General features: G+C 33.4%; 4 protein-coding genes and 1 non-coding gene across 11 annotated transcripts in view; 3 read left to right on the forward strand and 2 right to left on the reverse strand.

Moving 5' to 3' along the window:
- The window catches only part of LOC133174029 (uncharacterized), a 9087-nt gene extending 7921 nt beyond the window's left edge, over nt 1-1166 (reverse strand). The window contains exon 1 of the mRNA XM_061309070.1: nt 837-1166. The gene's annotated coding sequence lies outside the window, so the exon portion shown is untranslated. The remainder of the gene's footprint in view (nt 1-836) is intronic.
- Nucleotides 1167-55310: 54144 nt separating this feature from the next.
- Nucleotides 55311-66970, forward strand: LOC133174137 (armadillo repeat-containing protein 3-like). Of its 5 annotated transcripts, none has more exons than XM_061309191.1 (24): nt 55311-55463; nt 56846-56901; nt 57127-57244; nt 57465-57590; nt 57705-57776; nt 57952-58127; nt 58243-58369; nt 58458-58597; nt 58772-58922; nt 59365-59478; nt 59635-59787; nt 59972-60080; nt 60268-60444; nt 60622-60694; nt 60781-60917; nt 61055-61179; nt 61396-61534; nt 61871-61975; nt 62419-62430; nt 63926-63967; nt 64986-65192; nt 65955-66117; nt 66408-66503; nt 66639-66970. In XM_061309191.1, exons 2-24 carry the CDS (start codon nt 56854-56856, stop codon nt 66747-66749), a joined length of 2721 nt encoding a protein of 906 aa, XP_061165175.1. In that variant the 5' UTR covers nt 55311-55463; nt 56846-56853; the 3' UTR covers nt 66750-66970. The 5 variants fall into 5 exon arrangements, with proteins under 5 accessions (XP_061165175.1, XP_061165176.1, XP_061165178.1 ...); XM_061309192.1 differs by having other exon boundaries at nt 55312-55463; nt 58772-58913; XM_061309194.1 differs by lacking the exon at nt 63926-63967 and having other exon boundaries at nt 55312-55463.
- A 10388-nt stretch (nt 66971-77358) lies between these two features.
- Nucleotides 77359-90202, forward strand: LOC133174139 (glutamate receptor ionotropic, kainate 3-like). The gene is made up of 11 exons (XM_061309197.1): nt 77359-77805; nt 82450-82572; nt 82770-83021; nt 83814-83998; nt 84099-84152; nt 84778-84984; nt 85315-85419; nt 85512-85655; nt 85792-85995; nt 88388-89208; nt 89628-90202. Exons 1-11 carry the CDS (start codon nt 77727-77729, stop codon nt 89827-89829), a joined length of 2376 nt encoding a protein of 791 aa, XP_061165181.1. The 5' UTR covers nt 77359-77726; the 3' UTR covers nt 89830-90202.
- On the forward strand, nt 87617-87688 carry Trnaq-uug (transfer RNA glutamine (anticodon UUG)). Its single transcript has one exon. It is a non-coding gene; the product is annotated as a tRNA-Gln (tRNA).
- Nucleotides 90203-98577: 8375 nt separating the features above from the next.
- LOC133174185 (glutamate receptor 4-like) lies at nt 98578-110793 on the reverse strand. Of its 3 annotated transcripts, none has more exons than XM_061309251.1 (13): nt 110488-110793; nt 109231-109356; nt 108456-108692; nt 106763-106953; nt 106489-106542; nt 106053-106286; nt 105799-105903; nt 104882-104905; nt 103501-103626; nt 103100-103303; nt 102106-102935; nt 101668-101848; nt 98578-98817 (listed from the first exon to the last, which is right to left on the reverse strand). In XM_061309251.1, exons 1-13 carry the CDS (start codon nt 110573-110575, stop codon nt 98761-98763), a joined length of 2457 nt encoding a protein of 818 aa, XP_061165235.1. In that variant the 5' UTR covers nt 110576-110793; the 3' UTR covers nt 98578-98760. The 3 variants fall into 3 exon arrangements, with proteins under 3 accessions (XP_061165235.1, XP_061165234.1, XP_061165236.1); XM_061309250.1 differs by lacking the exon at nt 104882-104905 and adding an exon at nt 105528-105581; XM_061309252.1 differs by lacking the exon at nt 104882-104905.
- Between the last annotated feature and the right edge of the window lie 4886 nt (nt 110794-115679).

Raw genomic sequence — 115679 nt, forward strand, 5'->3', positions numbered from 1 at the left:
ACCTCACAGGATTAACGGTGTCTGATTCACCTGGCCTCTTAAAACAAAAATTTAATTCCATTTGACAACTTCCTAAATCCAAAGATTAAAAAATTAAGTGCACATTCACAAAATAATGGCCTGATTTTTATTTATACCATATATGTAAGTGTACAAATATTTTCAAAATTAATGAAGGAATACAATTTTAAAAATTAGAATAATTTTTTCTCTTGCAAAATATGCTATTTTTTTCCACTACTGATATCAAATGATGTATAACTACTTGTTGTGCAACTCAAGTACATGGAAGCTTACATTTATAATTGAATAAATTAATGCATTTTCAAGGACAAAAAATGTGATACTCTTTAAGTCAAGAGTCTTCACATCTGGAAATGAAAATTCCAAGAATGTTTCCAATGTCCTGGGAACTCTCAAGAAGGGGATATCAAAATGAATGCTTTCTTGTTTGTATATGTGATTTTAATCAAACGACATGCAGATTGAACATAGAGAGGGCTGCACTTGCTACAGTTATTATCAAAACCTGTCTATACACTTGAAATAAGTTGATAAGGAAATGACCAATTAGATCACTTCCCATAAGTATATCTACTGAATTAATCTTAGAAGAATAATGATTATGTTCAAAGATAAAAGAATTCTAATAAAAATTGTCATGAAGTATTATACATGGGAAAATTCAAGTTGAAACTTTCATTATTTCTTGTAAATAATTTCTTTCAATGTTTTTCTAAGTCTTAACATATGTTTTCTTCAATTCAATACTGGGGGAAAAATTTAAACATATATAAATTTTGAAAAATTTTTATGAAATCATGCCAACATCTAACCTGTGTACTTTTCTTCAAAGAGTCCAACTTAGTCCAGTTACAAGGAGTTCAAACAGCATAAGAAAAAATAAAAGCACAAAGTTCTTCTCGGTTGATTAATCCATATTGGTTGAAGGGCACCTGCAGAAATAGATAGAATTTCATTAAAAACTTTACAAACTTGATTCTATACAGTAAACAGTTTGTGCAATTGATTTCAAGAACTCCAATCATTTCTGAAATTTAAACGAATTGACTCCACCTAAGTCATGTTTACACTGGGCTACATCAAAATGTAGCTTTGCCACTGCATTATATAACATGCATTGACCAGGACTTGCCTGATGCTGTACCTATGTTGACAATAAAGCCCTGCTGCTTAGTTAGAAGTTAATAAGCCCATCATTGGCTGGACAATGGCTATAATGGACACTTGCCACAACAAAGACAGATGTTCCTGTCCTATAGAAGACCACACTTGAAAATCAATTTTCTTGTAACTTCTATAAAACAACTCCCCTCTGAAGAAGAAGTGCTTGTCAAACACAGCACTGCTTGATCAAGTTTGAAGGTTGTTTTTTTTTTCTGCAACTGATCGATACACTCCAAGCCTTCCAACACTTCACAGATGCTAAGAAACAGGGATAATTAGGCTTATACCTACCTTTACACATATTTGAAAACCAGCCTAATTAAATTAGAATCTGACCTTGTTCCATAACACTGCAGAGGTGTATCCAAGAGAGTACCGGTATTTCAAAAAGCACACACTTATGCGCTACTTTCTTTCCAGGTAAATTTGTGTAATGAGCACAGTAATCCGTTTGTCAGAAAGAAAGGGAACAATTTTACTGACAAATCATATCTCCATGGTATCCTCTCTGTGAAATAGTAAAGGTCAGTTTGATTGTCTCCACAGTCTAACTTATCAGTATTGGGAATTAAATGATTAAAACAGTACAAACAATCCAAAGAGGGGCGCCAACACTGCCCAGTTGATATCAGTCCCTCGCCACCTCAGAAGACAATTTCCTATAACTTTGGTATTACCTCCAAATATATACAGCTTATACTCAATGCACACAAGGTGATATATCTTTTTTTTTTTTTAAAAAGCCAATCTTCATTTTATTTTCTGCCAGTCTTTGAAATTCTAATTTACAAATCCTGTATTTTGTTTACAGATATTTTCAGACTTTACCTCCTCAATGCAGACAAGATCTTTTTCTTTCCAAAATCTACATACTGCAGTATCTGACGGGACCTAGAAAAGACAATGAAATTAAAATTATTTAACCCCTGGGAAGAAAATCATTTAAAGTCACTTAAAAAACTTCAAAAAGATTAGGAAGATAAACTATCTGTCATGAAATTCTGCTATGAGACAGAACAGCAATGTGTATAACATTTTTTCCTTGACTCTGTAAAACAAAACTCCTAAAGATCTCTATCTCTCTATAGTGCCACTGTAAGGCAAGTAAGCAATAAACTGATGCATTAACTTTACAAAAAATACATTCAGCACACTAGATCATCAACTTGCAAATTACCTGATTCTTTTCTCTGGCTAATGCTTATTAATTGATTAACATATACTGAATAAAAGAAACCATTAGTGGGGTAAAAAATTCAATATGTTTTACTTGGCACTCCTTTATATAAAATTATCAAATTGGTTCCTAGTTTGTAAAGCAAAACTACTGACACATGTTAGACACAAAAACTCAATAAACAACATTAGCCATAGTACTAAAATAAGCAACAATTCTATTATTAATTAATAGGACTTTATGTACCAATGCTTAATTCAAATGGAAAATTAAACCTTTCACACAACACCAAAGTTAAACAAATCATGAATTAAGAAAATTGTTAATCTGTCTATATGCATATTATACATGTACATGTATATCAATAAGAATAGACATGATCAGCCATTAATCAAAGTTGTAGGTCATGTACAATTTTTCAAAGAAAAAGCAGAATTCCAGCCACTTTGTCACTCAGTTTTTCCACTTAAATAATCCTATTTCTTATTTGAAGAAATGAGATTTTCTCTAATACTTCAATATCCCATAACCCTCAGACAAATAATGTACACTATATATATATATATAAAAGTAAGTACTCATTCTAGTGACATACCTATCAGATTAACAGATCAGTCAGCACTATCATATGATCTCTTCATCTTTAATCCAGCAGCTTTTTAAGATGTAGTTGTTCAATTTCAACTCCTCACTCTAAAATTCTATATAATCCTGATTCACATGCAGTTCAATTGAAAAAAAGTGGATATTTGCACACAAGAGACACCAGTGGACTAACACACCTGTCCTTTGTACACGGAAGACATGGAACTGGTGCTACCTGAAAATGTGTCAATCATCACCAACGGATTCCAAGCTTCTAACCTTACTCTCCTTATCTCATAAAACCCACCAACTACAGCCACAAATTAGACAAACCATTCAGCTGCTTATTGCTTTACCACAAACTTCATGCCAGACTAAGTTTTTCATTTGGAGAGCCAATGCTTCACCATTGCTTACACTGGGGGCACCTGCCCCACAGAAAGAGGATATATATCATAGAGCACTTGACCAAACAAATCCCCAATCTCTGCCAATCATTTTATGGCTGCAATCTGTTGCTGCTGGAATATTTGGAGGAGATTGTGATGATTTTTTTAATCTTAATTTTCATCCAATATCAGACAAGTTTCCAACCGTGCAAGGTGAAAGATGTTCAGATTGAGAAACCAGCATTTTTTTTTTTTATCCTGGCAGAACTTTTTTTTTATGTTTATCTGTTTATAATACTTCCTAAGAATACATCACCCATCATGTATTTTTAGACTCAAAATATCTAGCAAATATGAATGAAATATATATGAATGAAATATATATGAATGTTGGGGTCAAGGTCTTATAAGCGATGTACAGAAAAATCGCATCTAATGTAATCTAGTTTTTAAAGAATACAGAAGGGCAAATTATTACATTTTAAATGAAGCAAACTCAGTCTACTAAATGTGAAGGTTTTGTAATGTTTTTCTCTATATACATAATAGTACATGATTAATGCTCCATTCTGTGTATATAGTACAGGGGAAGCTATCATGGGCACTGTCTGACATTGATCTGTTAAGCTCTATTGACTTTTTTTCTTCTATTTCTCATGTTTCAAGTAGTACTTAAGATAAAGTAGAATATGGTTGTACTATACCTGTAAAATTATAAATATTATTTTAAAGATTTATTTATGAATGAAATCTTTATTGCCTTTTGTCAGCAAATTATTGTGCAAGATCAAGTGCACCATATGTTACTAATCTTGTGACACAAGGTAACTGACCGTAAAACAAAGTAAAACAAAATCACCCTGTCGCCAACATGAAGTGGTTAAAGGTGAAGGAGGGGTTGCTGGTGGACTAAATTGTGTTATTTATAAACAGAGAACTGCTGTAAATCTTCATTATGCCATATTGCCAATAAGATGAGCAAAGCCTATTAAACTGGTGTAAACATTCTAAAGATTAAGTAAATACCTCTCAGATTTACTTCTAATGATAACTGTGATTCCAAGTTTCTTCCTCAAAGTGCAGTAAAGTCCTAAGAAATACCAGATTCTCAATCCAGTAGCACAGGCACAATACTTTAATTGACATTGGTCGTGGCTCAGGAGCACTTTACTGTTAAAAGTTATCTAGATTTAGCATATCTAATGACAGACAAATGGGTGGAAGACAGTAGAAGATTGTGTATGTATGACATCATATTGTACACATTAAAAAGAAATATATGACATGGATGCCAGAGATGTCATGAACCCTTTATAGATTCTGCTAAAACTTATAAATCCAGTAGTAAACATCCCCTCCCACATCTTATCTAATTACTGACTGGTCCCAGTCAATTATTTAAAAGGTTAAGTATGAATGGAAGCAAAAAAAAAAAAAAAATATTCAACAAAAATAATATATAAATAATTTATATATGATGAAGAAAATATTTTAAAATTCACAATGGCACAGAATTTCAATTTGAAAGCAAATTTCAAATGAGGAAGACAGATACATGGTTAAAATTGAAAGATGGTACAATTGTTATTAATAAGAGTATTTAGGAGATCCTGTGACCTTATAAAGTTTAAATTATTTCATTATCATGGTTAGACTTATGATAAGCATTTTCTAGTTCTATTCATTCTTTGAAATCTACAAAACGCAAAGATAATGTTAAAAAACCCCCAAAAAACAGGGACCACATATTCCCAGCCCACCCACTGATTCCTTATGTTTCATGTTTACAAGCAACTACCCTCTTGTTCACTCCCACTAAAATGTGTAAATGGGTTTTCTATCTATTTATTATTTTTTAAATGTCAAACATCATATCACTAACATTGTATCAAATTGCAAGTACAATGCTCAAGGTACCTCAGCATACATAACATACAAACCAGTATTTCTTATCCTTTTTCTCCAATGAATGAAATCTTGAAAATACTTTCAGTGGGTCATATATATCTTAGTCTCTTGTAAGAAAGTGCTATTCAAAATCAATCAATGTTACACTGGGTAGTTTTGAATAGTTATGTGCAGGTTTCAAAATAGACAAAATATTCAAAAACTAGAAATATGTCCATAGGACATGAATGCCCGGCCGAGAGTATATTAGTAATGTAACATTTTAACACAAATTGAGAAAAGTGAGGTCAAGGTCAAAGGAAAGGTCAAGGTGAAAAAATATTGATGCAGTTGAATAGCTTACATCAGTATTTATCATCATATGAAGTTTGACACTAATTTAAGAAAAGTCAGGTCAAGGTCAAAGAAAAGGTCAAGGTCAAAAATTGTTGATACAGTTGAAAAGGTTAATTCAGTATGTATTAGCATATGAAGTTTGATAAAAATATTATGAATGGTTTCTTTAAAACTGAGCTAAACGCTAATTTAAGAAAAGTGAGGTCAAGGTCAAAGGAAAGGTCAAGGTCAAAAAATTTTGATGCAGTTGAATAGCTCTCATCAGTATGTATCAGCATATGAAGTTTGACACTAATTTAAAGAAAAGTGAGGTCAAGGTCAAAGGAAAGGTCAAGGTCAAAAAATGTTGATGGAGTTGAATAGCTCTCATTAGTGTGTATCATCATATGAAGTTTGATAACACTATCTTGAATGATATCTTTAATACTGAGCTAAAAACTTATTTAAGAAAAGTGAGGTCAAGGTCAAAGGAAAGGTCAAGGTAAAAAATATTGATGCAGTTGAATAGCTCTCATCAGTATGTATCAGCATATGAAGTTTGTTAAAAATATCTTGAATGGTTTCTTTAAAACTGAGCTAAACACTAATTTAAGAAAAGTGAGGTCAAGGTCAAAAGAAAGGTCAAGGTCAAAAAATGTTGATGCAGTTGAATAGCTCTCATCAGTATGTATCAACATATGAAGTTTGATTACACTATCTTGAATGGTATCTGTAAAACTGGGCTAAACACCAATTTAAGAAAAGTGAGGTCAAGGTCAAAAGAAAGGTCAAGGTAAAAAAATGTTGATGCAGTTGAATAGCTTACATCAGTATGTATCAACATGTGAAGTTTGATTACACTACCTTGAATGGTATCTTTAAAACTGAGCTAAACACTAATTTAAGAAAAGTAAGGTCAAGGTCAAAGGAAAGGTCAAGGTCAAAAAATATTGATGCAGTTGCATAACTCTCATCAACATCTATCAGCATATGAAGTTTGATAAAAATATCTTGGATAGTTTCTTCCAAACTGAGCTTTAAACAGAGCTAAATGCACTAATTTAAGAAAAGTGAGGTCAAGGTCAAAAGAAAGGTCAAGATCAAAATACGTTGATGCAGTTGAATAGCTTACATCAGTATGTATCAACATATGAAGTTTGATTACACTTCCCTGAATGGTATCTTTAAAACTGAGCTAAACACTAATTTAAGAAAAATGAGGTCAAAGGAAAGGTCAAGGTCAAAAAATATTGATGCAGTTGCATAGCTCTCATCAATATCTATCAGCATATGAAGTTTGATAAAAATATCTTGGATAGTTTCTTTGAAACTGGGCTTTGAACAGAGCTAAATGCAAAGTGTCAAAGAAGGACAGACGGAAGGACAGAAGGACGCAAGACGGACATGACAAACACTATATGCCCCTGCCATATTCATGGCGGGGCATAAATATTTTTTAAGATGGAAGCATAATAATTGAACCAGGGTATAATCTTCATAATATTATCATGCTTAATTAATAGTGAGCACAGCAAGCAATGCTTAGCCACTGCTGCTCATGAAGCGAGCTTTATAGACTAATGTGAAAGAACAGAGGAAATTTGGAATGAAATCTACACATTTGTCAAGCAAATTTAGAAACTTTCCCAGAATTCTTTTGCTACAGTACCATAATTCCATGCTATAATGGCGAATAGCAGTACCACAGTTATTGAAGTTGATTCTTGCAGAGAGTTTAAAAGACACAAAAAATAACTGCATCTACTCTTTAAAAAAAAAACAAAGCCTTTTGTTAAAAAAAATTACACTAGATCTATTTAGACTCTGTTATGGAAATGCAACTTTAATACATACCACATCAAGTGAAGTCACAGTCTAAAGACAGTTTCGTGCACTTTGATGTCAAAGGTGGATCAAAATTAAAAGTGTAAGCCATGATATAAGGGTAAAGTTTTTTGATGATATCCACGCAGTAATATATTATGTCAATTTTTTACAACTGTGCTCGTCCAAACATCGCACCATAAAACATATTTGGATATATTGTGCAGAACAACTAAAAAATTTTTATCAGGTACAATAAATTTTCCATAACTTTTCATTTTAAGGAGTAACTCTTATACATATACATCCTCACAATGTCAAGGTTTTGTGATTTCGGAACTCCACACAAACTCTTGACATAAGTCGCTATTTAAAAGTTGGGTTTGTAGTTACAGATGACGAAATGGGAAATTACATACATGTGATATGTACCGGCTGTACGCAAAATGTACAGTTTTTCGAGCCCATTCATCATGTACCGGCGGGACACCAAAATTCACGGAATATGAAAATTTGTACAGTATTTTGAATTTCTCGCTAAATGCCGCCATTTTCCTCTCATTCTCGCTCGCGAGACACTGGAAAACGTCACCTGTGTTTGACACTTGACCTTCTGATAATTGTGTAGTGTACACAAACCATCACGTGCGAAGGTGTGAACTGCCAATTGGGATAATTATCTTGCTATAAATCCGTATCAAATACCCCTTTATGTAGCTTAATTAAGGTCTTCCGCTCCAGGCGGAAGACCTTCTACTGATTCTGATGGTTAAGATTATTAAGGTCTTCCGTTTCCAACGGAAGACCTTCTACTGATTGTGATGATTAAGATTATTCTTTTTTTTTTTTTCCTAGACGCCAACTTTGACGCTTCATATCTTCCTCATTTTTAAACAGATTTTGTTCAAATTTTCAGAGCTTTTAGACTTTACAAAACACTCTCAGAATACCGTAATACAATTCGGAAATTACCTTCTGTTCACGAGTTATTCCCCTTTGATTGAATTTTGCATGCCTCCGATTTCCAGACAAAGGCTCAGAAATGGTTATAATTGGAGCACAAAACCCTTTGAAATTGAAAAGAGGAAGCATTGAAGTTGTGCACATCGGTTTTTGTTTTTTGATTTTTGCATTAAAAATGGCGCTAGAGAGGGGTCAAAAGTTAGAACGCGGAAAACAGCAAAAAATTTGACATATTTTCCTTTATATCTTGAAAACTGGAAATATTTTGTTAAGACATGTAGAACAAAAGTTGTGCATAATTGCAAGGGCTTTCATATTATACTATTTAAAAGGGGCTGGCCCCTATGATTAGGGATCTTGGGCCCTTAAAAGTTTTTGCTTTATAACTCAAAAACGGTAAATATTTCGATCTGGATCTTGGGAACAAAATTGTTCTTTTACACCTTTTTGATCTAATGAAAATGTTGTTTTGTTCGAGTATACCATGGGTATTGCGTAATACGTATTAGAAAGCAGGACAGGTAAACAGGTAACGTTATTCATTCGGCAAGGAAATTAGACCTCTTCATGTGTATAACTTAAACAGACTTGCTATCAATAATATACCCTGCGGTATTTAATGTTAATTTTCTTTTTAATAAGGTTTAAAACGTGGTTTATGGTTCACTATTAAATTATTTATTACAACTAGTCTTTCTTTTCTTCTTTTTTAAATTAGATTAATAGTGTTCAAAAGCGGAGAATATTAAATCTATCTTTCTACGTTTATTATTACAACAAACTTTGTAAGTGATTTTAAACTGTATGCATTGAATAATTCACGATCATTAGCTGTATGCATATTACGGTCTCCATGTTCAGCTCGATGTTTAGTTATGTAACCTAACGCGCGAATCCCACGCTGTTGATCGAGGTCACCAGTGTACTAGCCACCTGTGGCCATAAACAAAGCTAGTATTTGTGATCGCGTATAATGTCAATTTTGTAAAGAGCTATTAATTAATGGAAAGTTATGTTTTTAATTATATCGAATCAGTAAGATTACTTTACTGATCTTTTATAATCTTAATTCCAAACACTGGTGCATAAAAATCATTTTGAATTTTAATCGCTGTTTTTGTCTGTTCACGCAACAATACATTTAAAAAAAAGTATTGCTCTATCCCGTGTTGTTGTATTTTAATTCATCTGCAATTGTAATTGAATGGGGGCTTCGGTAAATAATTGTAATTACTACGCATGCTACGCACATATTATTTTTACCATCACTCTTGTGAATGTCCATTTATTATTTATAGAATTAAATAAACATTAACATAAATAAAAATTCCTTCAAATATACATGTACTATAATTCAAGTCTTTGTAATATAGCAAACAGTTTCATCCATCTCTGCCGCTTTGTGTCTTAAGTGTTGTAGTCCAGTCCTTGTTTACATACACGTGGCTACAGAGAGCCGCGGGCACCTCGATGTTGAAATACATTGTGTACTCTGATAGTTGCTCTACACAGCACAAACAACTAACGTGTACATGCAGTGTAGTAATTGGCAAAGATTGTTTGAAAAATATAAACTGGCATGTGTTCGCTACGAAGCATTCATTTTAAAATTTTATTTACATGTAGATACCTTATAAGAACAAAATAAAGTAAATGTATAACACTTAGAACAATGTTTAAACAGGTAAGCGTTTTCATTCGGCAAGTAAATCAGAACTCTTCGTGTGTATAACTTAAACAAACTCGCTATAAATAATATACCCTACTGTATTTAATGTTAATTTTCTTCTAAATAAGGTTTTAAACGTGTTCTATGGTTAACTCATAAATTATTTTTTACAACTTTCTTTTCTTTTTTAATTTAGTTTTAAAGGGAACAGCGTCTTCTAATAAAGGAAGGAATTAAATGTATCTATATAACTATATAAGTAATATTAAACTTTAAGCATCGAATAATTAATGATCATTAATCCATCGTGCAGAAACAACGACTAATGAAACATTATGTTTTTTTTTAATTTATATTGAATCTTTAAGATAACTTAATCTCATCTTTGATTTAATCTTAAACGTTCCAAACACTAGTGCATAAAATCATTTCTAATTTTAATCGCTTTTACCGGCCTGTTCACTGTCGACACAACAATACGATTTAAAAAAAAAACAACAACAAACAAACAATTTATTTCTCTGTCCAGTGTAATTGTATTCAATTGTTATTGAAAAGGTGCTAAGGCAAATAATTGCAATTAGTGATGGAAGTATTAAGTATTAATACTTGTGTAAAGTATAATTTTTACTATCAGTCTCTTAATTGTTTCTTCATTTAATTTTTCATTAAATATTAAACTATATACATCAAATAATACTTTTAAACATACAATAATTCACGCCTTCTTACAGCACAGTTTACATTCTGCTCTGTCGCTTTGTAACCCAGTCTTTGTGCACACGTGGCCGCAGAGAGCCGGGGTCATATCGGTGTTAAAATACATTGTGTACTCATAGCGATTAATGGAAAATTGGGTTTGAAATCATTTCGAATCTTACATATTATTTTATTTTACTCTATCTCACGCTTATTTTTATCAATCCTTACCGCCCGTGCATTTATTCATTTCAAGTTTTACGCATTTTAATTGCCGACTTAACCATTAAGTTTGCAACAATTTATTTTTCTGTCTCGTGTTTTAAACTGCATGTACACATGCATGATAATTGTAAGTGGAGGTGACTTTTTCAATTCTCGGCATCCTCACAATGTCAAGGTATTGTGATTTCGGAACCTTAATTGACATTGTGAGGATGAATTTTCGGGAAAATCGGAAAGTTTTACGGATACATACATACATACATGCATGCAAGTACAGAACATGCTCTTTTTATAAGCACGATCTTGAATTCGAATGTACAAGTGTACATGTATATGCAAGAGCGCCCCAAATGTACGCATATCGAGTGTTTAAAATACAGAGAAATACAAAATCCCCGGTCTCTGTTTTACATTATCTTTGCAACAAAATATTGGTTAATCTGAAATCAATTTTATTGATCTATAGCTTATTTTGAAGTAAATTATCGGTCCACTGAGTTGATAATGAGTTGTTTTTATAACGGGTACATTTAGAGTATTCCGAATCACTTTTTACATTTTGACTGTAAACGATTTTATTAACAAGTTTATAAATGGTTGGTTGGTATTAAAGGAAAGCCAATTCAATGAAAAATCAAATCTACATTACACGGCGAGTCTATCTACGATACAGGCCTTGACAGGGGTTATATTTACATCACCTTTTTAGTGTATTGCAGGTCACTTCCGGGTATTTCGAATCACCAGGTAAATGGCTAAAAACAGTCAGATAACAACATTATAATTAATGAATTAGTTGGTATTGTTTACCAAAAGTATCAAAAAATAAAAAGAATTATTTTCTTGTTGAATGTTGTTGTTTTTTTTATTAAGTTATTAAAGCTCCCCCCCCCCCCTTCTGTAGACACACTATAAAACAGCGTTCTCAGAGGCGGATCATGCAGAAAAGCAAATACCAACAGAATATTACTTTCTGAAATTACCTGATTGTAAATTGTTGTCCTGTAAATATAATCATAATGGCCGTAGGAACCGGGGGGGGGGCACGGGGGGGGCATGCCCCCAATAATTTTGCCGATTTATAGAATACTATAGAAAATATAGCTATGTGTTTGTGCCTCCTCAATAATAACGTCTGATGACATTTTTTTTTTTTCGCTTGTCAAGGAATTTGGTAGGTGATAGTGCCCCCCAACTGAAAATGTATGGTTGTGCCCCCTCAAAGTGAAATTGCTTCCTACGGGCCTGATCATGATAATTATGTAATTTTTTTTTTACCTATGTGATTTTTTTAATGCAAATAATTAACACTGAACTGTCATAATTCTACGAGTAGGCTACCAAATAATGATATAATGATGATAAAAAAAATTGTGAAAAGGAATTAAACCAACTCATGCTTAGATTTCATGATTATTAAGAATGACGTATATCACTGCATGCGTGTACTCGTACATATCAACATTGATCAACACTGATCACGTGTATACCGGGACCCGGGATAGTCTTATTATAGCTCTTGCTTTGTCAAATCATTACTTTCATACCCCTTGCATTTAAGAAAAACAATGTTATAAAAAAAAATAATAATAATCTGACATATAACAAGTATACATGTAGCGTGTGCAATTTATTTGGCTAGGGGCATGTACACACGTGGTTCGAAACTGTAGGGGGCTACAAATGCGGCCATACCTAGTATATTTTTGAGGTGTTATTAAAAACAAATAATACTCACAAAAGCTTATAAAATTGCCGTTCTATCGATACCTTATATGCCATGTTTCATCCACCAACAACGCCACGACGTCGATGAGAAATACCATGCAACGTTTCTACACGGGCATTTTCTTCGAAAAGGATAGGAAGTTAATGAATTAAAATAATTAATTCTTTTAGTTAACGCATTATGTTTACCTCTTTATTTGTTGTATGCAATAAGTATAGACCTTACTAATAATGACTGTTTGGTTGTCACACCTGTGCACGTGTCGTGCAAGGTACAGCGGTAAGGTAAATTACCGAGAGTCGCGATATGCGGGGTGATTCGGAATACCCTAAATGACTGTGGTCCATTGAATTAACCTGTCAAATCTAACATGGGCCCACATAATACGACTAAATTCGTTTCATGAATGAACTGGTTCTACAGTATACAATATCTTTTCTATAGATCTGTTTGTTTATTATTTTCAACCACAATCTGCAGTACATGTATAGTTACACGAAATCCATGCACAACGGCGCTACACCTGTAAATCAAAATCACTCGATATTGTGAACTCAGTCTGGTGCTACGGCAGCATTTCCGAAGTGATTCAAAATATTCTTTCGGCTTATTCTAATTTTTCGCGTTGTATAATAAAATTTTGGAACAAAGTTGGAATTAAGGCTGGAGCTGCATGCTGTGAATTTATCACACCTGCAGTCTGCAGTCTTCCCATCTTACATGTATATGAAGCATCTGTTGAGTAATGTTGTTTGTTGTTTTATTGTTGTTTTATTTGAACCAGAGACATTACATCTCATAGGTATACAAAATATGTACATAAATATTTATACATAAGCTTTGCACAGGATAAGTGTAGTATATGCTATACAATATACATTACATGTGGCATTTACATAAACAATAGCATTTAATGTATTATCACTTCTTATTGTACACTATTTAAAACATCATTTCTTAATTGATAAGAAAAATACAGAAATTTACCTAGGTTACATAGTTCTTTAGTATTTGTGGAATTCAGTAACTGTACTAATTTAAATACTGATGGTTTTTTAAAATAATAACTCTTCATAATTATATTTAATTCTTAGTTCTTCATATCGAGGACATTTTAATACAAAGTGAAATTCGTCCTCTATCTCATCTGATATACATATTTCACATTTTCTATCTTTTCTTTCTATGTTACAATACCTTCCCCTCTCTATCCTTAAATCATGCGCTGATAGTCTTAAACGACTAATAGGTATTCTATACTTTGAATGTAATGGTTTTCTTAAATACGTCTGTAGTACAACATTATCCACTAAATGTTGATATAAAAATATTTAGGAGAATTACAAATTCTTGCCATAATATCTTGTTTATAACCGTCATACATTCTTTGAAATACGATGTTCAGAGAATTATTATCAATACAATTGCTATTATACATGCCAGTTAAACCAAGCCTTTGAAATTCCTTCTTAATGTTTACAATCCATTCATCATTATTTTCCACCATATCTTGATAACATGATTGTAAAATACAATTATCACTGTTTTTTAATTTCACCCAATATATCAAAATTTTCTTTTTCCTTTCTAGTATAAGTGGAAATCTACCTAATTCACAATAAACTGCATCATTACTGGTGCTTTGTCTGACTTTTAAAACTCTTTTCCAATAAGTTAAGTGAACATTTTCTATATCTTGACCCTTGTGAAATCCCCATACTTCAGCTCCATAACTCATTACACTGTTAATATAGGTATCGAATACTGCTAATTGTGTTTCTACGTTAAAATGCAAATCCCTGGTTTTACAATTTACACCATACATAGCTTTTTTTTACCCTGACATGAAAAAGTTTCTGTGTTTCAGCAAATTTGCCATTATAATTGAACAACATAATGAATCAGAGAGCATAATGTGCGGAACAAGTTTGATTGAGATTTTTGCTTTTCCTTTAAGATAAAATGATTAATAACATAATTTATGCATCTAATAGATACATATAAATGTACATGTATAGCTTTTTAAAAACAAGAATCTGTAATTGAAAATGTGAAAGTGAAGAGTTTAGGTAATAGTTCTTAACCAATTAAAATTTAACGACAGTTCATTCCTTCCTAGTCTCTATATAACTTTTAATTACGGCCGTACCCTCTCCCCTTCAATTGATGTCTTATACATGCTTTTAAATTCTGTTATGTATCAAGAAATTTCCACAGGTACTTGTGGACAGGATCCCCCCCCCCAATTCAACCCCAATGTTTGTTGGACATTTTTTTCCACAAATTATATTTATTACACTTATTCATCATGTGTACCATAGGAAAAAATCGAGAACAATTACCTGTGGAAATTTCTATTTGCCCCCCCCCCAAAAAAAAACTGAAATTGTTTTCTACGGGCTTGACAACAGGTACTTGTGGACAGACCCCCCCCCCCCCCCGGTATTCAACCCCGAGGCTTGTTGGACATCTTTTCCACAAATTATATTTATTGCACTTACTCATCATGTGTACCATATGAAAAAATCGTGAAAACCCCAAAATAATCGTTCCACACAAAAAATGCCTCACTATGTACAGTTAAAACATTAATTTTTCATATTTCTTGATGAAATTAACATTAAAAAATCAACACAAAATTAATACCGAATTACATATCACTTGAATTTATCATAAAGCAGAAAATCTGTTCTGCGGGCTTCAAGGCCAGCTCAGGAACCTAAAGATGTCCTCATTTTCCAAGTCCAGTACAAAACGTAAAATAAATGAAATAAATCACACAATCACTGGGATGGACTCAAAGAAAGAAGACTCTTGAGGAAAAGATATTTTGATTCGACTTGTAGACTGAAATAAACCAATATTCTCTTTTTGCCACTCTTTCCTGGTGCCCTGGGACCCTGAATGTAGGATCAGTATTTTTTTTCACAGGTCCGTTGTGCGGATTGTACGGGGGGGGGGGGCAGACCTTCTGAAAATAGTCTTTTGCTATAGTTTTAATATGTAAATTTTGATTTAGTTGCTGCTTGCCCCCTCCCCACTCTTTGTTTCTCTACGGTCATACATAGGCGAATCCCAGCAAAAATGTAATGACCCCCCCCCCTCCAACACACACTTTTTTTTAAATGTGTATTGCGATAGGACTTAAAATTGGAAAACATTTTCTGTATATCTCTACATCGAAAAATATAAAACAAATATTTTTTTTTATATTTCCTTTTTAAAACAACATAGATAATTATGCATAGCTAATTAAATACTGAATTAAATATTTATCTTTGCAGACAATATGCTCTGGGTTATAGAACATGATGTGAAAGCGTATCGTAATGCACCTTGTAATCCTTTGGATTTTCAGATTTAAGGCCAATGCGAAAACCCAAAGACGCCGACATTTTTTTATGCTACTGTAATCGAAGATCCGGGGGCATGCAGTTTTTGTCCTGTCGACCTGTCTATTTGTCTGTTAGACTGTGTTAGCCTCTTTGTCCACAAAAACTTTAACTATGCCCATAAAATTTGATTGGTTGGAATTACTGCTTTCATATTTCTTATGTGTATTCCTAGTAACAAGGACTTCCTTCAGGTACCAACATATTTGACCTCTTGACCTTGAACTTGGAGTTTGATCCTCTTTCGCAAAATTTTACCAAACTATAACCTTGGCCAAAACTTTTGAACAGTTGGTGCTATGGCTTTTATACTTCACATCTGTATCCCTTGTGATAAGTCTCCTCCTTGGGTATAAATATGTTTGACCATTTGACCTTGACCTTGGAGTTTGACCAACTTTTAAACAACTTTAGCCTTGACAATAACTTTTGAATGACTAGTACTAGGGGTTTTATATTACATAGGTAATTTTCTTGTGACAAGGCCTGTCATTGTATACCTATAATTTTGACCATTTTACCTTGACCTTTGAGTATGTCCTACTTCTGAAAAACTTTAACCTTGGTTTTAACTTTTGAACAGTTGGTGCTAAGGCTTTTTTAATACCACATGTGTATTCCTTGTAACAATTAAGACCTTCCCTCAAGTACAAACAATTATGATCCCTTGACCTTGGAGTTTGACCTTTTAAAGAAATTAACCTTGGCCATAACTTTTAAACTGTTGCTGCTGTGGCTTTCATACTAGTATATATTTCACAGTATATTCTTTGTTCAAGACCTTTATTTGGGTAATAACATTTTTTTTATCTTTTGATCTTGACCATGGAGTTTGACTTGCATTTGAGAAACTTTTAACTTTTGCCATAAGATGCCATATGGGGGCATCAGTGTTTCAAAAATCACACGTTGTTCAGTATCCAAATTGGGCATAAAACATTTACAATGATCCTTTAAAGCAGTGAGTTGAACCTAATAAATTACAACTATAGAAATTATGATAATTTATTTCGATGTATGGTCTAAAAAACGTTTATTATACCTCTGTGAAAACTAGCTTACAAGTGAAAAATCACTAGTAGAATTTGATTGGACGAGAAAGTCACGTGTCCATCATGTTTGCCCTGCAACAAAACGTCGTGTTTCACGATTGTGACGTCACAATTAAACGAGTGAGGAGTTAGATTGTTTATAGCGACGCTGCTAACTTCGTTCGCGCGGTAACAACAACTAAAAATTCACCCCAAAAAATCACCTTAATTAATGGAATTGCATACAGATAGTAGATTAAACGTTCTTTGTTAAAATGTTTGCACTTTTCAAAATTCGATTATGGAAATACAGCTAACATATGTCATGAGACGTCACAGTCTAGACGTTCCAAATGTCTCGTGCTGTTTGAAGAGGCGGATCTTAAAATTAAGTAAACAATGCACTCCCCCCAACGGTCGCACCGTCAACATATTATCGTTGATTGACTGTGTCGATTTAAATGTGTAAAAATGAAATAGTGGTGTTTGAATGTTACTGGTGTGATCACACAAACTTGTCACATAGGATTTTTTTTAATGAAACGAGGAAGCAAATTCAGTTTGTTTTGTTTTTTTTTTTTTTTTTGGGGGGGGGGGGGGGGACAGCCATACATTTTCAGTTGACAGTTGAGGGGGCACTACTACCATAAATTTCCTGACAAGCAAAAAAAAGGTCACCAACTACCAAAAATTCCTTGACAAGCAAAAAAAAAAAAAAAAAAAAAAAAAGAAGGTTATCAACGTTTTTATTGAGGTGGCACAAGCTATAGTATCTATGTCTATGTTTACTATAGTAATCTATATATCGGCAAAATTATTGGGGGGTACGCCCCCACCCCCCGTGCCCCCCCCCCCTCCCCCGGTTCCTACGGCCATGTTGATTAAATTTAGGGTCACTAAGGAAAGAATGTTTTGACTGGATGAATGGTTTGAAAGAACATGTGTTAACTTGTCGAGTCGGTAACACATAGATGGGGTTTGCTTATAAACAGAGTGTGTCATGGTTTGATGCAAGGTCATTTGAACGAGTTCAAGGTCATCAACGGAGAAACAACATTCCTTAACTGTCTTTCTACTGGTGAGACATTGCAAGTTGATACCCCTTACAAGATTGCTTATAACCTTAGAATGTGGCATGACCTTGACTCAAGGTCACTTCTTCCTGTTCGCAGCTCCAACGGAAGACCTATTCGTTGCTTTGCAACGAGCTCTGCTCTAGTTCTTATTATTCTTTTTTTTTTTCCTAGACCCCAACTTTGAGACCTCATATCTTGCTCATTTCTGAACGGATTTTGCTCAAATTTTCAGGGTTTAAAGACGTTACAAAATTCTATCAGAATGCTGTCAAACATTTCAAAAACCCACTTCCGCTTTTGGGTTATCTCCCTTTAAATGAAAATTTAGGAGGCTTTATTTCCAGACAAAGGCTCAGAGACTACAGAAGCTGGAGTAGAAATTCTACCAAATTAAAATAATAGAAGCACTGAAGTTGTGCACATCGGTTTTTGTTTTTCAATTTCTGTATTCAAAATGGCGCTAGAGAGGGGTCAAAAATTAGAACGCCAAAAAGAGCGAAAATTTACACATATTTTCCTTTTTATCTTCTAAACTAAAAATATTTTGATAAAACATGTAGAATAAAAGTTGTGCACAATTTTAAGGCCTTTCATTTGAGACCATTAATAAGGGTCTGGCCCCTAAAATTAGGGATCTGGGGCCCTTTAAAGTTTTTGCTTCATAACTCAAAAACGGTAAATATTTCGAAATAGCTGCCGTAATTAAAGTTGTTATTTAACATCTTATTGATCTCAAGAAAATGATATTTTGTTTGAGTCTTGTGTTCTAAATGAGCTAGAAGCATAACACATATACAGGTAAGTGTTTTCATTCAGCAAGTAAACAAGAGCTCTTCATGCGTGTAATTAAAATAAACTTACTATAAATAATAAACCTTGCTATATTAGATGCTAATATTCTTTAGAATCAGGTTTTTGAAGTATTTTGTGCTTTATTTCCAAATTATTTACTGACAACTTTCCCTTTTATTTCGTTTGTTTTCAAATTTGGATAAACCAGTCTACTAAACAGGGAAAAAAAGATAACCTTTTCTTCTTATCATACAAAAACAAACAATAAAGTTAGAAAATAAAAACAAAACTTTAAACATAGACTATTCACAGCCATTAAGTACACGCCTTTTACATTCACCTCGTGTGTTTACAATTATGTAACCCCTCCCTCGATAGCGCGTGGCAAAGGAGGTCACCGAGGATCAATCGGCAAGTGAACCAGCGACCTAAGGTCATACACAAAACAAACCATAGAATGGCCATTCCAAATACATTTTAACTAAGTGATGAGTGGATAAATATGTTGAATCTTTCAGATTATTTCATATCTTTGATTAAGTCGCTAGTACATTTCGATTTATATTTTATTCGCTCAATTACAAGAAAGTTGCATATTTATTCTTATAAACATTGCATTGTTGAGATAATTGCGCTTTGTGGAAAATTACTTTAAAATCATTTCGAATCTTTCATATGATTCCGTCTTACTGTTTAATTATCACTCGCTCGTTTTAATCAGCTACATGTAGTCTTAACTGCCTTTCACTTATTCACTTCAAATTCAATGCATTTTGAATGCCGAAAAGACCACTTTCTTTGCGTATTAAAGAAACAGTTTATTTATCTCTCTTATGTTATTATTTAACGAGTTGCTATTTCTTTCATGAACATTTAACAGGATGTATATAATAAAAAACGATAATTGTATGTAGAGGTCACATTTTTAATTGTCAGGAAAATCGAAAATAAAATTAAGTACTTTTGAGTTTGTATTATTTTCTTCCTAACTTACAATATTATTGCATACAAAATACTAGGTCGGACGCATGTAACTTAACCGCCTCAATATTTCACTTGTATTTGAAAATTCTATCGAGCGTCGAATGAATTTTACCCGTTAAAAAGTGTACCAAAAACCCCTTCCTATGCAGTTTTCTTTGGAAACAATTGGCTTAGATAGTCTACTCCGACAGGTGTTGACAAAACTCACGCAATGAGAAGACATACATTTCAAACTTGTGACCTCTTGGTCAGTGCATATGAAGATTACGCATGGCAATTAGTGTCTGGAAAACGAAGTATGTTTTATAAGTGCTTTGACAGGTTAAGATTTGTTCTCATTCCAAATTAAATACAAATACAAACCCTTTATTTTCTTTGTTATTTTATACCGTCAGTTATATCAGATAGATTGTTTTAAAAACGTGTTGTTTAGGAAGATTAATCTTATGCATTTGTTTTATTTCATCTAATAAATTGAATTTACCCATGACACAAATTACTGGTACATGCATGTAAGTACGCGTAAATGCGATTTAATTTGTTTATGTGGAAGAGCGCCCAGAATAAATACACTTCGAACTCTGGAATTTCCCTATTTTACTGTTTAAATCATAGGTCCGCTCAGCTGACGAGTTGTTTTAATAACGGTAATAAATTATATTCAAGTCCTGGCCAGCGATCGTTACGGTTGGTGACATTGCAATTAAACAGGTCGGTACTAAGGTACTAAGATACTAATGGGTGTATATATTTTCACCTAATATGTTTTCATTGAGTGTTTTCATAAAAAGTAAATTGCTGGAGGATATCATGTTCTCCCTGATCACATCGATAGCGTGTAGAAACAGCGGTATATGAACACACGCTTTTGTGTACAAAGCAAACGTGTAAACCAAAAGGATGGGAAAAAACGACGAAATAAAAACATTTCTCTATTAACTGAAATTATTGTCTTTAGACAGATAAAAATAAATGATTATCCGCCTGAGAACATGTGAAAATTATACCCAAATACAATGTAACGAAGGATTTTGGGTTTAATCCCGAGTACACAATTATAGCAATGATGTGTACATGTACATGCAGAATACCTCTTTTTTTATCCTTCGTCCATGTGTTCCTCCTTAACGGAAAAAATTATCAGTAAATTATATTATACCGAACGAGGTTGAAAAATGCCGAACTTTATTTCTTAAAATTAACAGCAATTATCCGACTTTTCTCATATCACTGTAAAAATGCCGTAAAAACTAAAACCGTCTGGTTTGACTTTGTCAGCGCGTTTTAGATCGGGTTTGAAATTTTTATTAAGGTAGTATGGGATACCTCCACGTTATGACGTATTTCCGTTTGAAGTATTGTTTTGATTTGCATGAGTGCTTATTATCGGGTCAAAATTTGTAGATACACCGTTGAAAAGAACACTCTGAAGCCTATTTCAATGCAAGTTCTCACAAGTCGGCATTTTAAGTAAAAACAGACAAAACTAGATGCTGTCATGAGACAGTAATACCCGCACTAAGGTGTTTGCCTCTAAATGCACACTCCTTCATATTGGGCTTACCAAGGAAAAAGTCCAAATAATTCTATAATTTACACAGTACATGTATCCGTCAAATCGAGCATAAAATGCTCAGGTGACCATGTGACCCATGAACCTCTTATACGCATTTCATATACTTAATTCATTACCAGTCTGAAATAACAGAATTTAATTAATGATGTAAATTAGGTTTTAATAAAAGGGGGGGGGGATATAAATTTTTGGCCTATAATTGGAACTTTTTAAATTTATTTTCTCAACAACAAATAATATTATTTTAGTACAAAGCGTTTTTGATGAATTTATCAAAATGTGCAAACTTTTTTTAGTATTTGATTAGGCAAAAACCTCCTTGAAAAGCCATACCCAATCAATTTTGTCCCCCCCCCCCCAACACACACAATTTGCCTGTTTTTGGAAATAGGCCTAGATGGCAAAGTTATGTTAAAACATCGTTTGTTATGATAATTTAAAATTTGTTCCTGTACTGTACATGTATGTGAACACCTTTTTGAAAATTTCTACATCACATTGGGCTTGCGTCACCCTACCAGTACTAGTACTAGTTTTACCATTATCATTTTTAGATTGCACATGCCATGTGACATGGTGCAGTGTTACATGTATATCAGTGGAAATTAATTCATTTTGTGTTTTAATTGGATTATATTTCATGAAGTTGACAGGACCTATGACAGTCGGTAAGTACAAGTTTAAGTATAGATTGGGGTAAAATAAACCGAAATGCAAATGGTTAGGTTAAAGATTAAAAAGGATCAAAGATCATCGGCAATCTCCCATGCAGAGTTGTCGTTCGTTTCTCTCTGACACTGAATGTATGAGCCGATGGTAGAGAGTGGATCATCGGATGCCACAATAGATGAATTTCACATTCTGAAGAGTTATCTCCCGTTGTCGACATTACATTCAGTTACAGGCACAGATCCGGGATTTTTTTTCCGGGGAGGGGGGGGGGGGGGTCCACACCTCGGTCCAAAAAAATTCCAGCCCGGAATTTCCTGAAGAGCAAAAAAAACAAACAAACAAACAAACAAACAAACGAACAAAATAAAAACAATGATGGTGGGGTCCATGTTTTTAAAGGGGGAGGGCATCCAAAGTCATTTTTTATTTGCTTCTGTAAATCAGTATATAGTCCTTTTTAAATAACTCTGCAAATTCCAGGGGGGGGGGGGGGTCCAATCTCCCTAGCCGCTCCCTGTCCCTGAAATGACAAATGATCATGTGACTCCTAAATAGTAGAAAACTTTTCCATTTGACTATACATAATTTTGTTTCTTGTGTTATTATGTTATGTACATCTAATGGTTTAAGGTTATGAACCCCTGGAGGTCATCCCCACTCTCTTAATGAACTGGAAATGTTCATAATATGACTACATCAAATTAAATAAAAGTGCATCAATGATAAGATTACTTGACATTTCATTCATGAATTTGGGTCAACCCATGTACCCTCCTAGAATTAGGAATGAAAATCATTCAAAGAGATGGACCATTAAACTATTTGTATATATTCACATTTTTTTTTTTGTCAGACCAAAGTATTAGACTAGTTAGCATACATGAACAAACAGGGGTCTGGGAAGGGGAAGGGGCAAGGGGAAGGAGTTATCTCTTTATGTCTTAATTGTTGAAAATTCCTAAAATGAATGTTAACCTCAAATCCGACTTGTACGTCTTCATTATTTTTAAGTGGTGGTGTCTCCGTATGAGTGAAAAATTCCCAAGAGGGACATTTAACGACAAACAAACATTAATGACTTAAAAAACACAATATACATGTACATGTTTATTAGTCAACAGATATACTTCTGATCATATCTCTAGTTCTCCCTTGAATCAGAAATGATGATATAAATATTTTAAGAATGATTAAGAGTTGAAAAGATTGTGCATTTTAAAATTCACTAAGCTCTGTGGTTGAATTAGCTATACCAGTTTAGCTTATTTTGCTACTCAAAGCACCTTGATTAACTATTTTTAATCATACTGTTTTCTGAAATGTGAAATTTTTTCAACATGGATACAAGTCATACATTTTCAGCTTCTGAAAACAAAACTGCTTTTCAAATACTGTAACTCTTTCCAAGTACTTGTGATCATCAGTTTTTAGCTCACTTGAGTTTTTCTGGTTTTCTGATCACATTTTGTTTGTCATCCATCTGTCCGCCTGTAAACTTTTCACATTTTTGTCTTCTTCACTAGAACCGCTGGGCAATTTCAACCAACCCTGCCACAAAGCATCTTCGGGGAAAGGGGATTCAAGTTTGTTCAAGTGAAGGGTCACACCCTCTTTCAAGGGGGGATAATCAAGAATTAGTGAAAATTTGGTGGTATCATTTTTAAAAAAGTCTAATATCAAGAACCACTGACTGGGCCCAAAAAGTTGAAACTTTCTTTACATAGACTTAGTGTAGCTTCAAATTTGTTAAAATTATGACCCACTGGGGTAGGGTGGGGCCACATATGGGGATCCAATGATTTACATAGAAAAATGCAGGGGATTTTTTCCATCATAAATCTTCTTCTCATGAACAGCAAGGGCATTATTGTCATCTGTTTTCACAAAAGGGACCTAGAGGACATTAAATCTCATTTGTCTGTTAGTCTGTCCGTTTGTCAGTCTGTCCGTCTGTCACAATAAATTTAACCTTGGTCATAACTTCTGAATAATAAGAGATAGTGCTTTCATATTTCACATGTACATTACCTACAAGAACTTTCTAAACATACCATGATTTTTGAACCCATGACCTTGACCTTGAAGTTTGACCTACTTTTCAAAAAATTTAACATTATTTTAAATGATCATTTTGAAAGAGAAAAGATAGGGTGTTCATATTATACACGTATATTACCTGTGACAAGACCTTTCTAAATATATCATGACTTTTGACTCTGTGACATTGACCTTGAAGTTTAACCTACTTTTCAAAAATGTTATATTTCCTTATAACTTTTGATTGAGAAGAGATAGGACTTTTATATTTGACATGTACATTACCTGTAACAAGATGTTTCCAAGCATGCTATGATTTTTTTACCCCTTGACCTTGATGTTTTACCTAATTTTCAAAAACTTTAACTTAGGTGATTATTTTTGAATGACATATGATAAGGCCTGCATATTTGAAACAATATGTCATAAATAATGGCATCCCATCCACTAGGACACGGAAAGCAGGGGACCACAATTCTTTGAATTTGCTTGTTAGTCATTTTGATATGGAAACATCCTCATATAGTGTAGATTCAAGTTTTTTATGCCCTGCCATGAATATGGCCGAGGCATATAGTGTTTGTCATGTCCGACTTCAATAAAACGTCATATGCTGATACATACTGATGTAAGCTTTTCAACTGCATCAAAATTTTTGACCTTGACTTTTCCTTTGACCTTGACCTTACTTTTCTTAAATTAGTGTCTAGATCAGTTTTGAATAAACAATTCAAGATATATTTATCAAACTTCGTATGCTGATATATACTGCTAAGAGATATCAATTGCATAAACTTTTTTGACCTTGACTTTTCCTTTGACCTTGACCTCACTTTTTTAAATTAATGTTTATCTACGTTTTAAATAAACCATTTCTGATATTTTTATTGAACTTCTATGCTAATAGTAAATACATACTGATATAAGCTTTTCAACTGCATCAGCATTTTGACCTCAACCTTTCCTTTGACCTTGACCTCTCTTTTCTCAAATAAGTGTTAAGCTCAGTTTTAAATAAATCATTCAAGATATTTTTATCAAACCTAATATGCTGATATGTATTAGTGAGAGCTATACAACTGCATCAAAAACTTTTCACCTTGCACTTTCCTGTGACCTTGACCTCCCTTCTCTTTAATTTGTATTTTGCTTAGTTTTAAAGAAACAATCTAAGATATTTTTATGTAAGCATGCACTTATACATAATTTTGTGAGAATTTATCATCTATATCCATTTTTTTTTTTAGATTTTAGTTTCAATTTTAAAGAAACTGTTCAAGATATTCTCATCAAACTTCATACACTCATACAAATTTTCATGTTGCATTAGTAATATACATTCGGCGGGGCATTTATGTCCTATGGACATATTTCTAGTTTTCAAATCATGACCTCCGAGGATAGGGTCAGGCCACAATAAGGGATCAAAGTTTTATAGAGATTTAAAAGGAAAAAAAATCATCAAAATTCTTCTTTTTAAGAACAACAAAAGCATGATTAATATGGAAACATTCCCAAGAAGTGTAGATTCAAGTTTGTACAAATCATGACCCCATGGGTTAGGGAGGGGCCATTTTTTTCCTGCCCCTATTTGCTATCCACATGGAAATGCAAATTTTAAAACCATTTTACACATCCACAGGACAAAATCAATCATCTTCCAAATGATCATGATTTAAGGCTAGTGCATAAAATATAAGGGAAGTTCTGGGAACCAGGATGTTTAAACATGTTAAATATTCTTTTTAAAAAAATTGACCCCCATTTGACCCCCAGGGTGAAAATGAAAATTCCGAAACCTTACTGCACATCTGCAGGACAGCACTAACCATCTCCCAAAAGATGATTAGGCTACTGTGTAAAATGTAAGAGGAGTTCTGGGAACCAAGGGCTTTTTGCATAAAAAATCTCATTTTTCGACCCCTATTTGACCCCATCGTGAAAATGAAAATTCCGAAACCTTACTGCACATCAACATGACACCACCAACCATCTCCCAAAAGACGATTATGCTACTGTGTAAAATGTAAGAGGAGTTCAGGGAACCAGGGGCTTTTTGCATAAAAAACGTCATTTTTCGACCCCCATTTGACCCCCAGGGTGAAAATGAAAATTCCGAAACCTTACTGCACACCTACAGGACAGCACTAACCATCTCCCAAAAGATGATTAGGCTACTGTGTAAAATATGTAAGAGGAGTTCAGGGAACCAGGGGCTTTTTGCATAAAAAACGTCATTTTTCGACCCCCATTTGACCCCCAGGGTGAAAATGAAAATTCCGAAACCTTACTGCACATCAACATGACACCACCAACCATCTCCCAAAAGATGATTAGGCTACTGTGTAAAATGTAAGAGGAGTTCAGGGAACCAGGGGCTTTTTGCATTAAAAACGTCGTTTTTCGACCCCCATTTGACCCCCAGGGTGAAAATGAAAATTCCGAAACCTTACTGCACATCTACATAACACCACCAACCATCTCCCAAAAGATGATTAGGCTACTGTGTAAAATGTAAGAGGAGTTCAGGGAACCAGGGGCTTTTTGCATAAAAAACGTCATTTTTCGACCCCCATTTGACCCCCAGGGTGAAAATGAAAATTCCGAAACCTTACTGCACATCTACAGGACACCACTAACCACCTCCCAAAAGATGATTAGGCTACTGTGTAAAATGTAAGAGGAGTTCAGGGAACCAGGGGCTTTTTGCATAAAAAACGTCATTTTTCGACCCCCATTTGACCCCCAGGGTGAAAATGAAAATTCCGAAACTTTACTGCACATCTACGTGACACCACCAAACATCCCCCAAAAGATGATTAGGCTACTGTGTAAAATGTAAGAGGAGTTTGAGAAATAAGAGTGTGACAGACGGACGGACGGACGGACGGACAGACGGACGGACGGACGGACAGACATGAGTAACAACAATATACCCGAACTTTCTTTAGAAAGTGCGGGTATAAAAATCGCAAGTATATAAATTTACTTATAATTGTACAACGGACATTTAAAAAAGCAAACCCCTGTAAAAGGTAATTTCAACATTGCTGCTTTTGAACACTTTTAAGCAAAAGCTGTATTTCAATTGTTTGAGTAACTGTACAGCACCTTGTGTGCGGTGAGGCATGGATAAGTGCGATTACTTCACATTGTGCTGAATTATCACCAATCAATTATCACGTTAACCAGAGCTGGACTTTTTTGTTATTCAATTCAAGAAGTAACTGTTTGGTCACAAATCAGCTAGCTGTTGTATATAGTCCCAAAACGTTCAGATGAATGCAATTGCTCTGAACAAGACACGTCCTGGAAAGCGATTGTCCATGCATTGTTTTCAAAACCGCTCAAAGTTGAAAACTACAAAGTGCGATTTTTTTATGGTTGGGAAAAAATGCTCATCATTTCTAAAATAGCACCCAGGTTTTTTCAACCCTTGGAAAATAAAGAAGGATAACTCTTCCGCTCGGATCTTTTAATTCAAAAAATTTTAAATGCATTTTATATTTTCCATTTATATATATATTTTCAATTTGTTTATTTCACTTTGCTAACATATTAAGATACATTCTTATTGTAGACTTTCATGAAATGTTATCCGTCTGTTTTCAAGAAATAAAGTTTTCCCAGTTTTTTACGCTTATTTTTTGTTGAAAACTAAAAAAATACTAAGACATATTTCTTGTCATTTTTGTTTTTATAAACACTTTATATTAGCAAATGCCTGCCTATAATATTAAGCTTATGAAAAAAGAATTATGCAAGAAAAAAAATCGTTTTTGTATTTCTCATTAAAATAATAAAAAAATTATTAAAATTACACTTTAATATACTGAAAGGTGGGGGTATTTCAAATCCTTCTAATTTGGGTACATAAATATGTAGGAGAAGTTTCGTTTGGTATCCCATACCACCTTAAATAAATGTCTGGAGTATTTCGCTTATTCTGCAAGTCCGTATAATGAAAGAAAACACTGACAGATTTAGAGGAGGTTCAGGGGGCCTGCCCCCACTGGCGGGTTTAAGTGGGGCTTGGGGGCGCACCCCCCCCCCCCCTAAAATTTTCAAAATATGACATGACTAATATTAATAATGCCATACTTTGGTTTTATAATTAATGGTCAATTAAAAAATGGTAATTTTATTTTATGTCCAAGTATCGGTTTTCTTAAAAATCATGTCTGAAAACCTTGCATTCCCTAGGCTATGAATATTATCTCATAATTATTCAAAGCGGAAAACGTCTACTGATTTCGTTTGAAGGGTAGACAGCACTTGTCAATTTCCTATGATGACGCAAAGAAAGGCTGGTCGAAGGTAAATAACATTCGGCAAACCTCGGCTGATTCCGTCACCTTCATCCAGATGAGGTACGAATCGGCCGAGGTGTGCCGAGTGAGGTAAATAAATGAATTTAAAATCAGAAGGTCTACGTTACAAACCTATCCACTGATTGATGTATTTATTTATCAAATGGTGTAACTATGCAGTAATTTACTTACATAGATACAAGACTTTTTTTTAACGTCAGGATATAGGTTAGGATGGTCACAGACGAGTGTAACTTCGACCACCTGGTTAATTTCGACTGTTCATAAATACCTTAAAATAATTTGTTTATAACCCATTATAGTGTACACACATCTATTTTATGCAGAAAGAAAATGCATTTTTCATATACAAATCAATGTTGATAATAATAGGCGAAATTTATTTCTTTACTGGAAAATTACATCCAAGAAGAAACTTTATCGCCCGAAAAATTACGGACGAGTATTTTTAAACCATTGCGGGGAATTATCAGTTTATCACCTCTAAAAATATCTTGTATATACAGAAAGACTATGTTTAAATTTGCAACATAAATTCATACCTTTTAAATTTATAGTATTTAGTTTTTACAAATAAAATGCAAATCAGCTGAACAGAAATCGGCCGAAGTTACCCTTTGCATGAATACGGCGTCAGCAGGTAACTCAGTTCGACCAATGAAAATGACGCAATGCTATTTGTTACCAGAAAAAAAATCATGACCACAATCCGTATAAAAAAAGTATTAGGATAAGTATTATGTACAAGAATACTCCGTAGAAACTAGTTCTATAACCGTGAAAAAATCATCTGTTTTGTTTACATGCGGTTTAGATGCCTGCGCATATATATATTTGTAGCATGCCTTGACAAATCGGTAAATTAGTCTCTAGGCACCTGGTGCACTTAATGTCTTCAAATTAGGTACATTTTGAAAATTGCTTTTTTTTCTTTTTGTCAGCATTTTTTCACAATCTTTTATGTTTTACAACAGAATAATTTTAATTAATTTATATGTATTTTTTTTGAATTAGAGATGACGCGAATAATTTCATTTATATTTGCACATCGATCGAAAATACCCCGTGTGCAGTTGAAGTTACCCAACACACATATCTTGTAAATCGAACACATTTATTTTATATCATGACGAATAATACATATAACACAATGTAATCTGAACAATAAAAGGTATTCCGAAGGAAAAATAATCCAGTAAATGTTGAGCGTAATACATGTAATAGGCAGTGACATACTTGAACAAAACCCCCTGCCTGAACGAAGTTATCCACGCCCCCCCCCCCCCCCCATCACAAATCCTATATCCGCCCATGGCCCCCTTTTGTATCCAAAATATACACAAGATTTAATAAATCAATTTGTAATGTGGCTTTGGGCCCCTACCCCGACACAGAACTGGTCGGGCCCCTTTTCACTGTTTCAAGATTCCTGTTTCCGCCACTGAAAAAGAATGTGTTGTTCTCTTGGATGTCGATATCTGAATTATGTTTTATTTAAACACCTAGTCTAATATATCATGGGCGCCAATAATAGGACGATTATTTGTTTTTTAAAATAAAGTGGTTCTTACAGATGTTAAAAAAACCTTATAAACGGCTAAATAATTATTTAATTCATCTACAACAAATGTTAGTTTAGTTCTTTGCTTTCATAATCTAACTTTTTATAAATTAACAAGAAAGTCGTGCGATCGTATACAAATACTCAGAAGCAATCTTTCATATTTAATGAACGTATAGGTGAATAAATTTCCTCTCATCACTATACGTAAACCCCCATCCTCGAAATAAATAGAATGTTTTCCTTTGCAGTCGGTTGGTTTTACCAGGTACATGTCAGTACAAGTGAGGATGGAGCTTTATAGAAGCAGGTGATGAATTCCGAGAGAAAGGCACTGCCTATTTTATATACATGTACATTCTTAGGGACCTGGTTTTCTGAACCGATCTCACTGTTATTCAAAGACCTAGCTAGAAATTCTCTCTCTCTCTCTCTCTCTGAAATGCAGGCCCGTCGATTGTAAAAAAAAAAGACAAAATAATTTCAATTTTTAATAAGTATCTCATCTCCCAAGCCAAAGACCCAAGTAAGCTTTTGCTGTTCATAATTCTTCATCTTTGTTTGCTATATTGGTGTATATAAGCATTAACGTCGTTGTTGTTCTAAAGCTGCTCGTAAATTTTTCTCATTTTTATCACATCAAGAACCACTGGACCATAACAACGAAAATTAACACAGAATATTTTTGGTAAAGTTTTGTTCAAATGAAGGATACATGTAGAAAAAATTAGATGGGGTCCAGGCGCAGATCAAGGAATTTTTTTCCAAGGGGGGGGGGGGAGGGGAGGGAATCCCAATAAAAAAATATTTCAACCCAGAAATTTCTTGACGAGCCAAAAAAAAAAAAAGAAACTCTTTTCCCAAACGTGAAAAACCTATCTTTCGTGTGTGTGTTTGTGTGTGTGTATGGGGGAGGGGGGGGGGGGGGGTCGTTGACTTTTAAAGCTTCATACCTAAGACTTTTCATACCATTTTAACACAGATCCGTGTTTTCGAGGAAGGGTCCGTGTTTTCTAAGGGGGGGGGAGGGAGGGGGGATGGTCAGTTTTACTTGTTAGCTCACCTGAGCTGAAAGCTCAAGTGAGCTTTTCTGATCACCCGTTGTCCGTCGTCCGTCCGTCTGTCTGTCTGTCCGTCCGTCTGTAAACTTTTCACATTTTCAACTTCTTCTCAAGAACCACTGGGCCAATTTTAACCAAACTTGGTACAAAGTATTCTTGGGGGAAGGGGAGTGTAAATTTTTAAAACAAAGGACCAAGTCCCCTTACAAGGGGAGATAATCAAGAAAAGACAAAAATAGGGTGGGGTCATTAAAAAATCTTCTTCTCAAGAACCACTGGGCCAGAAAAGCTGAAACTTACGTGGAAGCATCCTGGGATAGTGAAAATTCTAAATTGTTAAAGTCATGACCTCCGGGGGTAGGGCGGGGCCACAATAGGGAATCCAAGTTTTACATTGAAATATATAGGAAAAATCTTTAAAAATCTTCTTCTCAAGAACCACTGAGCCAGAAAAGCTGAAACTTATGTGGAAGCATTCTGGGGTAGTGTAGATTCTAAATTGTTCAAATCATGACCCCCGGGGGTAGGGCGAGGCCACAATAGGAAATACAAGTTTTACATTGAAATATATAGGAAAAATCTTTAAAAATCTTCTTCTCAAGAACCACTGAGCCAGAAAAGCTGAAACTTATGTGGAAGCATCCTCAAGTAGTGTAGATTCTAAATTGTTCAAATCATGACCCCCGGGGGTTGGGCGAGGCCACAATAGGAAATAGAAGTTTTACATTGAAATATATAGGAAAAATCTTTAAAAATCTTCTTCTCAAGAACCACTGAGCCAGAAAAGCTGAAACTTATGTGGAAGCATCCTGGGGTAGTGTAGATTCTGAATTGTTCAAATCATGACCCCCAGGGACAGGGCTGGGCCACAATAGGATATACAAGTTTTACATTGAAATATATAGGAAAATCTTTAAAAATCTTCTTCTCAAGAACCACTGAGCCAGAAAAGCTGAAACTTTTTTGGGAAGCATCCTGGGGTAGTGTAGATTCTAAATTGTTCAAATCATGACCCCCGGGGGTAGGGCGAGGCCACAATAGGAATACAAGTTTTACATTGAAATATATAGGAAAAATCTTTAAAAATCTTCTTCTCAAGAACCACGGAGCCAGAAAAGCTGAAACTTATGTGGAAGCATCCTCAAGTAGTGTAGATTCTAAATTGTTCAAATCATGACCCCCGGGGGTAGGGCGAGGCCACAATAGGGAATACAAGTTTTACATTGAAATATATAGGAAAAATCTTTAAAAATCTTCTTCTCAAGAACCACTGAGCCAGAAAAGCTGAAACTTATGTGGAAACATCCTGGGGTAGTGTAGATTCTAAATTGTTCAAATCATGACCCCCGGGGGTAGGGCGTGGCCACAATAGGAAATAGAAGTTTTACATTGAAATATATAGGAAAAATCTTTAAAAATCTTCTTCTCAAGAACCACTGAGCCAGAAAAGCTGAAACTTATGTGGAAGCATCCTCAAGTAGTGTAGATTCTAAATTGTTCAAATCATGACCCCCGGGGGTAGGGCGAGGCCACAATAGGGAATACAAGTTTTACATTGAAATATATAGGAAAAATCTTTAAAAATCTTCTTCTCAAGAACCACTGAGCCAGAAAAGCTGAAACTTATGTGGAAACATCCTGGGGTAGTGTAGATTCTAAATTGTTCAAATCATGACCCCCGGGGGTAGGGCGAGGCCACAATAGGGAATACAAGTTTTACATTGAAATATATAGGAAAAATCTTTAAAAATCTTCTTCTCAAGAACAACTGAGCCAGAAAAGCTGAAACTTATGTGGAAGCATCCTCAAGTAGTGTATACTCTAAATTGTTCAAATCATGACCCCGGGGATAGGGCAGGGCCACAATAGGGGGAATCTCAAGTTTTACATTGAAATATATAGGAAATATCTTTAAAAATCTTCTCAAGAACCACTGGACCAGAAAAGCTGAAACTTATGTGGAAGCATCCTGGGGTAGTGTAGATTCTAAATTGTTCAAATCATGGCCCGTGGGGGTAGGGTGGGGCCACAATAGGTATTACAAGGGGGGAAGTCTGGTAATGAACAGCATGGCCAAAGTTACTCAGGTGAGCGATGTGACCCATGGGCCTCTTGTTTAGTATATACATTTAACTGCCCCCAACCCCCTCTAGATCCGCGCATGGGGTCATTTGAAAATAGTATTCTCAAGAATCCCTGGACTAGAATGAGAAAATTTCCAACATAGCATACATTCATTTTTTTTTTTCAAATATTGATTCCAGGGAGAAGGTTTGAGTGTTCATAATTTAACAAAGGAATTTATATATCCCCCCAAACGAAGTGTGTGGGTTTGGGGTGGGGGTGTTTTGAGTCTTTTGGAATCACACTGTCCGTCTGCCTAGCTGTCCGTCTGTACGTGATAGTTCGCCAAGGATATTATAACTTTGTTATGAAGAAACTGGAAGTTCATACTTGGTACAAAGATTACTAATGATCCGAAGGTGTGTCATGGTTTTGATCCAACATCATTCCAGCAAGTTCAAGGTCATTGGAAAAAAATAGCAAGTATCAAACTTGATACAGAAATTGCTTATGACAAAATTAAAGGGTTTGACACGACTTTCATCCAAGGTCATTCCTGTAAGTTCAAGGTCACTGACAGAAAACTGTAAGACTACTGTATGTGTTATAACTTTTGAAGCTCATACTTGGAACAAAGATTGCTTATGATCCACCGGTTTGAGATAACATAGTACTAGACTGGCAGAAGAAGTGGCAAAATTCGTGCCTGGATTATAAATTTATAAGGGGTGGGAGGAACACAGGAAACTTTTTCTCAGATTGCTTGAGATGGGTTTTCCTGACCTTGAACAAAGGTTTTTTTCGGCAAGTTCAAGGTCACTGGCAGATAAATATTTTTTTTTTTCCACATGCTATAACTTTGTTACATAAAATCACTGGAAGCTTTTACTTGATACAGAGATTGCTTATGATCCAAGAATGTGTTTTGACCTTGATCCAAGGTCTTTCTGGCAAGTTCAAGGTCACTGACAGAAAAGTGCAATATTCTTTTTCAGGTATATCTTTGTCATTGGGTATCACTGGAAGCTCATAATTTGTTCAAAGGTTGTTTTTGACATTAACATAGGTCATTTAGGCAAGTTCAAGGTCACTGATATAATAAGTGTAAAATTCAAAAAGGTCTAGTCGCCCAAGTGGCGCAGTGGTAAGAGTGTCTGCTCTAGAGTCGTGGATTATGGAGATGATTCTTACGTCACAGGTTCGAATCCCACTGTGGGACGCAGAGACTGATCCTTCGGATGAGACCGTACAAACTGAGGTCCCGTCTGGCAGTAGGTGCTGGCACGAAAAAGATCCCTCACTGCTAAATGGCCATGTGTGCCGAGTATAGGTCAAAATTTGCAGATCTCCATCGGCAAATGGTGGCGTCTCCATATGATTGAAAAATTCTCGAAAGGGACGTTAAACAACATACAAACAAATAAACAAAAAGGTCTATACTTTTGTAATAGAAAAAATTGCATGCATTTGCATTTCACTGAAAAGATGATAAATATATCATCCAGAGTGTGTAATGGCCTTGACTTAAATTCGAGGTCACTTAGAATATGATGTTTTGGATGAATAGTCTGAAAGAATACGTGACTGTGATTTTTTTTTATGTCGGTGACATAAAGATGGTGTTTGCTCTTAACAAGCTGCAGAATGTGTCATGGCTTGACGCAAAGTTATTTGGACAAGTTCAAGTTCACTGACAGGGGAATTTTACATTCCTTTACTGTCTTTCTACTGTTGAAACATTGAAAGTTGATGCCCCTTACAGGATTGTTTATAACCTTAAAATGTTGCATGAACTTGACTCAAGGTCGCTCTGTCCTGTCCGGAGCTCCGACGGAAGACCTATTCGTACTGCATTGCAACGAGCTCGGCTCTAGTTACTGTTAATGTTTCGTATACGTAACTTGATTGAAAAAAATTAAGCCAACTTCTAAAGTTGATATACATGACTTAATATACGTGAATCTGACCCAGATCTTCGTAGGTATAAAATATACGATGTTTATTACAATGATTACGCTGGAATTTCAGAAGAATTTAAGCGATATTTTATACCATTTTTTGTACCGTTTTTTGATAGGCAGTGTACATGGTGTACAGTTTTTTCACCCAAATTCCAGTTTTTTTATGGCTCCTGTACAGTTTTGTGGTCTTTGACTTATCACATGTATGAAATTATAAACTAACCAATGACAATGAATTTTTCAAATCTGTCATTTTCAAATGGTCCAACTCCTGCGCATATCTTTTGTTACTGTTAGGATGACGATCTTCAAAAAATTCATCCCCGATGTTTCATTTAATGTAACTAGTTACAAATCCTACAATATCCACACTTTCCATTTTAAAGACGAGTCATATTTGTTTACAAAACTTACCTACAATCAAAGCTGTTTTCTGATTGGTTCCAGTCTTAGACCAGGAACAAATGAAGTAGTAGCTTTCTAGACCAACTTTTAAATAACGACTTATGTCAAGGGTTTGTGTGGAGTTCCAAAATCACAAAACCTTGACATTGTGAGGATGATACATGTACTGACTTCCTTTTTACAGCTACATGTAGTATATAATTATGTATTGGGAATGGCCTGCTTTACATCACTGTGTTCTCTGTGATATAAGACCATACAGTCATTACCTCTGGCATATTATTATTAAAAAAAATATAACAATTATACTTAAAATTTTCAATAGAATCACTTACTCTCAACCTACAGCATAAAAAGTGAGTACAACAAGCCAATCTTGTTTTGGGTTAAATCAGTTTCTGTACAGATGATATCAAATGCCATGGTACAGTTATAACCACAGCAGCATATTTTTACCAAATGTTTAATTACTCAAAAACTGACTTCAAAGAGTGAAAGCATGAGAATGGTGCCAAATAAAAATGTTTTCAAGTTGTAAAACAACAAGTTCCCATACTGCAGAGATCACAGCAAAACCAAAGAATTCTGCCTATACATGTACATGTACTATAAATAAGTTCCAGCATTTATTAATTTCTGACAAGTGTATAATCCCCTACTCGTTATTACAAAATGATAGCATCACATATACTCAGTAGATGTTTTTATTTTCCATATATATTTCTACAAAACATTTAATGCTATTATAACATTAAGAAACTACTTTAAATTAGGAAATATTGTTTTATTGTTTAACTTTAAGTAATTGTTAGGAATTTAAGGTGTGCTGTTAATAACTTAATTTTCACTTATGCCTTTAGTCTAGTGTCTGCAGCTCTCAACACATCTCAATATGTCCTGCATCAACATAAACTAAGAAAGATAACTCACCTACACTAAAGAGAAAACTTGGTTCAACAAGAGGCAATCTAAGGCCAACATTTTTTTATTTTCTGTTTTACGGGAATTTTTTTCAAAAATTTGAGTCGGGGGGTCGAAATAAAAATAAAAATAAAAGCTCGGAATTTAAGCAGTCGGTCAGAAAAATAAAAATAAAATGAAAAAATGCAATAAAATTTTTTATTTTCAATTAAGGTTGGAATTTTATTTGTATGACCTTAATTTGTTAGAAAAACAGTGCTATTTGAAAAACTTATGTACACAAAACACAGAATTGGTACTATTAATGGATCAATGAACTATTTTAAATTTAACTTTCTCTTAGATATTTGGAGCAGGGGTGCATTTCTAGTATAAAGCTTGCAGTTTCTAACATTAATGCAAATCAAACATACAAATAAATAGTCTTCTCTCAAATGTCAAATATCATATTGTCACCACAGTAAACCTATCGGACTTCTGTCACACCCCTCATAAACTTTTCAGAATCTTTTATTTTTCGGTATTCAGCAAATTACAAGATCTGAGGATTTTGGACTAGTTCTGGCAAAGTTATGTAGAAAATACAGTGAGACATTCAATGGATCAGCTAAAATAAATTAATTCACAGAAGTGCACATGAGACATGAAAAAAAGAAAAGTTGTATAATATTTTTTTTTTCAACGCACTTCCAATTAATATATACGTAGGTGGAAAAAACGTACCACAATATCTCTATTGAAAACATATTCAAACTTCCTCAATCTGTAGTATATATATCTTTTTATCCTTATGTTTTCTTTCTGAGCATGCTAACTTTCAATATAATTGTAGAAAATACACATCTTTCCCATAGTATACACATGTAAAATACACATGACAATATTCTGTTTACTGCAGAATTTAAAAATTTAATCGTTGAAAATGGTTCTAATCCACAACTGTTGAATGAAAAAAGAAACCAGGTCTTGAATTGAAATACAGTGGTTCCCGTTTTATCGAATAGTCAAGTTGTCAGCCTAGTTTTATCCGAATAGCCGAAAATTAGAATAGCCGATTGCTCCATACCTAGTCCAAAGATAGATGTATAGAGCTGAATATTTGTAAGGGCGTATCATTTACAACAATACTTTTCCCTAGTGGTAAAAAAAAAGTTGTTTTACTAAACAAGAGCTATACATATACACTACATCAGCTGATATGAATACGCTGAACAATCAATGTACATTAATTTGTTACATAGCACGCAAAATTCCATAAAGCGATAAAAAAGGAGATAATGTCTTGTATCAATCAAGCATCAAGCGTATATACTGATATATCTTCGTAGGTAATTCTGAATTCCAATATTTGTCATAAAACGAGTGAAAGTTGTGACTCGAATTTCCTCAGTCACGCCACTTTCTACCAGTTCTACATAGTTCTAGTGTTCTGTCGTTACTTGTAAAAGAAAACATTTCTGTCTTAAAATTAAGTTTAAAAAATCTTCAAGACGTATTTCAATGTATTGAAGCAATTGTCAAAGATAATACGTACTCAGAACCTTTCAAAACAAGCGGTTGACAGACATATATGGCAAGAAATTGGTACTGTGTTTTGAGGTCATACTTTTGTACCCTAGGGTACATCCCCTATTTATCCTTTAGCAATAAGGTTACAAAAAGGTTACAGTATAAAACCATTGAAAAATGAAAGTAGAAAATTTCTGAAGGACTGTTAACGTGACCTGGTTACAGTGGGTACAGTGGTTATTTAATAATACAAATTCTACTTTTATTATTATATTATCTGGATTCTGAATGTAACCAGGGTACAGAAGGTACTATGGCTACATGATCATTCATTTATATTTCTAAAATTTTACATTATTGACATATTATAATTGACCTTTGGCATGCAGCAACCAAGTTTCCTATTGACCTTAAGCTTTGGAAACAAAGGGTCAAACATACATAGCACAGTGTAAGAGACCCAAAGGATATATTAAATGCAAATCTTAAAGTGTAAAATTTCAGCTCCTTACCATATTTAATTATGATTAATAGTCCAATGTTCTTTAAAAAATTATCAATTGACTTCAGCATTGCATGCTACACTGTCCACCTGCTACCTATCACAAATCATTTACCTGTGACCCACTCTGATTGGCAAACACAAACTCATGCAGTGCCTGATGATGTACACTATACACAAACCCATTTATCAAATAATAATTATAATGTATGTGTACTATTCATTGTGATCAGTGTTGTTTTCATAACAATTAATATTATTGCTGGAGGATTTTTAGTAACTGTTCTATATCAGGTCAGATTATATATAGTTACATTTATTTTATCTATCTTTGATAAACAAAACTAGTAATATCATAATAATTAAGTTTGATTTTTGTGTAAAATAACATTAACCTAAAAATTACACACCTTAGATGTCAGTCAGAAATTATCACATAGTAATGTTATCTTATAGAATTGAGTAAATCAGCTGTCCTTATTATTATTTTTTTTCTTCTACAAATTGGTTTTTTTTTCATTTCTTACAGTCTAAGTCATATTGGCTAGCTAGTATACCACTATAGTATAATACTATAAAAAAAATATTAATATGAGTTGGCCTCTATGTACTTTCAATTTGTTATATATAGCCTTGAAAATATAAAATTTCAAAATTACTCTGGTATTGTTTTATTCCATTTAAATTTCATGCTAATTTTCTCTTCATTTTGCTTTTGTGTATTTTCTCTTTCTGTAATTTCTTCTCAAGTCATATAATTAACTGTATAAATTTAATCAGTAATAGTCAATAAGAATTAATTCATATTGAAAGAAAAATCATATACTATATAGGTCTACATGTAGTATACATGCATTCATTCTTTTACTGGTCATTAGGCAATTAATGCTTCTCCTATGGATATTCAGAAATTATATACCGTGTACATTATAGGATAATCTGCATATATATACCAAGGGGACAAACTTTTGATTCAGAAGGGAGGAGATCTGGCCAATTTTCTTTTAGTTAGATAATTTTTATGTCGGTGAAGCTTCATTTACAAGAGGATCATGGACAGATTATACTCAATTTCATTCACTAAAAAAAAAAAATGAGCAAAAAAGAAAAAAACAAAACAAAAAACAATAAAAGGGGGAGGAAGGAAATTTGGATGTTAGAGAAAGACAATTTTTAATAAACCGGCCATGTCATATTGCTAAGTGAATTAGACACAGGAGATTTATCATTATGCAGTACAGTGTAACAGTCCAGAGATTTGAGAGACTGGTTGCAAAGTTATTGAACCTGATTATTGTTGACATGTGTAGGAATGTTGAGGTGAGCTTGTATATGTGCATACTTACTTGACATTGAAGGAATATGTATATGTTATGCTTTACATGTAGTTGATAGGTGATTATTGACAAGTTTAACTTTAAGTGATTTGTATTTGTTTAGTTGGAATAGTTTGTGCACATGTTTTGAGTTACGCAGGAATCAGCAGAAAAGTTGTAGTAATTTTAGCCTAAAGTTGCCAGGGACTTTTAACTGGTATTCTGTAGTAGATAATCCATAACTTCCTGGAAGATTTCTTGTTTTCCTGTAGTTTAACTTGTTTTCAGTTGATTTTCGATGGTTTATATTGTCCAGTTGCAAACTGGTAAATTGTTTACAAACTTGGTAGGAGATCGAGCCCGATCGTAAAAGTTTGATAAGTGTCATGGACAATGATTAGCCTATTTCCATTTAGGAATGCATTTGATGATAGTTTAAAATCAGAATAATGTTTTGCATTTGGTAATATCATAGTTTAAATTCAGAATAATGTTTTGTATGCTGTTATTAGATTTTTCTATGGACTTTGCTACTTATGGGAAATGTCATGAGATATTCTCCAACATCTTCTGACATTTCCAACGTTTTCCAACTTGTACGTCATGTTTTTATTTTTATTTTTAAAAAGAAGATATTCAAGGAATTTTTGTTCTTCTGCTATGATCATTTATTTAGAAATTCTGGGTTTTTGTGGTAAGAAGTTAACATAGGTTGGGCGTTTTTTAATTCAGACTTAAAAATGACTTTAATTTTATTAAAGAAGAGCCAGGGATACTTCCAGCTCATTTTTGGGAACTTTTGGAATATTTGTGGAAGTTTTGGTCAATTTTAGTGACATTATTAACATTTTCTGTTTGTTAGAATTTTTGGTAAATTTGTAATAAATTTGAGAATTAAATGAATTAAATTATTTGAAATTCTTTTCATTAGATTTTAGGTAATTTTAATTTATACATTTAGCTGAGGATTTCTAAATTTTGCTATTGTTTTATAATGGAATTCAGATTTGGGAATTTTCAGGAATTTTACTAGTGATTAGGAAATTTAATTATTAGGAGATTATTGGTTTTTAATTTTCATCCAGTAGGTCTAAGAGAAATTTTAAGAATTAGAAATTTAAACTTTGAAGTTTTACTTTTCCAACATAAGCATTGTGGGAGAAGTTGGTTATATACAGACACTGAGACAGTGACTAGAGACAGACTGATAGTTTAGATTTGTTGCCTGTTTATTTGAGGAGAGATAATCATTTCATTTAGTTATGAAATTGTATTTTGTCTTATTTCAAGATTTACTAGCTAAACTTTAAAAAAAAATTGAAGATTTCCAGCTAAACTGGAAATGTGGGATAGTAAAGATTAATTTAGAAGATTCGGGGTACTTAGAGAGAATTTTATTGACTGAGAGAATTAATTCATTTATTAATAAATTTAGAGTAACTTAGAGAGTGTGAGTTAATAATAGGAGGTAAAGGTTGTAGATAGTGGAGATTGATTGAGTTGAGTAGTCTAAAGGTTATTGATTATAAAGGGAAATAATTAAGAATTTAACACAGTATCAATTAAAGAGAGGTAAATAAATTTGAAACCATTGTGCCACACAAGCCCTTCTTAGCTCAGATGAGTCTGAGAGAGTATAGACTTGTTACAACAGGATCACATATTGCTTTCATTTCTTTCATTAGTCGGGAATTTGTGAAAACCTGCTAGTTTTTCACTAGCCCATAAATTTCTAAATCTGAGACCATTTTTACTAACTTAATTATAATCCCCGGGCATCAATCAGGATAGTGAGTTTTAATGAAGAATATTACTCCAGCTCAAAACTATACTTCATGATCCTTAAAAATATTGGGAAGTGGTGTTTGTTTAATTTGGATAATTTTAATGATGAAGACTCTCAAGACTAAACATATTAAGAGTCATGCAGTCTGAATGAAAATCATATTTTATTATTTTATTAATGAGCTGATCGAAGTGGAAACCTTCCTCAAATAGAGGAAAGATATATAAGGCTTATAAGCTTACAATACCTAATAAAATGGTTTATATGGCATATAGCACAGACTGCTTATTAGTTTAGATACTAATTATAGTAAGTAAGTAAGTAATCATTCATCATAGTGACATTGCGCATTACAAACATTGTACATTATATATTGAAATCAAAATAAACATTAAACTAAACTGCAGCTGGTCCATTGGCCCAATCCAAGCAATTAAGCATGATAAATCAATTTTTCCATTAATATTTAAAATTATGAAGAGATATTTTTCTATGGATAAAAGCTGTTTATATAAATTTGGCTGATTTTATCTGGTAATTTTGATTTAACACATTGAACAAATAATCAGTATTATTATTTTGATGACCAGTATATTAAATCTATAATATATATGTAATCTGATTATAAGGTCTTATATTCATAGCTACTTTCTTTAGCTACATGTAATTGTCAACTGACAATTAAGACACCTTAAAGTTGACTTAAAAATATAGTGAAACAATTTAGCCCTCATAACCCTGTGAATAGCCAATTTATTTTATTTTCTGCTATAACTGGTAATATTTAATAGCTTACAATGACTTTTACCACAGCATCTGCCATCATTAATAGATAATTCTAACAAGATATACAATTCTGGAAAACAGAATCATGTATATCATCCATCAACTCTCACAAGCTCTACAATATTATGCAACTCTTTTATATATATATATATATATATATATATATATATATATATATATATATATATATATATATATATATATATATATTCATGGGTATAATTTTCTTGAATGTCTGAAACATGATTTTTTGAAAAGTTCTTTCTTGACTCTTAATGACAACAAATTCTACTTATTCTTACATATTAATAGGAATTTAAGATTTCAAGAAGTTTTCAGGAAAATATCACTTTATATGAAATTTTCAAAAAATGTATTACAGTAGCATCAAAAAGATCTGATGACAAAATATATATGTTAGCTAAATATTTAACCTCTGTCCCTCTTGTCATTTTCTTCTAACCCCCGCATGCATGCACCCACACCAGCTTTTTGATGTAAAAATATAGACATATGAGAAGCAACATTGTATGTACCCAAATTTAACTTAAATAAACATGCAGTTACTATGCATTCTGCCAATCTTGATAAAAGTTTATTGAACATATGTGAAATACATGGTCATACATGTATATATTTACTTCTTCCTTCAATAATATAATATGGCTAACTACCAAATTCTATGTATTGTTTTCCAAATCACTCAAAAGAATCAAGATTATGATTTACTGCTTATAAATATACAAAATGAATAGGAAAATCTAGTTTATTATCAACTGAAACAATGTGATTTCATTGAATTATCATTATCAAATTGGAAAGATGTATACTCTACATATATGTGTAAAATGTAGTACTATAATTGGAATCACAAAAAAAGAGTAAAATAATGTGTGTGGAAGGAGGGCTTACAACATTGTTGAATGTGTATAATGCAGATCTATTGATTCAGATGAAGATCAGGTGGTATTAGGACACTGATCAGTATACACCGTACCTATTGTTCTCCTGAGCAGGTGTGAAACTGCAAAACCTTGCAATTCACATAGAATATACAAGAAATATACAGATCCTTTTGTTCTTCATGGGAAAGGTGTGAAAATTAGAATCCCTTGCAATTTGCAATGAGGCAAATATGTTGGGAGGGGGTTTACAGTCATTTTAAATCAGCTTTTGGTCTATATTTTCCCCCAGTTATTCATTTGTAACTACATGTATTGGAATAAAACTTTTGAAGAATAAAAATCCAAAATAGTTTGATATAAATTTCCCATTTTGACTCTGTATTAATTTCTTTCCAATCCAAATGTTCTGGGATATATGTGAACCCCATTTCCCCATTATACCACCCTTAATTTAGGAAACAAGAGAACATTTAAGATTTTTTAAAAAATTTAATTAATATATAAATTTATCTAGTAAAAGTTTTTAAGGCATTCATTGAGTAGTGAATCTTCTCTGTCATTTTAAAAGATTTTTTTTTCAATCATTTGATTAAGTACCCCCCCCCCCCCCCCCCCCCCCACCCAATGATGTTAAAATATTTACATGTATTTATAAAAATTAAAGGTTTTAACAGATGGAAATATTTCTATAAAATATCTGTAGAATATAGGTTTTGTCAAGTGGAAATACTAGTATTAATTTCTATCAATATTGAAATATATATCTAAGAAATCAGCTCGCATTCCTGTTTTCAATTGAGTGCATGTATAAGTGTTAAATTTCCCGTAATTAAAGCTTTATTTATCAAAGCTAAGTCTCAATAACTATTATCATTTACATTAATTTGAGAAAGTCTGACATTAAACAATTAAGGTTCTATCAATGTAAATCTATACATTTACTGATTCATGTGTTTATATTTTTACAGAAATTTTATGTTTTTGCTTTAACAAAGATTCTATAAAAGATGTAATTAAAAAAATGACAAAATACAAAAAATAATAAGATTCTAAGAATTTAACTGTTATCATGATGAAGATCAATCTCACAATTGATGGGCCACGGATTTTCTTATAGCAGATCAATTTGTGTACGAACTGCATGTACAATGCAGCTAGAGTATTAAAAATTGCAGTAACTGATCAAAATTGCAAGAATTTAAGTTTTGGCACCGTAACATATGACAGATTATTTATAAAATGTCAATTTGGTTTGGATCAACAATTTCTTCCCGTTATTTTCTTTTCATAGCAGAATCATGATGATGTCATAAATTCAGGTAATTCTACTGCTTTATAGGTTTTACTGCAATCTCTGTTTCATATCACAGAAAACAAGATTTCAAAATGCTGACATTTTCATCTGTCTATCAATCTGTCCACTCTTATTATCATGGACTTCAATACCACTGGTCCAATGTTTATAAGAGATGCTCGTAAGCTGTTCATTACATACGGGTACCCTCGGCCCACTTCGATCCACTCAATATATGTGTTGTGTCTTAAATTTCTAATTTACGGTACATATTTTTTAGGCCTTATTTACATGTTTTATGATAAATAGCTTGAGGTCAGTTTAAATGAATTAATTACTTTATTCTTTGTTTCACTTGGAATTAAAAAAAATGACATCGATAGTATAATATATATATATATATATATATATATAAATATATATAATATATATATATATATATATATATATATATATATATATATATATATATTAATCATACAGCATTTTTTGATAAGGTTACTGTGATGACTTCATCTCTTAAAACTTGCATTTTTAGAAAATACTTAATATCACATTTTAAGTTTTAATGACCTAGCTAGGTCACATTTTCACAATTCTCTACGACGCACCGACAAAAAATTTCTTGATTCTAGTTCTCTAATCTACATCAGCCCAAAAAATAGTTTTGACAAATTTGGTCATATCATTTAAATTTATAAAATTAAAGTCACCAGTGACTTCAGGTAGGGTGCAACACACCCTCTACTAAAGATGCATTTGTCAACCAAGTTTGATAATTAATTCAATTCTATAAGCCAAATAATTTTCCAGTTATGAGCCTGACAGGTTTTTCTATATTTGGCCATATCATCTTATAAAATTAAACTTTAATCAAATTAATTAAATTTGATTAAAGTTTACAGTGACCTAATTTTAAAAATTTTAAAAAAAATGTAAAAAGAAGAAAAATTGTCCAATCAAGATGGAAATACTAGGTGCACATCTTCATGGGGTGAATAAGGAGTGTATAAATTTTCAGACAAATCTATGTAGTACTTAGTCTGGAACAAATCATGTCTGTTTACATACACTCTGAGGGACATGCTGATATCGATTCTAACATAATTCCTAAATTTCTTTAGCAGGAGGTATTATTACATGTACAGACTTCGATCATGTACATATATATACTGCTCAGGTATGGCAAAAATAAACAAAAGTTCTGCATGAGTGAATTATATTACTTCAAGAGCATGGTTGAACAAAATGAACTTTAAAGTTTATAATTATCAAATTTCTGGTTCTCTAAAGTCTAAATAATAATATTTATTTCTTCAGGACACCCCTCCCAAAAAATAGTATTAGAAATTATGGAAGGATATGGTTATAAAACCATCTCATTAATTTTGTGGTTTAGAATTAAGATATTTTTTAGTAAAATAATTAATTCCCAAACTTGTAAAAGGTAATGGGGAGATTATCAAGACCAGCTTGAAATCTAAAACAAAGCAATTTTATGAAAATTTAAAAATTCTGGGTTCATTTTCAAAGATATTCACAAACTTTAATTAAGTTATCTGGAGGGGAATCTTAGCTGCAGAACTGTAGCATTATATATGCATGGTTTTACATTTTAGTTTTTAGCTCACCTGAGCCGAAGGCTCAAGTGAGCTTTTCTGATCAAAATTTGTCCGTTGTCTGTCGGCGTTGTAGTTGTAAACTTTTCACAATTTCATCTTCTTCTCCAGAACTACTGGGCCAATTTCAACCAAACTTGGCACAGAGTATCCTTGGGTGAAGGGGATTCAAGTTCGTTCAAATGAAGGGCCATGCCTTCTTCCAAGGGGAGATAATCATGAATTCATGAAAAATTAATGGCATCATTTAAAAATCTTCTTCTCAAGAACCACTGTGCTTAAAAATATGAAACTTATTTGGAAGCATCCTCAGATAGTGTAGATTCAAATTTGTTCAAATCATGACCCCCGGGGTAGGGTGGGGCCACAATGAGCGATCAATGTTTTACATAGGAATATATAGGAAAATTCTTTAAAAATCTTCTTCTCAAGAACAGCAAAGCCATGATTGGTCATATTTATATGGAAGCATCCTCAGGTAGTGTAGATTCAAGTTTTTTCAAATCATGACCCCTGGGGGTAGGGTGGGGCCACAATGGGCGATCAAAGTTTTACATAGGAATATATAGGAAAACTCTTTAAAAATCTTCTTCTCAAGAACAGCAAAGCCATGATTGGTCATATTTATATGGAAGCATCCTCAGATAGTGTAGATTCAAATTTGTTCAAATCATGACCCCCGGGGGTAAGGTGGGGCCACAATGGGCAATCAAAGTTTTACATAGGAATACATAGGAAAAATCAGTAAAAATCTTCTTCAAAAGAACAACAAAGCCATGATTGGTCATATTTACATGGAAGCATCCTCAAGTAGTGCAGGTTCAAGTTTGTTCCAATCATGACCCCCGGGGGTAAGGTGGGGGCCACAATGGGTGATCAAAGTTTTACATAAAATACATAGGAAAAATTTGTAAAAATCTTTGTCTCAAGAACAGCAGAGGCATTATTGGTTTTTTTTATGGGTGCATCCTCAGGTAGTGTAGATTCAAGTTTGTTTAAATCATGACCCCCCAGGGGTAGGGTGGGGCCACTATGGGCGATCAAAGTTTTACATAGGAATACATAGAAAAAAGCAAGCCTTTTAAAATCTTCTTCTGCAAAGCAATAATTAGTCATATTTAAATGCAAGCATCCTCAGGTAATACAGATTCAAATTTTGTTCAAATCATGATCCCCCAGGAGAATAGAGGGGCCATAACAGGGGATCATAGTTATACAAAGGAATACAAATGATATATCAATGAAAATTGTCTTCCTAAGAACAGCATAGCCATTATTTGTCATATTAATTCAAAAGCATCCCTATGAAGTATAGATTCAAGTTCAAATTAATCCCCCCCCCCCCTCGAACCACTTTTATATCAAAACTTTTCAAGACTGAACTGATTTCTGCTTTTTCCTGGCCCGAGTGCTCAGGTGAGCGATGTGGCCCCTGGGCCTCTTGTTATCATAATGCTACAGATCCCATAATGCAAATAATATGGTGCAATTTATGGCGCAAGATTTTCTGCGCACGGTTGGGGAGAATTTCTCTACTTTTCAGCATTTGTCAATCAACTACCTTTTACTCCCTAGTTCTGGACAAATTTTTAACCAAACTGCATATATTTTATCCACCTCCTGACCCTTTACAATCGTCTGTACAGACCAATAAACTTGGTTGTTATGATTAATCTGCCATCTGACAAAAATTCAATATAAATAAGTTAATTGGTCTGTAGAGACATGCAACTTTAAATGGTTAGGAGGTGGATAAAATATACAGTTTGCATTAAAAATATGTTGCATTATATAGAACACCCCGTGGCGCAGTGGTTAGAGCATCTGCTCTAAAGAGTCACGGAGTAAGGTGCTGATCCCTATGTCGGAGTTCGAATCCACTGCGGAATCGGAAACCTTTCCTTAGGATGAGACTATATAAACTGAGGTCCCGTGTCACAATAGGAGTTGGCACAAAAAAAGATCCCTCACTGCTCAATGGCTTCGAGTGCCAAGTATAGGTATAAATTTGCAGCCCTCCACAGTCAAGTGGTGGCGTTTCCATGTGAGTGAAAAATTCTGGAGAAGGATTTATAACAATAAAAAAACAAACAAACATACATGTACATACTCAGAGGCATGGAATAATCACTATTTTACCTATAGGATACAAACTTGTAGACAGTAAATTGGCATCTAATTATTTTTTGATTATTATATATAAAATAGCTTGTTAAGTACCGTTGCAAATATTTGGATAAACTTATCAGTCCTGATAAAACTGGTTTCATCCATAAGTAAGGTTAACAAAGGGAAAACACAAGATTAACTTATGACATATTATGCAGTATACTGAAGAGAAAGTCTCAGATGCTTGGTCTTTTCCTATTGATTGATTTTCAGGTAACTTTCAATACTGCTTAATGGAATTTTATACCAAACTTAAGAATTAATTTCCATGAAGTTTGGACCGAATATCCATAAATGGGTTAATTAAATTATTTTATCATATCATTTCTTTGGCTATGGATTAAGGTGGCCATCTCTCATCATCCTTTAATATCCAAAGAAGAAATAGACGAGGTCTTTCTTTATCACCTTATATTTTCTTATTCTGTGCAAAACTTTTAGCTGGATGTAAATACGAATATTAAAGAGAAGTTCAGCCTAATCTAAAACCTTGTATTCATTTCTTATGGACTTGTATCCTGCCGTACCCATTTGTACCCTGTGTACCCTTAGCATTAGCTCTGTCCCTGAAATTTTATATCAAGAACTTTTGGCATCTTGATCCTTGAATCCATTTCTTTTAGTGTTGCAACCAGTCATATTCAGTGCATCCCCTGTACCCTTTCCTTAAGCTCTCTTGTGTGATATTTTCACTTAGAAAAAACTAGACTTCTAAGCCCTTGTATCCCTTTATATAAGTGTTGTAACCAGCTGTACCCAAGTGTACCCTTTGTAACCCCTGTACCCTGTGCTTCAGTTCTCTTGTTTGATTTTTTAACTTAGACAAATCTAGATTTCTAAACCCTTGTATCCCTTTATATAAGAGTTGTAACCAGCTGTACCCAAGTGTACCCTTTGTAACCCCTGTACCCAGTGCTTCAGTTCTCTTGTTTGATTTTTTAACTTAGACAAATCTAGACTTCAAATCCCTTGTATCCCTTTATAATAGTGTTGTAACCATCTGTACCCAAGTGTACCCTTTGTAACCCCTGTACCCAGTGCTTCAGTCCTTTTGTTTGATTTTTTAACTTGGTAAAATCTAGATTTCTTAACCCTTGTATCCCTTTATAATAGTGTTGTAACCATCTGTACCCAAGTGTACCCTTTGTAACTCCTGTACCCAGTGCTTCAGTTCTTTTGTTTGATTTTTTGACTTGGTAAAATCTAGATTTCTTAACCCTTGTATCCCTTTATAATAGTGTTGTAACCATCTGTACCCAAGCGTACCCTTTGTAACCCCTGTACCCAGTGCTTCAGTTCTCTTGTTTGATTTTTAAACTTAGAAAAATCTAGATTTCTTAACCCTTGTATCCCTTTATAATAGTGTTGTAACCAGCTGTACCCAAGTGTACCCTTTGTCACCCCTGTACCCTGTGCTTCAGTTCTCTTGTTTGATTTTTTAACTTAGAAAAATCTAGATTTCTTAACCCTTGTATCCCTTTATAATAGTGTTGTAACCAGCTGTACCGAAGTCTACCCTTTGTAACCCCTGTACCCTGTGCTTCAGTTCTCTTGTTTGATTTTTTTAACTTAGAAAATCTGGACTTCAGAACCCTTGTATCCCTTTATAATAGTGTTGTAACCAGCTGTACCCAAGTGTACCTTTTGTAACCCCTGTACCCTGTGCTTCAGTTTTTTTGTTTGATTTTTTAACTTAGAAAATCTAGACTTCAAATCCCTTGTATCCCTTTATAATAGTGTTGTAACCAGTTGTACCAAAGTGTACCCTTTGTAACCCCTGTACCCTGTGCTTCAGTTCTTTTGTTTGATTTTTTAACTTAGAAAAATCTAGACTTCTAAACCCTTGTATCCCTTTATAATAGTGTTGTAACCAGCTGTACCCAAGTGTACCCTTTGTAACCCCTGTACCCTGTGCTTCAGTTCTTTTGTTTGATTTTTTAACTTAGAAAAATCTAGACTTCAGAACTCTTGTATCCCTTTATAATAGAGTTGTAACCAGCTGTACCCAAGTGTACCCTTTGTAACCCCTGTATCCTGTGCTTCAGTTCTTTTGTTTGATTTTTTAACTTAGAAAAATCTAGACTTCAGAACTCTTGTATCCCTTTATATAAGTGTTGTAACCAGTTGTACCCAAGTGTACCCTTTGTAACCCCTGTACCCTGTGCTTCAGTTCTTTTGTTTGATTTTTTAACTTAGAAAAATCTAGACTTCAGAACTCTTGTATCCCTTTATATAAGTGTTGTAACCAGCTGTACCCAAGTGTACCCTTTGTAACCCCTGTACCCTGTGCTTCAGTTTTTTTGTTTGATTTTTTAGCTTAGAAAATCTAGACTTCAAATCCCTTGTATCCCTTTATAATAGTGTTGTAACCAGTTGTACCAAAGTGTACCCTTTGTAACCCCTGTACCCTGTGCTTCAGTTCTTTTGTTTGATTTTTTAACTTAGAAAAATCTAGACTTCTAAACCCTTGTATCCCTTTATAATAGTGTTGTAACCAGCTGTACCCAAGTGTACCTTTTGTAACCCCTGTACCCTGTGCTTCAGTTTTTTTGTTTGATTTTTTAGCTTAGAAAATCTAGACTTCAAATCCCTTGTATCCCTTTATAATAGTGTTGTAACCAGTTGTACCAAAGTGTACCCTTTGTAACCCCTGTACCCTGTGCTTCAGTTCTTTTGTTTGATTTTTTAACTTAGAAAAATCTAGACTTCTAAACCCTTGTATCCCTTTATAATAGTGTTGTAACCAGCTGTACCCAAGTGTACCCTTTGTAACCCCTGTATCCTGCGCTTCAGTTCTTTTGTTTGATTTTTTAACTTAGAAAAATCTAGACTTCAGAACCCTTGTATCCCTCTATAATAGTGTTGTAACTAGCTGTACCCAAGTGTACCCTTTGTAACCCCTGTACCCTGTGCTTCAGTTCTCTTGTTTGATTTTTTAACTCAGAAAATCTAGACTTCAGAACCCTTGTATCCTTTTATAATAGAGTTGTAACCAGCTGTACCCAAGTGTACCCTTTGTAACCCCTGTACCCTGTGCTTCAGTTTTTTTGTTTGATTTTTTAACTTAGAAAATCTAGACTTCAGAACCCTTGTATCCTTTTATAATAGTGTTGTAACCAGCTGTACTCAAGTGTACCCTTTGTAACCACTGTACCTTGTGCTTCAGCTTTGTTTTTTAATTTAGTTTACAAAAGCACTACAGAATATGCTGACACTACTTTCATTTTCAGTAGGAATATATAGCGTACCCTTTTTGTAACCTTTTTGTCCATACATTATATAAGGATGTACCCTAGGGTACAAAAGTATAACCTAAAAACGCAGTACCAATTTCTTGCCATATCTATTGACAGAACCTCGATTTCCACGTGGCCCTCCGCATGACATTTGATCAAGATCACTGATTCGTCTATTTCATTCAATCTTTCATTAAAATTTATACTTTTTCTAATATATAACATTGACACGTCACTTTTTAAACTGACTATTTAAAAACACGTGAAACCCTCCGATTCTGACATTTTGGCGCTATGCTGTGCAGTGACTCTTCACGCAACGAATACTGTGATTGGATGAATCTATTTACCTCAGCCAATGACAAATCGCATTTTGACAGGCTTGTAAAAAGGTTTATATTTCTTTTATTTTTTCAGAGACTATAAATAAACTATCGGCGGGAGAAATAAAAATAAAACTTGAATTGGGGACTTTTATTTTTATTTCATTTTAGCCCAAATTAGGGTCGGCGCTCCCGTAAAACAGAATATAAAAAAAAGTTGGCCTAACTGACTTTCTTCAAACTTTTAAAACTAATTCATGGAGTGTGGGCATATTAGCTTTTGAGACAGAAATACTCATTGATCAATATATACATGTATCACCTTATTTTCTCTAGTTGCACAGGGCATGTTATCATTAAAATTATTTCAAACAGTTTAGATAAATTTGATCCAATTTTGAACCCAGCCCCCCCCCCCCCAAAAAAATAGTCTTGTTTCCTGCTACCAGCCTGAAAAAAATTGGGCAGGTAGGTCAGAATCCCCCCCCCCCCCCCAACGGTATTTTTTGGATATGAACAAATACAAGATCAAATTAAACTTAAAAAAAATACAAGTCAAGACATAACTTTTGTTCGCCTGCTTTGTATGCTGGCCTAGTTCAAATATTAAATACGACTGACAGCACTTGACTTCTGCCAATGGCCGCTGCCCTTTTGTTTTGTGTTAACACGGAAACCAATTACAGTGATGGAATGATAAAATTCCGGAAATTCCCGATAATTTTTTTTTCCAAAACTAAAAAAACTTTAGGGTTAGGTGCAAAAAAATAGGGTCTGTTGGGTAAAAGGAAACAAGATTATTATTTTTGGGGCCTAAAAGACAGTTTATAGCAAGAGAAAGACCTGAAAAAAGGATTCCACATGTACAATTCAAATAATAGGTATTAATAAATAACATGAGATTACTACCAACTTCATGTAGACACAGCATTTGGGGAGAAGTGCGTATATAATTTGCAAATATCTTCTATACACAAGTACCTGGACAATATCAATATTTTATAACATATACTAGTAAATAATAAACTAGTTACTTTTTACACCACCTCTTTTTCTGAAAGTTTAAACTACTTATTCACTCTGTTTGAAAATTACATGTACATTTTCCTTATTTGTGAAATAGATAAAGTTCTTGTTGAGCTTAAAGACATCATGGAAAAACATATAAATCTCTCTTCTATATATAAAGGACAGTCAGCAAGAACATGTTGTTTATCTCCTATGCAATTAGTTTCATAATTCAAATTATCATTTGTTTCTTCCTAGAGGAATTTTCTGACTTGTGCTATTTTTCACAAATTCAGATCCTAGGTAATGTGATGTGATGGCCTAATGTAATGTTAAAATAACAGTATTGTGTTATTTGTGTTTCTGGTTATAGGTCACCTGCTTTTGTCACTCACATGACTTTCAAAAAGCCTCACTTTATTCCTCAGCTCCTATAAGCTTACGGGAAAAAAAAATGTTCAGAAATGTACCTTATGTACACAGACTCTTGAATATGGGATCCGATGTTCTCTATGGTCATCTTCGCTTGCTCCACATTACAAACATTTTCATCACTACTTTTGGCATATGATCCCAAAGAAATTCCTGTAAATAGTGAGAAACGGATTGACAATTTTTTTAAAATAATGAACTAAAAATGTTCTAATGAACTAATATCCCCTCTTCATATGCACAATGTAACACCACCAAGCATATTCAATAAATTTAAAAAAAAATGCTTATATAAAAGAACTCTGTTATAGTACTAAAAATTTCACTACCATTAAAATATGCAGCCTTGAACTTTTCCAAATGCAGCTACTAGTGTCTGTTCCTATTTTGCTCCCTCAATCTCTGCATAACATCACTGTAACCTAAACAAAACGTTACAAAATCCGGACCATTATTTCTGATCAGGAATACTTCGTCTTTGAACATTTTTTTCCTGGATAAATGGCAGCTACCCTAAGATGTTAAAAATGAGGAAGATGTGTATACACCTTATACAGGTCCAGTACAATCAGTACATTTAGTTACATAGCTAGAATTACCTACTCTAGCTTTATTTAGCTACTCAGGTAGCTTTATTTAGCTATTTCAATGCAACTTTTCACAATTTTGCTTTTTAATTAAAAAAGACCAAAAATCGCAGGTAATTGTCTACTAATATTTATGCTAGCTAGGGATTATTCAAAAAACAATCCAAAGCAGGTACTGGTAGTTTAAACATTACTGCGTTTGAACACTTTTAAGCAAAAGATGTATTTCCATTGTTTGAGTAACTGTACACCACCTTGTGTGCGGCGAGGCGTGGATAAGTATTACTCACATTGTGCTGAATAATTATCAATCATCATGTTAACCAAAACTGGTCTTCTTTGTTATTTCATTCAAGAAGTAACTGTTTGGTCACAATTTAACTGTTGTATATAGCCTAAAAACTTTTAGAACGTTGATTGCAATTGCACAGAAAAAGACACATCTTCAACAGTGATTTTTTCATGTACTGTTTTCAGAGGAGTTCAAAGTTGAAAATTATCACCACATTAAAGTGTAATTTTCTGCACATCCTCAGAAAAATGCTAATTTAAGAAATAAAGTTGATTTAGTAGCTAAATTAAGCTACTTCAGGTAGGTAAATAAAGCTATGTAGGTAATTCAAGCTTACATATATTAGCTAAATCTAGCATGGCCGTAGGAACCGGGGGGCCTAGCCCCCCAATAATTTTGCCGATATATAGATTACTATAGTAAACTTAGATACTATATGCTTGTGCCCCCTCAACAGAACCGTCTGATGCCCTTTTTTCTGCTTGTCAAGGAAGTTTTGGTAGTTGATGACCTTTTTTTTGTGCTTGTCAGCAAATTTTTGGTAGTGCCCCCTCAACTGTCGACTGAAAATGTATGGCTGTGCCCCCCCCTCCCCCCCCCCAAACTGAATTTGCTTTCTACGTGCCTGTCTAGTGATTGTACCAGACCTGTTATACCATTTAGTGTAAGTCATTGATTTTAAGAAAGTCCAAATAAACATTTAGAGCTTCCTTAATCGGTGTTTTTGGGAAGCATTGAAAACACCCAAAATCACACATGACCAGTAATCTCCTTTTCATTTTACAAGAAAATGGTAGTCGTGCTGTTTTTTTTTTTTTTTTTTTGTAGTTTACAACTTGTAGCTAGACTCTCTGCATTAATCATTTCCAAGACTGTTGGAAATCTTGGCATGTCAAATAAGTTTCATTTCAAAACGGGAATTTGACATAGGTTACAGTATCAGATTATTTTCACACAACAGTAAAACGTTACACCATTTAAATTGACATTATAACCACTCCATAGGGATCCCAACCACGTACAACTTGCCCGCCAAATGTCAGTTCGAATTGTACACAGAAAACTATGACGTCAATTAGCAACAACACAAAAGCACAATGGTGGACATGTAAATCGAGGCCTAGCAAAAAAGCATACTGCAGCTGTTTAAACGATAATACAAAGGTAGGAATATACATTTCGTAAACACTGTCTTAATTTTATTTACAAGGGTATGTTTATCATACTTATAACGCCTTTAAAATCTGTAGAAACCATTTGATTCGATTTGTGATGTACAGATGCACTTTTGAGCAATCACTAAAACATAAATTATGTTTTCTTATGAGTTTTTTCCCCACAACTCATTCGCTTGTATTCTTAAGAATTACCCTTTTATGTCTCTTAATTAACCTTGTTTTTACAAAAACACTCTCATTTGATATAAGAACAGTCAACTAAAGGCGTTTTTGATAATTGACTCTATATTTTTTTTTAAATGAAGTTTTTCTCACAGGCACTTGTTTCGTATACAGGGCACCCCTACTTATTTTTACCACAAGGTACCTAACTCAATTTCAGGCACCCCCGCTTCAAGCTCGTATTTTGTTCATATATCAATCAACCTACTTTAAAATTATATCGTTCGCTTCGAGAGACTTTTTTTCTTGGCAAATAAATCCCTTTAGACGTCTCTGGTCGAGCCTCTTTATTGTAAATTCCTCGAAAATTACCTCGATACATATTAAGACTTTAGATGGGATACAAATTTCCGGTTGGGGTTATAAATTAAGGATAAAACCAGAGACCTCGGAATGGAATACTCAGAAGTCTCTGGTTTTATCGAACCCCCAACCCGAAGTTGTATCCCATCTCAAGTCTTAAAATGTATCGAGGTAATTTTCGAGGAATAAATGAGTGGTTTACAATAAAGAGGCTTGACCAGAGATGTCTGAAAGGATCATTTATTTGACAAGAAAAAAGTCTCTCGAAGCAACGATATAATTTTAAAGTAGGTTTATGATTAATATATGAAAAAAATACGAGCTTGAAGCGGGGGTGCCGAAATTGAGTTAGGTACCTTGTGGTAAAAATAAGTAGGGGTGCCCCGTATACGAAACAAGTGCCTGTGGTTTTTCTAAACAAAACGGTTTAAAACATACTGATCGAATTTTGCAACATAGAACGATTTGAATAGTATATTATTTAATTTGGCAAGTTTCATTGAGAATTTAGAAAACTTATTCAGTCTGATAACTGCATGACATTTATAAGTATTTTAATTATACCTACTCTGCATTGCTGTAATAGTGTATTCCAAATACATTCAAACATTGTTATCTCATACTCGATGAGACCAAGAAAATACAGGGTAAAATACATTAAGAAAAAGTGCTTAGGACTTCCAATTCGCTTCGACATACCCGTGGTATTTGAGATGCCAAAGTTCAGCTGTATTAGTCATCATTTAAGTCAACCATGAACCTAAAAGTACATATGCATTTAAAAATGGTCAATATGATTATAAACTTTACAATCACCATAAACTGCCTTGTGTTTCTATGTAGCTCTAAACATGGGAAAGAAAGTCAAGGAAGACAAGAAACCACCCCCGGATGATGTGGTAACTCTTTTTTTATTGACCTATATCACAATATTAAGTAAATAAAATGTAAAGATTAATCAAATCTGAGTTAAATTTTTCAATCAATGGAACTAAGTTAAATGCAGATATTTTTTAAATATATATTTTTGAACTTTATTGTTAATTACTGCAAAATTAAAAGGATGTCAATACATGACAATTGTCTGAATAGTTTACTTTGATCCCCTCTCTGTAATGTTTTAGTTTGACACCCTCTCTGTGGAGAGCAGGCAGGCTGGGACAGTGGTGCTAATGTTGAGTAGTCCAGAGGAAGATGTCCAGTCTAAAGCCTGTGAGGCAATCTACAAATTTGTAGATAAATGTGAGTGTATTGTGGTATTGTTATTATTGGATAAAATTAACCCAAAACAAATCTATCTAATTGTGTGAAGATGTCTATTTAAAATATGACTATATGCACTTATAAAGTTCACATTTTATTTAAAGTTTATTTTATATAATTACTTCTTTATAAAATTATTCTTCATGTCTTGATGAGGAAGATATGGGATTATACAACCTTTTAATTGAAACTATTACAGGTGATGAGAACAAGAAACAACTGCTGGATCTTGGTGCTGGAGAAGCTTTGTTAAAGCTGATGCAGAGTGAGGACCGTATTGTCAGAAGAAATGCCTGCATGGCACTGGGTGTCATGACCGCTCACCGTAGGTTTTTGCAGTGTAAAAATACACTTTCTTATTTTGCTTCATCGATTAACTTAAAAAGGAAAAAAGTAAATTAGTGTTGTGCATAATGAAGAATAATTTGAATTTATTCAGCTGATGTTAGAAAGTTCCTCAGGAAAAGAGAAGAGGCAATTCCAGCATTTATTCAACTACTTGCACCAGAAGGTAAGCAGTATTGAGCCAGGTGAATGCAGTGTCATGTGCTGCAAATTTTTCACATACAAAGAAATTAAGATGGGTTTTCTCATTAATATACAGACTTAAGATGCACAAATCCATCATTTGTCCATGTGATGAATTTGATATAGTCTTTGTTATGCTTTTGTTACTGCTGTTTCAGAGGATACAGTTGTACATGAGTTTTCTGGCCTTGGTCTGTCCAACATGGCTACAGAGTTCAGCAGTAAGGCAACAATATTTGAGGCTGGAGGAGTTGATGCTCTTGTAAAATGTCTAAGTTCCAGTGACCCTGACGTCCAGAAAAACAGTGTGGAGGCTCTAGCACAGCTGCTGCTTGTAAGTTAACATCAAACTAAACATAAAACAAAATACTGCTTCATGTATGTTCAGCTAGTTTATTTATTGATGTAAAGTGAGTAGTAAGAATTTATATGAAAATTTCATTTTCTAGGACTATCAATCTCGAGCTGCCATTCGTGATGCTGATGGACTAAACCCATTGCTAGAATTGCTCAAGTCAGAATTTGCTATCATACAGAAACTCTCTCTTTTGGCCTTGGATAGAGCCTCACAAGATTGTAAGAAATTGTTTTATTCAGACCAATGAGTTTAGAAATTTTTAAAAGCTTTTTTTTGATGAATAATTATAATGTAAATCTCTGGCAGCTGAGAACAGATCTGCATTGCGTGAATTAGAAGCCATGACAAAACTTGTGGACTTTGTGGCACATCCAGAATGGAACGATCTCCATGTAATGGCTGTAATGGTTCTCTCCAACCTCCTGGAAGACTTAGAAAGTTTAGAGGTATCTATTCCAGTTTACCAGAGAAAGGTCATGCAAAAAAAAAAATTTGTGCCAGAAGCTTTTGTTAGAATCTTTGTTTCATTGTATGTTATTACATTTCATTGGTATTACTGCCAATTAATAATCCTGACCATGATTTCCTTGATTATACATGATGGGTTATATTAACTTTAGCTTGTGAAGGAGACAGGGGGCCTAAAACGTCTTGTGGCTTTAATAACAGACCAGGTCCCTCCTGAGGAGGAGCCTAAAGCTGGCACAGGGAAAGGGGAGAAGAAGGCAGGGTCACGAGCTGCCAAGAAGTCCGCCAAGGGAAGTAAGTCAGGTGAATGTTGTTTGTGTGTTATGCTAACAATAATACTTGATTTCACAGTCAGAAATGAAATGCATGAAAATCAATGATTTTGGTTGATTTGCATGAAAATTAACTAGGTTTTGTTCCTATTTTTTAAAACTTTTAACGGTTATTGGTGTTGATTGTCAGGTTTGATTTGTGGTGTGTACACATCTTTTTAAAATCTGTAGATCCTTTAATCTAAGCAAATTGCATAATTTTGCATGGAGAATCGCTTTCAAAATAAAATTAGTCTCTGCCTTATTTTTTATATTGCTGAATACCTGTATAAACTTTTGATCAACAGTCCACTCATGAATATATGTTCTCATGATCTATTGTCTTCAAGTCATTTTACGATATTAAATACTCACATATTTATATAAGGAATGTATGGTACCTATTAAAAAGATACTATTTCATTCTTCCTTAGGTAAGAAAGAGGAGTCGGAGAAAGAAGAACCACCCCCGGGAGAAGCCATCATCCCTACCCTCCCTGATGTCAAGATGAGTGCTGCCAAGGCCATTGCAAGATCAGCCAGGAGTGGTAATTATTCTTTCGTATCCAGACACATGTAAATCATATCCAAAAATGTAGATCCTATCCAATCACATGTAAAACTTATAGGAGTAAAATTAATACAGGACAATTATATGTACCTGGTTCACAGTTTGTTATAACAAAATGCTTGTTATTTGATAGCTGAAAACAGAAAAATCCTGCATGAACAGGAGGCTGAGAAGATGTTGATACACCTTCTAAGCCATGAGTCAAGTGACGTCCAGACAGCTGCGGCCCAAGCTCTAGGAATCATGTCAGAGAATCTGCTCAGCAAGGACTCCATAAGGGAGTGGGGTAAGAGGAAAAGCTAAACTGATATTTCTTTCTTTTAAAGTACAACTATAGGTTAGATAATTATCTTGTTGTAGAAAGAAAAATGTCAACTTTTGTAAGAATGACAAGCATTTTGAGATTTATTTATTGCAAAGAACTGTTTGATGAATATATTTGAAGGGTAGCATTATTTTTTTGTGAACAGAAGGCATGCAGCCCCTCATAAAGCTATGTAACTCTGATAATGGAGATGTGAAGGAGGCTGTAACCTTAGCCCTGGCCAACCTTACCACAGGAAACTCAACTAACTGCCAGTAAGTCTCACCTACAAACATAGAGGGATTATCATCCATTAAAAAAAAATATACCAATTTTTTAAATCTCTGAACATGCACACTTTATTTTCTACTTAATGAATAGCTTGATGTTAGAAGATGTACGTTTGTTATTGTTCTTGATTGTCATGTACAACTCTGAGATCCTCCCCTTTGTTCTTCTAAGGGAGGTGAGTAACTTAAATGGAGTGGAGACTTTGATCCACCTCCTGGCTGACCCTCGAGATGAGGCAGTGGCCAACACTTGCTGTGTTCTAACAAACATGGCTACTGAGGAGGTGCTGAGGACTGAGGCCCAGGGGAAAGGAATTGTCACAGCCCTGCTGGAACCTCTCAAATCACAGTTAGTTTTTTCAACTACATACATAAAATATTTTGTAAACTGAACCTTTGTTAATCAATACCAACACGCTCTTTGAAATCTTTTTAGAATTTTGCAATTGTTTTCTATTTTATTTATTTTTATATTATATCCAATTAATTTTTCCATATATGAAGCATAAATGTTCAAATCTTTTAGAAACACAAGAGTTCAGGCCAAATCCTCTCTGGCAGTTGCTGCTTATGTGTGTGATGCTGATTCCAGAGCAGAGGTAAAGAAAAAGAACTGATGTTATCTAACATACAAGGAATGGTAATCTGGAAGTTAGGAGTACTTATTTTCTGTTTCTTCTTACAGTTCAGAAATGCAGGAGGCCTAGAGAGTTTGATCCAGCTGTTGCATTCTGGGAATGATGAAGTGAGACGTAATGCAGCTTGGGCCTTAGCTGTCTGTGCAGTTGATGAACCCACGGCCATTGAGATCTGTAAACTAGGGTAAGACATATTAAGCATTATGATTATATAAAAATATTTCCATCAATTCTCATATCAGACATTGACTGAAAAAAGCTAAACTGAATTTTTTTCCTGTATATATGATATATGTATTTTTTTTTGTGTATGTATTGTAGTGGAATGGATCTTTTACAAGAAATCCAGGTGTCTGGCACCAGAAAGAATCCATTTGCAGAGGTTGCCCTTGAGAGATTGCTGGATGCAAACCTGTCTGCTAAATATGCACTGACTGGACAACTAAGTATGCTCTTATCATATATGAGTTAAAGGTATTTTCATAAATGAAGCTGAATTGCTTCCAGTTTCGTACATCATGTCACCCTATGTGTATGAAATTTTGAAAAAATGAAAATTTCTTTCAATTGAGGTACACAAAAGGGTTTTTGAGCTATAAAATGAAGAAAACTTATAGAACCAAGTTAAAAGTTTATTTCATGAGGTGTCTTTACTTTTGCAGGTTCTACAAATCTAATAGAGGATGGTTTTTATGATGCTGGACAAATCCGACCTAATACAAAGTTTATGTCAATAGAAGATTACTGCAAACAGGAGTTAAATGACAAGCGACCAGTTCTCTTCATTAATGCCAAAGCTGAGTAGGTCATTTTTTTAATTAAAATACCCCCTTCCAATTCTAAGATGTTTTTAAATAGTAAATTTGGACCCTATAAAATGTGTTTTAAACATGCAAAAAATCTGTTATACAGTTCCTAAATTTTCTGTTTAAATACAGGGCATCTTGGTTATGGTTTTACAATAAAATATGAACATGTCACATCAAAACAAAAGTTAGATATGAATTACATATGTAGCATGTATGAAGCAATTACAGATTAAGGGAGATTTACGAGTTCCAGATACACATTCTTTACCAATACATGCTGTAAATTCCTGAGATTTAGACTTGCAAATGAACTTGTTGTGAATTTCAGCCCTGTGACCACACAGTCTGCATCAAATCCTGAGATGGAAGCCAAGGAGAATTCCAAGACAAATGTGTCAGGAAAATCCTCACGGACAGGACGGGAGGGAAAAGGGTAAGTAACTCTGTGTTTCTGTCCGAGGCATCCTTGTTTTGTGTACAGTTCAATTCAGACATTACAGCATTCAGAATGTACTCAGATTTGACTATAAAAGTGTATGTAAAAAAAATTATGTATCTGAAGGCAGTTACATATGTATCATAAGCTGAATATATCTAAAGTAATTGAAAATTAACAGGAAAAATCATTTGTAAGTGTGAAATATTACTCAAAAGCTTTATCAATGAAATATGATAACATTAAACATTTCAAATTCTATTATGAAACTTTGATTTCACTAAACTCAATAATCCCTGCACATAAATAGCACAAATCCTGAATCTTTTACTAACCCTTTCTTTGATAAAACATTCCTCGGTTTCTGAGAGGGTGATTCTGTTAATATATCTACGAGCACACTCATTGAAATAAAACCTTCCTGTGTTTTCCCTCTGTAGTCCTACGTCACCGTAAGTAGCACGGAGTTCATTTGATTTAATCAGGGCAAAAGTTTACTTTTCACAATCACACAGTTTGAATTTTAGTTTTGTGCATGTTTTATTTACAAGACAAGTGTTTTTACAAAAATTTAGCATGTATTGTGACAATAGATTTCCTGGGATTTTTCCATCATCCAATAAAGTCTAGCTGCAATGTTCAGTAATCTTACACTAATTCATTTTTGTTTTAAATTCATTGAACAGATAAAATGTATATTTAAAAATCTTATTTAACTGTGAGAGAGCTGGCATTAATAGATATTGGGTATTTTTATAATTAAATAAGTAATATAGTGTAGAGCATGCTGTCTCATTCTAATTTCTGATGTCTGAGCCTGATGTTAACAAATAGAAAAGAAATGCCAAGCTAAAGGAGAAACTTAATTGATTTCAAAAAGACATTGCATTGTTCACAATGCATGTATAAAGATGTGTTATGTGTACACTAAAAATGAAGTCTAGATTTATGTGCAGTAGTATAGTTTCACTACAAACATGACTGTATTGTGCAATCATTTTGTATTCTTGTGTCTTGGAACACATTTGACATTTCATTGTGGGTGTGGTAGGGGTTGCATTAACTGGTAAAGGTATTTAATTATTTACACTGTACTTTTTATACATGTATACTGTAGTTAATCATTTAATACATGTTTTGTAATTTTATAACAGCAGCATTTAATTTATACTTATGTTGTACCTATGAAAAAAAGTTGCCTTACAAAAGAATTATTTTTGCTGAGTTTATACTAAGTAATTAAAAAACAAACTATACAATTTTTTTGAAACATATATTTAATTATCACAATTAATGTAGAGATTCTTTGCTCAGTCCAAGCCTTAAGTGAGCTTTTCTGATCAATTTATGTTCAGTGTGCACCTATCTGTCAGTCAGCCTGTTTATTTGTTGTACTTTGTAAACTTGTCACATTTTTAAATTCTCTAATCCACTGGACCAATGTTTTCCTTGGCAAAGGGAACTATTGACGAGGGAATCTCTTTTTAATAATAATCAATGCTCCCAAACAGTGTGAAGTAATGAGAGATAGTTAAAAAATGTAAATTCAAGTAAATCTGCAGACATTAGGACTCAGTGTTTGGGTATTCAAAATTGTTGAAATTATGGACTTTATGTTGATGACCATAATTGGAGGTTTCATTTATCTACATATTTGTCAGCAAGAAAAATATGATGCATTGTGGCCCATGGGCCTCTTATTCTTGAATTTGGATATAGTTTCTTGCTGCCATTGATTTGCATGCAAACCTTATGTTCTTGACTGATGTATGATTTCATTCTTTCTTTGTCTATAAGCCATCATTTGCCTTTTCTAAGTGTCCTGATTTTAGTACTTTTACAATAAAACCTTAGATATACACTCTTTCTAAGTTAGGATTTGTTCTGGTTGTACTTTTATTTATTGTCCAGCATGATTCCAGACTTAGTTATAGACTTTGTTTCTAGGGGTCGGCGCAGAGCATCCATGATTCCAGATGATGTTGATAGGTCAGTTATCCAGACACAAGTTTGTGTCGCTATGGTAACTGGGTGTAGTTATTGCTTGTTTAGCAGCTTCAGTTGTCCTTTGCATCAATATTGTTTTATTTTTGTCTTTATTACAACATGATTGCATCTATTATTACAGTGATTGATATACAGAATTACGATTCAGAAAGTGCTGAGTTCCAGCATTTATTAAAAGTAAAACAAATTATTCATTGCTGATTACTTGCAAAAACTGTGTAAATTGCTAAGTCTTTGATACATATAAAATTAGTCTTTGAATAAAGTTCCACAATTTACAGATTACACATGCTGAATATAATTGTCCAGTTTTGTAGAACTTCAAGTTCATATATATGTGTAAGAAATGATAGTTTACAGTGTATTGTTTCTCAAAGTGAACATATTGCACATGATGGGAATGGAATTAAGCAGTTTAATTGTCAGTATAAAGCACATATAGAATGCTAGAAAATTGTTTTATTATGATGGGCATGAAGTAGATTCCCCTGAGTATTTTATAATTAACATGATTAATTATTCTGTATAAAAGATAATTTTCTTCTCAACTAAAAAAAAAACGCCAATAACTAACTTCCTTCCAGATGATATTTTTTGTTCATGAATGTATTCAATGTAAACAATTTAATAAATTTATTTCCTCTATCATAATGGCAAAACATGTATTTCTTTTTCTGAATCTTTCAATATTTATTTTGTTTCATTAATGAGTATTGCATGCATTCTAAGATATTTTTTCAAATATTTAGACACTGTTTTATTTTCAAGAATTTTTGTGCATGAGCATGAACAGATAAAACCTTGTCTATATACAAGCTTGTAATTGTTTTAAAAATAATTTTCACATTCTGTGCTTTTTTGTCAATATTTTCTTAATGATATATTTTAAGTTGCAGCAAAGTCAAATTGATATACAGTACTTAATTTGTCAACCCTCAACTGAATGTCCTAGAGGTGAATCATTTCTTTGTTAATTTTCTGCATATTATTTTAATTTTAGGAAATCTAAACAGAAAGAAAAGGAAGAGAAACAGAAAGAAGAAGAACTCCAGGCTCAACTCCAGAAGGAGGCTGAGGCACTAGCAAACTCGGAGAACCAGCCAGTCAGTCCACCTACTGACTCGAATCTGGTGAAATACATAGAGGAGGTGACAGATAGAATCCTCCCCCTGGCTACAGCCACCGATCAAGTCAAGGCTCTAGCTCAGTAAGTTGTCAGCAGTACAAGTCAAGGCCCTAGCTCAGTAAGTTGTCAGTATTTCAAGTACAGGTCAAGGCTCTGAATAAGTAAGTTGTCAGCAGTTCAAGTATAAGTCAAGCCTCTGGCTCAGAAAATTTCTGTAGTTCAAGTTCAAGGCAAGTCTCTTGGTAAAAAAATTGTCTGCAGCTCAGGTACAAGTCAAGACTCTGACTCAGTAGATTGTTAGCTTTTCAAGTTCAAGTCAAGACTCTTGCTCAGAAAGTTTTCTGCAGTTCAGGTGCAAGTCAAGGCTTTGGCTCAGTAAGTTGTTTGCAGTTTAAAAAAAGTCAAGGCTTTGGCAAAGTAAGTTTTTTAAAAGCAGTTCAAATACAGGTCAAGCCTCTGGGTCAAAACATGTCTGCAGTTCAGGTACAAGTCATGGCTTTGGCTTAGTAAGTTGATAGCTGTTTAAGTTCAAGTCAAGGCTCCTGCTCAGTAGTTCAGGTGCAAGTCAAGGCTCTGGCTCAGTAAGTTGTCAGCAGTTAAGATACACATCAAGGCTAAGTAAGTTAAAGATAACAGTTCAAAAACAAGTCAGTACTCAGCTATTCAAATACAAGTCAAGTCTGAGCAAGTTATTGTTAGCAGTTCACTCTCAAGTAAAGGCTAAGCAGGTTAAAGATTTAGCCTTGGGATTACTTTTGCTTTCAAGCTTTTATTTTTGAGATTATAAATGTGAAGCAATCTCCCTGTATTCACCTTTAAAGTTAATATGTCTGTTCATTTAAGATTTGTTGCTGACAAAATGGGAGGACCTATTGAGAAAGGACAACTGCCAAACTTTAGCTGGGAACTCCCTCTTAGTCAAGTGAAGTTTGAGTTAAAATCTAATGTCATCCCTATTGGAAAAATCAAAGCTGGAATTCATGTCCACAGAGCTCTGTTATTCAAGGTAAGAGACAAGGAACACAGAGTCCAATTTTAAACAAAATGGCTTTGATTTTTTTTTTTTCAGTTGTTTATGTATCATTTTCTCAAGTTGTTAGTAACACATATTTTCTACTCTGTCAAGTTATGATTGACAATGTTTGACAAAATTTTACAGAACTGAGAATTTTTTTTTTGAATTTTTCACAAAAGAAATCCATAGCTTGTACCATTCTACTGTTTACTGTAATACTATAAATCCTTGATCTGCAAAGATTCAATAAAATCATGAATTAAGCACCTTTAACTCTACAGGCTCTGGCAGATAGGATTGCTCTCCCTTGTTCCCTGACGAGAGGAGAATACAACAGAGCATGGAATGAGGTCATGTTACCAGAGACCCAAGAACAGGTTTGTACAGTCACAGAGATAATCTGACTATAATTTTGAAAGTGTAGTTGCGTGACATAGATGGATAATATATTTAAAAAAGTAAGGATTTCATCCAGTTTGGGAGAATTTAATTCTCTTTTTGAATCCTTTTAGCCTGGAGGACAGAAATTTCCACCCTGTTGCTTTTTGGTGGATTTAATTCATCAGCCTGGTCAGTTACTGAAATCGGATTCACCCGAGGCTGTTACCTACAAAAAACTGTGATTAGACTGCTTGTGAGGACTATCTACAGAGGACTATCTATAATTGACCATCACCTATAGGACAGACAGACTAACAATGTGGACACACCCTCCTTCTAGTGTCTGTGATATTTTATGATTCCTATATTTATTTTTTTTTGTTTAAAACTGACATTTACATGTATTATATATTGGAATTAAATATTATTACTGTGATTAAAGATTTTTCTTAATCATTCCTAATTTTGCACATTGACTAAGATTTCCTCCTTGTTAAGGTTCATGTATACATGTACTAGTACATACATGTATATAAATCTACTCATTTCTTATTCAAAAACGTGTCCTCATTTTTTCTGAGGTGTATCTGGTGAATATTGAAGGGTTTATATTTTTATACTACCACCTTAAGACTGATAAAATACAGTCTCATTAGTATGCCACTCTGTAGGAGAGATCATACATGTAACATACTGGTACACATTATTTGGAGCTGTACTGAACACAGTGAACCCGGAAAATGGTTCTTTGTCCCATTCAGTGCCTATCTCCGACCTTAATAATTTCTTAGTTCCAACCCAGTTTCAAGTTTCACTTTTTTTTATCATGAAAAAGGCAAAATTAATGAGCTTGTAAGCTGTGTTCCTAGAATTGAGATTCTTTGATATAAAATCCGTTGGAATAATGACACCACAGACAATTAACAATAGTTCATTTGTAACTTTGACTTTAGTTTCACGATAGAAACCCATGAATTGTACTTGCTATTTATGATTGAATTTATAGACATCACCCACTGACCTATAAAACTAATATCTAACTAGGAATCTGTATAAATTTTAGACAAATTAATTAATGAGTGAGAGTTATATTTGGACATTTAATTACTTGAATGCTATAGCTATAGTGTAGGTTTACAAAGATTTTATCACAAAAACGCGGTTGTCTTTCTTGATATGCATCATCGACATTAAACTCCATGATATCAAACTTGTTTGTTTGTGATAAGGTTTTGTCAAATAAAGCGTATCTTTGTACACCAAAGCATGATAATATGGATTTCACATGCACAGCTTGAGCTAAACAAACAGAAGCTGAAATTTAAGCCGAGAACAGCTTGACCGTCTGAATAACCCCGGGGGTCAAGTTAAACATTAAAATATCTTCACACACGTTATACCTTATATCATCTGTTACTCGCTTATTGTTCAGAGTCCGATCTTTTGTAAATTGTTATGGATACTATTCAGAATTTATTCTCATTACAAAATAGAGTTTGTATGGGTAATTTCACCTAGTTATCAACGTTAATCATCAGCACGTTCCAATACCGCACAAATAGGCCTATATCACACTCCCATCAAGTGTATGGTCTTTTTTTTAAACGCACTTTCTTTAAATTTTCTCCGAAAAGAGGATTTTACTACGACTGTTTTGGGGGTTTAGGGGATGTGCATGTCATATTTCTCATAAAAACTCACTCCTGAGTATAAATAAAACTAATATCGAATGGTAGAAATATATTATCGATATATTCCTTTACATGTAGTTTTAAACTGCACCGCATGCGCACTCTACAAGAAAGAGAAAAGTTCCACAGAACTTGACAAGTGTTTTCTTTAGTTTTACTAATGAACTGCCCTACGTTTGTCCATGATAGGGCGAATTTCTGTAAGTGGTTCATTATAGTTTGAAAAATTTCGTTATCTTTGCCTCCCTTTCATAAGTGAGAATTGGAAATAACGATATACATGTATTACTAGTTGTTATCAAATCCAAGCAACACGTTTCACATTCGTCATATACTTCATAGGCTGTTCCATGGGGGAAGGTTCCACCCCTTTAGGATTTTCAGAATTATTAAGTTTATACATAGTAAACTGACCAAAATTGACTTTGGACCTAATACCCCAAAGAAATACAGCCCCGGTCCCTTGTAAGTTGGTAGAGAAATGTACATGTAAGAAAAAAAGCGGGTTGTCAATGAGATGTGTTCAACACTAACCCCCCCCCCTTTTCCCTTCTTTACCTCAAAGAAATATATTTTTCGCGTTTTTTTTTAAATTTTTTAATTTGAAAATTTATTAAAAAAAAAAAATAATAATAATATTTTATGTAAGCTTATGCACTGATACATAATTTGGTGAGAAGTTATGAACTGTGGTAATTTTTTTTACTTGACCTTCCCAATGACCTTAGACTTTACTATCTATTGTATCTAAAACTCTGATTTAAAGAAACTATTCAAGATATTTTCATCAAAATTCAAACACTAATACATATTTTCATGTTGCATTACTGATATACGTGTACTCTCGGCGGTGCATACATGTCCTATAGACATATTTCTAGTTTTATACAAAAGAATCGAAGTCTAGGAAGTTCGCAAATGTTAGCATTAAAGAAAATTTTTTGCTCTACATTCCTTGGCATTAACTGTACCTTAAAAAGACAACGCAAGTATGAATTAAATTCGAAGTGTGACACAATCTTGTACCCAACAAAAGAAAAAAAAAGAAAATATCATTTGACTCTCTTCGCCCAACATTTATTTCTCATAGAAAGTTGTAAGTTCGACCAGAACCTGTTGACAAATCTGATACATGACCTCGGTTTCGTAGACAACCTGGCACTGTTCAATAATTATTAGCAATGCTTTGCAATTAAGGAATCTAATGACCAAAAATCGACTATATCAACACAAGGCAGCCCACATGTAATAACAAAGAAAGGAAGAAATAGTTGATGAGTAATCAAAACTATCCTGCCATGTGTAGTTGATTCAATTGTTTTTCCTGTTAGCACAGGATGAAACGACATCGGCGCAATGTTTTACATCCATTGGAATTCTCACAACTAATTCATAGTGGAAAGATTTTTATCATTAAAATCCACGGGACATCCAAATACCCTCCATAATACAAAAACTTCCATAATTACTAGCCCAACATTAGAGAAGGTGTTGCATGGATCACCAAGAGTAATGTCCTGTTCATAATTGGTGGAAGTTGAAATTGTTAATTCTGTAGTAAACAATTAGGCACGACCATAGACTAACGGTCCAGTCTAAAGGGTACGTGAAAGGAACGGGCCTTTACTTTCTTGACAATCATTGCATTCATGTCACACTAAAATATGTCATTTTTGAATTTCTTCTTACTATCGTAGTGCACGCAACTCTTGACTGAATTACAATATAGAAACCATATACATGTATTGCGGAATTGAATTGTGTTACGAACCGTCATTCAGCTTTTGTTTTACAATGTGATGTTAAAGATGTCTTTAACAAAGCTTATTTATAACCAGAATTATATCACAAAACGGCCAAAGTATGATAAATGTTACAGATAGTCGATCGTTGTATGGCCAAGTAGTATAGAAATGTCGCCATTTTGTTTTAGCGGCAGCCATCTTAAAAATGGTGAAAATTGCAATGGCCAACGTTATTTTAGAAACAGTATTATCTGACTGATAATTGTGCCAAATTTCATGTTTGTCTCCACCGGTGCTCTACGCCGCTACACTACTTAACCAAAGACTCAGTAAGCATTAATACTTACTAATATATCATTTGAGTTACCTGGACTATTGTAATGCTGCTGAAAAAAATACAAAATTTTGCAATTTAGTTTTGAATGGATATGTCGACCCAGTATTGTTGAAAGATTATAGAACGTATTTATAGATGATTCAAAATATTGATGTAGCTAGCGCAAATAAAATTTGTCAATTATGATTCTTAATTAAGAAAACATTATCAACCATTATTTGAGAAGATAAATCAACAATGTAAACAAAATCACCCCTCTGCATTTTACGTGGTGATGATAAATGAATAGGGAATTTATTTTATCAACCAGCCATGGTTTTATATAGTTCTTTTTGTACACGTATTACAGAAATCGGTTAACACATGCATTTCGATTATTTAATAGGTCTATGTAATAATGATAATCGGCCAAACGTGAAACAGCATGTTGATGGTTCTCGTCAAATTTTATCTTTGATATGTTTTAAAAATTGATAAACCTAAGGAAAAATGTCGAAATATTTTTCTTCGAAAAATGCACCCTCTTTATTTGATGAAAATTCATGTTTGAAAAAGTTTAATGATGTCAGAGAAACTTAATTTTCGTATTAAATGAAAAGAACCGAATTTAATTTGTGTTTATTTTTTTCTCGTAGAGCTTATGGGATAACTGGGTGTCTTTCGCCCGTCTTTCTATATGCCTATAAGTTTGCATGTCTGACTATAGCTGTCTATATGTCTCTAAAAAGTTTTTCAAAACGCTACGGATAGTTAAAGATTTTAAATAAAATGGTTTTTGACTATTATGACTATCATGGTTACTTAAAATAGAAATTTCTATAAAATTCCTTAGCAAATGCCGTTTCTTTTAAAGTTTTGACCCGATTTCAAAACACCTTGACACAGACTAGTAGACTACACATAGTATTTCTATGACAGTATTACCGTAGATATATACCAATTGGAAGGAGAAGTTTATGTGATTTTTCTCCCAGAACTATTCCAACAGTTTGGTTTGATTTCAATGGAACGTGGTACTTAAGTAAACTATACAAAGGCTCATAAGTTTATGTATTTGTTAACAATTTTGATAAATGATTTCTATACTACTAAGGTACATGGTTCCTCAAAAAGAGTAATCTATGAAAATCTTTCAGAATGTGACGTGTCTCGTAAATTTTTTCGTCGATTTGGTCCAATACATGTAAAAAGAAAGGTACAATTTAGGAAACAGCAGGATACATAATTCTGAAAATGTAAAACTTAAAAATGTGCGTTCCATGTCCAGGTGCGGCTTTTCTCCATTATTATTTGTACTATTAGAGCTACAGTGTCATCAGAGAATTTTGTGTTTCATTTTTTACTTCACTATTTCAATCATTTTTTTAAGAGCACAATGTAACAGCGCAAAATATTTCGAACTGCGAGGATAACATTTCGTTCTATCAAATCATTTTATCTTTCATCAAGAGATCCCAATATGACGATAAGGTTTTTATTTCAGTTCGCAAAATCCACACAAATTTAAATCTTATAGATCAGATAATGTTACACATCTCAGTTTTGTGAAATATGGAGAAAACGAGTAGTATTCAACTTCAAAGTCCATTTAGACAATACAAATCAGGAGAAGAGCAAAGGCGGACCTCCAAAAACATCAGAGTGCGCATCCCTTGCCAACCGGTCACACACGCCGAATGCTCCTTGTCATGATCGGAAAACCCCCCGGAAAAATCCGTAGACATTTCAGTGTGTAAATAATGGCCTAACAATTAGTATGAAAAATGTCAGTCAGCATTTGGCTTAATGACAGGTTGTATTTTCTGACAATGTCATCGTATTGACCATAAAACTTGCAAAATGATGACTTCAAACGAGACTGTTGATGTCCCTGTTTCATAAACTTGTTTGTCAATAGCTTGCCTTGATTTAGAAACTGTTTATACGTAGAGCATGCTCTTGCGTATCGAATCAACTGGGAGACAATAACCGCATATACAGGTGATAAGGGTACATATATATTGCTACATAAGTAAAAGAAGTTGTTTGATTGTATGCTTCTTGCAATTTGAGAAATACTTGGAGACCTGCAAAAAGAAAATCGTATAATAGAAGCGATTAGTCCTGAAAAGCTTAGATTTAGTCACATTTCTTTTTAAATCCAAATTTTGTCCTATCTGATATTCATTTCAATTTGACGAAAGAGAATCTGCAGTACCACTGCTTTATTAAAACACTTATCTTGAAATAAAACGATTTGTTGGTGAGATTTAAAATATCTCTTTATGAAAGGTGTTACCAGACCGAGAAGTAAATATTTTAATTCCCGGAAAGTTATCATCACATCTAATTTTGATGCCTAATGTTTTAGAGGGTTTAGAAAAGTCTAGATTCGTTTTTTACAACCCATTTATAAGATGTCTACAAATCGCTTGCTATTTAACTGATTCCACATACCCATGTTTTTGGTTATATTCTTGCTCATGTAGTGTTTACCCTGGCTCTCTCATTTTTTTTGTTTTTTGTCGAGGTGTGACTTCAGATATGGGTATTGAAATAGCACAATATCGAGCCAGGGTGGGAAATTACTATTCAAAAGCTACACGTTCTATTTTGCACTTAAGTGTGTTTGAAATTATTTGTATCAACTTGATATTAAGCTTCAAAAGTAATGGAGTTCCAGTTATCATGTTGATCATCTTACTTTCCGATCTTAACGAGTATTGTAAAATTATACAAAAAAATCGTACTCATAAGTACTTTGCGCCATTCTCTGTGCCTTCATATGCCTATATCTCTAAAAATATTAACTTGCTTACCAACTTGTCAGCACTAACTCTAAAATTGTCAGGAGATATTGAATCAAATCCTGGTCCTTCAACAAACACAACTGAAGGCTCTTTTGCTTCATCCAACTCATATTCATCAATTTACAACCGGGATATCATTTGTACATTTAAATGTTCAAAGCTTAAAACCCAAGCTAGACATTTTAGAAAGCGAACTGCATAACCATAGTATATTGTCATTTACTGAAACATGGTTAAACAACGATGAATCGTTTTCGGATATTTTTTGTTAAAAAATTTCCAAACACCGTTTTGTTACTGTAGGAAAAACAAAACAGGCGGGGGCGTAGCCGTGTATGTCAAAGATCACATACTTGCGAAACGTCGATCGGATTTAGAGCCTGTCACGGTTAAATGCGTCTGGCTTGAAATAGTTATTCGTGAACAAATCTATTTATACGGTACATTTTATCGTCCCCCAAACTCACCTACAAGTATATGGGATGACATTGAATTTTCCATAGATCAAGCTTACAATACTAATATAAGCAAAATAATCATCGCTGGGGATTTTAATGCCAATCTACTTTCACCAAACACGCAAGCTGATCATTTATTAAACATTATACATGTACAGACTTATAACATGTTTCAAATTATTGAAGAACCTACATACTTCACTGAGCATTCGTCGTCACTTCTTGATATTATACTCGTAAGTAACACCTCACTTGTGGTGAGGTCTTCGGTTGGTGATTGTTTCTTAGACCAATATATTCGATATCATTGTCCTACTTACGGTCTCCTCAGTCAACCCCCTCTAGAATCTCACTGTTTCAAACGGAAAATATGGCTATTTGATAATGGAGACTACACTTCCTACAGACAAAATTTAGCAAACGTAAACTGGGATGATTTACTTATCGAATCAGACATAGACAACAGCGTTTCTAATTTAAATAAAATTATAGTCGAATGTGCACAAATGTCAATTCCCAATAAAACAGTGATCATTAGACAATCTGACCCACCATGGTTCAATAACACTTTAAGAAAACTCATTCGGAAAAGACGTCGTCTCCATAAAAAAGCTAAACGGACTAAGAGAGATAATGACTGGGAAAACTATAGAAGAACTCGTAATCAGTGTGTCGGTCTTGTCCGAAAACTCAGAGATGAGTACTACAGTAAGCTCTCATCTGAAATTAACGTGTGCAATGATTCAAAAAAATGGTGGAAAATTGTAAACAAGTTAATAAATTTAAATTCTAAACAACCCTTTACAAATACTCCTCTTACTTTCGAAGGTAAAACATACGAAGATGACCATGACAAAGCCGAATTACTAAATACCTTTTCCCTAAAACAGTCATCAATTGATGATCATTCAAACAGATTACCTAATACAGATTCCTCTAGTAATTACGAAACACTCCTTGACTTAACTCTTGATGCAACCGAAATCGAAACAGTTCTTCTTTCATTAGATACTTCCAAAGCTACAGGCCCAGATCTTATTAATCCCCGTCTTCTTAAAGAGGCAGCTTCTATATTAAAATTACCATTATGTAAACTTTTCAATTTGTCTCTTAAAAAAGCAGTATTTCCGATGGAATGGAAAAGAGCAAACGTTACCCCAATATATAAGAAAGGTGACAGGAATAATTTTTCTAATTATAGACCTATATCACTTATCTCCATAACCGGAAAGGTAATGGAAAGATGTATCTACAATCGTGTATATCTATACTTATCCAACAATAATTTCTTTTGTTCAAACCAGTCAGGTTTTATTCCAGGTGACTCTACAATAAATCAATTACTCGATATATCTAATGACAAAGGCAAAGCACTAGATTCCGGAAAAGAAGTAAGAGCTGTTTTTTGTGATATAAGTAAAGCCTTTGATAGAGTATGGCATGAGGGTCTCCTGTTTAAACTAAGAACTGCAGGGATAAATGGGAATTTGCTCAAATGGTTTAAAAGTTATCTTACAAATAGGGAGCAAAGAGTAATACTCAACTCCACCTCATCAGCCTGGGGTAGCATCAAAGCTGGTGTACCCCAGGGATCTATTCTTGGTCCTCTGTTATTTCTCATTTACATAAATGATATTGTATGTTGAATTAATTGTGTAATTAAATTGTTTGCAGACGATACAACCCTGTATATAGTAGTTGATAATGCTTGCACAGTCAGTCAAATATTAAACAATGACCTTGATTAGATAAGTGCGTGGGCTAAGCAATGGTTGGTCGATTTCAACCCCTCAAAAACCGAATGTTTATTATTTAGCAATAAACGCATTCCCATCACACATCCTCCACTTTATCTAAATAGCCAAATAATCGAAAATGTGGAAAGTCACAAACACCTTGGAATACATTTTTCAAAAAACGGCCACTGGGATTTGCACATACAATCAACCCTTCTGAAAGCATCTCAACGCCTTCATCTACTAAGAAAACTTAAATTTCTTATTGATAGAAAATCGCTTGAAAATTTGTATTTTTCTTACGTTAGACCGCTACTCGAATATGGTGACGTTATATGGGATAATATGTCCAGTGATCTTGTCAATAAAATCGAACATATCAATATTGAGGCCGCTCGCATAGTAACCGGCTCTACGAAACTTGCAAGTCTTCATAGTCTTTATCAGGAAACTGGTTGGGAATCTTTAAAAGATAGGAGATATAAACATAAAATTATACAGTTCCACAAAATGGTCTACAGCCAAACTCCTCAATACGTTTCGGATCTAGTCCAACCACAAAATCAAGATATACACAATCATTCCACTAGACAAAAGTGTAACATCAAGCAAGTCAAATGTAGAACTGACCACTATAGTAACTCCTTCATCCCATCAACCATCAAGCTCTGGAACGAATTGCCCGATTCTATCAAACAAAACCCTTCGTTGTCAAATTTAAAACGTTATTTAAATGCCAACAATGCAAAGCGTAAACCCCCTCAATATTATTATACTGATAAACGCAAGGAACAGATATTACACACAAGATTACGACTTGATTGTAGCTCACTAAAAAGTCATTTATTTTCTCGAAATATTGTCAGTAGCCCAAACTGTAATTGTGGCGAGATTGAAACTTCTGAACATTTCCTCCTACATTGTCCATATTTTGAAAATCTCAGAGACAGATTTATATACACACTTCCACATTACAACAACACCAATATATTATTATTATTTGGTGACCAAAATCTACCACTGGCAGAAAATGTTGCAATCTTTAAATCTGTCCAAAAATATATTGTAGCTACCAAGAGATTTATTTAATCAGTTTTTCCTTAGTATCTATTCACTACTCCCTCTCCCGTGGGTATGTTCTTGTGTATATTCTCTTAAGTGTCTGTAGCAAGCGTCATTTTTATTTATTTTTTTTTTCTCATTGTTATTTTTTCTTCCTAATTTTGAATTAATATCTGTTACTGTTGTAAATCTCCTGCATTTGTTCTTTAATTATTTTTCCTATAAATTCAACCATATTATGTCGCCTTTTTCTCTCTCATACAGTCATATTGTACAAATCCATTAGACTTCTTCAGTATAATTAGAACGTCATTCATTTGTGTCAATCGACATGATTTCTAATTTAACATGTATGTCAATTTCAAATATTTTTTTCAACAGCTTCAAACCGTGTTATGTAGCTATCTAATAAGGGTCTGTCATCTTTATCATAATAATAAGGAAACGGATTAGTATAAGTTTACAAACTTGTTTCCGAATCCTTTTTGATTTTTGTACTACTTATCTGTATCTTCTGCTTGTCATTTTCAAATAAAATATGGTTTAAACTAAAAGTCTAGATAATTTTTTAAAATATTTCTGCCAATCAATGTGTCTTCTCAAGTTCCAATGGCAATTTAAATGAATGTTTTCTGTAAAATGAGAATTATTCAATATTAGTAAATAGTTTGCGTTTTGTATGATTGGGCGAACCATATGCTTTCCTCTGAGACCAGTGACAGATCCAAAAACTGATTGCACTATGTATTGAACATTGAAATTCCATTTATTACATAGCAAGACAATTAAGTATTGACTCAGAATTATAAAGTGTCTCAAACAAATAATTAAAAGTGTTGATCGTCCACAAGGAAATCTCTAAAATAGCACAGCTTAACGGCTACTTTCCTTCTCCCCTGAAAGAAGATTTATGTAAGACAAAACACACATGCTTTAAATGCCAAAACGTTTACAAGTTATGCAATTCGTATCTAATCATGCAGATACTTTTTCTCTTAAGTTAAACTTTTCTTTGAAACAAAAGTGATGTTTATAAATCAAACAAAAACTCGTTGCCATCATAACTAAATCATTTATAACTTCCAGGAACACCCCCAAGGAATAGGGGCATTCATCCAATCTTTCATGCCTCACTTTTTCTAATTCATAAAGCTATAGGAAATTATAACCGAATCGACTCACAACTGATCGATGTATGGACGCTGGGCAAATTAAAGCTCACCTGATGTATTTATAACAATAGTGTTCTGGTGGTTCATCAATACGTCAGAAGGGGAGAAATTTACATAGCGTGGCGGCAATCGTCCCGTATGCCGCCTTGGTACGATACCTAAATCACGGGGGATTACTACCGAGAACCAGATATTCGGAATTGTATCCAGGCAATCGGAGTTTCCAAACATGTGGAATGTCGTTGTTATTTTGATTTTCACTGGAGATCTGGGATTGAGTATCAAGCCTGATGAAAGCACCAAAGTTGGTCAGTACAATTAAAAAGTTTTTTTTCTTGCTAAAACATGATTTTATTTGAAAAAGGTATATCAGCATACATTCCTACTACTTTTCAGTAGAGTCAAATTACTTTCAACGCCGATGTTGCTAAGACCCCGATTCATTCAATTTTGTGTGTAAATTTACGTCTAATTTCAACAGGTTGTCTGCAGATTTGAAAATATATACTTGGTATCAAATTCATTGAGAGTGTAATCTTTTAGATTTATCTTAATGTTTTGTTAAAAAGAAATGTGTAGACGTATCTTTAAAATCGTATTACTATACATCACTTCAAGAAATTACATCACAATATAATTACTGTACACGTCTGAAATACTTCATAACATCAAAGAAACACGTGATCCTTCATATCTACAGGATGAGTAGGTTTCAGTGGGTCACGTTATAATCTTGGCGGGAAGTCGGGGCGGTATTATGGGGATTGGAGTTTGGCAAAATAACGACTTCTTCATGGGTGCAAATTTATCATAAAAAGCTGGAGTGTAGATCATTATTAATTTGGTCATCAATTGCTGGGTAGAAAAAATACGGAAGAGTGAATATCTTTGATGCATTGATGAGGACTTGTAACTCATTTGCCTGCTGATTAGTTTATATGTAAGAATTTAAATGTCTGTGGACAGAAAGTTCCCGTGACGTTGAATTCCAAGTAATACTATTCTGGATGGAAAATTAATTAAATGTAGATGTTAATGAGCATTACGTATCAGCGAAATAGCAAAATAAGAGATCTTTATTGTAATTCAGAAAGTCATTACCAGCCATATTAGTACTTTTATGATATATAAAGTCAACATGTTTTGTTTTTTTTTTTTAAATCTCTATGGATATAGCATTTTGTTACATTTCCCCTATCATGTTCTATTCCGAGTGAGCGTATAGTTTGCAAGTCTAGTTCTTGAAAAATGAAAGTCAGATCAGACATATCCAATACTTTATTAAGAATGGCATATCAGTCTCTGGGGGTGGTTCCTTGACAATCTGGTACATGAACTAAACCCGTGGTTCTGTAGAGAACATTGATGTCTATATACTGACTTACGGAGACACACAATAATCACCGCTGTGATCCAGTGTTTTACGGAGGAATTATGACATCCTGTTATTAAAGATCCACAAGGAGAGGGGAAAACACCAGATAAGGATATTAAAGCATGGCAATTTTGAAATCATATTTAACTTTTTTTAGTATAATTACAAGGCAATTGAGGTTTTTCGTGGTTTCTATTCTAACCATTGCGTGACTGAACTTCATAGTGTCTTTCTAATCAAGATGACGATCATTTAATTCTGGGTATGCTCATAATCAGAATGTTACAAAGAGAAAGATGAATGATCGCTATCCCACCCCCTGTGGAATCAGTTTTATGTTCAATATTAATTCCCAATTGAATCATTTTTAAAGGATTTTTATGCTTCAAAACCACGTCATGATTTGTTTATACTTCATGGTATAATGCATTTACAATAAAGTAAACATCATATGAAAAATACTAAGTAGGAGCCATTGTTACTGGATATTGTGTATTTTATTGAACAAGACCGCGGAATTGAAGTTAAAGATGATAGTGGGTGGTTTCTTTACCACCACTTCATTTTCTTCAAATTTTTTTTTATATAATTTGATAAAAACAAACTCCCCTAGACGTTGATCAACTTAAGTAAAATTATGAATTTAAGTGCATAAAAATTAAATAAATTAAAAAAAAATATGTAGATACATTTGCGATATGCACATGATATAGTATGAAAGGTTAATTCAAAGATATAAATAAAATCATTCTTTTTACTACAAGATACATGTACATGTATCTTCACAATATTAAGGGTAATAGAACTCTGTTGTTCAGAAAGCATCCAAATAGCGACATAAATTTTATTGAAGCAAGTTCAGTCTTTTCACGAAGATGGCATACATACTTAGTAGTTAAGACTTCTTGCAGACGAATTGTACATTACATATGCATATTTAACTCGGTCAATACCGTAACTGTCGAACACCAACGAATGCAAATCCCACCTTCAGTGTGACGTAAAAAAACGTCATAGCGGGCCAACATCTCACTCAACAGTCCGACATAGATTTTTTTAAACCGCTAAGTAAAACATTGCTAATATTAGACTGTTTTTAGTAAAGGTTTACATATGAAACAATTTTCAAAGGTATAACAAACTTCTGTCAAAATTCAATAAAGCTGGAGTTTTTCATTTCCGACTCTGCATGTACATATTGAGTCCAAGAACAAAATGCAAACGTTTAATGTGGGCCAAAAGTTCCTATCCGATATGAAAAGTGTTCCCACACGAAGCCATAACGTTTTCAAGGAGAGATATACATGTATGGTCTAAAAAAGGGAGAAAAAAAAACACACACAAAAAAGATATGATATTCCCATCTTTTTAGAAAACGCGTATACATGTAGAAGCATCTTTACAGATCACTCTCCGTTTCCTTGTTCTGTGATCATATATAGGTGACTCTGTTGTGTAAATAATCTTGCTGTATATATGCTCTAATTTCTCCTTTGTTTAGTGCCCAGATCCAGATTTTTAAAAAAATCAAGTTGTTTTTATAAGTATTTCCCAAACATTTTTTTTTACTCTTGTAACCAATTGACTAGTGCATGATATCGGATACATGGAACATGACTCATTCTAGGCGTTAATAATTTCTATAGAATTTGACAAATATATATGTAATTTTTTACATTTTCGACAGATTTTTTAAAGCATAACTATCTCAAAAAATAGCACTGTTATTAAATTGCAAACCATACAGGGTTTTTTTTTCTTTCAATAAAACTAAGACTTTATAATGCTGTGATGTTAATTTTGTGTCTTTTTGAATTTCGCGAAAAAAGGATGCTCACCACAATATCAAATGGTTCAAGTTTTTGTCGACAAGGGAAAGCATAAGTACATGCTTTGTAATGCCATATTCCACAGCGAGATAAGCGTGTGGAGATACATTCTAATTATTGATACTGCTAAATGTCTGTTTGATCTGAAATGACAGGACGAATCTACAGAATACTAAATATCAGGATTTCCCTTGGCATGTTTATCTGAATTCAAAGAGAATTTCTAATAAGTATGTAGATTTATATCAAATATCTACAATCTTGGAAATATGATACACTATTCCCAGATCTTCTTTGATAGAATAATAAATTGTACATGTAACTGTTCATAATAAGACACTACATGAAATGGCTTAAGGATTTATTTCAGTCGGTGTAATTTAATGTTCAATTAAAGCTATACTGCGCAAATTAAAAAAAAAAAGCATTTAAAGCAACGTTTTTGTGTGTGCACATGTCCTCTTATTGAAAAAAAAAACGATAAAAAGCATTTGTTGACGGATACATGGACATGTAACGATCTTAAATGGATATGTCAAGTTATATTGCATTAACTGTATTCCCTGTTGTATCGTTCTATATGTCTATTATTGTCCTTCGCGTCAGAAATACCAATCTTTCCCCAGTGGAGCAATTTTTATACCCACCAAAATGTAAAGAATCATTGCGAAATGCAGCCACAGCTTTGTTCGTCATCTATCGCCCTATCAGACTGAAAATAAAGGCAGACTTAAATTCAACCTCATGAACTTTAATTATTAGAAAGAAATTTGACAATATTCCAACACAAGCCGGTTTTTCAAAATCAATAAACGTGTTATTATATACAATAATACATAAAAATATTCAATTCAGAGTAATACAAGATTTAAACAACAACTATTTTTCTGATGTGTATACTTTAATTTGTAATATTATTGTGTTTCACAGTTTCATTTAGCTGTAGAACTGTAGCTCTCTGGGAAGGAAAGTTCTGACAAATATACCAGACTGAGAGAGTACACCACCATTCATTGTAAAAACATTTGATTTTGGTCGAAAGTTTCGGATAAAATTTCTCTAATTATTTTAATTCCCTCTCCTAGTTTCCTTTAATCAAACATACATTTTAAAGTTTCCAAATGACCCTTTCTGGCCTTCAAATGTCACCGTTTCAAAAACTTTGCCTACTGACGCCATGTTTGCGGTTTACTAAAATACGCCAATAGGTATAAATACGCCTGTCTAAAAATTCTAGACGCCTGTCGTGTTATTTGTCTAACTTCTTTTTTGAATTGAAAAATCACTTCTTATTAACAATGTATATGACATTTGATCAAAACATTGTTTATAAAAGTTTTTCTTTGCAGGCCTATTTCCCCAGCATACAGACTTTAGTATGACCTCAATATGGCTGTCAGTAGGGGAACGTTTGAATACATTGAAATTCCAATGCTAAATAGGCTATTTGGAACCATATTTTTTGTTAACGGATTATTGCTTTAGGCGGGGGGATTCATATATGATAATGAAATTAATAATACTGGAAACTTGTGAACAAAATGTCGCCGTAAATCGGGGTTTTTACAATCTGAAGCTCTCTTGTTGTCCGTCCGACTCTGACCGAATTTTCTGTCCCAGGGCTACATTTCTGCCGCTAAGTTTCATCTGGCTTTTCCTCCCTATACTATAAATATACTATTTACTTATGTATTTGTTTTTTAAAAAATGAGCTATTTACCATGTACCTTATTTTCTTGCTTTATCAGCGGTTATACCAGAATGGTGGCAGTACCTACCAGATGTTATTTCAAGACTACAAGTGAATTCTATTGAGATTGCAAATCTAACAACGAATTCACTTGAAACTCAGTACGACAAAATTGATGAAGGTAAAACACAGGTGTCCCATTACATCGTGCTTTTTTTGTTTTACTACCCATTGTTCAAACCCTCAAAGAACATTAAATATGAAATGTTAGTTCAGCAAAGATTCCCTTTTAAAATATTAATGAGCTCTAATTACTCTGTTGATGTGTTTGAAAGATAATATTATGTCCTGTTGTCAATAGGTTTTATATCTTTATAGTACAAATGTACCTGAATGAAAGTCAGATTGACGTTATCATCGGACCATGCAGCAAACCAATCAAAATTGCAGCGGAGGAATTGCAGGTTCCATATTTGTGCACTACATCTGACCCGGCACCGGAAATTCGTACCTTTAAAATACTTCCGGCTCTTACTGATTTCATAGAGGCAATATCTAAGCTTGTATACAGCCCATTTTTAAGGAAAGAAAAAGCAGAGCTAAAGGCCATTATCTATGATGGCAACAAAGGTATGTTGGAAGAGACATGATGAGTGAAATAAGCATAGAAAATATATCATTCCGAGCATAAAATTAGACAGTGAAAATAAAATTAATGCCTTTTACAAGAAAATAATCTATTGTCTTCAGATTTGCCCCCCCCCCCTTAAAATTTTCGTATATTTTAAGGAACCTGTATGCACTGAACACTGAGATATTTATAACATGCAGTTAAAGTGATCTGCCCTTTTACTTAAAATTGAATAAAAAAAAAAACAACCAAACAACAAACAAAACCAAAAACAACAACAACAACAAAAGAAAGAAAAAAAAAAGAAAAAAGAAAGAAAGAAAAAAGAAACTCAAGTCTACAATGTAATAAAGAGTTTGTAATCAAGAATTCTTCACATTAATTATATTAGACCAAGATGAAGTAATTGAATACTTAATTCTTTTGTATAAGCGAGCAAATGTTATTTCTGTTTCATCAATACTTTGTTGTCTTTGACTAATTTTCCCGGGGGTAAATGACAGGTACCCTATGTTTGAAATTAAGTAGATTAATTCAGTATTTTCACGTTTAAACGATATAATTTCTTAAAGTCCCCCCAAAAAACATTTTGAATTTATTTAGTGTACAGAGGGTCCTTAAAGAGGTTAGAGCAGCATTGTCATAAGTATCTTTTTAAGGGGTACCGTATCAAAGATAAATGTACGCTAGCATCATTAACCATTCTCTACCCTCTCCTGGAAAGAGAGGAAATGAGTCCCATTAGAATTTAATTATTCATTATTGTCATTAGCCTGTTCAACACATTGCAGGTTTTCATTTTGATGACGATTTGTTAAACAACCGTTTGACCTCTAGAGTTTGGGTTATGAATGACGAAAACATAGACACCAAAAGAAAAACCATTACGCATTCGTTAATGCTCATGCGTAAACACCTTATCCGCGAAATCCTTGTTCTTTGTGATCCAGAGACTGTGAAACTACTTTTGGAGACGGTAACAGTTTTTTATAACTCTATGGTAATATAAGAAGTTAGTAACTTGGGCCCAGTATCAGAGTATTTATATTATAAATACATATATTTTATCCTTTCAGGCTTGGGAACTAGCTATGATGAGTCTGCCATTTAGATGGTATTTTTACGATCCTGTAAGTTTTGAGTAAAGATAATTTTTAGTATACTTATCAAATATACTTCCAATGTTGCTGTAAGAACGGCATAGAAACTTAAGAAAGGTTTAAAAGCTCATGACCTTCCCTGAATAATCCTGTTAAACCGTCCCTATTTTTATCATTAAGTATGCACGTACTGTACTACACATTCCATTTTTACTTTTTCTCCCATCCTTGGAAAAAAAGGGGTTCTGTTGTAATAGAAAATAAAAGGAATGCATGATTTAAAAATCATCAAATATAATATCATGTACTTAGTATCAAAATTTTTTGTACATTTATGTAAATCAAAAAATAATTATTTTGGAAATTTGAAGTACAACATGAAATATTGCTGATTAGTCTTTTAAAAGCTACAACTTTCATATCTTCTTATAACTTCCTTGCTTCAAATTAAAAAAAAAACTAACTCATAAGTAATGACCTCAAGCAAATTTGGTGGCACTAGTACACTTTCATATGCTTAATCTCTCTAATATAGGTAAATTTTTACAGACTTTTCTAGCCTTGTATTACGTAGAAAAATTGTAAAAATAAACATTGTTACTGTTGACAAATTGATTGTATGTATCGTACGTATTATGAATCTTGTCTTTTTTAGGCATTCCAGCTGCGTGAAATACTAGAAAACCTGCCTCGTTCTGAAAATAGCTTTACAGTGTTTACTCTCATGCCAGGCTTTGAACACGGGCGAAATCTTGACCTGAACACTATTTTGACATTTGACGCCATTTCTCTAATTTCAAAGATTTCCGATAATTCAACTTCCGGTGAAAAGCGACAGGTGATCTGGTCAGCTTTAGAAAAAGTAAGCACAAAATACAAAAATGATTTAACGAATGTATTCAAAATTTTGCCGCTAAAAAACTATTTATCTTACTTAATTCAACTTCCGGTGAAAAACGACAGGTGATCCGGTCAGCTTTAGAAAAAGTAAGCACAAAATACAAAAATGATTTAACGAATGTATTCACAATTTTGCCGCTAAGAACCTATTTATCTTACTTAATTCAACTTCCGGTAGATCCGGTCAGCTTTAGAAAAAGTAAGCACAAAATGCAAAAATGATTTAACAAATCTATTCACAATTTTGCCGCTATTTTTATCTTACTTGCATACTTCTCTTACGTTTGACCAGAAATCCTTTCGAGGCCTGACCGGAAGTATCCATTTTGGAACTGGTCATCATCGGATAAACTACAGTATTAACATCTTCCATTTTAACGGAACAAAACATTTCAAGGTAACATCTTTGTTTTAAGGACACTGCTATATTTTTAATACATTGTTAAATATGACAAACAGTTCTGAAATATATGCCATTATACACGTCAGCTAGGTTCTTGGTGGGCTGGGGACTCCCCCGAACTGAGAATCGTTAAGTTAGAGAATACTTCAGAAGTGCAGCGCTGGAGAGACAGAAACCAAACTTATACGTTTCCGCTGAGAGGAAGAACGATAAAAGTCGTCACTATAATTGTAAGTCCTTCCTTTGCATCATTTGGGGCACCAATAACAAATTATGCAATAACTTAATTTGAGAACTGGACCGGTATAAATTACACGTATTTTTTTTTTAAAAAAAAAATCCTTGTTTGTATATTGTAACTTGCAGGAAGAACCATTTGTGATGTTCAAAAAGGGACACGAAAATAGGACCGGAAACGACAGATTTGAGGGTTACTGTGTAGAACTGCTACAGAAGCTTTCAGAAACTCTGGATTTTAAGTTTGAACTTTATCTCGTCCACGATAACAAGTTTGGAGCGAGACTTCCGAATGGTCAGTGGAACGGAATGGTTGGAGAAGTTCTTGCTGGGGTAAGTTTATCATTCTCAATTTTGATTAAAAATATATACTACTTAATCAAAAGATACAATTTTATAGAATCAGCAGCTATCAATGTATGTTTCTAAATGACATGGGAAAGAATAAATATTTAAGATCCAAACGGTTTATTAAATTCATATTGTCTTTTCTTGACTAAAACACCTTAATGAAAAATTACTATACTTGAAATAAACAGCTCTTCCCCTCCGGAAAAAAGAGGAAAAAGGGGAACAGCTGGAAAACGTGTACAAAGACCGAAATAAAAAAAATGTATAAATGTAGCCTACAATCGTATTATTCAAACGATTAATGACCTAAAGCTACGTTACTATGACTATGTCACCGTAATCAAAAATTTCTGCTGATAAAAATCTTGCAATGCTGTACGAAATAATGATTTTGTATAATTAGTAAATTTTCCCCAACATGATATGTGGTCTACTTAATATTTATATTTAGCTTGTATTTTCACATTGAATTATTCATCAGCGGTTGATGATTTATTGTACTCTGTTGTTGGTTTCTCTCTATCATATCACATCATTGTATTTATTTATTTGTGCAAATCAAATTAGAAATACCGGTTTAAAAAAAAGACTTAAATCACTTTAGTCTACAAAATTGTACTTAAACTGCTTTTAAGAAGTTAATCTCTCAAACATAATGTTAAATGTAAAACCAAGCCAGGTAAATTAATGACACGGAAAGAGGATCTCGTGTTTATATATTGTATTTAATAAATTTCTGTAAATATGTACTGTCAGAAATTAATCAGATCATGACAATCATTTATTACATGTCTTTTGTATTAATGCAGGCACATTATAATAATTTGGATATAAGGAAATATATATTGGTCCCATGGTGTAATGCTTACCACTCTGGACTTTGAATCCAGCGATCCCAGTTCAAATTTCGGTGGTACCTCGCAATTGTTAAGACAATGGACAACTTTAGAATTCGGAAAAAGGAGAAAATAGCAAATATTAAGTCGTCGAAGTACATGTATAATAATTTTATATAGGTCATTACTGAACTACGTAACAATTGAAAAGCAATATTATACTTATTTTATCGACGCTTTGTAAATATAATAAAATTATTCTGATATCATATCTTCATTCCACGGCGTTAAAAATGTTTACATTGTCACCTATTGTCAATATTACAATGTAATATTTCATTACCAGCAGGTTTAATTATGTATTATGGATACTGATGAAATAAGAGTTAAACTTCCTGATCAGTGAATTAACAATTTGCATATTTATTGCAATTAAATTTATGAAATTTAAATATCTCATGATACATGAAAACACGAGATCCTCTTTCCGTGTCATTAATTTACCTGGCTTGGTATACAGTTTCGAATAATGCTCCAAAAAAATAACCCTAATTTATTTTTAAATACAAATTTTCATGAAAAGTTGTGAGAGAAAAAATAAAATATTCTTTAACAAATTACAGAAGATTGATTAATTATCTGACGATATCGGTTCTCTGATTATCAAGCGACATTAATCGAGTGCGCATATAATAATGATAACGAGTGACTGTTCAAGGTAAAGAGCGCTTGAAGAAATATAAACGCAAGGAAAAGGTATAAGTGTAGGTTCCATGGTGTAATGGTTAGCACTCTGGACTTTGAATCCAGCGATCCGAGTTCAAATCTCGGTGGAACCTCGCAGGTTTTTTTTTATTTTTAAATATTTGGCATACATTTGTATTTCATTTCTTATCCAGCGTTATTTTAAAAATCGTCCGCATGAAAAGTATGAAAATTCACTATATATTTCTAAGATCTCACAGGAAAAGCGATCTCCTACGGCGGGTTCGAATCATTAATATTATGGGAAGTGGAGAAAGGTTCTTCCGATGAGACCGTATAAACCGAGGTCCCGTGTCAAAGTGGGTGTTGGCACGAAAAATAATACTATTCAATGACTGTAAGTGCCGAATACAGGTCTAAATGTAACCTTCCATCGGCAACTGTGTGGTGTCCCAAGATAAATGAAAAATATTCGAAGGGATGTAAAGCAAACAAACAAACAAGCAAATACAGGAAAAGGGCGAGTTAATTTAAAAAAAAACCCCAGTTAGACGACCTAGTAAGCGCTAGTGATATATAGAGGCAAAAATTTCTCGAAACAAAGGCCATTTAATTCAATATCTAAAAATAACTTTTTTTTGTGTATGAATTACATAGTAACAATATAATTAGAAAAGGAAATATCAGTTTACTTTTTCTAGAACCTGTAAATTTCAAGTTTTTCACGTTTGCGAAATCGAATTATTAATTTAAAAGTATCACCATGCAGAAACTAATCATTCTGCAACATTTCATTTCAATTGGCTGATGGTTTATGATTTTTGATTTTTCAGAATGCTACAATGGTTGTGGCGTCACTTAGTGTGAACGCTCAGCGCGAGGCAGCCATAGATTTCACCAAACCCTTTATGACGAGGTACGTCACCGTGATTATGAAGATTCCAACGACACCGACAAAAATCTTTGAATTTATATCTCCTTTATCGCGTACAATTTACCTGTGTACCCTGAGTGCATGTATTGTTGTCGCTTGTAGTTTATATTTCTTTGAAAGAAACAGTGTATATGAAAAACGTGAAAAAGTCACTTTCAAAGGGTGTGTTTGGTATACTTTTGGAACTCTTCTAGAGGGAGGTACAGAAGGTACACCAGCAACCACTTCCGGACGTATTCTTATGTATACTTGGTGTTTCTTTGTTTTGATACTTGTTGCTTCATACACTGCCAACTGGGCGGCATTTTTGACTGTTAAGAAAATCAAAGCACCAGTTAAATCAATCTACGACCTCGCTTCACAAAAGGAGATTCAATACGGAACAGTGAAGAGTAGTGCCATTCTTTCCTTCTTCGAAACTTCTAATATAGAGACCTTTCGTAAAATTGGAACCGAGTTGGCTAATAACCCCAGAAACATTGTCAACACATCGGCGGACGGGTATCAGAGAGTGCGAGCAGGAAGGTATGGATTTTTCTGGGATTCCACTGTTAATTCATATAAAACTAACAAGGAATGTCAGCTGACTACCATTGGGCCCGAGTTTGCACCCCGTGGTTATGGCGTTGGCGTCCCTCCAGGAGCCACTTATTTAGAGGAATTGTCAATTAACATTCTTCGATTAGGTGACAACGGATTTCTTGACCAATTACAACAAAAGTATGTATATTGTAAATTTGTTCGAATTATAAACAGATTTTTTTTTTGAGAACCAGAATGGATTATTTCTTAACAAATAAAACCATCGAAGGTTTGAATCAAGTTTATGGCATGTAATGTTTTCAAATATATTTAAAAAGTTATACTAATTTGAAATTTTTACCTAAGCCTCTTCTCATGCAGTGTATGGTCTTCAGACCAGGATTCTGACGTTTAATTGACCTCCACATACATGTATTATACTGAGGTAAAATCGACAAACCCTCAAGTCTTTGGCAACAATATACAATATTTACTTTCATTACAATTAAGAGCTTCAAAGACAGATAGACAGATGAACTGAGAGACAGACGGACGGACAAGCAGACAGATATGTTATACAGAAATTAATTCGTGTATCTTATACGACCTACTTGCAGATGGTGGGGTGAGCGGAAGTGCCTCAGCGATGAAGAAGAGGATGAACAGAATGCTAGGGGTCTAAAATTAGAGAATGCTGCCGGACTGTTCTTCGTTCTAGGGGCCGGGATAGTACTATCTGTCTTTGTGTTGTTTGCCCAGAACTTCATAAGGACTATAAGACCACAAATCAAAACTGGCAAAAACGAAAATGTTACTTAGCTTGTAATATAATCAGAAAATTGACTTTCATTTAGTAAGCATATGATGGTGCTCGAAATAATTGCAGCTCTCCAAGAGAGCAGTGGTGCCAGAGAGAGTGAGCGTAATTTGAGTGAATTGATCAAATTTTGACGGAAGTGAAGTAGATACCGTGTAAAACTGGACACAATGACATCATAAATTGTATGGTATGTTGTATAAATACTGATTTGTGGAATGTGTGTATTTTATTTGTCTGCTGTGAAATTACCGTCACTTCTCATTATCCATCCGATGTTTGACAATGTGTTTATGGAGTTAGTGTGACAATTGTTTCAGTGCAATATTTACGTTTGACAAGGATTGCTATTATTAGTTTTGTGTACTAGTTACTGTAAGCAAACATATAGTTTCATTTACAAAAATATTAAATATTTCATGTTTACTTACTTTTATAAACTTGCATACCACGCCATACAAGTAGCTGAAGGTACCGTTTTTGCATAACCTGAGCAAAAGAACCTACAGTGGGCATAATTCTGATGCTCTGGCTGCAGCTATAAGATAAAACAATAAACAAAACAAGAGGCCTGTGGGAGTCAATGCTCACCTTTGTCTAAGAAACTACAGTGAGCATTGTTCTGATGTTCTGGCTGCAGCTAGGAATCAAATACATCAATAATCAGAACAATTTTTTTAAGAGGTCTGTAAGAATCAGTGATCGCCTGAGTCAAATGGAGAAGAAAGATAAGACTTTCCATCTTTATAATATTCATATCAAACATTTACTTATTTTTGTGGGCACACGCCAAAAATATCATAGAACATGTTTATCATTTCCGAATTATTTTACTCAGCTGAAAACAAACCACGGGAAACAAATCAGTTATTGAAAGAGTACGAAAATTTACAATGCTGGTTTCGGCCATTTATGCCAAGCGTGTTGTAAGGCGCGCAGTAGTCATTATTTCTACAGTTCATCTGAGCGTGACCACCAAATTAGTCCCAAACTTGTGTTGGATCATTATGTCACTCACAGCAAACCGCGATAGAAAATCACAAATAATGATAAATCCCTTTCCGAAGTGACCCATTTTCTTAAAAAAAAAGTCTCCGCTTACTTTGATTTTGATGCCGTGTGAATACACTATCAGAACTGGATGGGTAGTTCCAAAGCAGAATGTTTGGGGGAAACTCATTGAGCAAATATAGTTTGCGGGCCAAGGTATTGATATATTTTGAGATATAATGCAACTAGTGATAAAACTGGTACTTTGTGGCATACTGTACAATTTCCATAAGAAGGAAAATATCTTTCCCAGTTTAAATAAAAGTTTTCATATCACACAAGTCAAGATATCTGAAACAATGTATTTATCTTCGGTTAACATTGAAGATGTAATTTTAACAAAATATGTTTCCGATACGTAAAAGTTCATGTACTTACGTAATTGTGAAATAAAACATTTTGTTAAATGTAACAAATGCTTTAATTTGCAAAGTGATAATAATTGTTCTCTGTTTAGTTCACATTTTGCAGTTTATTACACAAATCATGCGTTGATTTGAAGAGTTAGTTCACGCCATGTGTATGTATCATTGAAAATGGACTTATGTCAAACATTCATATATAAATGGAATTATGAGAATTCTATCAAAGTGCCCACCACTCCGTTGATTATCATTCTATGAATTTAAAGCTGTTCATCAACCTTCATCTTCGTTTGTAATACGTTTATTTTTTCTTGGCCTTAAGGTTTTTTGCACCAAACATAGCACCATACATCCGGACTAAATGACACTGTGTGGATTTCGGACCATTGACGGCAAATGTCAGCCTCCCTCAGTATCAATAAACTGTATAACATCGTAATCATACAAGTTTTATCAGTGCAGAACGACACATTATTCTTAAATTACTTAATAAATTACTAGAGCAGGACATAATTCGAGATTCCTGTTAATCCCAGCGTTATGTAGAGCTTTCAAAAGGGTGGCTTTAGCAAAACATTATTTGTTAGTTGGACTTCATTATATGATATAAAAGATTTTATATGGATAAAGTCCTAGTATTTGCTTATCGTATGTCAGTAGCTCACAGGTACGTGTTTCAGAACACGTAATTGAGCATGAAAATAATGTATTTTAGATCTGCTTCAGAGTTTACTTGTAGCGCATCTGATTTATTTAATAGATACCAGGTATTAAAAATATATGAAACGTATGAAAGACGTCAGTCAACATTCGACCTAACGATAGATTGTTGCACATAGGTCATTGTATCGAACATAGAATTTGCGAATTTTGACTTTAAACAAAACTGTTGATATCATTATATCATCATTTACAGTGTGTTTGTCAGTAGCCTGCGTCGTTTCAGAAATTGATCGAACGCAGAACATGCTCTTGCTCGAATCAACTGTTAACTCCATAATGCAGGTAATAACGAATCATTGCTATATGATTAAGGGAAGTTGATAAAATTGACGTCATCATGTTTATAACGTTTATTTTTAAGTTTAATTGTTAGTCTGCCAACAGAGTCTTTTTGTAGTAAAACATCGAAATATGAAATAGAAGTGTCAACTCTGTGGTGTCTTTATTTTGAGATCAATGGGATGTATCGAATCAACGTAGGAATGAAAATGAATATTGTTAATTTATTAAAAAATTAAAAAATAAAAATAAAAATAAAAAAAAATATCGATATATATAAATGTCGAATTGAAGGCCAGACCAAGAGCCAGGCCTCTCATTTTCACATAGAATTTTTAAATAAAGTTTGCTTCATTAAAACGCAAAACGGGTCTACTAATAATAGGACACAATTAGGTCACATAGAAATCTAGCATATTGTTGGAAGACTTGATCTCCAAAAATTACATAGATATTGTATATGAAAAGAAACTCAAGCATCGTTTTTTTATCAGCCTCGCAGTACTTGTGTGTATAAACAGAATATTTTTTGACAAAAACATGTAAGCAGATGACCAGTGACAATGTACGTAAATTTACTTCTTCTTTCCATTTTTAAATTTATTGAAGAAGCATGCACTTCTCTATGATGTGTTTAATTTATTTTAGGGAATGGTTGTATAAAGTATTGAAAAGTCGTAAGTTTTATTGCTATAGATTTTGGTAAAATATATTGATTTCAAAGAGTTTTTTTTAAAGCCTACGTAAACTGATATTGTGTAATATTAGGAGAAGGACATGACAAATAAGATTTTACACAAACATCACTGAATATTTTATCTCTTCAGTAGAGATTTATCTGAATTAAGAGCGTCAACTCTTTCAGTTATTTTGATTTCATTTAACCCGTATTATCGTAAAGTATAATATTTATTATATAAATGATTGATTTTGGAGTTTGGACCAAGTGTAAATAACCTTAAGGCTGGCATGAATAATTTGATATACCAAAAATGAAGTGTTTTTTTTTGTTATAGAAATAATATCCTAAATGAGCGTATAATTACTGGAATAGAATTCTCCTAATTTTCTTTCTTATGTGATGGTTCTTACTGAAATAACCAAACGTGGAGTAAAAAAGTCCTCTAGTCAACGTCAGATTCATTGATACACTGTAAAATGTGCAAGTAAACAGATATATAAATCAATACGTGTAAAAATATCATTGAATATTCACTTAGCAAATTAAAGCGTTTTACATATAAGATTTGTTCTATTTCGGTTGTTATTTCTGTTTGGACAAGAGACAGGATCACAAAGGTTCCTAACTGCCAGTAGTGCCCCAGGGTTTAAGCAAAACGTCGACTGGTTGTGGTATCCAAAAACCTGCTAGGTATAAACAAGTGCTATCTGAGATCAAGAGAGAACAAGAAGTCAACACCAGTCAACGGACAAACCAGCATAATCAGAGATACATCAGCTAATGGACAAACCAGCATGATCAGAAATACCCCAGCCAATAGACAAACCAGCATGATTAGAAATACACCAGACAATGAACAAATCAAACCATGCAGCATGATCAGAAATACACCAGCCAATAGAGGAACTAGCATGATCAAAAATACACCAGCCAATGGACGAACCAGCATGATCAGAAATACACCAGCCAATGGACAAACCAGCATGATTAGAAATGAAGAGGGTGGTAATCAACTATTGGAGAGAGAGAGAGAGAGGGCTATTCAGCTTCTGGAAAGATAGAGAACAGCGGCATATCACGAAGGAGAAAACGGAATGGGAGCAACGTCACCAAGAGGACGAAGAGTATGAAACAGATCAGCTAAGGCAACAGCCACAGAGACTGCAGACCAGGAGTAGGAGTAACATCTCATCCAAAGAAGCCAAAGCACTGTCCACAACAACCGTTTCTCCAAAAGAGAAGCTGGGCAAATATGATGGAAAAACTTCAATTGTTCTATGGTGGTTAAAGTTTATGACTATAATTTCCTTAAAAAAGTTTTCTAAAAACCTTATTAATTGACACTTTAGCATTTCATGGAAGAGTGTTGATATATCTCTTTCGACACATCCATTAGATTCTCTTTCGATTTCATTCGACAGTCCATTCACAACAGATGCAAGCCATCATCCAGCAACGTCCTTTCCATCAGGCTCGACGAGACAATTTTAGCAGACCCAGATTTCAGTCGCAGTCCACGTTCCCCCAGATTTAATGCTCTACCAAGCCTCTTTCTTTACTCCTCACTAAAATATTTACAGAAGTAAAGGAGAAACTTTATGAGTACTGTACAACAGTATATTCGAAAAGTGGTGTAAATCAGATGTGGAAACTTAAAAACTCTAAGGAGCTTTTAGAAAATGTGAAATCACAAAATTTTAACAAAATCAATAAGATCAAAACGTATGACTTTTTAACACTTTATACAACCATTCCCCACGATAAATTAAAGTCCAAGCTTTTTGACATCATACACAGCTGCTTTTTCAATACAAATGGAACTCGTAAATATACTCACCTTGTCATTGGACATTTGCAAGAAATGCTTTGTTAAAAAACATTCTGATTGTACACACATGTACTCTGAAGTTGATATCAAAAAGATGCTTGAGTTTCTGATTGACAATATCTAAGTAGTTTTTGGTGATCGGGTCTTTCAACTATGTGTTGGAATTTCCATGAGTACGAATTACGCCCCCTTGTTAGCAGACCTATTTTTGTATTCATTTGAAGCAGAATCCATTTAAACACTTCTACATGGGAAGACGAAGACACTTTCTGTGGCCTTCAATTCGACATTTAGATATATTGACGGCGTTTTTCTAAGATTTTGTCTTTGAAGTATTGCTACTTTAACATGTTTACTCACAAAAAATTGAGGTACCTTACCAGGCATTTGTTGAAATTACCAGAAGATGATGTTTCCTATATAATCCTTTTGGAGAAAACTTAATTAGCCAATAACACATTTTTTAGTGTTTCAATTTTTGAAAGACAATTAGAAACCAGTTTAGAAATCAAAAGGTAATTAAAATTTTGGATATTTTCCACACTATACGAAAATATACAAAACAGATATTTGAGGAACGTATCGTCTGACCTTAAGCCATTATTTTCACACTGAATTGCCTACGAATCATGACAAGGAGCATACGGCGGGTGTGACCGCTCGGGAGGAAATGCTCACTCCTCCATGGCACCTGATCCCACCTCTGATGTTTTTGGAGCTCTACTCCTGATTTGTATTTTCTAAATGGACTTTGAGCTTGAATATTGTTCATTATATCCGTATATTTCAACAAAGGTTCTAGGTTCCAACTAAGGTCCTAGATATTAACCCCCTAAATGGCCCTAGGGGTGCCGGTTTTGCGATTTTGATAAGAATAATGTGATTTTTCAAGACGTCATTATTGTAGAATAGTAGGCCATTTAAGAAAAAGTGTCCTGAAAAATTTGATAGCCAACTTCTAATAAAGAATACTATACATGTCATCTTGTGGCGCTCCACATTGTGTCTAATTCATGTAGTATGTAGTTAACTATAGTTTTTACTGTGATAAATCAAAGTACATGTATTTTTAATTCCATGTCCAAATTCTTGTGCAAATTATGTTACATGAAATGTGATGAAAACAACAAGGGAACAATTTTAACAATAATGAACAATCATCTAAGTATTTTGACACTCAGAAGAACTTGTTTAAGTATGCATTGTAGTTCAATGACCAGTCACAGTGGTTTTTGACAAAATGAGTGCGTTAACCACCTTAAACAGGATAGTTTTACTTAAATATTCTACATTTCCTTTTTATTTTCTGAAGAATCCCTATTTGAAATTTTGGAGTGATCATGTATCCTAACTGTACTTATTTGACAGCTTGTTAGTGATGGGAAAATCTTATCACTTTTTTGTGCACTCTGATGCACTGAGCGGCTTAATCTGAAAAAAAAAAAATGATTTGAATCTCCACCGCAAAGAACAATTTACATTAACCCTAGATGTTTTGGAATCTTGTCTAATCTGTGTGCACAGCCCTCAGAAAACATGTAATGAAAATTATTCGCAATTAGGGGAAAACAATTTTCTTTCTTTTTTTTTTTTTTTAAATGAATATTATTACCAACTCCCCTTCAACAGTTTCCATTGAAGAAAGAAAGTAAATAATAATAACGATGATGATAATAATAATTATATCAATAATAATATTTTGCATCCTGATTGTGGTTTATGTCTTGTGATTATATGATTAGTTTAAGACTGCCAAAGATTTGGCTATTATTTACAGAATTTAGAATATGATTGTAAAGCCGTGCGTTTTCACCACTATTTTTTTCTTTGAAAAAGGGGAATGGATTTTGACCAATTTCGATATTGATTCATTAGAGTTAATTATATAATGAATGAGTGTCAGACAAGGAGAACAATTCAGAGAGATGTAAATACACATTTATAAACTATTCATTGACAAGAGAATTGATAAGGATATTGTAAAAACGTCATTAACCGAGCTAATCCTGAGCAAATAATGAAGCATTTGTAAAACAAATATATTGCAATATTTAGACATTACTGGCTACTTCATCACAAAAATTATTTGTATTTGTAATTAAAGCTATTGATAAAAGCAATTTCAATATTTGTGTAAATTTTACATTACAATTAACTATTAGCTCAGACATTTTTAATGAAAGTCACATCACAATAGAAATTGAACTGGCTTTTAAGATATTTTGAAACTCATTTGCTTTCATAGGTCATGTCAAATACACAATACATATTTCATTCCATAGTTATTATGAAGGTGAAATACATGTACACGAGTTATTTTGTTTTTAGCCAGTCCCTACACAATTTCTGCTACTTCACATACTTCACTGAATGATATTATACAATTATTGCTTTTTTTCAGTCAATACGCCCAAAGGGCGATGTGAATTCTGTACTTCAAAAGGTGACTAAATAGTCGTTTTGACTAAAAAGAAAGCAATAATTGTTTTATAATATAATTCAATGATTAAATGATACGAACTCGTTAAGCAAACCATACCATGAAATATGTTAAGATAACGAACAGTATTCGAGCTCAAGTCCATTAAACATTACAAAATAAAAGCAGAGCAAACACGGACCTCTAAGACATCAGAGGTGGGATCACGTGCCATGAAGGAGTGAGCATCCCCTGCCGACCGGTCACGCCCGCCATTGCTCCTTGTCATGATCGGGAAATAACGGGAAAATCCGCCGACAATTAAGCGTGTAAATAATGGCTAAAAATTGGTATGAGAAAAGACAGTCAGCATTTGGAATTTGGTAGATTGTATTTGGTGACAAGATCATTGTATCGACCATAGAACTTACGAAATGATGACTTTGAAAGAGTCTACCGATATACTTGTTTCATCAACTTGTTTGTCAATAACGTACCTCGTTTTAAAAATTGTTAATACGTAGAGCATGCTCGTGCGTATCGAATCAACTGAAAAATATAAACCCCGTATGCAGGTGATAAGGGTATATTGCTGCATAAGTAAGGGAAGTTGACGATTGAAAAGTTAAAGTCATCACGTTTATCATAAAGCTTTGTTGTTAGATTACCATTAGCATCTTTTTTTACCCTCTTTCTTATTTTTTGTCCTAGCTAAATGTAGTTAGAGAAGCGGGATTAAAATAAACATAGCCAGTTGTATATATATGTAATTTCTTTTGTTACGACGTAGAAAAAAAATGTCTGGAACGTAAGGGAGTCTGAGCATTATATTAGGAAAAACTGACAACTTAACCTAAAAAAAAATTTGACAAGCCCCCCAAAAAGAGAAGAATTCTTCAAACTCAAAATTTTATTTCGTGAGATGGAGGGCTAGGTTCTATTAACGTAAGAGGGATTGGACTACTAGTATACTGTATCAAAAAAGAGGCAATCCTCCTTTCAATGAACATTTTCAACTTAATTAATAGTAAAAATTAACGTTAAAAAAAAGGGCATGGGGGACAGGTCCTTGCCTCTTTCCACCTTCATCCCTCCTCTCTGTGAGCCTGAATGTTTTGATAACCTGAGTAGATGTCGGGTGCAGGTGAAATAACTTTTCAGAATTAATTGTATCAATTTGGAAGTTCTCAATCTATTTTTAATCCAATGTAGAAAAAAAAAATTCTGATGTTTACCCGGAAGGTTAGGTGCAGGTGACCATAACGAAGTATTTTTAGACAGTGTTGGATCTCAGCCAATCGGAGAGCAATCATATAATAAAAAGTTATATGATTCGTAGTGCGGCATATTTATCACGTGATTTCAAATGTGTTTCAGAGCGTACAAATACAGACCTTAGGCTAATTAGAACGTTGTACTGTTTTATTTAAAAAAATAATCCATATTCCATTTATTTATCAACATACTTTCATAAATTAAATGAATAAATAATATACACGTTGCACAGAATATTCCTTTACGAGTTAGCACAAGACAGTCTGAAATCACTGTACACAGTGTCTTCGGAGTGTGACTACACAATCTAATTCACAAGAAGCTCTCTCTTTCCTTGATTTCACTGTTTTTCCCATTCACATTTTTCTCCTGAAATTGTAAAAGTAAAAAAATAAAAATCAAAATCAAATGTATATCCAAGACCAGTATAGTAGTAATCACTAGTATATATTTTGGGAATTATGACAGATTTTTTTTTTAACCGATAAGCAAGGAAACATAGTATATGAATACGATGAAAATGTTTGGAAAAAAAAAACGTACAAATAGTGCCGATATCAAATGTGGCTGGAGGAAATTATGGAATAACATGAGTGCTTTAAATACCGTGTGCATTAGAAAGACTGATGAAATATGATGAATCAGGAAATTCAATGCCTTACCTATGTACTAAAATTTTACACATTTGAAAATTTAAACATTATTACTTATTCTATACATGGAACTCGTTTATGAATATTGTCTCTTGCCGAGGGAAATAGAAGAATAGTAATTCTCAGCTGTCATGCATAAAGAATATTAACATGCAGTAAGCGACTGAAACTTTATATACAAATGAAAAGACTGTAGCAGTCAAAGAAGGCAATTATAATATGTCTACATGTATAGCGTATACGCTAGAGAGCTAAGCTGTCATGGCAAAGCTTCTGAGATAGAGTCCTCGAATGAATTATAAGCATTTCAAATAGGAATTTGATCAACATTTAAATTTTCTTGTCTTCAATGTTACATTTATGTGCAATAAAGCACTGTTTAATGGATATATACTGTGGCTGAAACGTTATTTTTAAAATATACTAGTATTTTATAAAATATCTATCAAACCAAGACGAACATTCAAAACAATATTCTTTTTAAAAATCACTTATCATGATCAAATCAGATAGATCCTCTTTATTTGTTTTATATTCAAAAACTTTCATTTCAGTTATTTAAATCTGCAGAGATAAACTGACAAAACACGTATTGTATGATGTATGAACACACGTAATTATTAAATATTGTAGTTTTATTTTATCAAAGAAACTGGATTAGGTCCTGATCTTGTTCTCACCTTCATGTAAATACCTAGCTGGTGGACAATATTACCATTAATGAAGTAGGTCAAGCAGAATGTACCTTGATAATGTGTAGAAAAGTATTTTGTGTATTATTCACATACAAGGTACAGCTGTACTTGATTTCGACAGTATTGTGGCATATTTGTAAACTATAAGTCAGTTTTATGTTTTATGATACATTTTTTTGTAAGAAAGATTTGCAGAATGTTGCAGATTTTTATTGGGCAAAAGGAAACAAAGATTGTTTAATTTGAACCAGCTAGAGTAAAAACCGAGGTCAATATAGTAAATCAAATAGTAAATGATTGGTTAAAAAACAGCATTTATCTGTATATTCTGAAATTTTGTTTTCCAGTTAGAGATCAAGAAAGGATGATATCTAAGCCGAATAAGAAAAGAAAGAAAAACATGCTCTTCCATGCAGGGAACAATATTTTACCTCCTTTCTCCTGTAAAGAAGGAAATGTCTAATTAAATTACGGTTCCAAACCAAAAACTAACAAAATGTTGGATAAATTCACACAGTGCACCCTGATAACATGCAGCAGACCAAACACAAAGCATATGATCTATTATACATGAAAATAAAATGTGTCATTTCAACCATTTCACAGCAAATATATAAGAATAATTTTAAATTGTTTATTGATAAATGCCGAATTTTAAGTGTATGAAAGTTCTGAAAAAAAGGTCATAAAACACTATGATTTCCAAATGATTTCCCCACAGAAATAACCGGACTTTAGTGTAGCTTAGCTACGCCTAAAGGCATAAGACCACGATTAATTCATACAAACAATCTATTTTTTAGCATCAATAATATGATATATTGATTCGCATTGCTAACTCACTTTTTCTTGAAATTAAACATTAAATATGGATCTGTGTATTTTATTGTTTGTAAAACGAGCTTTATCGAAAGGTTTCGTCGTCCAGTTGTCGCGAGAGGCCGTCCCCAGAGACGGTGATTTATATTAACTATTCCGATTCATTTGACAAAGCCTGAACGCTGACGATATCCCAGAACAACCAGAATTCCTAACAGAGCACCACCTAATTGATTTCAAGTCACGTAGATGTATGATTGGCGGAGATAAAGTTATAAAAAATGTCCCTGTGCACAGGATAATGAAATCTCCATAAAAATTAATGTAAGAAAATAGCATATTCTCCCTTTTGGAGGTTCATGGTGAGAGCAGAGTTTCTCATAAAAAGAAAAGTAACAAGCTTGTATATAATATATATATATATATATATATATATATATATATATATATATATATATATATATATATATATATATATATATATATATATATATTACTTGTGTTACAGGTGTAAATGACAATGAGTGACATGCACGGATATGTTACAAACAATAACATTAAACTTTTTTTTCAATGTAGTGATAAACAAAAGATAATGTGCTTATAAACTACTATACTATATAAAAAAAGTCATTCCTATAGCTGCTGCTGTGATAGTATGCAATTTTCTAAATCTACAGGGCGTGTTTTTATTTACCACTTTATTCTGAAATTAAAAGGAACATTCGATTTGTGGATAAAATCTTATGAAAAAAATCCCTGTTCGTGTAAAGAAAGAAGTGAATTACAAAACACGTCAAATATATCACTCTACAAGATATTCATAAAGTGCATCGTAAAAAACATAACCATGCAATGGAGTGCGCATTTAAAAAAAAGAAAGAATTTTTAATAAATAGAAATGTTTTTAATTCTAAAATAATGTAACTCCCTAATTATAAAGCTATGTAGACAAATGAATAATTTAGCAAATGGTAAAATGCGATGATATTTAAGTATATGAGGAATAGCAAATTACAGAAAGATAACCCAATTTAAAAAAAAAAAATTACCGTTTTTGCCGCTTTCTTGACGACCTTCGCGAAGTGTTCAAATCCACATACAATTCCCGCCAAAGCAATACCGCCAAGGAGAATGAAGAAAACTCCCGCCACACTGTCAATGCTGAGTTCAGACGTCTCATCAGCTGATGGTTTGGAAAGATCTGGACAAGAGCGACTCGGTGGCCACCACCTATTGAGCAAGATTTGTTCATCAGTTTAATGCTTTAAACCATTCACATTGATCTTATCGATACTACAACATAAAAAACTCTACCAGTGGCTTAACCATCAAAATTTGAATTACATGACTATACTGCATTTGTTTGTGTGCATTTTGTCTTGTATGGCTTTCTTCCAAAGAAAGCATAAAAAGGTTAATATTCGTAATTAGCCTTTTAAAGTGCACAGTAACATTAAATAACATTATTGTGTAATGTCAATACATACTTATTTTCTAGTTGGTGTAACATCCCAGTGTCACTCAGTCTTAAGATGGCCATGGATAAGTCCTCACGGTAAATGGCTCCTGGAGGGACACCAATACCAAAGCCCTTGGGATCAAAATGTGGCCCTATCTCCATAAACTGGCAGTCCTCTATTGTTTTGTATTTATTGACAGTTGTGTCCCAGAAGAAAGCATAATTGCCCTGCTTAACTTTTTTGAAACCTTCTTCGGTATCATCTACCATGGAAGATGGATCGACTTCGGACATCTGCGCCCACATTTTGGCAAAGTGTTCAATATTTGTATTTTTAAAGAAAAACATAATTCCACTACTTTTTACTGTGCCATATTTGATTTTGGTTTGGGATGCTAAGTCAGTGACAGACTTTATCGGGGTGTTAATTTTTTTGACCGTCAAAAAAGCAGCCAAGTTAGCAGTGTAAGATGAGATCAAAATGAGTGCAAAAAACCACCACGCACTTGTTAGTATTCGACCTGGAAGTGTAGATGGAGATGCATCTGTATTTCCTTGAAGTAGAGACCCGAAAACAAACCAGAAACTCTCTCTGAATGAAATAGCTGGATATTCCTTGTTCTGGGGGATTCCAAATCGTTCTAGAAAGTACAGAATAACACTGACCATCACAAATGCGCCAAACGTACAGTACCATACATTTTGATGGAGAGGGTTAAGGAACTCAAAGTAGGATTGTTCCGACTGTGGGACTCGCATAAGAACGCTGATGTAACGAGTCATGAACGGTTTGGTGAAATCCACTGCTTCCTCCCTCTGTGAGTTGATGCTCAGTGGAGCCACTAGCATTGTGGCATTCTAAAATGACAATTCTATCAAAATTAAAGAAAAAAAAAACTGATATTGTGGGACACTTTACTCACAAGCCTTTCATCTTTAGAAAATGAGGGGGAAGACTCGTTCTAACATACGCATTTCCGCTATCTTGTAAACAATTCAAATTGTAATATTGATGTACATACCCCAGACAATAGCTCTCCTATCATTCCATTCCATTCTCCATTTTCCATTTTTGTTCCAAATTTTCCATCATGTACCAGATAAATTTCGAAGTTAAAATCAAGCATTTTTGCCACTTCCGTTATTAGATCAACAGCAAAGCCCTCAAATCGGTCATTACCTAAACGCTGCTTATAATCCCTCTTCCGCATCGTGAAAGGTTTTTCCTACAATCAGACAGATTCTGTAAGAATTTTTTGTAAAAACAATGCTTTGCTAAGAATTTTTTGTACATTTCTTCATTCAATGTTAGTTTTATTTCGCGTTTTAGACTTGTACGAAAATTTATAAGGTACATATATTCTGCTTTTTCATAGGTAATAAATTCCTGAAATGCTGTATAATATTTTTTATTTATACTTACTAGTATCATGACCACAGACACAGTTCTCCCCTTCAAAGGGAAGGAGTAATTTCTGTTTAACCTTTTAACTTCTTCAAACTGTATTTTTGAAGCTGAGGTGTTGAAATGAGATTTCCAAACTCCAACCTAAGGTAAGTTATAAAGCCATTTGGTAAAAATCTGATGTCTCTTTTAAATATTTCTATGTCTAAAAAACAGCTTGTTTACAATAAAACTGTCGAAATTTAAATTTTGATAATTCCTACAACTTAATCCGTAACAGAATTTTATTTCACTGAAAAAAGAAAATCGCCAAACAATTGTATCAAGAGTATTTTTCTCCAAAGATATTGCAATTTCATAAACAAATGCTATGAAAGGTTTGATAGTTACATTTATGTGCATAAAACATTGATACACATGAAAATCAAAACTTGACCAAAATTTAAAGGTTAGAACAATGACGGATAATAAATAATAATCAGTTTGATAAAATCTAGTAATAAATGATCAAACTTCTTGGATTTATTTTTATCTAAAGGAACCCAGAAAGTATCTTAGATTTGCAAATATTTACACACAGAAATGCCATAGGCAAATTATATAATTAGGCCAAAGTTTTGGGTGCTTAATGCAACTTAGTACAGCTTTGATCTATTGTCTTTATCATCTTCAAATTAAAAAAAAATATATGAAAGAATGTTTCATATTTTGTTCACAAGTCAGCAAAAATGTTTACCTTTACTTGGAGAGAAAAAAAGTAATTCAAGGTGATTGTATACATGTAAAAATACTGTACTATGATTTTTTGTGTGTTTTTTTCTTTGCTTTTTTGAGGGTTTTCTATATGTTCGATTCTTTTGGATGCATTTGTCTGATTTGAATGACGCAGTGTTTAATTTTGGGGGGTATAGGTTAACAGAAGTGTTACTTTGGTCTACTTTTTGACATAACTTGCCTATGTCATTAGAAAGCCTTTTGCAGCTATGGAACACACGTGAAGCAGGGTGTGTCATGACACAAATCTAAATGTTAGTGAATACCTGGAAACAAAACTCATGTTATTCAACGAATAACTAAATTTTCATATCAAGAAATCGTGACATAGTTCTTGGAGCAGAAAAGTTTTACTTCAATTTTCAAGAAAAAAGGTTCGTAACCACTTGAAAGTTTTAAATTTTTCTTTTAAATTTTCTTAAATAAAATAACAATGAAAGAATAAAGAACTAAATTTTCTTCTGAGTAAGCTGTGAAAATTTATTTTTCTGAGAGCTGATGGGTGATTTTTCAGGTTTGACGGATCTTCTATGTCACCATGTTCTTTGGGGTTGTTTTTACAAGGAAAGCCACACCTTCTATTAAGCAATCTGAGAAAGCTACGATACCCCGTCTATTGACATACCGATGTACTGGAAAATTCGGTGCCCTGTTTTGAAAAATGCAAACAGCAATACATACTTTAATGACAAGTCTTTAAATTCTTCGCCACTAAACCAGGAACACAATGAAATTTGTCTACATATTACCTACGTTAACCATATCCACTGTGAAAATATTTTTTAAAAAAAAAGTCCTTTTTTTCATTAATGTATTTTAGTGAGAAGCCACGTAAACAGGTGCTCTTTTTTCAAAAGCACTATTTTACGAAGAGATGAGAGGAAGTCCTATTTAAGTGGAGAGAACATATCTGCAAATAGTTTAATTAGCTGTGGAAAGAAAGAATATATGCTAAAGCAATATTAACTTACAAATTATATTTCTTAAGCACAACATTATTCACCAATTAAATTTTTCGAGATATCAGCAAATATTGAATATATTAATCAAATTCAATCCCTCTAGAGGTCTGCTAGCCTGATTCCATGGTTTTCATGCAATCGGTAACATTTTATTCTAATGCCTTAGCAGTAAATGGTGCACAAAGCTCAGTGCTGCAAGACTTACAAGACGTGACATATCATAGGGGGTCTGATTAAAGGCAAGCACATAAAGCGATGACTATATCAACTCTTATAACGCCCTCTACTATATATCAGCATACCGCTTACATGATACAATAAAACCCCGTTTGTCCAATACTCTTTACTTTTGCTGGAATACCTCTAGATGAGAATAATATATTTATTTACTCAAATTGATAAGGTGGTGGTGCAAATATATATACTTTCGTTTACAAATTTTCCGTCTTGAGCTTAATGCTTCTGCTGAAGTTTTTTTTTTTATTGTTATAATACACATTTGCTAATTTACATGTCACCTTATTTTAATGAATAAAACAAAAAATCAAATAAAAGCGTTGTATAAAAAATACAGTGTTACCTGCAGCGAATCAAGACCCTCTATCTCGGACAGTTTGATAGTATAGTTATATCGCCTGCCATCAGGACCAAATTCGATATCACCTGTGTAGCCAGAAATTCTTATCTATAAAAAGAATATAAAATCATTGTTTCTTACATTAAATACTTTTTTTGCACAGTATCATGAAGTAGGATTTGTACGTGGTTTATGAACTGACTTGATGTGACACTCAAATATTTAAGTAACAAGAAACTTTATTATTTATGACTGACCTTTCTGAGTTCTTCTGCGATGGTTGTGGCAGTTATGTTTCGTGGAACACCAGAGAATTTTGGAAGTGTCACATTTACCAGCTTTAAGGAGTCGGCCGCCAGACTGATATTAAGGCGACGTGCGTCCTCGACTGTGGTAATCTCATTTCTACTATCAAACTCCATCAGCCCAAACACCGTGAAATTCACGAAAACGTCAGGAAAATTTTTAAACACTGGAACTAATTGGTCCCCCTGTGTAATTAGTTATTCTTATATAAATCACAGAGACAATATGGACATAAAAATTCTCAAATCAGATGGAATAAACATTTACTTGATTACTTTTCATTTGAATTTGAATACACAATTTACATGCAATTAGATATATGAAATTTAAAACAAGATTTCGTGCTTTTCATTTAACAGGAAGTATGGAATGAAAGTAACAACTTACAGGGTCATAGAAAAACCACTCGGAAGGCTGGGATAACATTGCCAAACTTCTGGCCTACAGAACAATAAAATTAGAGAGGAGTTGTAAGTACCATCCTGTTACACTTATAAACAATATGATTAAAATTACAGTCTAAGATATCAGATACGGTTGTTAGAATACTATATAATTGATTTATAGCGAGATAGTTTTGTTTTAGAGAGTTCAGAATACTGAAAAGAGGAGTACTTTGTTTGAACATTTGCGTGATATGTTGTACAACGGTGATTCCCACCTGATCTAGAATGATTTCTGTGTGTTCTTTGGAACAGAATATGATGCTTTTCTGTACAAAAGCCTGCCTCATTCGTACAAGATGGTCCCTCACTTGTTTTTCTATAACCTTTGGATTGGGGTTAGCTTCAACGTGCCAGGATTTCACCATCAGATCGTGGTTAGTCAACAACTGTTCCATTATGTACACACCTTATGAACAGATAATATTGAAAGACTAGTTAAACGTTCCTTAAGAATCTTAGGAATATAAGAAGTGTGACTAAATTCTTATGGTACTTGAGAAGATTTTTAAAAAATATTTGAGTGGCGCAATGTGTATACCTATAATATGTGGAGATTTAAAATTTGGAAAAAAGACCATTTTTTTCGTTGATCAAGCATTCCTGTCATTTATCTTAAAGACATGTTGTTAGAATTATCTCAATTGAATACATAAAGTTTTGTCTTAATAAAATTGATTTTATTTTTCAAATGACACATTTTGCGTTTTAAATACAAGTAAGAGAGACTCTTCCTCTAAAGAAAAATAGAGAAATAGTTTTTATTTTGTCTAAGCGAAGTTCGCGTACACTTAGATTATAAAAAGACGTAAAAAATTATAATGATGAAGACACTTCTTCCAATTCAGAGTTTGCATTTTGACCAGACATCTTATTTAAGAAATAAGATGTCATGAAGTTGGTCACTTGATCAAATGCTTTATACGTAAGAAAGTCTGATCACGTGACCAACTTCCTTGAATATTGAATGTCAATTTAATTAGTATTGTCATATAAGGATAGACATTGGCAAATGTAAATATATATTCTTTAGTCAAGAAGAAGCCCTTGTTTTTTTTTCAATTTAAATTCGGTTTGTGGGTTAAAAAATCATTGAAAATGTTCATGACGTAATAACATTTTCTTTCCCTCCGGTTTTTCCATGTCTATTTATCAAGCAGCACGACCAACTGCCATGACCACTGTCTGACGTTCTTGTACAATGTCTTATCAACCTAACCCAGCATCCTATCTGTGTACTTTTCCCTCCCCATCCCACAGCCGTAAGATAAAATTATTAGTGAATCAAAATACACGTTGTGGAAATCATCATGTAATTAAATATGAGTTCGTAAAATATCACAATCCCTCAAAGATAAAACATAGGGTTGTCTTTTCTCTTGTACTGCTTTAACTCTCAGAAGATGAAAATCGACACATTCCCTTTCATCTATGTACGATAAATTAATGCTACATATGTTAATCGAGCCCACTCGTGTCATAAAATTGATGCTTATCTTGTAATTAAAAAACATTATGAAGGAGAATGGTAAGAACACGTTTACTTAATCTGATAATATTTTTTCTTCCCATCTGTTTTGACTGCTGACGCTGATGAAGCTTCAGGTGATAAATTGACAGGATTCACATTGAGGTGAACATTAAAGTATTTGGTCTGGTTCCAATCCGTTTGTTTTTATTTACTTTATATTATCTCAATCTGTTGTTTGTTTTATTTATCTGGATACTGCTCTCATCAATCAATAAAAAAAAATAATAACCAGCTGTTTTTAAAAGCATTACAGAAGCAAAATAAGTAAAACAACACTAAAAAATTATATCTTGGTTTTTCAAATTATTTTTGAAAAACGAGAAACAAAGATACTTAAATTAAAATAAAAAAGAAAATATTGTCGTTGTTATTGTTTTTACCCCTCGTGTCATCGTAAAAGAGACTGACTTTATCCCAGCCATAGCTTTTGGTCATGTCAAATATCGCTTGACTGAAGTCCTCTAGAGGAGGTAGAATCTGGAATGTATACTTCAGGTTGCGTCTTGCAGCAGTTGTACAGATGTATGGTATCTTTAACTTTTCGGCCACAATTCCAGTGGCGTCATCGTATGGACCAAGTATGACGTCGATTTGGTTATTGGTTAGGAAGTCCTTAACTGTTAGGATCGACAATGAAGAAAAGGCAAATAGATAGGGCCTAATAGATCTTCTACTTTTTACTGAATAACTTGCATGGGAGATTTCATGAAACATGTTTTATTTTATTTAAAAAAATTCTAATATACATGCATAAATTATCGAATATTGTAAAAAAAAATTGTGTAAAAGCAGAAATATTCGTAGGGGATTAAATTTCGATTATTTCGTTGTTAACAATTATCAACGAAATTAAATCCAACACGAAATTTTTACATGACTATATACTGAATAAGGTTCCTTTCAATCCAACGAAATTAAATGCCCACGAAACTATTTTAGATGACAAATCAACGAAATATCATCCCCACAAAAATTTGTGCTACTACAATATATACAAATGTCATACACGCACATGTATACATATACAGCGTATCATTTTCCTTACTTAAATCTCTTTCAAGCACTTCATATGCAACTGTGAGCTATGAATGATTTTCATTCAGATTACTTCAATGCATTGGAAAACATTCAAATTTTCGTTTTATTATGAAATACCTTTGAGCATCTTGTCATACTGTGATTTCGGCTTTGGTGTGGTAATATTTAACAGACTGCATGGTAATGACAGTTCGTTCCTCTGCAAAAGGTCCGTGAAAATATGCTTCCACGTGCTTACAACTCCTACAAAATGTGATGATAATAACACGTGTCTTCATATCGATTTGACTGTAACATGTTAACATACACTACAGGTGGCTCTTTGATCTAATTTATCTTTTGAAAATAATCTTCAGAATATGAAAATGTACTTTGATGAATTAGTATCAGCATTGAACACAGCTCCTTCAAGATACCGTATTCTCAAAGAAGACTTGCGGAACTCTAAGATGCCTAAATAATATTACTATTTGTAAATACTTTGTAATTAATTATGCTTTATAGATTCAACACCAGATGTTCATTGAAAATTTCAATAGTGAATATACAAACACATACGCTTTTCTATAAATACATGGCAATCAAAAACAAATACATGCTATTAAATGACGTTTGGTTTATGAATTATTTTCTCTAATTGTGTAACAGTATGCAGATTCATATATGACGAAATATGAAGATAACGAATTTAACAGTAATCAATCTCAAAAGTCCATTAGAACAATACTAATTGGGATTAATCTTAAAATAATAAAGTTAACTTTTTATTAACCATGTCACGTAATTATCAATCTACGATTTCAATTGATCATTTTTTGTTCAACAGAAATAGAAATTTATTAAGGTTGGTTTCCATATATCACGTTATCCACTAACCATATGAATTAAAAGTAATTTGAGAAACAGGACTGGATGCGTTTTTCTGGTATAAAATTTTCAGAACCTATACTGTTATCAATTATTTAGGCCTATCCAAAGCCAAGTTATAGAAGCATAGAAAGAAATCAACAGCCGCATCTACGGTAACATTATGTAAAGAGCTTTTTCTCTGTGGGTAACATGGATTTACCCAATCCAAAAGAACACACAAGCAAAATTCATATTCTAGCTACATTTCGTTTGCTACTCCTATTAATGTATTTCAAATTTAAGATAAAGACCAGTCCGAATCAAAGAATAAAATCAGATCAGACCGTTACTTTTAATTATACATGTTTGGTGTTAGGATAAGTATCATATCGACACATTGAATGGTCATTCAAATGAATTCCTGTGTTCTACTCTGACATGCAATTCATTCGTTGGCAAATAACAATTGAAAGGTTAAGAAATATTCTACTTGTACTATAGATTGCCAAACTAGAGATTACTTACCAATCTTCAGTAGGAACGGTTCCTCTGCAATGACGTCACAGAGCGTGAGAGTAACGCCAATCACAAACCAGAAGAAGCGCTGTTCCATTACTGTTGTCCTCTTTCAGACGACATTTACAATCGTTCTCCATGTACTTCTTGGACTCCCGGCCATTATGAACTTTTTTAATCACGCTTACATTGCAATGAATTTCTGTAGAAATGCGCCGAAATACTGAATGTGAGGAGAGTGTCGTTTGATAGGGAACTTAGATATGATCATCAAGCATCAGTGAATCGTCAAGCCACGGCAGAGTTTTCACGCTGAGATCGATAATCGTATAACCTTTTGAAACAGCAACGGGAGACCCAGAAATCAATGTTGGGAGGTTTACTGTCTAATGAAGTTTAGATCATTAACTACTCTTTCCAATTAACAGACTGTTAACCTGAACAGTAATAGACAATGTCGAGATTTACTTTTGGTCCGACATTTCGAACTACCAATGTTGTATATTTGGATAAGATTCTTAACAATGAAAGAAAAATGGGTATCTTAGCATGTTACTACCGACAGTAATCAGAACAATATGTTTTCTATACACATTTCTCCTGGTCAAAAGATACAAGATCTGGCACACATAAGCCTAACCATAAAACACATGGAGCTATATACAAAATTGAGGGAAATTGTTTTAGCTTTTTTGTGATAATAAAGACATGAATCAATATTCTGATTGTTGGAAAAACAGATGGACTCTTATATTTAATTGATTTAATCTTCATGGAACGTGCATGTTTTATTTTTTTTATTTTTTGGCAGAAATGAATTTCTTAATGCAAACGTGCTCTATGCTCTACCATTGACAAAAGAATCAAGACAGACTGCTTCTCCATTAATTCAGATTAATCATGAGTAACGCGTGACTGACTAAGTGATATGTATAAAATGCACAGCATCAGCGAAATCCAATTAAAAACAAGTCCCTGATAGATTTGAATTAAAATTTTGAAATGTAATGATTTAAAGCAAAATTTTCTGACTACAGAAGACGTTTTTGTTTTCAAATATGAATCCAGCATAGCTTGGAATTTAGATGTTATCTCAAAAAATTGAAATATTGAGCCGATGAACGGAAGAAGTGATACATTCTATGCAGATAGAAACATTGGGCGTTTCGTCCTTTAAATTCAGTAAGAAATATGGAATTTCTGGAATATTTCATGTTATCTCATGATTTAAATAGCTGTTATTAACTTACAAAGTAAGCAGATTCTGCTGTAAAGAAGTACTTAAATGATTTTAAAATGAGCCTGTAGTTTAAAAATGTGAATAATTTATAAAGTCATGAATTATCAGATGTTGTCTGACGTACATGTAGATTGTACATTCAATAATCGATAGCTTTAGGCATTGATTATTGGATCTGTTGAGCCAATCCGCACTATCAAGAGATTGTATTGTAATGTGAAATCTCTACTTATGTTAATTGAGACTTTATTTTTCTAATGATTCTATATGTGTTAAATTGATTTCAAATTTAACTATTCAATTTTCACAATTGTCCCTATATTAACTCATTGTGAACTTTTGATGAACTTTTAAACTTTACCTTAGTCATTAATTTACATATTGTTCATAAGTTGAACAAGGCAATGGCAATTAAATTCTGAATCAAGCGACTTCGAAACACGGTGCAACTCAATGCCGTAGGTAGGATAACTTCTTTCACGTGTCGTTGCCTTCAAAGTAACGAGAAATAGGAGTAAACGATCATGATGTCAAACTATTTTTGTAATTAGACACGTGTTTGTACTTACCATTGAATTATGACCAGCGCCTCTTCTGATCAGGTCAGACTCCAATGTCAGATCAACCGAAGCAAACACTTCCAATGTTTATGGGAAAGCAATATACAAATGCGCAATAACATAACACACGATGATTTTCATCTAGAACCTCTTTTCAAGTGCCCTGGAATGTAAATATTTACAGGTTTTTATAATTAAATGATGCTGAGAAGGTTAGAAGAGTATCCTTAGGTTATCGGTTAAAGACACTTAATATCTTATTAATGGCAGTCTTTTTTGTATAATTAATATTGAAAAGTACACTATATACTTTTCTGCAGCTTAGGAGCCCAGGCGGAATAACTTTGACACAAAGCTCTGACAAAAAACTGCAATGTACAAAGGTGTAATTTTTCTCACACTTTTAATATTACTTTGAATTATGAGTATCGAATTAATTAATAATGTGCTTTGGAGATTATATCGTTAATGACATTGGTATAAACATTCTTAATAAAATCATAACACTAACGCTGGAATTACCAACTTTAAAATTAGAAAAGCCAACTTTAAAATAGGAATTTTAAGAGGAAAAAATCCAAAGTGGCATTTAAACACTTCCTTAATTTTCACATACGTTGAGTGTTCTTTCCAAATTAACTGGAAATATTTGAACTATTTGGAAAGATCAGAAGAGAGTGTTAAGTTTTTATCTCCATTTAGAACATTAATAAAGAAGCATTTGCAATAGAATATGTAAAATGTACGTATACTGGTGTGGCATGACACAGGATTCTATTGATGTAAGTAAGGGTTACTTTTAAAACTACGTACCAAAAATGAATTTTGATGCTTAGCATAGGTTAGTAGGTTAAATTATCAAGAAAAGGAACTTGTATCTTTCCCTAGCTAAACTCTGATATAGCGCTTTACAATTAATATTTGCAGATTTATAGGAACAACCAGTACAATTAACACTCTATTTAAATTAATATCAATCGGATAATTCCAATTTAATCTCACACAGCACTTCATTTATTAAAAGTATTCATTAAAAGTATTCATTAAAAGTATTCCCAATGATTCTAGAACAACTACAATAGCAATGTAACAAACTCAAAAAGGATACAATGTCGAATCTTAAAAGATCCAATTTGAAATGGAAAAAAAAATACAATCATTTGCAGGCTTGCGAATGGCAATGCAACAGTAAAGGAATTAATAGTGGTGGAACTTGAGAAATTCTGACTCCATTCTGAAGTATCAAGAAAAGCAACTCGTGTTGTCCCATTTAAAAAAATATAACTACTCCCGATGCAAGCAACAATAAAATCAGCTGCTTATCACAGAAAAGTACATCAGAACCTATTCCTATATATATATATATATATATATATATATATATATATATATATATATATATATATATATATATATATATATATATATATATATATAATTTTTAGAGTGATTAGAACATCTGTATCATTGTCATATGCTTTCAAAACTATAATCTTTTGATGTTAAAGGTGAGGATAAAGAACGCTGATTAGTCTCATAAATCCAGTAAACAAAACAAATCAAAACACGGACCCCTGAAGACACCGGGGGGGGGGGGGGTGGTGATCAGGTAGGTGCCTAGGAGGAGTACTTATTAATTAATGAATATCATAAAAACAAGTTCAAAACTATCATTATTAAATTTATAACATTTAAAATTTGCGTTTTATTTAAATAAATTTGTAAAATAGATAAAAATTGACTTAAATCACTAGATGTTTTTTTTTACTTGTACATTTATACCAAATTGTTTGTTCTAAATGTTTTCAATCAAAATTTCATTGACATTTTCAAAATGGATTCAACTTTCTAGATATTCATATGTGGTAAAATTTACACAATAGCAAAACCAAGAAAAACAAATAATTCTTAAATACAATGTATCTACAAGTACATGTAGCTTATTATTTGACAAATTGTATAATATATTATGGCATTTCCTACATTTCAAAACAGAAAATTATGACAATTAAATCACATAGTTTAAGTTAAACGAAAATTCTTTTATCCTTTCTATTTCAATTTTTTGATAAAATACTTTTCAGACGAGTAATTGTTAGGTTTCTATAATATGACTAGAGGGATATTCCCGATTTCTTCGCCATAGATTTGTCACAGCAGAATCTCTCATCAGATCGCTAAATTCCTTTCTGTCATTTGGAGGGAAATTGTGGCATAGACTCAAAAAGGTCTTGATTAGAAAATCACTTACTTTTATTCCAGTCATTGACCCTCGGGGACAGGGATTGATTAGGTACATTGGCAAAATTATTCTGTTCCCACGTGGTGCTACCGTTAAATACTCTGAAGTAAATCATATTCCGATTATCATTACAGAATGAAGAAAAAAATATTGCTAGGATCATTACTAAAAGCTCCAATTCTATATAACTTATATTTTCTATGCATAAAAATGTTTAATAATTGTGTCGATATATTTGTTCATTTATTACTTAGAACAACTATAAACTGGCAATGTAAAGATCTTTGATGAAAAAATTGTTGCATATTGAGACAAAATTGCACTATCGCTTTAAAAAAGTATGGGTAAAAATAAGCAACTCCTCTTATAAAAATGTAGAACCTTAACAAAATCTGTAGCAAGAGTGCAATTTCCATGCTATACGAAGACCCGTATGCTGTAAGTTCTATTCTTGAAAAACTTTTTTCTTTTTAGTCGTTCCTATCTTTTAAACTATTTAGATATAAAGTAAAATAATACTATTGTATTTTAGCAATAAATATGGCATGCGATTCTAGTTCTTATATGGGAAAAACAAACTTGAAACCAATGTATTTAGAGGAAGTTGACGTCTTGAGAAGATTTTCAAAAGATTTTTTCCTACACTTAAATTCCATTTTAAATTTCCTCCTCCGTTGTTGCCCCACCCTCCCCTGAGATCATTATTTGAACAAACAGGATTCTGCACTACCGGAAATGCTTGCATATGAATTAGGGATGTCAAAATATTTATTTTCCTTAGTCGATTATTCAGTTGCATTATTCGAACGATAGTCGAATATTCGGAACATTTTCTGAAAATAAAAGTCTATTTCAAACTTCACTGACGTATTTGTAACTCAAAAAACCTTTTACATAAATCTATTTAAAACGTGACATCAAAATTAATGCAACGTAACGTGTGGATAGCCATGATTATATGAAATAAATTAAGACACCTAATTCTCCAAAATGTACATGTATAATTTCCCCGTCAATCGAATTCATAAATCGATCTATACAGTCGATTTTTGTTATGGTAGGTATTATTTAAAAATTGCCAGCCGATATATTTTTTAAAAAATTTTTTTATTTATTTATTTCAGCTTATTATAAAATAAATAAAAATCAGGGCTGGGAT

Source organism: Saccostrea echinata, unplaced genomic scaffold, assembly GCF_033153115.1.
Source record: "Saccostrea echinata isolate AGI-Se365-2 ecotype Australia unplaced genomic scaffold, CSIRO_AGI_Sech_v1 ptg000057l, whole genome shotgun sequence".
Taxonomy (NCBI): domain Eukaryota; kingdom Metazoa; phylum Mollusca; class Bivalvia; order Ostreida; family Ostreidae; genus Saccostrea; species Saccostrea echinata.

Bases quoted from the DNA above. Each gene is read 5' to 3' on its own strand.
- LOC133174137 (XM_061309191.1), top strand. From the start codon at position 56,854: ATGGGAAAGAAAGTCAAGGAAGACAAGAAACCACCCCCGGATGATGTG. The intron at 57,245-57,464 runs GTGAGTGTATTG...AAACTATTACAG, and splicing joins CTACAAATTTGTAGATAAAT to GTGATGAGAACAAGAAACAA. The intron at 60,445-60,621 runs GTTAGTTTTTTC...CAAATCTTTTAG, and splicing joins CTGGAACCTCTCAAATCACA to AAACACAAGAGTTCAGGCCA.
- LOC133174185 (XM_061309250.1), bottom strand. From the start codon at position 110,575: ATGGAACAGCGCTTCTTCTGGTTTGTGATTGGCGTTACTCTCACGCTC. The intron at 106,954-108,455 runs GTAAAAACAATA...TCTGTTCATAAG, and splicing joins CTTTTACGATGACACGAGGG to GTGTGTACATAATGGAACAG. The intron at 103,304-103,500 runs GTAAGTATAAAT...GTCTGATTGTAG, and splicing joins TGTCTGTGGTCATGATACTA to GAAAAACCTTTCACGATGCG.
- LOC133174139 (XM_061309197.1), top strand. From the start codon at position 77,727: ATGTGGAATGTCGTTGTTATTTTGATTTTCACTGGAGATCTGGGATTG. The intron at 82,573-82,769 runs GTAAAACACAGG...ATATCTTTATAG, and splicing joins GTACGACAAAATTGATGAAG to TACAAATGTACCTGAATGAA. The intron at 85,656-85,791 runs GTAAGTCCTTCC...TGTAACTTGCAG, and splicing joins TAAAAGTCGTCACTATAATT to GAAGAACCATTTGTGATGTT.